The sequence below is a fragment of the Oncorhynchus clarkii genome, chromosome 28 (genome assembly GCF_045791955.1).
Source record: "Oncorhynchus clarkii lewisi isolate Uvic-CL-2024 chromosome 28, UVic_Ocla_1.0, whole genome shotgun sequence".
NCBI lineage: Eukaryota > Metazoa > Chordata > Actinopteri > Salmoniformes > Salmonidae > Oncorhynchus > Oncorhynchus clarkii.
Genome location: NC_092174.1, coordinates 48,025,251 through 48,164,603, shown reverse-complemented (window position 1 = coordinate 48,164,603; position 139,353 = coordinate 48,025,251). Strand labels below are relative to the sequence as shown.

Sequence of the window (139,353 nt, the reverse complement as noted above, 5' to 3'; positions counted from 1 at the left end):
CGAGCATGGTGGAGACACAGTAAAGAGAGAATGCCTGTTATAGAAGTAGCGGTCCTTGTACCTAGCATCGAGCATGGTGGAGACACAGTAAAGAGAGAATGCCTGTTATAGAAGTAGCGGCCCTTGTACCTATCATCGAGCATGGTGGTGACACAGTAAAGAGAGAATGCCTGTTATAGAAGTAGCGGTCCTTGTACCTAGCATCGAGCATGGTGGTGACACAGAAAAGAGGCTCAGAGAGAATGCCTGTTAAAGAAGTAGCAGTCCTTGTACCTAGCATCGAGCATGGTGGTGACACAGAAAAGAGAGAATGCCTGTTATAGAAGTAGCGGTCCTTGTACCTATCATCGAGCATGGTGGAGACACAGTAAAGAGAGAATGCCTGTTATAGAAGTAGCGGTCCTTGTACCTATCATCGAGCATGGTGGTGACACAGTAAAGAGAGAATGCCTGTTATAGAAGTAGCGGTCCTTGTACCTATCATCGAGCATGGTGGTGACACAGTAAAGAGGCTCAGAGAGAATGCCTGTTATAGAAGTAGCGGTCCTTGTACCTATCATCGAGCATGGTGGCGACACAGTAAAGAGGCTCAGAGAGAATGACTGTTAAAGAAGTAGCGGTCCTTGTACCTAGCATCGAGCATGGTGGAGACACAGTAAAGAGAGAATGCCTGTTATAGAAGTAGCGGTCCTTGTACCTATCATCGAGCATGGTGGTGACACAGTAAAGAGGCTCAGAGAGAATGCCTGTTATAGAAGTAGCGGTCCTTGTACCTATCATCGAGCATGGTGGTGACACAGTAAAGAGGCTCAGAGAGAATGCCTGTTATAGAAGTAGCAGTCCTTGTACCTATCATCGAGCATGGTGGTGACACAGTAAAGAGAGAATGCCTGTTATAGAAGTAGCGGTCCTTGTACCTATCATCGAGCATGGTGGTGACACAGTAAAGAGGCTCAGAGAGAATGCCTGTTATAGAAGTAGCGGTCCTTGTACCTAGCATCGAGCATGGTGGAGACACAGTAAAGAGGCTCAGAGAGAATGCCTGTTAAAGAAGTAGTGATCCTTGTACCTATCATCGAGCATGGTGGAGACACAGTAAAGAGGCTCAGAGAGAATGCCTGTTATAGAAGTAGCGGTCCTTGTACCTATCATCGAGCATGGTGGAGACACAGTAAAGAGAGAATGCCTGTTATAGAAGTAGCGGTCCTTGTACCTAGCATCGAGCATGGTGGCGACACAGTAAAGAGGCTCAGAGAGAATGCCTGTTATAGAAGTAGCGGTCCTTGTACCTATCATCGAGCATGGTGGAGACACAGTAATGAGAGAATGCCTGTTATAGAAGTAGCGGTCCTTGTACCTATCATCGAGCATGGTGGAGACACAGTAAAGAGAGAATGCCTGTTATAGAAGTAGCAGTCCTTGTACCTATCATCGAGCATGGTGGAGACACAGTAAAGAGAGAATGCCTGTTATAGAAGTAGCGGTCCTTGTACCTAGCATCGAGCATGGTGGTGACACAGAAAAGAGGCTCAGAGAGAATGCCTGTTAAAGAAGTAGTGGTCCTTGTACCTAGCATCGAGCATGGTGGTGACACAGAAAAGAGAGAATGCCTGTTATAGAAGTAGCGGTCCTTGTACCTAGCATCGAGCATGGTGGAGACACAGTAAAGAGGCTCAGAGAGAATGCCTGTTATAGAAGTAGCGGTCCTTGTACCTAGCATCGAGCATGGTGGTGACACAGAAAAGAGAGAATGCCTGTTATAGAAGTAGCGGTCCTTGTACCTAGCATCGAGCATGGTGGAGACACAGTAAAGAGAGAATGCCTGTTATAGAAGTAGCGGTCCTTGTACCTAGCATCTAGCATGATGGAGACACAGTAAAGAGAGAATGCCTGTTATAGAAGTAGCGGTCCTTGTACCTAGCATCGAGCATGGTGGTGACACAGAAAAGAGGCTCAGAGAGAATGCCTGTTAAAGAAGTAGCGGTCCTTGTACCTAGCATCGAGCATGGTGGAGACACAGTAAAGAGAGAATGCCTGTTATAGAAGTAGCGGTCCTTGTACCTAGCATCGAGCATGGTGGAGACACAGTAAAGAGAGAATGCCTGTTATAGAAGTAGCGGTCCTTGTACCTAGCATCGAGCATGGTGGAGACACAGTAAAGAGAGAATGCCTGTTATAGAAGTAGCGGTCCTTGTACCTAGCATCGAGCATGGTGGTGACACAGAAAAGAGAGAATGCCTGTTATAGAAGTAGCGGTCCTTGTACCTAGCATCGAGCATGGTGGTGACACAGAAAAGAGGCTCAGAGAGAATGCCTGTTATAGAAGTAGCGGTCCTTGTACCTATCATCGAGCATCGTGGTGACACAGAAAAGAGGCTCAGAGAGAATGCCTGTTATAGAAGTAGCGGTCCTTGTACCTAGCATCGAGCATCGTGGTGACACAGAAAAGAGGCTCAGAGAGAATGCCTGTTATAGAAGTAGCGGTCCTTGTACCTATCATCGAGCATCGTGGTGACACAGAAAAGAGGCTCAGAGAGAATGCCTGTTATAGAAGTAGCGGTCCTTGTACCTAGCATCGAGCATGGTGGAGACACAGTAAAGAGAGAATGCCTGTTATAGAAGTAGCGGTCCTTGTACCTATCATCGAGCATGGTGGAGACACAGTAAAGAGAGAATGCCTGTTATAGAAGTAGCGGTCCTTGTACCTAGCATCGAGCATGGTGGTGACACAGTAAAGAGGCTCAGAGAGAATGCCTGTTATAGAAGTAGCGGTCCTTGTACCTAGCATCTAGCATGATGGAGACACAGTAAAGAGAGAATGCCTGTTATAGAAGTAGCGGTCCTTGTACCTAGCATCGAGCATGGTGGTGACACAGAAAAGAGGCTCAGAGAGAATGCCTGTTAAAGAAGTAGCGGTCCTTGTACCTAGCATCGAGCATGGTGGAGACACAGTAAAGAGAGAATGCCTGTTATAGAAGTAGCGGTCCTTGTACCTAGCATCGAGCATGGTGGAGACACAGTAAAGAGAGAATGCCTGTTATAGAAGTAGCGGTCCTTGTACCTAGCATCGAGCATGGTGGTGACACAGTAAAGAGGCTCAGAGAGAATGCCTGTTATAGAAGTAGCGGTCCTTGTACCTAGCATCTAGCATGATGGAGACACAGTAAAGAGAGAATGCCTGTTATAGAAGTAGCGGTCCTTGTACCTATCATCGAGCATCGTGGTGACACAGAAAAGAGGCTCAGAGAGAATGCCTGTTATAGAAGTAGCGGTCCTTGTACCTAGCATCGAGCATCGTGGTGACACAGAAAAGAGGCTCAGAGAGAATGCCTGTTATAGAAGTAGCGGTCCTTGTACCTATCATCGAGCATCGTGGTGACACAGAAAAGAGGCTCAGAGAGAATGCCTGTTATAGAAGTAGCGGTCCTTGTACCTAGCATCGAGCATCGTGGTGACACAGAAAAGAGGCTCAGAGAGAATGCCTGTTATAGAAGTAGCGGTCCTTGTACCTATCATCGAGCATCGTGGTGACACAGAAAAGAGGCTCAGAGAGAATGCCTGTTATAGAAGTAGCGGTCCTTGTACCTAGCATCGAGCATGGTGGAGACACAGTAAAGAGAGAATGCCTGTTATAGAAGTAGCGGTCCTTGTACCTATCATCGAGCATGGTGGAGACACAGTAAAGAGAGAATGCCTGTTATAGAAGTAGCGGTCCTTGTACCTAGCATCGAGCATGGTGGTGACACAGAAAAGAGGCTCAGAGAGAATGCCTGTTAAAGAAGTAGAGGTCCTTGTACCTAGCATCGAGCATGGTGGCGACACAGTAAAGAGGCTCAGAGAGAATGCCTGTTATAGAAGTAGCGGTCCTTGTACCTAGCATCGAGCATGGTGGTGACACAGAAAAGAGGCTCAGAGAGAATGCCTGTTAAAGAAGTAGAGGTCCTTGTACCTAGCATCGAGCATGGTGGTGACACAGAAAAGAGGCTCAGAGAGAATGCCTGTTAAAGAAGTAGAGGTCCTTGTACCTAGCATCGAGCATGGTGGCGACACAGTAAAGAGGCTCAGAGAGAATGCCACCGAATCACTTGTTCACAGCCTGCAGTACTTTTGTAAGTGTGTCGGCAGTTTTGTTGAGCAGGTGTATCAATGCCATGACAGAGGGTATCATGTCTGCTGCAGACACAGTTGATGAGCTTATTTCTGCAGTCAGTTGTTCGAATGGCATTAGGAGTGTTCATGTTTCCAAGTTTCGAACATGTTCTCAAATGCCATTGAAATGGCAGTAGCGGTATGAGAACATGCGGTATGAGCATGCAATACGGCTTTCTTCAGTACGAAATCCTCAACGACCCACTGTGCTGTCAGACTCAGCATGCTCATTGGGCTGACATCGCTGGTCCAGATGTCAGTCGTGAAGCTAATAGCAGTGACGCCCATAGCAAGTAGCATAATGAATTCCATTATCTTGTCGTTAATGGATGTGGCCTTTGAGTTGTCTCGCTGAAATGTTCTTACTCTTTCAAATGACTGCTCGACATGAACTTGTTTAGTTGTTGGAAGTGTGTGCTTAGTATTTTTCTGGTTTTGTTCTGTGTAACGCTGTATTTCTTGTGGCGTCATTACGTCATCTACTTACGTTATATAGGTACACACGTCATCTACTTACGTTATATAGGTACACACGTCATCTACCTACGTTATATAGGTACACACGTCAGCTTTGACATCGGTTCTGCACATCAGGTGTTAAACTAGACATCAGGCAGATGCCGGTGTTGGCATTTTTAGCTAATATCTGCCGATTCCGATATGCTCACCGAAATATCTTGTATCGCTAATAATTTTGTGAATCATGGGTGACTCCATCATTTGTAACAAGTTTCAGTAAATTCTTGGTGAAGATGTAAAAAATTATTTGGAGCATTTTTCCACATATTCCATCCATTTTGCTGTATTTTGATAATGAAGTCTATGTAAACTTCAGACTTCAACTGTAATTCAGTTTTTTCTGTTTGTAGTGTTGTGAGGTATTGTTTGTTTTTGACTGCCTACCTGTGTTTGACCATTGCCTGCCTGGGACCACGATTCCTGCCTTCTGCGATGGCTAAATAACATCTGCCCCGCTCTGCGCGTGAATCTACACCTTTTTCTCCCTGAGTATTCATTACAGTCTGATCAGGAAAGTGGGTATTTTTAGTTGTCTGCTGTTGACAACCATGTTAATGTAAGCCAGTACATCAGTACAATTTGAATGTTTAAATCATTCAGGGACAGAATGTAACTTAGAGGGAAGGACTAGAGTAGTTGCAGTGTCTCAAAGTCAATGAAACAGAGTGGACGCCTAGACATCTACTGATTAAGTGGAGCTTTTGTCCCTTAATGTTTTTAATACGTGGACATTAGTCAATGTCAGATCAGTCAGCCTGATGGGTTGTGGTGTCTGTGGTCAGGTCAGTCAGCCTAACAGTAACAGGTTGTGGTGTCTGTGGTCAGGTCAGTCAGCCTGATGGGTTGTGGTGTCTGTGGTCAGATCAGTCAGCCTGATGGGTTGTGGTGTCTGTGGTCAGGTCAGTCAGCCTAACAGTAACAGGTTGTGGTGTCTGTGGTCAGATCAGTCAGCCTGATGGGTTGTGGTGTCTGTGGTCAGATCAGTCAGCCTGATGGGTTGTGGTGTCTGTGGTCAGATCAGTCAGCCTGATGGGTTGTGGTGTCTGTGGCCAGATCAGTCAGCCTGATGGGTTGTGGTGTCTGTGGTCAGATCAGTCAGCCTGATGGGTTGTGGTGTCTGTGGTCAGGTCAGCCAGCCTAACAGTAAGAGGTTGTGGTGTCTGTGGTCAGATCAGTCAGCCTGATGGGTTGTGGTGTCTGTGGTCAGGTCAGTCAGCCCAACAGTAACAGGTTGTGGTGTCTGTGGTCAGGTCAGTCAGCCTGATGGGTTGTGGTGTCTGTGGTCAGGTCAGTCAGCCTGATGGGTTGTGGTGTCTGTGGTCAGGTCAGTCAGCCTAACAGTAACAGGTTGTGGTGTCTGTGGTCAGGTCAGTCAGCCTAACAGTAACAGGTTGTGGTGTCTGTGGTCAGGTCAGTCAGCCTAACAGTAACAGGTTGTGGTGTCTGTGGTCAGGTCAGTCAGCCTGATGTGTTGTGGTGTCTGTGGTCATGTCAGTCAGCCTGATGGGTTGTGGTGTCTGTGGTCAGGTCAGTCAGCCTAACAGTAAGAGGTTGTGGTGTCTGTGGTCAGCTCAGTCAGCCTGATGGGTTGTGGTGTCTGTGGTCAGGTCAGTCAGCCTGATGGGTTGTGGTGTCTGTGGTCAGGTCAGTCAGCCTAACAGTAACAGGTTGTGGTGTCTGTGGTCATATCAGTCAGCCTGATGGGTTGTGGTGTCTGTGGTCAGATCAGTCAGCCTGATGGGTTGTGGTGTCTGTGGCCAGATCAGTCAGCCTGATGGGTTGTGGTGTCTGTGGTCAGATCAGTCAGCCTGATGGGTTGTGGTGTCTGTGGTCAGGTCAGTCAGCCTGATGGGTTGTGGTGTCTGTGGTCAGATCAGTCAGCCTGATGGGTTGTGGTGTCTGTGGTCAGGTCAGTCAGCCTAACAGTAATAGGTTGTGGTGTCTGTGGTCAAATCAGTCAGCCTGATGGGTTGTGGTGTCTGTGGTCAGATCAGTCAGCCTGATGGGTTGTGGTGTCTGTGGCCAGATCAGTCAGCCTGATGGGTTGTGGTGTCTGTGGTCAGATCAGTCAGCCTGATGGGTTGTGGTGTCTGTGGTCAGGTCAGTCAGCCTGATGGGTTGTGGTGTCTGTGGTCAGATCAGTCAGCCTGATGGGTTGTGGTGTCTGTGGTCAGGTCAGCCAGCCTAACAGTAAGAGGTTGTGGTGTCTGTGGTCAGATCAGTCAGCCTGATGGGTTGTGGTGTCTGTGGTCAGGTCAGTCAGCCCAACAGTAACAGGTTGTGGTGTCTGTGGTCAGGTCAGTCAGCCTGATGGGTTATGGTGTCTGTGGTCAGGTCAGTCAGCCTGATGGGTTGTGGTGTCTGTGGTCAGGTCAGTCAGCCTAACAGTAACAGGTTGTGGTGTCTGTGGTCAGGTCAGTCAGCCTAACAGTAACAGGTTGTGGTGTCTGTGGTCAGGTCAGTCAGCCTGATGTGTTGTGGTGTCTGTGGTCATGTCAGTCAGCCTGATGGGTTGTGGTGTCTGTGGTCAGGTCTGTCAGCCTAACAGTAAGAGGTTGTGGTGTCTGTGGTCAGGTCAGTCAGCCTGATGGGTTGTGGTGTCTGTGGTCAGGTCAGTCAGCCTGATGGGTTGTGGTGTCTGTGGTCAGGTCAGTCAGCCTGATGGGTTGTGGTGTCTGTGGTCAGGTCAGTCAGCCTGATGGGTTGTGGTGTCTGTGGTCAGGTCAGTCAGCCTGATGGGTTGTGGTGTCTGTGGTCAGGTCAGTCAGCCTGATGGGTTGTGGTGTCTGTGGTCAGGTCAGTCAGCCTGATGGGTTGTGGTGTCTGTGGTCAGGTAGGTCAGCCTAACAGTAACAGGTTGTGGTGTCTGTGGTCAGGTCAGTCAGCCTGATGGGTTGTGGTGTCTGTGGTCAGGTCAGTCAGCCTAACAGTAACAGGTTGTGGTGTCTGTGGTCAGGTCAGTCAGCCTGATGGGTTGTGGTGTCTGTGGTCAGGTCAGTCAGCCTAACAGTAACAGGTTGTGGTGTCTGTGGTCAGGTCAGTCAGCCCAACAGTAACAGGTTGTGGTGTCTGTGGTCAGGTCAGTCAGCCTAACAGTAACAGGTTGTGGTGTCTGTGGTCAGGTCAGTCAGCCCAACAGTAACAGGTTGTGGTGTCTGTGGTCAGGTCAGTCAGCCCAACAGTAACAGGTTGTGGTGTCTGTGGTCAGGTCAGTCAGCCCAACAGTAACAGGTTGTGGTGTCTGTGGTCAGATCAGTCAGCCTAACAGTAACAGGTTGTGGTGTCTGTGGTCAGGTCAGTCAGCCTGATGGGTTGTGGTGTCTGTGGTCAGGTCAGTCAGCCCAACAGTAACAGGTTGTGGTGTCTGTGGTCAGGTCAGTCAGCCCAACAGTAACAGGTTGTGGTGTCTGTGGTCAGATCAGTCAGCCCAACAGTAACAGGTTGTGGTGTCTGTGGTCAGGTCAGTCAGCCTAACAGTAACAGGTTGTGGGAAGGGAACAGATCTACAGTATCATTGTTCCAATACAAAGGAAAGCGTTATATATAATATATAACCTATACTACCACAGATACTATATACTACCACAGATTCTATATACTACCACAGATACTATATACTACCACAGAAAATATATACTACCACAGATACTATTCACTACCACAGATACTATTCACTACCACAGATACTATATACTACCACAGATACTATTCACTACCACAGAAACTATATACTACCACATATACTATTCACTACCACAGATACTATATACTACCACAGATACTATATACTATCACAGATACTATATACTATCACAGATACTATTCACTACCACAGAAACTATATACTACCACAGATACTATTCACTACCACAGAAACTATATACTACCACAGAAACTATTCACTACCACAGATACTATTCACTACCACAGATACTATTCACTACCACAGATACTATATACTATCACAGATACTATTCACTACCACAGAAACTATATACTACCACAGATACTATTCACTACCACAGATACTATATACAATCACAGATACTATATACTACCACAGATACTATACACTACCACAGATACTATTCACTACCACAGATACTATATACTACCACTAACACAGACACTATACACTACCACAGATACTATATACTAACACTACCACAGACACTATACACTACCACAGATACTATATACTACCACAGATACTATATACTACCACTACCACAGACACTATACACTACCACAGATAATATATACTACCACAGATTCTATATACTACAACAGATACTATATTCTACCACAGATACTATATACTACCACATACTACACTACCACAGATACTATACACTACCACATACTACACTACCACAGATACTATATACTAACACTACCACAGGCACTATACACTACCACAGATACTATATACTACCACAGATTCTATATACTACCACAGATACTATATACTACCACAGATACTATATACTACCACTACCACAGACACTATACACTACCACATATACTACATACTAACACTACCACAGACACTATACACGACCACAGATACTATATACTACCACAGATTCTATATACTACCACAGATACTGTATTCTACCACAGATACTATATACTACCACATACTACACTACCACAGATACTATACACTACCACATACTACACTACCACAGATACTATATACTACCACAGATACTATTCACTACCACAGATACTATATACTACCACAGATACTATTCACTACCACAGAAACGATATACTACCACAGATACTATTCACTGCCACAGAAACTATATACTATCACAGATACTATTCACTACCGCAGAAACTATATACTACCACAGATAATATTCACTACCACAGATACTATATACTACCACAGATACTATATACTACCACAGATACTATATACTACCACAGAAACTATATACTACCACCGATGCTATTCACTACCACAGATACTATATACTACCACAGATACTATACACTACCACATATACTATTCACTACCACAGATACTATATACTACCACTAACACAGACACTATACACTACCACAGATACTATATGCTAACACTACCACAGACACTATACACTACCACAGATACTATATACTACCACAGATTCTATATACTACCACAGATACTATACACTAACACAGATATTATACACTTCCACAGATACTATACACTACCACAGACACTGTACACTACCACATATACTATATACTACCACAGATACTATAAACTACCACATATACTATACACTACCACAGACACTGTACACTACCACATATACTACATACTACTACTACCACAGATACTATATACTACCACAGATATTATACACTAACACAGATATTATACACTACCACAGATACTATACACTACCACATATACTATATACTACCACAGATACTATATACTACCACAGATACTATACACCACCACTACCACAGATACTATACACTACCACAGATACTATACACTACCACAGGTATTATACACTACCACAGATACTATACACCACCACTACCACAGATACTATATACTACCACAGATACTATACACTACCACAGGTATTATACACTACCACAGATACTATACACCACCACTACCACAGATACTATACACTACCACAGATACTATACACCACCACAGGTATTATACACTACCACAGATACTATACACCACAACTACCACAGACACTATACACTACCACTACCACAGATACTATACACTACCACAGGTATTATACACTACCACAGATACTATACACTACCACTACCACAGATACTATATACTACCACAGATACTATACGACTCCTATTTTTATTAACCAAAACCCAGCTACAATCTAGGTCACAGAAGATTTGTGCTGACGCATTTACTGACCAAGGAGGGCTTATGTTGATGCATTTACTGACCAAGGAGGGCTTATGTTTGTACCATTTACTGACCAAGGAGGGCTTATGTTGATGCATTTACTGACCAAGGAGGGCTTATGTTGATGCATTTACTGAGCAAGGAGGGCTTATGTTTGTACCATTTACTGAGCAAGGAGGGCTTATGTTTGTACCATTTACTGAGCAAGGAGGGCTTATGTTTGTACCATTTACTGAGCAAGGAGGGCTTATGTTTGTACCATTTACTGAGCAAGGAGGGCTTATGTTTGTACCATTTACTGACCAAGGAGGGCTTATGTTTGTACCATTTACTGAGCAAGGAGGGCTTATGTTGATGCATTTACTGAGCAAGGAGGGCTTATGTTTGTACCATTTACTGAGCAAGGAGGGGTTAACCTTTGTACCATTTACTGTGCAAGAAGGGCTTAAGTATTTGGCTTTAATTAAGAAAATAGAAACATTGTGTCACTTGAAACGATCTGTGTCAAAGAGATGGTGTGGCCTAATTAACGGTCATTCTAGACCTGAGCTTAGTGTTACACTGGAGAGGAACTGCTGCCCGCCCAGCTGGAGCTGCCCTGGTGCTGCCTGCCTCTCTGCTCTCTCTCTCATAGACTTTAACACAAGGGGATTGTGTCAAGTGCTTATGTCCAGGGTGGATATAACAATGGATGGAACGTTCTAGATCCTGAGGAATATTCATGTTTTGGATTTCTGAAAATGATTTGTCGATCTATTTGAACCCATGGGAGAGACCTGCAGTAGAGAAACCTGAAACCAGGAGTAGAGAACAGAGAGGATTTATAGGTTATTATCCCACACTAGGGGATTCTAGTTTTATGTGTGATATTTGAGTCTGTTAAAAGCTATAACCGCATGGCTGAGAAAAAAGAGAACGTCTCCAAGTTTGAGATGTTGAAACTTCTGGAGAAGTGCAGGAAAGAGAGAGACGATGCGGTGCACAGGGAGAGTATTATGAGGGAGAAGCTGAGACAGTACGAGTCCAGGATGAGGTCAACGGAGTTGCTGAAACAGAAATTCAAGACCATGACTTCGGAAAACAAGGAGCTGCGCAAGCATGTCAAGACTCTCCGCCAAGAGATAGGCCTGGAGGCGAGCCCCAAGTTCAACGGCAAAACCACCAAGGACATCATCTCTGACATGCACGAGAAGGAGCGCCAGTGCAGTTTCCTGGTGGAGAAAACAGGTAGACTCAGTTTGACCATTGATGATCTGACAGCAGAGCTGGCAAATGCTGTCACGTCCAAAACTCTTCTGGAATATCAGGTGCAGTCGTTACAGCAGAACCTGAAGGACATGACGAATAATCAACGCCGTTTGTTGAAACTCTGGGAGGATAAGAGATCTCAAAGAGAGCAGCTCACTCTCCCTGCGATAGGCCTGCCCCAGAGGCCTGGAGAGAAATCTGTCTCTCACAAGGGAGTACAAACAGAGATGTCCATCGATTCAGCCCAGAAACTCCCACACAGCGCGTTTGAGACCAAACCTTCTCCTTCACCACGATCACGACACCACAAGACAAGGTCTTCTATAGATAAACAACAGGGATTAACAACATTGGGAAATGGTCATCAGCTGGGGAACGGCAACCATCATACACTGGGAAATGGCCTCCAGTTGGGAAATGGGAATCATCAACGTGAAAAGGAGGATTTATTTCACTATGAAACCAATGAACACATACTGTAAGGCTTTATAACATACTGTAAGGATTTATAACACATACTATAAGGCTTTATAACACATACTGTAAAGCTTTATAACATACTGTAAGGATTTGTAACACATACTATAAGGCTTTATAACATATACTGTAAGGCTTTATAACATACTGTGAGACTTTATAACACATACTGTAAGGCTTTATAACACATACTGTAAGGCTTTATAACACATACTGTAAGGCTTTATAACACATACTATAAGGCTTTATAAAATACTGTGAGGCTTTATAATACATACTGTAAGGCTTTATAACATACTGTGAGGCTTTATAACATCTGTAAGGCTTGATAACACACTGTAAGGCTTTATAACACACTGTAAGGCTTTATAACACATACTGTAAGGCTTTATAACACATACTGTAAGGCTTTATAACACATACTGTGAGGCTTTATAACACATACTGTAAGGCTTTATAACACATACTGTAAGGCTTTATAACACATACTATAAGGCTTTATAACACATACTATTAGGCTTTATAATACATACTGTAAGGCTTTATAACACATACTGTAAGGCTTTATAACACATACTATAAGGCTTTATAACACATACTGTAAGGCTTTATAATACATACTATAAGGCTTTATAACACACACTGTAAGGCATTATAATACATACTGTAAGGCTTTATAACATACTGTAAGGCTTTATAACATACTGTAAGGCTTTATAACACATACTGTGAGGCTTTATAACATACTGTAAGGCTTTATAACATACTGTAAGGCTTTATAACATACTGTAAGGCTTTATAACACATACTGTAAGGCTTTATAACACATACTGTAAGGCTTTATAACATACTGTGAGGCTTTATAACATCTGTAAGGCTTTATAACACATACTGTAAGGCTTTATAATACATACTATAAGGCTTTATAACACACACTGTAAGGCATTATAATACATACTGTAAGGCTTTATAACATACTGTAAGGCTTTATAACATACTGTAAGGCTTTATAACACATACTGTAAGGCTTTATAACATACTGTAAGGCTTTATAACACATACTGTAAGGCTTTATAACACATACTGTAAGGCTTTATAACATACTGTGAGGCTTTATAACATCTGTAAGGCTTTATAACACATACTGTAAGGCTTTGTAACACACTGTAAGGCTTTATAACACACTGTAAGGCTTTATAACACACTGTAAGGCTTTATAACATACTGTGAGGCTTTATAACACACTGTAAGGCTTTAACATACTGTAAGGCTTTATAACACACTGTAAGGCTTTATAACATACTGTATGTAAGGCTTTATAACATATACTATAAGGCTTTATAACATCTGTAAGGCTGGCCATGCTTTCCACCCTGCTACCCCTACCCCAGTCAACAGCACTGCACTCCCCACAGCAACTTGCCCAAACCTGCCCCACTTCTCCTTCACCCAAATCCAGATAGCTGATGTTCTGAAAGAGCTGCAAAATCAGGACCCCTACAAATCAGCCGGGTTAGACAATCTGGAACCTCTCTTTCTAAAATTATCTGCAGAAATTGTTGCAACCCCTATTACTAGCCTGTTCAAACTCTCTTTCGTATCATCTGAGATTCCCATAGATTGGAAAGCTGCCGCGGTCATCCCCTCTTCAAAGGGGGGTACACTCTTGACCCAAACTGCTACAGACCTATATCTATCCTTCCCTGTCTTTCTAAGGCCTTTGAAAGCCAAGTTAAACAACAGATTACAGAACATTTCGTATCTCACCGTACCTTCTCCGCTATGCAATCTGGTTTCCGAGCTGGTCATGGGTGCACCTCAGCCACGCTCAAGATCCTAAACGATATCATAACCGCCATCGATAAGAGACATTACTGTGCAGCCGTATTTATCGACCTGGCCAAGGCTTTCGACTCTGTCAATCACAACATTCTTATTGGCAGACTCAACAGCCTTGGTTTGTCAAATGATTTCCTCGCCTGGTTCACCAACTACTTGTCCGATAGAGTTCAGTGTGTCAAATTGGAGGGCCTGTTGTCTGGACCTCTGGCAGTCTCTGTGGGGGTGCCACAGGGTTCAATTCTCGGGCCGACTCTCTTCTCTGAATACATCAATGATGTCGCTCTCGCTGCTGGTGATTCTTTGATCCACCTCTACGCAGACGACACCATTCTGTATACTTCTGGCCCTTTGTTGGAAACTGTGTTAACTAACCTCCAGATGAGCTTCAATGCCATACAACTCTCCTTCCGTGGCCTCCAACTGCTTTTATATGCAAGTAACACTAAATGCATGCTTTTCAATCGATCACTGCCCGCACCTGCCCACCCGAACAGCATCACTACTCTGGACAGTTCTGACTTAGAATATGTGGACAACTACAAATACATAGGTGTCTGGTTAGACTGTAAACTCTCCTTCCGGACTCACATTAAACATCTCCAATCCAAAATTAAATCTAGAATCGGCTTCCTATTTCGCAACAAAGCATCCTTCACCCATGCTGCCAAACATACCCTCGTAAACCTGACCATCCTACTGTTCCTCGACTTCGGCGATGTCATTTACAAAATAGCCTCCAGCACTCTACTCAACAAATTGGATGCAGTCTATCACAGTGCCATCCGTTTTGTCACCAAAGCCCCATACACTACCCACCACTGCAACCTGTATGCTCTCGTTGGCTGGCCCTCGCTTCATACTCATCGCCAAACCCACTGGCTCCAGGCCATCTACAAGTCTCTGCTAGGTAAAGCCCCGCCTTATCTCAGCTCACTGGTCACCATAGCAGCACCCACCCGTAGCACGTGCTCCAGCAGGTATTTCTCACTGGTCACCCCCAAAGCCAATTCCTCCTTTGGCCGCCTCTCCTTCCAGTTCTCTGCTGCTAATGACTGGAACAAACTGCAAAAATCTGGAGACTCTTACCTCCCTCACTAGCTTTAAGCACCAGCTCACAGATCACTGCACCTATACATAGCTCATCTTTAAATAGCCCATTCAATCAACCTCATTCCCATACTGTTTTTATTTATGTATCTTGCTCCTTTGCACCCCAGTATCTCACCTTGCACATTCATCCTCTGCACATCCTACCATTCCAGTGTTTAATTGTAATTACTTTGCCACCATGGCCTATTTATTGCCTTACCTCTCTTATCCTACCTCATTTGCACACACTGTATATAGACTTTTCTACTGTATTATTGACTGTATGTTTGTTTATTCCGTGTGTAACTGTGTTGTTGTATGTGTCGCACTGCTTTGCTTTATCTTGGCCAGGTCGCAGTTGTAAATGAGAACTTGTTCTCAACTGGCCTACCTGGTTAAATAAAGGTGACATATATTTTTTTTAAAGGCTATATTTTGCTATGAAACCAATGAACACATACTATAAGGCTTTATAACACATACTGTAAGGCTTTATAACACATACGGTAAGGCTTTATAACATACTGTAAGGCTTTATAACATACTGTAAGGCTTTATAACACATACTATAAGGCTTTATAACACATACTTTAAGGCTTTATAACATACTGTAAGACTTTATAACACATACTGTAAGGCTTTATAACATACTGTAAGGCTTTATAACATACTGTAAGGCTTTATAACATACTGTAAGGCTTTATAACACATACTGTAAGGCTTTATAACACATACTATAAGGCTTTATAACACATACTGTGAGGCTTTATAACACATACTGTAAGGCTTTATAACATACTGTGAGGCTTTATAACATACGGTAAGGCTTTATAACATACTGTGAGGCTTTATAACACATACTGTAAGGCTTTATAACATACTGTGAGGCTTTATAACATACTGTGAGGCTTTATAACACATACTGTAAGGCTTTATAACATACTGTAAGGCTTTATAACTTCTTAGGGCTTGGCCAGCGGGACACCTGTCGACAACTTCCGGTGAAATTGGAGGGCACGCAATTCAAGTAAATAATCGTAAAAAATGATGGATATTAAACATTTAGGTACATACAAGTGTCTTAAATTGGTTAAAAGCTTAAATTCTTGTTCATCTATGTTTAGGTTTTCTTCCGATGAAGGAAAGGAGGACCAAAATGCAGCGTGGTTATTCATTCATCTTTAATAAAGATAATAACGAACAATACAAAACGTAACGTGAAAAAAACAAAACAGCCCTATCTGGTGCAAACAGAGACAGGAACAATCACCCACGAAACACTCAAAGAATATGGCTGCCTAAATATGGTTCCCAATCAGAGACAACGATAAACACCTGCCTCTGATTGAGAACCACTCCAGGCAACCATAGACTTTTCTAGACAACCCCATTAACCACAATAACCTACATAAAACCCCTAGACAAAACACACCACATAAATAACCCATGTCACACCCTGGCCTGACCAAAATAATAAAGAAAACACAAAATACTAAGACCAGGGCGTGACAATCTAACTGCACTGTCCGATTTACAATTGGCTTTACAGTGAAAACATGCCATGAGATTGTTTGAGGACGGCGCACTACATCAACATATTTTTCCACCGGCACAGGTTTCATAAATTCACAAATAGCAAATAAATATTCACTTACTTTTTTTGAAAATCTTCCTCTGATTTGCAATCCAAAGGGTCCCAGCTACAACATGGATGGTTGTTTTGTTAGATAAAATCCTTCTTTATATCCCAAAAAGTCTGTTAAGTTGGCGCCATCGATTTGAGTAATCCACTCGTTCAACATGCAGAGAAAGGAATCTAAAAAGCTACCGCTAAACTTTGTTAAAACAAGGGCCTCCCGGGTGAGGCAGGGGTTAAGGGTGCTGTACTGCAGCGCCAGCTGTGCCATCAGAGACTCTGGGTTTGCGCCCAGGCTCTGTCGTAACCGGCCGCGACAGGGAGGTCCATGGGGCGACGCACAATTGTCCCAGCGTCGTCCGGGTTAGGGAGGGCTTGTTCGGTAGGGATGTCCTTGTCTCATCGCGCACCAGCGACTCCTGTGGCGGGCTGGTGCGCGATGAGACAAGGACATCCCTACCGCCAAGGTTGCCAGGTGCACGGTGTTTCCTCCGGCACATTGGTGCGGCTGGCTTCCGGGTTGGATGCGCGCTGTGTTAAGAAGCAGTGCGGCTAGGTTGGGTTGTGTATCGGAGGACGCATGACTTTCAACCTTTGTCTCTCCTGAGCCCGTACGGGAGTAGCGAAGAGACTACAACAATTGGATACCACGAAATTGGGGAGAAAAAGGGGTAAAAAAAAAAAAAAAAATGTTAAAACAAGTCTAACTACGTTTCTATCTAATCTTCAAACACCTGAAGGTGTACGCAAGTATAAACACCATACAGCCGCACAGCCGTCATAACGCTCAGGAAGGAGACGCATTCTGTCTTCTAGAGATGGTGTGAAAAGTGCAAATCAATCCCAGAACAACAGTACCACGTTTTGTTTCATTTTTTCTCCAAAAAATACGAACTTTGTTCCCATGTGCACTTGCAAACTGGCTTTTTTTATGGCGATTTTGGAGCTGTGTGGCCTTTCAGGTTATGTCAATATAGGACTCATTTTACTGTGGATATAGATACTTTTGTACCCGTTTCCTCCAGCATCTTCACAAGGACCTATAAAGTATCTATATCCACAGTAAAAATGAGTCCTATATTGACATAACCTGAAAGGCCACTCAGCAAGGAAGAAGCCACAGCTCCAAAATCGCCATAAAAAAGCCAGACTACGGTTTGCAAGTGCACATGGGAACAAAGTTCGTATTTTTTGGAGAAATGTCCTCTGGTCTGATGAAACAAAAATAGAACTGTTTGACCATAATGACCATCGTTATGTTTGGAGGAAAAAGGGGGAGGCTTGCAAGCCGAAGAACACCATCCCAACTGTGAAGCATGTGGGGGTGCTTTGCTGCAGGAGGGACTGGTGCACTTCCGGAGAATTATGCGGAAGGAAAATGATGTGGATATGTTGAAGCAACAACTCAAGACATCAGTCAGGAAGTTAAAGCTTGGTCGCAAATGGGTCTTCCAAATGGACTATAACCCCAAGCATACTTGGCTTAAGGACAACAAAGTCAAGGTATTGGAGTGGCCATCACAAAGCCCTGACCTCAATCCCATAGAAAATTTGTGGGCAGAACTGAAAAAGCGTGTGCAAGCAAGGTGGCCTATAAACCTGACTCAGTTACACCAGCTCTGTCAGGAGGAATGGGCCAAAATTCACCCAAATTATTGTGGGAAGCTTGTGGAAGGCTACCCGAAAAGTTTGACCCAAGTTAGACAGTTTAAAGGCAATGCTACCAAATACTAATTGAGTGCATGTAAACTTCTGACCCACTCGGAATGTGAAGAAAGAAATAAAAGTTGAAATCAATCATTCTCTCTTCTATTATTCTGACATTTCACTTTCTTAAAATAGTGGTGATCCTAACTGAACTAAAACGCACTGCTTTGCTTTATCTTGGCCAGGTCGCAGTTGTAAATGAGAACTTGTTCTCAACTGGCCTACCTGGTTAAATAAAGGTGACATATATTTTTTTTAAAGGCTATATTTTGCTATGAAACCAATGAACACATACTATAAGGCTTTATAACACATACTGTAAGGCTTTATAACACATACGGTAAGGCTTTATAACATACTGTAAGGCTTTATAACATACTGTAAGGCTTTATAACACATACTATAAGGCTTTATAACACATACTTTAAGGCTTTATAACATACTGTAAGACTTTATAACACATACTGTAAGGCTTTATAACATACTGTAAGGCTTTATAACATACTGTAAGGCTTTATAACATACTGTAAGGCTTTATAACACATACTGTAAGGCTTTATAACACATACTATAAGGCTTTATAACACATACTGTGAGGCTTTATAACACATACTGTAAGGCTTTATAACATACTGTGAGGCTTTATAACATACGGTAAGGCTTTATAACATACTGTGAGGCTTTATAACACATACTGTAAGGCTTTATAACATACTGTGAGGCTTTATAACATACTGTGAGGCTTTATAACACATACTGTAAGGCTTTATAACATACTGTAAGGCTTTATAACTTCTTAGGGCTTGGCCAGCGGGACACCTGTCGACAACTTCCGGTGAAATTGGAGGGCACGCAATTCAAGTAAATAATCGTAAAAAATGATGGATATTAAACATTTAGGTACATACAAGTGTCTTAAATTGGTTAAAAGCTTAAATTCTTGTTCATCTATGTTTAGGTTTTCTTCCGATGAAGGAAAGGAGGACCAAAATGCAGCGTGGTTATTCATTCATCTTTAATAAAGATAATAACGAACAATACAAAACGTAACGTGAAAAAAACAAAACAGCCCTATCTGGTGCAAACAGAGACAGGAACAATCACCCACGAAACACTCAAAGAATATGGCTGCCTAAATATGGTTCCCAATCAGAGACAACGATAAACACCTGCCTCTGATTGAGAACCACTCCAGGCAACCATAGACTTTTCTAGACAACCCCATTAACCACAATAACCTACATAAAACCCCTAGACAAAACACACCACATAAATAACCCATGTCACACCCTGGCCTGACCAAAATAATAAAGAAAACACAAAATACTAAGACCAGGGCGTGACAATCTAACTGCACTGTCCGATTTACAATTGGCTTTACAGTGAAAACATGCCATGAGATTGTTTGAGGACGGCGCACTACATCAACATATTTTTCCACCGGCACAGGTTTCATAAATTCACAAATAGCAAATAAATATTCACTTACTTTTTTTGAAAATCTTCCTCTGATTTGCAATCCAAAGGGTCCCAGCTACAACATGGATGGTTGTTTTGTTAGATAAAATCCTTCTTTATATCCCAAAAAGTCTGTTAAGTTGGCGCCATCGATTTGAGTAATCCACTCGTTCAACATGCAGAGAAAGGAATCTAAAAAGCTACCGCTAAACTTTGTTAAAACAAGGGCCTCCCGGGTGAGGCAGGGGTTAAGGGTGCTGTACTGCAGCGCCAGCTGTGCCATCAGAGACTCTGGGTTTGCGCCCAGGCTCTGTCGTAACCGGCCGCGACAGGGAGGTCCATGGGGCGACGCACAATTGTCCCAGCGTCGTCCGGGTTAGGGAGGGCTTGTTCGGTAGGGATGTCCTTGTCTCATCGCGCACCAGCGACTCCTGTGGCGGGCTGGTGCGCGATGAGACAAGGACATCCCTACCGCCAAGGTTGCCAGGTGCACGGTGTTTCCTCCGGCACATTGGTGCGGCTGGCTTCCGGGTTGGATGCGCGCTGTGTTAAGAAGCAGTGCGGCTAGGTTGGGTTGTGTATCGGAGGACGCATGACTTTCAACCTTTGTCTCTCCTGAGCCCGTACGGGAGTAGCGAAGAGACTACAACAATTGGATACCACGAAATTGGGGAGAAAAAGGGGTAAAAAAAAAAAAAAAATGTTAAAACAAGTCTAACTACGTTTCTATCTAATCTTCAAACACCTGAAGGTGTACGCAAGTATAAACACCATACAGCCGCACAGCCGTCATAACGCTCAGGAAGGAGACGCATTCTGTCTTCTAGAGATGGTGTGAAAAGTGCAAATCAATCCCAGAACAACAGTACCACGTTTTGTTTCATTTTTTCTCCAAAAAATACGAACTTTGTTCCCATGTGCACTTGCAAACTGGCTTTTTTTATGGCGATTTTGGAGCTGTGTGGCCTTTCAGGTTATGTCAATATAGGACTCATTTTACTGTGGATATAGATACTTTTGTACCCGTTTCCTCCAGCATCTTCACAAGGACCTATAAAGTATCTATATCCACAGTAAAAATGAGTCCTATATTGACATAACCTGAAAGGCCACTCAGCAAGGAAGAAGCCACAGCTCCAAAATCGCCATAAAAAAGCCAGACTACGGTTTGCAAGTGCACATGGGAACAAAGTTCGTATTTTTTGGAGAAATGTCCTCTGGTCTGATGAAACAAAAATAGAACTGTTTGACCATAATGACCATCGTTATGTTTGGAGGAAAAAGGGGGAGGCTTGCAAGCCGAAGAACACCATCCCAACTGTGAAGCATGTGGGGGTGCTTTGCTGCAGGAGGGACTGGTGCACTTCCGGAGAATTATGCGGAAGGAAAATGATGTGGATATGTTGAAGCAACAACTCAAGACATCAGTCAGGAAGTTAAAGCTTGGTCGCAAATGGGTCTTCCAAATGGACTATAACCCCAAGCATACTTGGCTTAAGGACAACAAAGTCAAGGTATTGGAGTGGCCATCACAAAGCCCTGACCTCAATCCCATAGAAAATTTGTGGGCAGAACTGAAAAAGCGTGTGCAAGCAAGGTGGCCTATAAACCTGACTCAGTTACACCAGCTCTGTCAGGAGGAATGGGCCAAAATTCACCCAAATTATTGTGGGAAGCTTGTGGAAGGCTACCCGAAAAGTTTGACCCAAGTTAGACAGTTTAAAGGCAATGCTACCAAATACTAATTGAGTGCATGTAAACTTCTGACCCACTCGGAATGTGAAGAAAGAAATAAAAGTTGAAATCAATCATTCTCTCTTCTATTATTCTGACATTTCACTTTCTTAAAATAGTGGTGATCCTAACTGAACTAAAACAGGATTTTTTACTAGGATTAAATGTCAGGAATTGGGAAAAACTTGGCTAAGGTGTATGTAAACTTCCGACTTCAACTGTAATTATGCCAAAACATGATTCAAAAATATAATTAACTGACAGCAAGACAGCTAATTTAACACTAGCCTCGTGAACAGTCAAATTAACATTTACAGTTGCTGGCTTGGCTAGTCAAACTAACATTGGTTATCTCCTAATAAATTGGCTACGGCAGTTTATAAAAAATAAAAAATGCACCTTTATTAAACCAGGTAGGCTAGTTGAGAACAAGTTCTCATTTGCAACTGCGACCTGGCCAAGATAAAGTATAGCAGTGTGAACAGACAACAAAACAGAGTTACACATGGAGTAAACAATAAACAAGTCAATAACACAGTAGAAAAAAAGAGTCTATATACATTGTGTGCAAAAGGCATGAGGAGGTAGGCAATAAATAGGCCATAGGAGTGAATAATTACAATTTAGCAGATTAACACTGGAGTGATAAATGATCAGATGAACATGTGCAGGTAGAGATACTGGTGTGCGAAAGAGCAGAAAAGTAAATAAAATAAAAACAGTATGGGGATGTGGTAGATAAATTGGGTGGGCTATATACCGATGGACTATGTACAGCTGCAGCAATCGGTTAGCTGCTCAGGTAGCAGATGTTTAAAGTTGGTGAGGGAGATAAAAGTCTCCAACTTTAGAGATTTTTGCAATTCGTTCCAGTCAAAGGCAGCAGAGAACTGGAAGGAAAGGCGGCCAAATGAGGTGTTGGCTTTAGGGATGATCAGTGAGATACACCTGCTGGAGCGCGTGCTACGGGTGGGTGTTGCCATCGTGACCAGTGAACTGAGATAAGGCGGAGCTTTACCTAGCATAGACTTGTAGATGACCTGGAGCCAGTGGGTCTGGCGACGAACATGTAGCGAGGGCCAGCTGACTAGAGCATACAGGTCGCAGTGGTGGGTGGTATAAGGTGCTTTAGTAACAAAATGGATGGCACTGTGATAAATTGCATCCAGTTAGCTGAGTAGAGTATTGGAAGCTATTTTGTAGATGACATCGCCCAAGTCGAGGATCGGTAGGATAGTCAGTTTTACTAGGGTAAGTTTTGCGGCGTGAGTGAAGGAGGCTTTGTTGCGAAATAGAAAGCCGACTCTAGATTTGATTTTGGATTGGAGATGTTTGATATGAGTCTGGAAGGAGAGTTTGCAGAGTGGTGTAAAGTACTTAAGTAAAAATACTTTAAAGTACTACTTAAGTAAAAATACTTTAAAGTACTACTTAAGTAAAAATACTTTAAAGTACTACTTAAGTAAAAATACTTTAAAGTACTACTTAAGTCGTTTTTGGGGGTAGCTGTACATTACTTTACTATTTATATTTTTGACAACTTTTACTTCACTACATTCCTAAAGACAATTATGTACTTTTTACTCCATACATTTTCCTTGACACCCAAAAGTACTCGTTACATTTTGAATGCTTAGAAGGACAAGAAAATGGCCCGATTCACACACTTATCGAGAGAATACGTACTGGTCATTCCTACTGCCTCTGATCTGGCGAACTCACTAAACACAAATGCATCTTTTGTAAATTATGTCTGAGTGTTGGAGTGTGCCCCTGGATATGCATAAATTTTAAAAACACAAAAATGGTGCCGTTTGCTTTGTTTAATATAAGGAATTTGAAATGATTTATACTTTTACTTTGGATAGATACTTAAGTATATTTTATCAATTACAATTTCTTTTGATTCTTAAGTATATTTAAAACTAAATACTTTTAGACTTTTGCTCAAGTAGGATATACTGGGTAACTTTCACTTTTACTTGAGTAACTTTCTATTATGGTATCTATACTTTTACTCAAGTATCACAATTGGATACTTTTTACACCACTGGTCAACGGTGTTTCCTCTTCATACGTTCAGGACAATTCCAATTGCATGCTGCACATATCACTCCAAAACAGATCTTATTTCCGTCTCTGGCGCACGCGCACACACGCACAAGAAGCAGCTCGAGTTTTCATTGGAGGCTGTGTTTCATCCTACAGCCATTGGCTGTCTTCATCACGAGGGGTATGTACGGGAGATCCTATTGGTTCCAAGTTTAGCAGTTTGTAAATTTGCCTGAGTAGACAGGGTGTTGAAATATACATTTTATGACAAGTTAAGGTGCCAACAAATGTTATAGTCATCATAAGAATGTTGTACTGTCATATACAAAATATCAGATCCTTCCTCGACGGGGATCGATCAACTTCACGTTTTTAGGCTTCGGCCCACCACCTAATTTCTATGTGACAGACCACAGAGTTTCTAAAACCCAAGAGGCGCAACATCACGACTCTTCCGGGAACGCTTCCGAAACGGACCAAACAGAATCGGCCGGGGTTTGGCGTTTGACAAGTCAATGAGAGAAGTGAAAAAAGTATTCATGAATTATTAATTTTCTCGAAATCTAAAGGCAGAACCGAGATTCGAGCCAAAGTCTTAAGTAGTTGAACATGTTATTACTCCAACGTCGTGAAAGTGACATGTTTTAATTTTCTTTAAAAAAACATATTTTATATCGATGGAGAGTGCCTTTGATTTTTGACGGCATGCACACGCGCAGTTCGGCGGCGAGACCGGATGAAGTGTTTTCTACGCATGTTCTTCATCAGCCAGCGTCGCCATGACGTCGCTTTACAATCGTGGTGTGGATTTGTCTCTGAGAAGCAGTTTCAGCCTCTCTTCTTCATGCTTTCGTCTCTCTGGACAGACTTTGAAAAAGGGGGGTCCTGACATGTCCTTTGAATGCATGTGCCGCGCTTATACGAGAAACTGCACAGAAGTGGAATATTCTCTAGGATTTTGACAACTAGCTGGCATAATTTGTTTTTTTTAAACACCTTTCTTTTTTTTTGCAGTCTCATCAAAAATCTTTATATCGAATCAAAATGTTTTCATCGGATCAAAGTTGTTGGTTCGTTCGTAAGGTAAGCACTGCCCTATTTAAACAACTAAACCACAGCTAGCTAGTTAGTTACCCAATTACAGTTAGCTAGCTTTGCTATTAACTAACTAGCTAGCTAGCTAGTAACAGTAGCTACATTTCATTGCTAGTATAACAACACAAGTATAACAAGTATATATTTCATTGCTAGTATAACAACACAGTATAACAACACAAGTTGTTGTTGGCTGTCTGTAATCGTAGAAAAGCTAGCTATATTTTCAAGTTTCACATAAACTAGGTAACTTAGTAGTTTAACGTAGCATTCAGCTTTGACCGAAGGGTCTGGATCCAAGCTACAATTTCTAGCCCAATACATACCACTCAAAACCCGCACATAACGCCTGGAAACCAGCCCAATAGTTTGTTTTTCACAGCAAGAGTGGAGTTGCCATATTTATACAACAAAACCCTTTCCCATAATGTTATCGATCCAATTAGAAGGAATAACATAGTAACTTGTAACGACATTAGAAGTGTAATTCGTGTTTCCCCAAAATAATAGTTATTGCAAGCTATGACTGAATATGTGACGAGAAAATAATTCACCCTTATTAAACTCGCCAGATCAGTGGATCAATCAATGTATGTCGATTTAGCTCGTTTGACTGCTATGATTAAGAAATAAGGCACAAGGGGGTATGCTATATGACCAATATACCACGGCCAAGGGCTGTTCTTAAGCATGACGCAAAGCTGAGTGCCGGGATACAGCTCTTAGCCGTGATATATTGACCACAACCCCCCGGGGTGCCTTATTGCTATAATAAACTGTGTACCAACGCAATTTAAAAGTCATATTTTCTCATACCCCATGGTATATGGTCTGGTATACCGCCGCTTTCAGTCAATCAGCATTCAGGTATAAAACCAGGTTTATTATTGTAAATAAATCCCCTTTGCGTATGTCCGTAACATAGATGAATCCAACAGGAGAGTTTGAGTGATGAAAGTTGGACCGAGGATCTCAATCTCTGAGCAAGAACCACTTGGACTTCCTTTAAAATGTTCATGTTCGGCTATGTTCTGGCAATTTAGCTGTTTATTATGTGATAGATGTTAATACTATAAACCGTTTCAAATGTCCCACTTCCTGAGATTGACTTCTCATATCAATAGGCATAAGCTACAGACTAAAATCTGGGTTGATGATTGTGATTCAGTTTTGCCAGGGTTCTCTTAGATAAAAGCAGGTAGCCTATAGCCCCTGATGTAAACTGAACTATTTAGCAGCTTGCTTAGTTCAAATGAAGACTAATTTATTCAACATGAATAGCGAAGCGATTTGAGGTAAGAAGTGCTTGTGTTTCCCAGTAGCCTGCATGAATTAGGCTACTGAGGAAGGGGTCATCATTTCAGGCAAAAGTTTCTACACACTAACTCATTCAAGGGGTTTTCTTTATTTTTGAGTTTCTAAATTGTAGAATAATCGTCATCAACATTTATGAAATAACACATGGAATCACGTAGTAAGCAAAAATATATTTGATATTCTTCAAATAGCCACCCTTTGCCTTGATGACAGCTTTGCACACTCTTGGCATTCTCTCAACCAGCTTCATGAGGAATGCTTTTCCAACAGTCTTGGAGTTCCCACATATGCTGAGCACTTGTTGTCTACTTTTCCTTCACTAGGTGGTCCAACTCATCCCAAACCATCTCAAATTGTGTTGAGGTCGGGTGATTGTGGATGCCAGGACTCAATCACTCTCCTTCTTGGTCAAATAGTCCTTACACAGCCTGGAGGTGTGTTTTGGGTCATAGACCTGTTGAAAAACAAATGATAGTCCCACTAAGCGCAAACCAGATGGGATGGCGTATCGCTGCAGAATGCTGTGGTAGCCATACTGGTTAAGAGTCCCTTGAATTCTAAATAAATCACTGACCGTGCCACCAGTAGGGTTGCACATTTTGGGGAATATTCAGAGGTGGAAACCTTCCGTGGAAATGAATGTGAATTAACAGGAATATATGCAAATTAATATTAATACCATTTAAATGTAGATGTTTTTTTGCATTGGATATATCAAATGGAGACAATTGCAAATGATTAAATCCTTCCTATAGAAAAAAAACAAACAGTAGTTAGGAATTTAACTTTAATTAAATTAGTTGACTCTTTACAAGGGGTGATTTGACAGAACAACAAAAGGGAATATTGAATGATCCATCGCATCTCCCCAAAAAAACCGTTTTCAACATCTGTAAAATGATGGTCTAGAAACTAAAGCTTTGGTTGTCTTCCTCTCAGGCTTCCATGTCTTCTCCCTGGACCTCCTCAATGTCCACCTCTTGAACATCAGACTCTGAGGCCTCATCTTCACTGTCACTTTCCAACCTTGTTGACGATGTCTCGTTGTCAGACTCAAAAAGCCTCACATTTGCCCGGATGGCCACCAAAACACCATCCCCTTGTATTGGTCAACCTGTTGCGTGCTGTGGTGTGTGTTCCCAAACTAGGACCAGTTGCACTCTTGAGGCGGCTGATGTTGGTGGGATTTGGAGGATAATGGAGGCAACAGGGGAAAGACCCTCAGATCCACAAAGTCCCTTCCACCAGGTGGCTGATGAGATATGTTGGACTGCCAAGAACCTTGCCCTCCTCCAGGCCAAGGTGGCGAGACATGGTAGTGATGACACCATAGGCCTTGTTGATCTCTGCACCACACAGGATGTTCTTACCAGCATACTTGGGATCCAACATGTACGCTGCAGTGTGTATGGGCTTCAGGCAGATGTAACTGCAGTTTCCTCTGCTTGGAGCAACAGTGAAGTGGGCAGGGCAGTATGGATTTCTTCTCTTACATCTGCAAGCAGAGTCTGAACATCAGACAAGATGGCATTGTCTCCCTCAACCCGTACAATGGCTACTGCTATAGGTTTCGGGAGTTTCTGGCTGGTTACCACTCTCTCCCAAAATATATCATCCTGGAGGATCCTCTTGATGGGGCTGTCCATATCGGCAGATTGCGGAGATTGTCAAACATGAGATTGTCAAACATGACACTGTGTTGCTGGGCAGCTTCAATGTGGTGCTCTTATTCTTCTCACTTTGCTTGGTGAGGTAGATTGCTGGTATAACTTGATGACATTTCACATACTTAAGCATTTCCTTGGCTCTCTTGTAGAGTGTATCCATTGTTTTCAGTGCCATGATGTCCTCGAGGAGCAGATTCAATGCATGAGAAGCACAGCCAATGGGTGTGATGTGAGGGTAGGACTCCTCCACTTTAGACCAAGCAGCCTTCATGTTCGCAGCATTGTCTGTCACCAGTGTAAATACCTTCTGTGGTCCAAGGTTATTGACTGCCTTCAGCTCATCTGCAATGTAGAGACAGGTGTGTCTGTTGTCCCTTGTGTCTGTGCTCTTGTAGAATACTGGTTGGAGGGGTATATGCTGGGCGAAGAACATTCAGAAATCTCTTAAAATACACATTGCCTGTGAGCATCAGCGGTGAACCAGTTTCATACACAGCTCGAGCAAGACATTCATCAGCATTTCTCTGACTACGTTCCTCCATTGAGTCCAAAAAACTTTGAATTCCAGGAGGACCATGAGCTGTTGACTATCGATAAGGTGTCTGATTCATCATTTACACCTCGAATGGAAGTAGAGGGGCTTTTGTCAGAGGTTGCTTGTTGTGAGCTCTGAGGGAACTTTATGCACTTGGCCAGATGATTCTGCATCTTTGTTGCATTCTTCACATATGATTTGCCACACTATTTGCAAATGTACACAGCTTTTCCTACTACATTTGCTGCAGTGAAATGTCTCCACACATCAGATGTGGCATTTTCCTGTAAAGATTATAACAAAATTAGTTGAAAAAAACAACAAATACAATTCCATGTACAGATAAATAGTTAAGCAGTTAGATTAAACAACTCCTTTGTAAGATGTTCTCAAATGAAACATGTATGGAAACGGGTGAATTAACACTCCTCAGTTAGCAGGCTCAATCGAGCTAAAACCCAAATGGTAGCAAAAACTAACTAGCAGAAATTGTTAACAAGTTAGAAATGATTTAAACACACTTTGCTGTAGGCTATTATTTACTAGTTAACAAAAAATTATGTATGTCGTATAAAATATATTCACCCCACCCAGTATTGTAATCAAAACTTACCAGAAAGCATGTAGTCCTTGGCTCAGACAGTGTAGTAGTGTGAGCTCAATAGCATCTCATTAGTGTGCAAGATCTTGAGAATGAACTGTACATGTGATGGAAGAGTGCATGCAGAGGGTTGCAATTCCATTGAATTGGGATAGTTTAACCAACATATGGCACAAGACCTAGAATTGCCTTATGTGGATTCCACAAAAAAAAATTCAAGGTTATAAGCTAACTTAAAAATATATATATATATATAAATTCCCGGGCTGAACTTCCCATGGAAAAATCCTGGAAAATTACCGGAATATTTCAGACCCTTTGCAACCCTAGTAGAGGGACAGGTTTGTTCTCGCTGAAGAACACTCAACGGGGTTCACTTGTATCGAGGTGGAATATTTCAGACCCTTTGCAGCCCTAGTAGAGGGACAGGTTTGTTCTCGCTGAAGAACACTCAATGGGGTTCACTTGTATCGAGGTGGAGTGCGATTTGCTAGCAACAACATTGAGGCGCCATCAGTCGCCGCTTGTAAAAATGTCAATTCTGAAAACCCTGACCTGTACCTATGTTTGTTATGTACAACTATGCGCCATTCACTGAGATGAGTAACACAAATGAGGGAAAAAGTCAGTGGTTGTATTCGGGAAGTTTTAAATATATATATTTTTCTAGTATTAATTTCTGCACACTGGGGGAGAAATGCGATTTGTACAGAACAAACATAGTTATTTATTTTTATTTTACCTTTATTTAACCAGGCAAGTCAGTTAAGAACAAATTCTTATTTTCAATGACGGCCTAGGAACAGTGGGTTAACTGCCCGTTCAGGGGCAGAACGACAGATTTGTACCTTGTCAGCTCGGGGGTTTGAACTCGCAACCTTCCGGTTACTAGTCCAGCGCTCTAACCACTAGGCTACCCTGCCGCCCCTGCCGCTGCTGCCGTTACAGGTAATCGTTTTCAGAATTGGCGTTTTTCTTACAAGCATCGACTGACGGTGTCTCAATGTTGTTGCTAGCAAACCACGCGACCAGTTATCAGAACTCGACTCCACCTCGATAAAAGAGAACAAGAGTTCAGCGGTCCTCGGCTAGACTTATTCAGGCTAACATTTTCACGTAACACAATTCTGGCACACCAGTCACTTCCCAATGTGATGCATTGTATCTGCGGTATGAATGTCGGTGTTTCCAGGTGATATGTTGGAGAGCAGTAGCCAGTATGGCGTGGTCTGTCCTGCTGCTGCTGCCCACCACAGCTCTGTTTGTACTTCTCAGCAGATTCAGTCTGTTTCACCCGATACTCTGGATGTCAGGTAAGAGAACCTTTCACAAGCCAATGCACTCACCTAGTACACAATGTCAAAATGTATCAGTTCACTCTAGCCAGTCAGACTAACTGTCCTTACTGTAGTCGTTCTCTGGCTGTGTAGCCAGTCAGACTAACTTACCTTACTGTAGTCGTTCTCTGGCTGTGTAGCCAGTTAGACTAACTTACCTTACTGTAGTCGTTCACTCTAGCCAGTCAGACTAACTTACCTTACTGTAGTCGTTATCTGGCTGTGTAGCCAGTCAGACTAACTTACCTTACTGTAGTCGGTCTCTGGCTGTGTAGCCAGTCAGACTAACTGACCTTACTGTAGTCGTTCTCTGGCTGTGTAGCCAGTTAGACTAACTTATTTACTGTAGTCGTTCTCTGGCTGTGTAGCCAGTCAGACTAACTTACCTTACTGTAGTCGTTCTCTGGCTGTGTAGCCAGTCAGACTAACTTACCTTACTGTAGTCGTTCTCTGGCTGTGTAGCCAGTTAGACTAACTTACCTTACTGTAGTCGTTCACTCTAGCCAGTCAGACTAACTTACCTTACTGTAGTCGTTCTCTGGCTGTGTAGCCAGTCAGACTAACGGACCTTACTGTAGTCGTTCTCTGGTTGTGTAGCCAGTCAGACTAACTTACCTTACTGTAGTCGTTCTCTGGTTGTGTAGCCAGTCAGACTAACTTACCTTACTGTAGTCGTTCTCTGGCTGTGTAGCCAGTCAGACTAACTTACCTTACTGTAGTCGTTCTCTGGCTGTGTAGCCAGTCAGACTAACTTACCTTACTGTAGTCGTTCTCTGGCTGTGTAGCCAGTTAGACTAACTTACCTTACTGTAGTCGTTCACTCTAGCCAGTCAGACTAACCTACCTTACTGTAGTCGTTCTCTGGTTGTGTAGCCAGTCAGACTAACTGTCCTTACTGTAGTCGTTCTCTGGCTGTGTAGCCAGTCAGACTAACTTACCTTACTGTAGTCGGTCTCTGGCTGTGTAGCCAGCTGAGACAGTTATGTCGGAGACTGCTTGTAAGCACATTATTCTAATGTCTCGTTCTAGAATGCTATTAATTATGTGTTGTCTGCTTCTAGAATGCTATTAATTATGTGTTGTCTGCTTCTAGAATGCTTGGCCTTGTTGACCAGTGCCAGTAGATGGATAGATATATATATTCAGCAGCCTATTAATTATGTGTTGTCTGCTTCCAGAATGCCTGTCCCTATTGACCAGTGCCAGTGCCATCTTCTCCTTCATTCTGCTATGTGGAGTGGTATTGATGGTGGGCTTCTTCAACCTGGAGTATTACACAGGTGAGCCAGTAGCTGAAGGGTTCTCCCAGGGGATCACACTTCTGAGTGGAAGGAGCCTGAGGTGATTGCTGCACTCCATCTCTTGAGATTGAATCAGGCCAAGATTGCCAATGTCCTGGGACAACAGTCCCAGCATTCACCCTGTACATGGAGGTGCCAATGTCCTGGGACAACAGTCCCAGCATTCACCCTGTTTTACTAATTGTTTGATTAATTGATTGATTCCCACCAGTGGTCCCATCCATCGCCTGTTCCAAGATCGCCCTCCTGGGTCAGGTGCTCCACCCCCGTCAGTTCGTCCACTCACTGGTGCACTGCATCATGGGTGTTGTAGTAGCTTGGTGTTGTGCCTTCACCATCGGAGGGCGCTACAGGTCCTTGGGGCACCCCTGTACACAGGATGAGAGGTGAGACACCACACATGTTTAGGTTTACCTGGCATACACACAGGGATGGAAATTAATTTAAATATAGGTTGTATTTACAATGGTGTGTGTTCTTCACTGGTTGTGCTTTTCTTGTGACAACAGGTCACACATCTTGCTGCTGTGATGTCACACTGTGGGATTTCATTTTTATTTAACTGACTTGCCGAGTTAAATAAAGGTTAAGAACAAATTATTATTTACAATGACGGCCTAGGAACAGTGGGTTAACTGCCTTGTTCAGGGGCAGAACGACAGATTTGTACCTTGTCAGTTTAGGGATTCAACCCAGCAACCTTTCGGTTACTGGCCCAACACTCTAACCACTAGGCTACCCTGCCGCCCCAACACTCTAACCACTAGGCTACCCTGCCGCCCCAACACTCTAACCACTAGGCTACCCTGCCGCCCCAACACTCTAACCACTAGGCTACCCTGCCGTCCCAACACTCTAACCACTAGGCTACCCTGCCGCCCCAACACTCTAACCACTAGGCTACCCTGCCGTCCCAACACTCTAACCACTAGGCTACCCTGCCGCCCCAACACTCTAACCACTAGGCTACCCTGCCGCCCCAACACTCTAACCACTAGGCTACCCTGCCGCCCCAACACTCTAACCACTAGGCTACCCTGCCGCCCCAACACTCTAACCACTAGGCTTCCCTGCCGCCCCAACACTCTAACCACTAGGCTACCCTGCCGCCCCAACACTCTAACCACTAGGCTTCCCTGCCGCCCCAACACTCTAACCACTAGGCTACCCTGCCGCCCCAACACTCTAACCACTAGGCTACCCTGCCGCCCCAACACTCTAACCACTAGGCTACCCTGCCGCCCCAACACTCTAACCACTAGGCTACCCTGCCGCCCCAACACTCTAACCACTAGGCTACCTGCTGGTTACTGGCCCAACACTCTAACCACTAGGCTACCTGCTCTAACCACTAGGCTATCTGCTGGTTACTAGTCCAACGCTCTAACCACTAGGCTACCTGCTGGTTACTGGCCCAACACTCTAACCACTAGGCTACCTGCTCTAACAACTAGGCTACCTGCTGGTTACTGGCCCAACGCTCTAACCACTAGGCTACCTGCTGGTTACTGGCCCAACGCTCTAACCACTAGGCTACCTGCTGGTTACTGGCCCAACGCTCTAACCACTAGGCTACCTGCTGGTTACTGGCCCAACGCTCTAACCACTAGGTTACCTGCTGGTTACTGGCCCAACGCTCTAACCACTAGGCTACCTGCTCTAACCACTAGGCTACCTGCTGGTTACTGGCCCAACGCTCTAACCACTAGGCTACCTGCTCTAACCACTAGGCTACCTGCTGGTTACTGGCCCAACGCTCTAACCACTAGGTTACCTGCTGGTTACTGGCCCAACGCTCTAACCACTAGGCTACCTGCTCTAACCACTAGGCTACCTGCTGGTTACTGGCCCAACGCTCTAACCACTAGGTTACCTGCTGGTTACTGGCCCAACGCTCTAACCACTAGGCTACCTGCTCTAACCACTAGGCTACCTGCTGGTTACTGGCCCAACGCTCTAACCACTAGGCTACCTGCTGGTTACTGGCCCAACGCTCTAACCACTAGGCTACCTGCTGGTTACTGGCCCAACGCTCTAACCACTAGGCTACCTGCTCTAACCACTAGGCTACCTGCTGGTTACTGGCCCAACGCTCTAACTACTAGGCTACCTGCCTATTTCACCCAGTAGATATGGGAGTTTGGCAAAATGTGATTTCTTTTCAAATTCTTTGTGGATCTGTGGGAAATATGTGTCTCTAATATGGTTATACATTTGGCAGGAGGTTAGGAAGTGCAGCTCAGTTTCCACCTCATTTTGTGGGCAGTGAGCACATAGCCTGTCTTCTCTTGAGAGCCATGTCTGCCTAAGGCGGCCTTTTTAAATAGCAAGGCTATGCTCACTGAGTCTGTACATAGTCAAAGCTTTCCTTAATTTCGGGTCAGTCACAGTGGTCAGGTATTCTGCCTCTGTTTAGGGCCAAATAGCATTCTAGTTTGCTCTGTTTCTTTGTTAGTTATTCCAAATGTGTCAAGTAATTATCTTTTTGTTTTCTCATGATTTGGTTTGGTCTAATTGTGCTGCTGTCTTGGGGCTCTGTGGGGTGTGTTTGTGAACAGAGCCCCAGGACCAGCTTGCTTAGGGGACTCTTCTCCAGGTTAGTTTCTCTGTGGGTAATGGCTCTGTGGGGTGTGTTTGTGTTTGTGAACAGAGCCCCTGGACCAGCTTGCTTAGGGGACTCTTCTCCAGGTTCATTTCTCTGTAGGTGATGGCTTTGTTATGGAAGGTTTGGGAATTGCTTCCTTTTTTAGGTGGTTGTAGAATTTGTTTTCTGAATTTTGAGAATTAGTGGTTATTGGCCAAATTCTGCTCTGCATGCATTATTTGGTGTTCTATGTTGTACACGGAGGATATTTTTGCAGAATTCTGTATGCAGAGTCTTAATTTGGTGTTTGTCCCATTTTGTGATTTCTTGGTTGGTGAGCGGCCCCCAGACCTCACAACCATGGAGGGTAATGGGTTCTGTAACTGATTCAAGTATTTTTTGCCAGATCCTAATTGGTATGTCGGATTTGATGTTCCTTTTGATGGCATAGAAGACCCTTCTTGCCTTGTCTCTCAGATCGTTCACAGCTTTGTGGTAGTTACTGATGTTTAGGCTGAGGTATGTTTCGTATTTTTTTGTGCTCTAGGGCAACGGTGTCTAGATGGTATTTGTGGTCCTGGCAACTGGACCTTTTTTTTGGAACACCATTATTTTGGTCTTACTGAGATTCACTGTCAGGGCCCAGGTCTGACAGAATCTGTGCAGAAGATCTAGGTGCTGCTGTTGGTTGAGGAGAGAAGAACCAGATCATCAGCAAACGGTAGACATTTGACTTCAGATTCTAGTAGAGTGAGGCCGGGTGCTGCAGACTGTTCTGGTCTCCTCGCCAATATTTTGATCTACATGTTGTAGATGGTGGGGCTTAAACTGCATCCCTGTCTCACCCCACGGCCCTGTGGAAAGATGTGTGTTTGGCCTATTATCTTTGTGTACATGGATTTTATAAAGTCGTATGTTTTTTTTTTTTTTTTCCCCAACACCACTTTCCATCAATTTGTTTTTCAGGGCCTCATGCCAAATTTGAGTAGTAGTATTTTTTTTAAATCAACAAAGCACGGAGACTATGCCTCTTTTTTGTTTTGCTTGTTTGTTTCTTCACTCGTGTTGAGCTGATTTCTGACGTGCTGTTCCTTCTTTTCCCAAAGTGTATTTCTGTATTGTTTTAGTGACTCACCATAGTGAAGGTGTAGACTCTGTTTTCTGGATCGCTGTTTTTGGTTGGACAGGTTTCTCAATTTCTTTCTTAGGTTTTTGCATTTCAACACCATTTGAAATTGTTAATTTTGTAGACTTTTTTAAAATATTTGATAGGGAAGCTAAGGCTAGGTTTTCTACTGCCAAGTTTACACCTTCACTATTACAGTGAAACATTTTGTATAGGAAATTGTCTAGAAGGAATTTAATTTTTTGGTTGATTTCTTACTACTTTCTTATTTTTTTTTCTTCCTTCCTTTTTTCTTCTTCTTCGATGCCTCATGATTGAGCAAAGCTCCGTTCAAATATATCTGTCTGTCTGTTGTGTTGGTTACAGTAGTAGTGGTCCTGAGATGTGCCTGAATGAATACCACCTGGTGCTGCTGCTCGCGGGGGCCTTCATTGGCTACAGCCACAGCCTGGTGGGAGTGGTCTACAACATGAACTACGTTTCTTTCCACACCATGCAGGTACATACTGTCTCTTTACTTCCTACCTCTTTTTACCCTGGGCCCGGTTTCCCAAAAGCATCTTAAATTTAATGTCTACCCAAAACCACTAATTCCTGTGTTTTATTGTTTAATACCACTATGTGAGAATAATATTTTTTGTGAACCGATGTTTCATTATGTCATTATAATGAGGTTAGTAGCAATTTGTGGAAATCTGTTGCAGCTCAAGTCGTTTACAAAACCTTCAAGGCTGGCTGGCTGGCTGGCTGGCTGGCTGGCTGGCTGGCTGGCTACCATATACTATATAAACATATACTATATACCATATAATATATACCATATAATATATACTATATACCATCTAAACATATACCATCTAAACATATACTATATACCATATAAACATATACTATATACCATATAAACATATACTATATACCATATACTATATAAACATATACTATATACCATCTAAACATATACCATATAATATATACCATATAAACATATACTATATACCATCTAAACATATACTATATACCATATAAACATATACTATATACCATATAAACATATACCATATACTATATAAACATATACTATATACCATATAAACATATACCATATAATATATACCATCTAAACATATACTATATACCATATAAACATATACTATATACCATATAAACATATACCATCTAAACATATACCATCTAAACATATACTATATACCATATAAACATATACTATATAAACATATACTATATACCATCTAAACATATACCATATAATATATACCATATAAACATATACTATATACCATCTAAACATATACTATATACCATATAAACATATACTATATACCATCTAAACATATACCATCTAAACATATACCATCTAAACATATACCATATAAACATATACCATCTAAACATATACTATATACCATCTAAACATATACTATATACCATCTAAACATATACCATATAATATATACCATATATACCATCTAAACATATACTATATACCATCTAAACATATACCATCTAAACATATACCATATAAACACATACCATCTAAATATATACTATATACCATCTAAACATATACCATATAAACATATACTATATACCATCTAAACATATACTATATACCATCTAAACATATACCATCTAAACGTATACTATATACCATCTAAAGTTTAGATTCTAAACGTATACTATATACCATCTAAACATATACTATATACCATATAAACATATACTATATACCATATAAACATATACTATATAAACATTCACTATATACCATCTAAACATATACCATATAATATATACCATCTAAACATATACTATAAACCATATAAACATATACTATATAAACATATACTATATACCATATAAACATATACTATATACCATATACCATATAAACATATACTATATACCATCTAAACATATACCATATAAACATATACCATATAAACATATACCATCTAAATATATACTATATACCATCTAAACATATACCATCTAAACATATACTATATACCATCTAAAAATATACCATATAAACATGTACCATATAAACATATACCATCTAAACATGTACTATATACCATCTAAACATGTACTATATACCATCTAAACATGTACTATATACCATCTAAACATATACTATATACCATCTAAACATATACTATATACCATCTAAACATATACTATATACCATCTAAACATATACTATATATCATCTAAACATATACTATGTACCATATAGACATACCATATAAACGTATACTATATACCATATAAACGTATACCATCTAAACATATACTGTATACCATCTAAACATATACTATATACCATCTAAACATATACCATATACCATCTAAACATATACCATATAAACATATACTATATACCATATACTATATAAACATATACTATATACCATCTAAACATATACCATATAATATATACCATATAAACATATACTATATAAACATATACTATATACCATATAGACATATACCATCTAAACGTATACTATATACCATCTAAACGTATACTATATACCATCTAAACGTATACTATATACCATCTAAACGTATACTATATACCATCTAAACGTATACTATATATCATCTAAACGTATACTATATACCATCTAAACGTATACTATATACCTTCTAAACGTATACTATATACCTTCTAAACGTATACTATATACCTTCTAAACGTATACTATATACCATCTAAACATATACTATATAGCATCTAAACATATACTATATACCATCTAAACATATACTATGTACCATATAGACATACCATATAAATGTATACTATATACCATATAAACGTATACCATCTAAACATATACTATATACCATATGAACATATACCATATAAACATATACTATATAAACATATACTATATACCATATAAACATATACCATATAATATATACCATATAAACATATACTATATACCATATAAACATATACCATCTAAACATACTATATACCATCTAAACATATACCATCTAAACATATACTATATACCATATAAACATATACCATATAAACATATACTATATACCATATACTATATAAACATATACTATATACCATCTAAACATATACTATATACCATATACCATATAAACATATACTATATACCATCTAAACATATACCATCTAAACATATACCATCTAAACATATACCATCTAAACATATACTATATACCATCTAAACATATACTATATACCATCTAAACATATACCATATACCATATACCATCTAAACATATACCATATAAACATATACTATATACCATATACTATATAAACATATACTATATACCATCTAAACATATACCATATAATATATACCATATAAACATATACTATATAAACATATACTATATACCATATAGACATATACCATCTAAACGTATACTATATACCATCTAAACGTATACTATATACCATCTAAACGTATACTATATACCATCTAAACGTATACTATATACCATCTAAACGTATACTATATATCATCTAAACGTATACTATATACCATCTAAACGTATACTATATACCTTCTAAACGTATACTATATACCTTCTAAACGTATACTATATACCATCTAAACATATACTATATAGCATCTAAACATATACTATATACCATCTAAACATATACTATGTACCATATAGACATACCATATAAATGTATACTATATACCATATAAACGTATACCATCTAAACATATACTATATACCATATGAACATATACCATATAAACATATACTATATACCATATACTATATAAACATATACTATATACCATATAAACATATACCATATAATATATACCATATAAACATATACTATATACCATATAAACATATACTATATACCATATAAACATATACCATCTAAACATATACCATCTAAACATATACTATATACCATATAAACATATACCATATAAACATATACTATATACCATATACTATATAAACATATACTATATACCATCTAAACATATACTATATACCATATACCATATAAACATATACTATATACCATCTAAACATATACCATCTAAACATATACCATCTAAACATATACCATCTAAACATATACTATATACCATCTAAACATATACTATATACCATCTAAACATATACTCTATACCATCTAAACATATACTATATACCATCTAAACATATACCATATACCATATACCATCTAAACATATACCATATAAACATATACTATATACCATATACTATATAAACATATACTATATACCATCTAAACATATACCATATAATATATACCATATAAACATATACTATATAAACATATACTATATACCATATAGACATATACCATCTAAACGTATACTATATACCATCTAAACGTATACTATATACCATCTAAACGTATACTATATACCATCTAAACGTATACTATATACCATCTAAACGTATACTATATATCATCTAAACGTATACTATATACCATCTAAACGTATACTATATACCTTCTAAACGTATACTATATACCTTCTAAACGTATACTATATACCATCTAAACATATACTATATAGCATCTAAACATATACTATATACCATCTAAACATATACTATGTACCATATAGACATACCATATAAATGTATACTATATACCATATAAACGTATACCATCTAAACATATACTATATACCATATGAACATATACCATATAAACATATACTATATACCATATACTATATAAACATATACTATATACCATATAAACATATACCATATAATATATACCATATAAACATATACTATATACCATATAAACATATACTATATACCATATAAACATATACCATCTAAACATATACCATCTAAACATATACTATATACCATATAAACATATACCATATAAACATATACTATATACCATATACTATATAAACATATACTATATACCATCTAAACATATACTATATACCATATACCATATAAACATATACTATATACCATCTAAACATATACCATCTAAACATATACCATCTAAACATATACCATCTAAACATATACTATATACCATCTAAACATATACTATATACCATCTAAACATATACTCTATACCATCTAAACATATACTATGTACCATATAGACATACCATATAAACGTATACTATATACCATATAAACGTATACCATCTAAACATATACTATATACCATATAAGCATATACTATATACCATATGAACATATACCATATAAACATATACCATATACTATATAAACATATACTATATACCATATAAACATATACCATATAATATATACCATATAAACATATACTATATACCATCTAAACATATACTATATACCATCTAAACATTTACCATATAATATATACCATATAAACATATACCATATAAACATATACTATATACCATCTAAACATATACCATATAAACATATACCATATAAACATATACCATCTAAACATATACTATATACCATCTAAACATATACTATATACCATCTAAACATATACTATATACCATATAAACATATACCATCTAAACATATACTATATACCATCTAAAAATATACCATATAAACATATACCATATAAACATATTTTATATACCATATAAACATATACCATCTAAACATATACTATATACCATCTAAACATATACTATATACCATCTAAACGTATACTATATACCATCTAAACGTATACTATATACCATCTAAACGTATACTATATATCATCTAAACGTATACTATATACCTTCTAAACGTATACTATATACCTTCTAAACGTATACTATATACCTTCTAAACGTATACTATATACCATCTAAACATACTATATACCATATACTATATAAACATATACTATATACCATCTAAACATATACTATATACCATATACCATATAAACATATACTATATACCATCTAAACATATACTATATACCATCTAAACATATACCATATACCATATACCATCTAAACATATACCATATAAACATATACTATATACCATATACTATATAAACATATACTATATACCATCTAAACATATACCATATAATATATACCATATAAACATATACTATATAAACATATACTATATACCATATAGACATATACCATCTAAACGTATACTATATACCATCTAAACGTATACTATATACCATCTAAACGTATACTATATACCATCTAAACGTATACTATATACCATCTAAACGTATACTATATATCATATACCATATAAATATATATACCATATAAACATATACCATATAATATATACCATATAAACATATACTATATACCATCTAAACATATACTATATACCATCTAAACATTTACCATATAATATATACCATATAAACATATACCATATAAACATATACTATATACCATCTAAACATATACCATATAAACATATACCATATAAACATATACCATCTAAACATATACTATATACCATCTAAACATATACTATATACCATCTAAACATATACTATATACCATATAAACATATACCATCTAAACATATACTATATACCATCTAAAAATATACCATATAAACATATACCATATAAACATATAAACCATATATAAACCATATAAACATATACTATATACCATATAGACATATACCATATAGACATACCATATAAACATATACTACATACCATATAAACGTATACCATCTAAACTTATACTATATACCATCTAAACATATACCATCTAAACGTATACTATATACCATCTAAACATATACCATCTAAACGTATACTATATACCATCTAAACATATACCATCTAAACGTATACTATATACCATCTAAACATATACTATATACCATATAAACATATACTATATACCATATAGACATACCATATAAACGTATTCTATATACCATATAAACATATACCATCTAAACATATACTATATACCATCTAAACATATACTATATACCATCTAAACATATACTATATACCATCTAAACATATACTATATACCATCTAAACATATAATATGTACCATATAGACATACCATATAAACGTATACTATATACCATATAAACGTATACCATCTAAACATATACCATATACCATATAAACATATACTATATACCATCTAAACATATACTATATACCATCTAAACATATACTATATACCATCTAAACATATACCATCTAAACGTATACTATATACCATCTAAACATATACTATGTACCATATAGACATACCATATAAACGTATACTATATACCATATAAACGTATACCATCTAAACATATACTACATACCATATGAACATATACCATATAAACATATACTATATACCATATACTATATAAACATATACTATATACCATATAAACATATACCATATAAACATATACTATATACCATATAAACATATACTATATACCATATAAACATATACTATATACCATCTAAACATATACTATATACCATCTAAACATATACTATATACCATCTAAACATTTACCATGTAATATATACCATATAAACATATACCATATAAACATATACTATATACCATCTAAACATATACCATCTAAACATATACCATATAAACATATACCATATAAACATATACTATATACCATCTAAACATATACCATATAAACATATACCATATAAACATATACTATATACCATATAAACATATACCATATAAACATATACCATATAAACATATACCATCTAAACATATACCATCTAAACATATACTATATACCATCTAAACATATACTATATACCATCTAAACATTTACCATATAATATATACCATATATACTATATACCATATAAACATGTACTATATACCATATAAACATATACCATATAAACATATACTATATACCATCTAAACATATACTATATACCATCTAAACATATACCATCTAAACGTATACTATATACCATCTAAACATATACTATATACCATATAAACATATACCATCTAAACATATACTATATACCATCTAAACATATACTATATACCATCTAAACATATACTATATACCATCTAAACATATACCATCTAAACGTATACTATATACCATCTAAACATATACTATATACCATCTAAACATATACTATATACCATATAAACATATACTATATACCATATAAACATATACTATATACCATATACTCTATAAACATATACTATATACCATCTAAACATATACTATATACCATCTAAACATATACTATGTACCATATAGACATACCATATAAACGTATACTATATACCATATAAACGTATACCATCTAAACATATACTATATACCATATAAGCATATACTATATACCATATGAACATATACCATATAAACATATACTATATACCATATACTATATAAACATATACTATATACCATATAAACATATACCATATAATATATACCATATAAACATATACTATATACCATCTAAACATATACTATATACCATATAAACATATACTATATACCATATAAACATATACTATATACCATATACTATATAAACATATACTATATACCATCTAAACATATACTATATACCATCTAAACGTATACTATATACCATCTAAACATATACTATGTACCATATAGACATACCATATAAACGTATACTATATACCATATAAACGTATACCATCTAAACATATACTATATACCATAAAGCATATACTATATACCATACGAACATATACCATATAAACATATACTATATACACATATACCATATAATATATACCATCTAAACATATACTATATACCATCTAAACATATACCATCTAAACATATACCATATAAACATATACCATATAAACATATACTATATACCATCTAAACATATACCATATAAACATATACCATATAAACATATACAATATACCATATAAACATATACCATATAAACATATACCATATAAACATATACCATCTAAACATATACCATCTAAACATATACTATATACCATCTAAACATATACTATATACCATCTAAACATTTACCATATAATATATACCATATATACTATATACCATATAAACATGTACTATATACCATATAAACATATACCATATAAACATATACTATATACCATCTAAACATATACTATATACCATCTAAACATATACCATCTAAACGTATACTATATACCATCTAAACATATACTATATACCATATAAACATATACCATCTAAACATATACTATATACCATCTAAACATATACTATATACCATCTAAACATATACTATATACCATCTAAACATATACCATCTAAACGTATACTATATACCATCTAAACATATACTATATACCATCTAAACATATACTATATACCATATAAACATATACTATATACCATATAAACATATACTATATACCATATACTCTATAAACATATACTATATACCATCTAAACATATACTATATACCATCTAAACATATACTATGTACCATATAGACATACCATATAAACGTATACTATATACCATATAAACGTATACCATCTAAACATATACTATATACCATATAAGCATATACTATATACCATATGAACATATACCATATAAACATATACTATATACCATATACTATATAAACATATACTATATACCATATAAACATATACCATATAATATATACCATATAAACATATACTATATACCATCTAAACATATACTATATACCATATAAACATATACTATATACCATATAAACATATACTATATAAACATATACTATATACCATCTAAACATATACTATATACCATCTAAACGTATACTATATACCATCTAAACATATACTATGTACCATATAGACATACCATATAAACGTATACTATATACCATATAAACGTATACCATCTAAACATATACTATATACCATAAAGCATATACTATATACCATACGAACATATACCATATAAACATATACTATATACACATATACCATATAATATATACCATCTAAACATATACTATATACCATCTAAACATATACTATATACCATCTAAACATATACTATATACCATATAAACATATACTCTATACCATATAAACATATACTCTATACCATATAAACATACATATACCATATAATTTTTTTACATTTTTTTTTTAAATTTCACCTTTATTTAAACAGGGAGGCTAGTTGAGAACAAGTTCTCATTTACAATTGCTACCTGGCCAAGATAAAGCAAAGCAGTTCGACACATACAACACAGTTACACATGGAGTAAAACAAACATACAGTCAATAATACAGTATAAACAAGTCTATCTATATACGATGTGAGCAAATGAGGTGAGATAAGGGAGGTAAAGGCAAAAAAAGGCCATGGTGGCGAAGTAAATACAATATAGCAAGTAAAACACTGGAATGGTAGATTTGCAGTGGAAGAATGTGCAAAGTAGAAATAACAATAATGGGGTGCAAAGGAGCAAAATAAATACAGTAGGGAAAGAGGTAGTTGATAGGGCTAAATTATAGGTGGGCTATGTACAGGTGCAGTAATCTGTGAGCTGCTCTGACAGCTGGTGCTTACAGCTAGTGAGGGAGATAAGTGTTTCCAGTTTCAGAGATTTTGGTAGTTCGTTCCAGTCATTGGCAGCAGAGAACTGGAAGGAGAGGCGGCCAAAGAAATAATTGGTTTTGGGGGTGACTAGAGAGATATACCTGCTGGAGCACACATATACCATATAAACATACTATATACCATATAAACATGTACAAATTTAAACATATATAGTATACGTTTATATGGTATATAGTATACCATATAAACGTATACTACACTGCTCAAAAAAATTAAGGGAACACTTAAACAACACAATGTAACTCTAAGTCAATCACACTTCTGTGAAATCAAACTGTCCACTTAGGAAGCAACACTGATTGACAATAAATTTCACATGCTGTTGTGCAAATGGAATAGACAACAGGTGGAAATCATAGGCAATTAGCAAGACACCCCCAATAAAGGAGTGGTTCTGAAATTACCTCCAGCAGGCCACAAATGTGCATGTGTCTGCTCAAATGGTCAGAAACAGACTCCGTGAGGGTGGTATGAGGGCCCGACGTCCACAGGTGGGGGTTGTGCTAACAGCCCAATACCGTGCAGGACGTTTGGCATTTGCCAGAGAACACCAAGATTGGCAAATTCGCCACTGGCGCCCTCTGCTCTTCACAGATGAAAGCAGGTTCACACTGAGCACATGTGACAGACGTGACAGAGTGTGGAGAACGTTCTGCTGCCTGCAACATCCTCCAGCATGACCGGTTTGGCGGTGGGTCAGTCATGGTGTGGGGTGGCATTTCTTTGAGGGGCCGCACAGCCATCCATGTGCTCGCCAGAGGTAGCCTGACTGCCATTCGGTACCGAGATGAGATCCTCAGACCCCTTGTGAGACCGTATGCTGGTGCGGTTGGCCCTGGGTTCCTAATGCAAGACAATGCTAGACCTCATGTGGCTGGAGTGTGTCAGCAGTTCCTGCAAGAGGAAGGCATTGATGCTATGGACTGGCCCGCCCGTTCCCCAGACCTGAATCCAATTGAGCACATCTGGGACATCATGTCTCGCTCCATCCACCAGCACCACTGACTGTCCAGGAGTTGGTGGATGCTCTAGTCCACGTCTGGGAGGAGATCCCTCAGGAGACCATCCACTACCTCATCAGGAGCATACCCAGGCGCTGTAGGGAGGTCATACAGGCACGTGGAGGCCACACACACTACTGAGCCTCATTTTGACTTGTTTTAAGGACATTACATCAAAGTTGGATCAGCCTGTAGTGTGGTTTTCCACTTTAATTTTGAGTGTGACTCCAAATCCAGACCTCCGTGGGTTGATACATTTGATTTCCATTGATAATTTTTGTGTGATTTTTGTTGTCAGCACATTCAACTATGTAAAGAAAAAAGTATTTAATAAGAATATTTCATTCATTCAGTTCTAGGATGTGTTATTTTAGTGTTCCCTTTATTTTTTTGAGCAGTGTATATCCTTCCTATTGAAATAAGTGGATGTTGTATTTGTATGCTACGTTGGCAGATATTTATCCTTCCTATTGAAATAAGTGGATGTTGTATTTGTCTGCTACGTTGGCAGATATTTATCCTTCCTATTGAAATAAGTGGATGTTGTATTTGTCTGCTACGTTGGCAGATATTTATCCTTCCTATTGAAATAAGTGGATGTTGTATTTGTCTGCTACGTTGGCAGATATTTATACTTCCTATTGAAATAAGTGGATGTTATATTTGTCTGCTACGTTGGCAGATATTTTCTTCACTATATTTCATGATGTGTAACAACGTGTGCAGTGATGTGCTGAATGAATCTGTGATTTAGTGCAGTTTTATTGGGTAAGCATTAGAAGAAGCTGCCTCTGTTTGCAGCCGTTAAGTGGTAATATCTCTCTAGGAGCTGATCTGGCATCAGTTTTGACGCATGACGAACGTTCTCTGCGTGGTGTTTTGTGAAACTCATTATACATATTCGTCCATTGTAGGAACGCTGCATCGTTAAAACACTTTTAAGCTTAAGCTCTATCGGGAAACTGGGCCCAGGTAGGGAGAACTCCTGTCCCCTCTTCCCAGAGAACTCCTGTCCCAGAGAAACGCTCAGTGTATAAAACTACAAGATAATGGATGACTGCTACATTGCTGGGTTGTGTTCAGTAGATACAAAATGTTGAAAGTGAAACACAGAGGTGCTACCGGAATCTTTCCAATAACAACGTGGAATATTGTTTTCAGTTACATAATGTTTTCCAACAGTGTGCTCTACTGAACATAACCCATCAATGTCTACTACTGTTTGGGTATTATAGTTTCTGTGACTTTTGATAGCACTATGTTATGAGACATCAGGAAGTGCCATGTTCTCCTCAAGCTGCTGAGGGGAGGACGGCTCATAAGGAGGTCTGGAATGGAGTCAATGGAATCGACCACATGGAAACCATGGAAACCACATCTTTGTTTGATTCCATTTGCTCCAATCCAGACCTTACCATGAGCCCTCCTCCCCTCAGCAGCCTCCACTGCTCTGCTTTCATGTTTCAGCAATACAAGTACCTCCGCTTCAAGGGAGCTCTGCCCCTAGTGGTGAAGGCCAGTGCTGTTCAGGCCCTCTACTGTCTCAGGACCTTCCTCCTGCTGTATTTCTTCATGGGTAAGGAGACAAGTCAGGCATGGCTTTGTGTACGAGCTATTCAGTGGGGTGTCTCCCAACTGTTCTGTAGTCCAAAATATATTGATGTTTATCTCCCTGTCTTTCAGGATATGCACCACGAGCCTGGATCTGTAAAACACTTGACCTCAGCATCAACAGGTTAACCTCACAGTATTATTTAAATCTGCCCCACCCCCCCCCCACCCCCTCGACTGCTAGGCAGCTGACCCCACCCCCTCGACTGCTAGGCAGCTGACCCCACCCCCTCGACTGCTAGGCAGCTGACCCCACCCCCTCGACTGCTAGGCAGCTGACCCCACCCCCTCAACTGCTAGGCCGCTGACCCCACCCCCCCCACCCCCTCGACTGCTAGGCAGCTGACCCCCCCCTCACCCCTTGTACTGCTAGGTAGCTCACCCCACCCCCTCGACTGCTAGGCAACTCACCCCCCCTCTACTGCTAGGCAGCTGACCCCCCCCTCACCCCCACTACTGCTAGGCAGCTGACCCCCCCACCCCCTCGACTGCTTGGCAGCTGACCCCCCCCCTCACCCCCTCTACTGTTAGGCAGCTGACCCCCCCCTACCCCCTCGACTGCTAGGCAGCTGACCCCCCCCACCCCTCACCCCCTCTACTGCTAGGCAGCTGACCCCCCCCCTACCCCCTCGACTGCTAGGCAGCTGACCCCCCCCCCCTACCCCCTCGACTGCTAGGCAGCTGACCCCCCCCCCCTACCCCCTCGACTGCTAGGCAGCTGACCCCCCCCCCCTACCCCCTCGACTGCTGACCCCCCCCCCCTACCCCCTCGACTGCTAGGCAGCTGACCCCCCCCACCCCACCCCCTCGACTGCTAGGGGACTCCTCATATTCCTTTCCTAATGTATTTTACAGTGCCTTGCGAAAGTATTCGGCCCCCTTGAACTTTGCGACCTTTTGCCACATTTCAGGCTTCAAACATAAAGATATAAAACTGTATTTTTTTGTGAAGAATCAACAACAAGTGGGACACAATCATGAAGTGGAACGACATTTATTGGATATTACAAACTTTTTTAACAAATCAAAAACTGAAAAATTGGGCGTGTAAAATTATTCAGCCCCCTTAAGTTAATACTTTGTAGCGCCACCTTTTGCTGCGATTACAGCTGTAAGTCGCTTGGGGTATGTCTCTATCAGTTTTGCACATCGAGAGACTGACATTTTTTCCCATTCCTCCTTGCAAAACAGATCGAGCTCAGTGAGGTTGGATGGAGAGCATTTGTGAACAGCAGTTTTCAGTTCTTTCCACAGATTCTCGATTGGATTCAGGTCTGGACTTTGACTTGGCCATTCTAACACCTGGATATGTTTATTTTTGAACCATTCCGTTGTAGATTTTGCTTTATGTTTTGGATCATTGCCTTGTTGGAAGACAAATCTCCGTCCCAGTCTCAGGTCTTTTGCAGACTCCATCAGGTTTTCTTCCAGAATGGTCCTGTATTTGGCTCCATCCATCTTCCCATCAATTTTAACCATCTTCCCTGTCCCTGCTGAAGAAAAGCAGGCCCAAACCATGATGCTGCCACCACCATGTTTGACAGTGGTGATGGTGTGTTCAGGGTGATGAGCTGTGTTGCTTTTACGCCAAACATAACGTTTTGCATTGTTGCCAAAAAGTTCAATTTTGGTTTCATCTGACCAGAACACCTTCTTCCACATGTTTGGTGTGTCTCCCAGGTGGCTTGTGGCAAACTTTAAACGACACTTTTTATGGATATCTTTAAGAAATGGCTTTCTTCTTGCCACTCTTCCATAAAGGCCAGATTTGTGCAATATACGACTGATTGTTGTCCTATGGACAGAGTCTCCCACCTCAGCTGTAGATCTCTGCAGTTCATCCAGAGTGATCATGGGCCTCTTGGCTGCATCTCTGATCAGTCTTCTCCTTGTATGAGCTGAAAGTTTAGAGGGACGGCCAGGTCTTGGTAGATTTGCAGTGGTCTGATACTCCTTCCATTTCAATATTATCGCTTGCACAATGCTCCTTGGGATGTTTAAAGCTTGGGAAATCTTTTTGTATCCAAATCCGGCTTTAAACTTCTTCACAACAGTATCTCGGACCTGCCTGGTGTGTTCCTTGTTCTTCATGATGCTCTCTGCGCTTTTAACGGACCTCTGAGACTATCACAGTGCAGGTGCATTTATACGGAGACTTGATTACACACAGGTGGATTGTATTTATCATCAGTAGTCATTTAGGTCAACATTGGATCATTCAGAGATCCTCACTGAACTTCTGGAGAGAGTTTGCTGCACTGAAAGTAAAGGGGCTGAATAATTTTGCACGCCCAATTTTTCAGTTTTTGATTTGTTAAAAAAGTTTGAAATATCCAATAAATGTCGTTCCACTTCATGATTGTGTCCCACTTGTTGTTGATTCTTCACAAAAACATACAGTTTTATATCTTTATGTTTGAAGCCTGAAATGTGGCAAAAGGTCGCAAAGTTCAAGGGGGCCGAATACTTTCGCAAGGCACTGTAAGTCCTACGTTTAGTTTCCAGGGAAACTGGACTGTTGATGTCAACATGGAATGGTACATGCATCAAGACAGACTAACCAGATGACAGAAGTGTTCTGGTCTCCCCCTCCCAGTTCAATCCATTCCCTGGACAGTGTGTCTAGTCTATTGGACCTGTCCCTCCTGTACCACCTGTGGATCAGTGGGACCTTCCTCCTCCTCACCTGGTACATCACAGTACTGCTCTTCAGGATCTTTGTTACCGAGGTACATATAACTCCCCTGACCCCTATAACGCCTCGATCAGACCGACAGCCGCGTTGCGTTTCTGGTACACCAGATTGGAACGCTGCGTTTGCCTTGCCTCGTTCTGCTTGGTGCGTACGTCGGATTCATCCCATCGTATCAAACTGTATGAGTAGACTTGACAGAAATAGTAGCAAAAGGGTGAATGTTGAACTTCTGTTGCACACACCTCCAGTCAAAATGTTGGATTAGATAATGAAATAAGTTTGACTGCAGTAGTTATTACGTAGAATTGATTAAATGACGCTGTCGGTCTGATCGGAGCGTAACCTTCACTGTACTGCTCCTCAGGACCTGACCCTAACCTCTGACCATCCTCCTCCTAACCTTCACCTTGTACAAAACATCACTGTATTGCTCCGTGGGGTGGCGCTGGGGACTGCCCCCTCTGTGGGGGGGTGGCGCTGGGGACTGCCCCCTCTGTGGGGGGGGTGGCGGTAGGGACTTCCCCCTCTGTGGGGGGACTGCCTGCAGGGTTGGGAATTAACTGATTAATCAATTAGCCTACATCCCAGACCATTTTCATCTCCGACCTTTTTAACCGTCTCTCCTCTCTGGGGAGGTTCCAATGGCTTGGAAGGCAGCCACAGTTCGTCCTTTATTTAAAGGGGGAGATCAAGCTGATCCTAACTGTTATAGGCCTATTTCTATTTTGCCCTGTTTATCAAAAGTGTTGGGAAAAACTTGTCAATTATCAACTGACTGGCTTTCTTGATGTCTATAGTATTCTCTCTGGTGTGCAATCCGGTTTCAGCTCAGGTAATGGATGTGTCACTGCAACCCTTAAAGGTCCTCAATGATGTCACCATTGACCTTGATTCTAAGCAATGTTGTGCTGCTATTTTTATTGACTTGGCCAAAGCTTTTGATACGGTTGACCATTCCATTCTGGTGGGCCGGTTAAGGAGTATTGGTGTCTCTGAAGGGTCTTTAGCCTGGTTTGCTAACTACCTCTCTCAAATAGTGCAGTGTATAAAGTCAGAACATCTGCTGTCTCAGCCACGACCTGTCACTAAGGGAGTACCCCAAGGCTCAATCCTTGGCCCCACTCTGTTCTCAATTTACATCAACAACATAGCTCAGGCAGTAGGAAGCTCTCTCATCCATTTATATGCAGTTGACACAGTCTTATACTCAGCTGGCCCCTCCCCGGATTTTGTGTTGAATGCTCTACAACAAAGCTTTCTTAGTGTCCAACAACCTTTCTCTGCCCTTAACCTTGTTCTGAACACCTCCAAAACTAAGGTCATGTGGTTTGGTAAGAAGACTGCCCCTCTCCCCACAGGTGTTATTACTACCTCTGAGGGTTTAGAGCTTGAGGTAGTCACCTCATACAAGTACTTTGGTGTATGGCTAGATGGTACACAGTCCTTCTCTCAGCACATATCAAACCTGCAGGCTAAAGTTAAATCTAGACTTGGTTTCCTCAATCGTAATCGCTCCTCTTTCACCCCAGCTGCCAAACTAACCCTGATTCAGATGCTAGATTACGGAGACATCATTTATAGATCAACAGGTAAGGGTGCTCTCTCGCGGCTAGATGTTCTTTACCATTCGGCCATCATATTTGCCACCAATGCTCCTTATAGGATACATCACTGCACTCTATACTCCTGGTCATCTCTGTATACCCGTCGCAAGACCCACTGGTTGATGCTTATTTATAAAACCCTCTTAGGCCTCACTCCCCCCTACCTGAGATATCTACTGCAGCCCTCATCCTCCACATCCAACACCCGTTCTGCCAGTCACATTCTGTTAAAGGTCCCCAAAGCACACATCCATGGGTCACTCCTTTTCAGTTTGCTGCAGCTAGCGACTGGAACGACCTGCAATAAACACTCAAACTGGACAGTTTTATCTCAATCTCTTTATTCAAAGACTCAATCATGGACACTCTTACTGACAGTTGTGGCTGCTTTGTGTGATGTATTGTTGTCTCTACGTTCTTGACCTTTGTGCTGTTATCTGTGACCAATAATGTTTATACCATGTTGTCATCTTGTGTTGATGCCATGTTATGTTGTTGTCTTGGGTCTTTTTCTGTAGTGGTGTCTCTCGTGTCTGTGTGTTTTGTCCTATATGTGTATTATTAACCCCAGCCCCGTCCCCGCAGGAGACCTTTTGGCCGTCATTGTAAATAAGAATAAATTCTTAACTGACTTGCCTAGTTAAATAAAAAACATGGCTGTCTAGCAACATGATCATATTTAGAGTTAGCAATCTCCAGCTAAGTGTTTTGAGTTCCCACTTCCTCAGGGGGTGAATAATACAGACAACCGATATACACAAAGATGTCCATAAAATACATCTAATAATTCTGGACCCTATTTTGACAGGTTGTACATTTGTTTTTAAATATAAATCGTACATTCTCTGGATGTGTTCGATGACATCGGCTACAGTCTCCGTTGTCTTACTTGGCACTGGAAAACCATTTGTCTGTCTATTGTTGATGGTATTCAAAAAGAAGGCTAGCTACGAAAATACATCTAGCATTCATCTAGGCTAGCCTTGAAAAGGAGTCTGTCGTTGAGAGGGGGCACGTCTTACTTTGAGATGTAAAAATAATTATTCAAATGACAGGCCTACTTTGAATGCGGTGTAATTGTAAGGAATTGCTAAATGATATTATAATAGAGATTTAAATACATGTCATAACAACCAAATGGAGCGTGTTACTAAATCACATTACAGTTTCACATGTGCCAAATACAACCGGTGTAGACCTCACTGGGACATGATCCTAAACAGACTAGCAGCAGGGTATTAGCTGACCTTACTGGGAAATGATCCTAAACAGACTAGCAGCAGGGTATTAGCTGACCTTACTGGGAAATGATCCTAAACAGACTAGCAGCAGGGTATTAGCTGACCTTACTGGGAAATGATCCTAAACAGACTAGCAGCAGGGTATTAGCTGACCTTACTGGGAAATGATCCTAAACAGACTAGCAGCAGGGTATTAGCTGACCTTACTGGGAAATGATCCTAAACAGACTAGCAGCAGGGTATTAGCTGACCTTACTGGGAAATGATCCTAAACAGACTAGCAGCAGGGTATTAGCTGACCTTACTGGGACATGATCCTAAACAGACTAGCAGCAGGGTATTAGCTGACCTTACTGGGAAATGATCCTAAACAGACTAGCAGCAGGGTATTAGCTGACCTCACTGGGAAATGATCCTAAACAGACTAGCAGCAGGGTATTAGCTGACCTTACTGGGAAATGATCATAAACAGACTAGCAGCAGGGTATTAGCTGACCTTACTGGGAAATGATCATAAACAGACTAGCAGCAGGGTATTAGCTGACCTTAGTGGGAAATGATCATAAACAGACTAGCAGCAGGGTATTAGCTGACCTTAGTGGGAAATGATCCTAAACAGACTAGCAGCAGGGTATTAGCTGACCTTACTGGGAAATGATCATAAACAGACTAGCAGCAGGGTATTAGCTGACCTTACTGGGACATGATCATAAACAGACTAGCAGCAGGGTATTAGCTGAGCGTATATGGGAAATGATCATAAACAGACTAGCAGCAGGGTATTAGCTGAGCGTATATGGGAAATGATCATGAACAGACTAGCAGCAGGGTATTAGCTGAGCGTATATGGGAAATGATCATAAACAGACTAGCAGCAGGGTATTAGCTGAGCGTATATGGGAAATGATCATGAACAGACTAGCAGCAGGGTATTAGCTGAGTGAAAATGAGAAATGCTTATAATTAACTGTAGCAGCTTCAATGCCATACAACTCTCCTTCCGTGGCCTCCAACTTCTCTTAAACGCTAGTAAAACTAAATGCATGCTCTTCAACCGATCGCTACCCGCCCACCCGACTAGCATCACTACTCTGGACGGTTCTGACTTAGAATATGTGGACAACTATAAATACCTAGGTGTCTGGTTAGACTGTAAACTCTCCTTCCAGACTCACATTAAACATCTCCAATCCAAAGTTAAATCTAGAATTGGCTTCCTATTTCGCAACAAAGCCTCTCACTCATGCTGCCAAAACTGACCATCCTACCGATCCTTGACTTCGGCGATGTCATTTAGAAAATACCCTCTACTCAGCAAATTGGATGTAGTCTATCACAGTGCTATCCGTTTTGTCACCAAAACCCCATATGCCTCCCACCACTGCGACCTGTATGCTGTCTCTGGTCCTCGCTTCATATTCGTCGCCAAACCCACTGGCTCCAGGTCATCTACAAGTCTTTGCTTGGTAAAGCCCCGCCTTATCTCAACTCGCTGGTCACCATAGCAACACCCACCCGTAGCACGCGCTCCAGCAGGTATATTTCACTGGTCACCCCCAAAGCCAACACCTTCTTCGGAACGAACTGCAAAAATCACTGAAGCTGGAGTCTTATATCTCCCTCTCTAACTTTAAGCATCAGCTGTCTGAGCAGCTTACCGATCAAACCAGTCAGTCCATCATGTTGCATACTAACAACACAGAGGACATTAACACGGACACTAACAACACAGGACGTTAACACGGTCACTGGAGACCGCTGTCCCAACTGGACTAGATTCACTAACAACATAGAGGACATTAATACATTCACTAACAACGACCGCTGGACAAGATACACTAACAACACAGAGGACGTTAACACGGTCACTGCTGTCCCAACTGGACTAGATAGATAAGTACATCTGCTGATACAATGTACTTTGTATTTAGTGGTCCAACAGCACAAGGAACGAGTGAATGTTAGAGCACATTCTTCTTGGACATGAGCGTTCTGAAGCACCAGCCAGAGGGAAGCTTCTAGAACTGCAGGTGTAGAGGGTGGGAGGGGTCACCAACGACAGCCAGTGGCTTGGACTGACTCCCTGCTTCTCCACCAGTCTAGTCCTGGACTGACTCTCTGCTTCTCTACCAGTCTAGTCCTGGACTGACTCCCTGCTTCTCTACCAGTCTAGTCCAGGACTGACTCCCTGCTTCTCTACCAGTCTAGTCCTGGACTGACTCCCTGCTTCTCTACCAGTCTAGTCCTGGACTGACTCCCTGCTTCTCTACCAGTCTAGTCCTGGACTGACTCCCTGCTTCTCTACCAGTCTAGTCCAGGACTGACCTACCTGCTTCTCTACCAGTCTAGTCCAGGACTGACCTACCTGCTTCTCTATCAGTCTAGTCCAGGACTGACCTACCTGCTTCTCTACCAGTCTAGTCCTGGACTGACCTACCTCTTCTCTACCAGTCTAGTCCTGTACTGACCTACCTGCTTCTCTACCAGTCTAGTCCTGTACTGACCTACCTGCTTCTCCACCAGTCTAGTCCTGGACTGACTCCCTGCTTCTCTACCAGTCTAGTCCTGGACTGACTCCCTGCTTCTCTACCAGTCTAGTCCTGGACTGACTCCCTGCTTCTCCACCAGTCTAGTCCTGGACTGACTTACCTGCTTCTCTACCAGTCTAGTCCTGGACTGACTCCCTGCTTCTCTACCAGTCTAGTCCTGGACTGACTCCCTGCTTCTCTACCAAATCAAAATCAAATTTATTTATATAGCCCTTCGTACATCAGCTGATATCTCAAAGTGCTGTACAGAAACCCAGCCTAAAACCCCAAACAGCAAGCAATGCAGGTGTAGAAGCACGGTGGCTAGGAAAAACTCCCTAGAAAGGCCAAAACCTAGGAAGAAACCTAGCCTGGTTCCTCTCTATGTGGGGTGGCCAGTCCTCTTCTGGCTGTGCCGGGTGGAGATTATAACAGAACATGGTCAAGATGTTCAAATGTTCATAAATGACCAGCATGGTCGAATAATAATAAGGCAGAACAGTTGAAACTGGAGCAGCAGCACAGTCAGGTGGACTGGGGACAGCAAGGAGTCATCATGTCAGGTATTCCTGGGGCATGGTCCTAGGGCTCAGGTCCTCCGAGAGAGAGAAAGAAAGAGAGAATTAGAGAGAGCATATGTGGGATGGCCAGTCCTCTTCTGGCTGTGCCGGGTGGAGATTATAACAGAACATGGCCAAGATGTTCAAATGTTCATAAATGACCAGCATGGTCGAATAATAATAAGGCAGAACAGTTGAAAGAAACTGGAGCAGCAGCACGGCCAGGTGGACTGGTGACAGCAAGGAGTCATCATGTCAGGTAGTCCTGGGGCATGGTCCTAGGGCTCAGGTCCTCCGAGAGAGAGAAAGAGAGAATTAGAGAACGCACACTTAGATTCACACAGGACACCGAATAGGACAGGAGAAGTACTCCAGATATAACAAACTGACCCTAGCCCCCCGACACATAAACTACTGCAGCATAAATACTGGAGGCTGAGACAGGAGGGGTCAGGAGACACTGTGGCCCCATCCGAGGACACCCCCGGACAGGGCCAAACAGGAAGGATATAACCCCACCCACTTTGCTAAAGCACAGCCCCCAGTCTAGTCCAGGACTGACCTACCTGCTTCTCTACCAGTCTAGTCCAGGACTGACCTACCTGCTTCTCTACCAGTCTAGTCCTGGACTGACCTACCTGCTTCTCTACCAGTCTAGTCCTGGACTGACCTACCTGCTTCTCTACCAGTCTAGTCCTGGACTGACTCCCTGCTTCTCTACCAGTCTAGTCCTGGACTGACCTACCTGCTTCTCTACCAGTCTAGTCCTGGACTGACCTACCTGCCTCTCCACCAGTCTCTGCTAATCATTTCCTCTCTCTGGCTGCAGTTCGATTCCCAACCGTTGTTCTCTCGGAAGTGTGCACTTCTAACCTTTCTGCTTAGTACCGTAGACAAGATCATTCCACAAGGAGTCTGATTTGATAATGATTATTTCTTGCAGGTTTACAGTTTCCCTGTCCAGTCCACGTTCACAGAGGACGCCCACCAGTGCCTGCCCAAAGTTATCACTGGCACGCAACCAATGATACTGAAGGTAAGCATTTCACACCAATTTACAATGGAAACATTACAGGATCATCAGCGTTCCCTGTTACGAGTAACTTTGAACAAAGGAAAACACAATCAAAGCCTCTGTTCCTAGCCCTCTGGTTAACTCTACCTCTGTCCTGTCAGTTCCTAGCCCTCTGGTTAACTCTACCTCTGTCCTGTCAGTTCCCAGCCCTCTGGTTAACTCTACCTCTGTCCTGTCAGTTCCTAGCCCTCTGGTTAACTCTACCTCTGTCCTGTCAGTTCCTAGCCCTCTGGTTAACTCTACCTCTGTCCTGTCAGTTCCTAGCCCTCTGGTTAACTCTACCTCTGTCCTGTCAGTTCCTAGCCCTCTGGTTAACTCTACCTCTGTCCTGTCAGTTCCTAGCCCTCTGGTTAACTCTACCTCTGTCCTGTCAGTTCCTAGCCCTCTGGTTAACTCTACCTCTGTCCTGTCAGTTCCTAGCCCTCCGGTTAACTCTACCTCTGTCCTGTCAGTTCCTAGCCCTCTGGTTAACTCTACCTCTGTCCTGTCAGTTCCTAGCCCTCTGGTTAACTCTACCTCTGTCCTGTCAGTTCCTAGCCCTCTGGTTAACTCTTCCTCTGTCCTCTGTCCTGTCAGTTCCTAGCCCTCTGGTTAACTCTACCTCTGTTCTGTGTCCTGTCAGTTCCTAGCCCTCTGGTTATCTCTACCTCTGTCCTGTCAGTTCCTAGCCCTCTGGTTAACTCTACCTCTGTCCTGTCAGTTCCTAGCCCTCTGGTTAACTCTACCTCTGTCCTGTCAGTTCCTAGCCCTCCGGTTAACTCTACTTCTGTCCTGTCAGTTCCTAGCCCTCTGGTTAACTCTACCTCTGTCCTGTCAGGTCCTAGCCCTCTGGTTAACTCTACCTCTGTCCTGTCAGTTCCTAGCCCTCTGGTTAACTCTACCTCTGTCCTGTCAGTTCCTAGCCCTCTGGTTAACTCTACCTCTGTCCTGTCAGTTCCTAGCCCTCCGGTTAACTCTACCTCTGTCCTGTCAGTTCCTAGCCCTCTGGTTAACTCTACCTCTGTCCTGTCAGGTCCTAGCCCTCTGGTTAACTCTACCTCTGTCCTGTCAGTTCCTAGCCCTCTGGTTAACTCTACCTCTGTCCTGTCAGTTCTTAGCCCTCTGGTTAACTCTACCTCTGTCCTGTCAGTTCCTAGCCCTCTGGTTAACTCTACCTCTGTCCTGTCAGTTCCTAGCCCTCTGGTTAACTCTACCTCTGTCCTGTCAGTTCCTAGCCCTCCGGTTAACTCTACCTCTGTTCTGTGTACTGTCAGTTCCTAGCCCTCCGGTTAACTCTACCGCTGTTCTATGTACTGTCAGTTCCTAGCCCTCCGGTTAACTCTACCGCTGTTCTGTGTCCTGTCAGTTCCTAGCCCTCCAGGACCTGGCTCTGCTGTCTCAACATTCTCCTTCTAGACGTCTGGAGGTGTTCAGTCTCAGCCAACCAGGTGACCCCCGCTGCTCTGCCTGCATAAATACATCTAATGGATATTTATACTTTCACATTACAGAATGACTTCATGTGTCTCATTACTAACAGTAAAACAATAAGAGCACTGTCTACACTGTTGACATTGGAAATGTCTCGGAAACATCAACTGACTCTGCAGTGTGCATAATGTTCTTCTGTCTGGTAGCCCCAGGGCAATGTTCCCTGGTAGTCCCGGGGCAATGTTCCCTGGTAGTCCCGGGGCAATGTTCCCTGGTAGTCCCGGGGCAATGTTCCCTGGTAGTCCCGGGGCAATGTTCCCTGGTAGTAGCGTCCATAGCCACAGTCGCCCATTTCTGACTATTTTAAACCTAACCTTAAATTACCCCCGAGTCGATCTCTCGTGTTCCCGTGGAAATCTAATTAGTTGAATAAATTCCCCTTTTTAAGATATCTGGTTAAACTATAGATACAGAGCCTTCAGAAAGTATTCACACCCCTCGACTTATTCCACATTTTCTTGTTACAGCCTGAATTCAAAATGGATTAAATCAACAACAAAAATTCTACCCACAATAACCCCATAATGACAAGGTGAAAACATGTTTTTAGAAATTGACGCATTTATTGAAAATGAAATACAGAAACCTTATTTACGTAAGTATTCACAAATCTGAGTCAATACTTTGTAGAAGCACCTTTTTGACGGCGATTCACAGCTTTGAGTCATCTTGGAATTTGTCTGTATCAGCTTTGAGTCGTCTTGGAATTTGTCTGTATCAGCTTTGAGTCGTCTTGGAATTTGTCTGTATCAGCTTTGAGTCGTCTTGGAATTTGTCTGTATCAGCTTTGAGTCGTCTTGGAATTTGTCTGTATCAGCTTTGAGTCGTCTTGGAATTTGTCTGTATCAGCTTTGAGTCGTCTTGGAATTTGTCTGTATCAGCTTTGAGTCGTCTTGGAATTTGTCTGTATCAGCTTTGAGTCGTCTTGGAATTTGTCTGTATCAGCTTTGCACATCTGGATTTAAGGATTTTTTTTTTTTTTTTTTTTTTTAAGGATAAAGCAAAGCAGTGTGACAAAAACACAGAGTTACACATAAACAAACGTACAGTCAATAACACAATAGAAAAATCTTTATATGGAGTAAGTTTGGAGAGGTAAGGCAATAAATAGGCCACAGTGGTGAAATAATTACAATTTAGCAATTAATCACTGGAGTGATAGATGTGGTGGAGCGCTTGCTACTATAGTGACCTACTCCCATGAAGCCCAGATTGGTGAAGTGCTGTAGAGACTGTTGTCCTTCTGGCAAGTTCTCCCATCTCAGCCAAGGAACTGTGTAGTTCTGTCAGAGTGGTCATTGGGTTCTTGGTCACCTCCCTGATCAAGGTGCTTCTTGCCCGTTTGGTCAGTCTTTTGGTGGAGTCTCTGGGTAGTTCCATGTTTTTTTCTTGGAGACCACTGTTCTCTTGGAAACATTCAACACTCTAGAAATTGTTTTATACCCTTCCCCAGATATATGCCTGATCACAACTCTATCTCAGAGATCTATGGACAGGTCCTTGGACTGGTATAATTTCTACTCTGACATGCACTGTCAACTGTGGGACTTTATATAGACGGGTGTGTTTCTAAATATTATGGGGTATTGTGTGTAGATTTTGAATGCAGGCTGTAACACTACAAAATGTGGACCAAGACAAGGGGTATGAATACTTTCTAAACATGGGCTGAGCCTCAATCCACTGCATCCGTCGATGTCGGCCTTCCGCATCTGAGGTCAAAGGTGGCAGAGTTACAGAGGTGTTTGTTAGACCAGAGGACATCCCCAAAATGGGTCTTCTCACAAAAATGTCTGTAGTGTTCAAATGTTTTGGCCTACAAACTATTAATATTATTATAATAACAACTACGAACGAACTAATATGTCTCTCACGGACACAATGCTGTTCTCAGTTTTGCTCTCCGACCCCTAAGTATCACAGGACTTGTTTTGAAGGTAACCCGGTGAATGGGGGCAATTCCACGTCAAATAGACGGTGCTAATTCCACGTCAAATAGACGGCGCTAATTCCACGTCAAATAGACGGTGCTAATTCCACGTCAAATAGACGGCGCTAATTCCACGTCAAATAGACGGTGCTAATTCCACGTCAAATAGACGGTGCTAATTCCGCGTCAAATAGACGGCGCTAATTCCGCGTCAAATAGAGACGGTGCTAATTCCGCGTCAAATAGAGACGGTGCTAATTCCACGTCAAATAGAGACGGTGCTAATTCCACGTCAAATAGAGACGGTGCTAATTCCACGTCAAATAGAGACGGTGCTAATTCCACGTCAAATAGAGACGGTGCTAATTCCACGTCAAATAGAGACGGTGCTAATTCCACGTCAAATAGACGGTGCTAATTCCACGTCAAATAGACGGTGCTAATTCCGCGTCAAATAGACGGCGCTAATTCCGCGTCAAATAGAGACGGTGCTAATTCCGCGTCAAATAGAGACGGTGCTAATTCCACGTCAAATAGAGACGGTGCTAATTCCACGTCAAATAGAGACGGTGCTAATTCCACGTCAAATAGAGACGGTGCTAATTCCGCGTCAAATAGAGACGGTGCTAATTCCGCGTCAAATAGAGACGGTGCTAATTCCGCGTCAAATAGAGACGGTGCTAATTCCGCGTCAAATAGAGACGGTGCTAATTCCGCGTCAAATAGAGACGGTGCTAATTCCGCGTCAAATAGAGACGGTGCTAATTCCGCGTCAAATAGAGACGGTGCTAATTCCGCGTCAAATAGAGACGGTGCTAATTCCGCGTCAAATAGAGACGGTGCTAATTCCGCGTCAAATAGAGACGGTGCTAATTCCGCGTCAAATAGAGACGGTGCTAATTCCGCGTCAAATAGAGACGGTGCTAATTCCGCGTCAAATAGAGACGGTGCTAATTCCACGGTAAAAAAAAGGCCTTGTACTCTGTCATTTTTTTAAACCACTTAAATCACAAACACTTATCAAAACAGTATCGTGTTTTTTTTTTTTAAACACAATGAAAAGGACAATTAAAGCATTTAAGACGTTGCATGTGTACTGTTAGGTTCTATTTCTGAGTAAAACACTGAAAGCTTAATCAAGGTTTTTTTCTCCCAGAGGGTCAATCCAGGTGTATTAAGACAACAAAAACATTCACACAAGAACTAACATTTAACCCTTCCTCCTGGGCTGAGTCTCCTCCTACACATCTGTACAAACATTTGATCTTTACTGCTAAGCAGGACACTAAGAGATAGGGGACACAAACTTTTATTCCTCCCTTTAAATGACCTGACCTCAACCCCCCCCAATCACTAATCTATGGCTCTCTCTCCTCATCAATGCCTGCCACATGTAATCGCTTCCTCCTTCATCACTAATCTATGGCTCTCTCTCCTCATCAATGCCTGCCACATGTAATTGCTTCCTCCTTCATCACTAATCTATGGCTCTCTCTCCTCATCAATGCCTGCCACATGTAATCGCTTCCTCCTTCATCACTAATCTATGGCTCTCTCTCCTCATCAATGCCACATGCGATCTCTTTCACTCAGTGACATAAGTATTATTACACATTCTGAGAACCCAACAGTACTGATTTAAAAAAAAACATAAACACAACATGTGAAGTGTTGGTCCCATGTTTTCCCCTGAAGTTAAAGATACCAGAAATGTTCCAAAAGCGTATTTCTCTAATGTTGTGCATAATGTTTTTTTACATCCCTGTTATTTAACTTTTCTCTTCAAGATAATCCATCCACCTTACAGGTGTCATCAATACGCTAATTAAACAGCATGATGATTACACAGGTGAACCTTGAGCTGCGGACAAAAGGCCACTTAAAAATGTGCAGTTTTGTCACACATCACAATGCCATAGATTTCTCAAGTTTTGAAGGAGCGTGCGATTGTCATGCCGACTACAGGAATGTCCACAAGAGTTGTTTCCAGATAATTGTGTTAATTTCTCTACCATAAGCCGCCTCCAACATCGTTTTAGAGAATTTGACAGTATGTCCAAACGGCCTCACAACCACAGACCACGTGTAACCACGCCAGCCAAGGACCTCCACTTTTTCACCTGTGGAACGTCACCAGACAGCTGATAAAACTTAGTATTTCTGTCTGTAATAAAGCCCTTTTTTGGGAAGAAATAATTCTGATTGACTGGGTGAACCTATGCACTCCCAGGCCCACCCATAGGCTGCGCCCCTGCCTAGTCATGTGAAATCCAGCCTAAATAATTTATTTAAATTGAAGATTTAAAAGATTAAAATTATTTAGAAAGTAAAATCATTAGACTTGTTCCGTGTTGGGTTTGATATTTTAGTGCAGTGTAGAACACCATATTACCATACATATTAGATCTTATGTATACAAACAGGCCAGTATACATTCTGTTTCTTTAGACCTGAAATAAATCATGGATTAAATGAGGTTTCAGTGGCTTGTTTGCGTGGAGGCCTGGCGATGCTAAACCATGTTTGTTAATTAACAGTCCATTACTGTGAGACCGGCAGTCATTTCTATGGCGACAAAATGCTGACACAATTTCATGACTACCACAGCCATAGGAGTTACTTAAACACTTCCTTGTGATTTTATTTAATGTTTTTCAATGTTATTCACTTTCTAAGGACAAATGCAATGTTTCATCATATAATTGTGTATATATATATTGTTGCAAATTTGAGTCATTTATGAATTTTAACGATATAGCCAATTTTGACTTTGGGGATGTAGTGTCTAGAGAAATGTTGCCCGTTCTGTATGTAATTCCTGGAAGGTAACTTTTCCTTTGTCGTTCTGTGTTTTCCCCAGGCGGTCACCCTCACATCTGGACGGCCCTGAGTAAGGAGTGTCTGTCTCTGTTGTCTGACCTGACTGAGCGGCTGGTAGCCCACCATGACACTGTAGCTACTAACGGACGGGCCAAGTCCCAGTCTACAGGAAGCAACAAGCGGTCCACCACCTCCTCGGAAGGCTCCGGTAGCTACAACGCTCTGTCTCTCTCTCTGAAGAACATTATTACGCTGCATTCAGAAAATGTTCAGACTTTGTCCCATATTTCATTACAGCCTTATTCTGAAATGGAATTAAGTTGTTGTTCCCTTCAAATCTACACACAATACCCCCTGATGACGTCACAATACCCCCTGATGACGTCACAATACCCCCTGATGACGTCACAATACCCCCGATGACGTCACGATACCCCCATAATGACGTCACGATACCCCCATAATGACGTCACGATACCCCCATAATGACGTCACTATACCCCCATAATGACGTCACAATACCCCCGATGACGTCACGATACCCCCATAATGACGTCACGATACCCCCATAATGACGTCACGATACCCCCATAATGACAAACAAAAGCAGGTCTTTAGAAATGTTAAACTTTATTACAAAAAAATAAAAAATAGAAATCACATTTATATGAGACCCTTTACTCAGTACTTTGTTGAAGCACCTTTGGCAGCGATTACAGCATCAAGTTTTCTTGGGTATGACGCTACAAGCTTGGTACACCTGTATTTGGGGGAGTTTCTCCCATTCTTCTCTGCAGATCCTCTCAAGCTCTGTCAGGTTGGATGGGGAACGTTGCTGCACAGCTATTTTCAGGTCTCTCCAGAGATGTTCGATCGGGTTCAAGTCTGGGCTCTGACTGGGCCACTCAAGGACATTGAGACTTGTCCCGGAGCCACTCCTGCGTTGTCTTGGCTGTGTGCTTCGGGTCGTTGTCCTGATGGAAGGTGAACCTTCACCCCAGTCTGAGGTCCTGAGCACTCTGTACTTTGCTCCGTTCATCTTTCCCCGCGATCCTGATTAGTCTCCCAGTCCCTGCCTCTGAAAAACATCCCCACAGCATGATGCTGCCACCACCATGCTGCACCGTAGGGATGGTGCCAGGTTTCCTCCATTTCTCTGTTTGGCTGGGTGGCCAGCTCTAGGAAGAGTCTTGGTGGTTCCAAACTTCTTCCATTTAAGAATGATGGAGGCCACTGTGTTCTTGGGGACCTTCAATGCTGCAGATTGTTGGTACCCTTCCCCAGATCTGTGCCTCGTTACAATCCTGTCTCGGAGCTGTACAGACGATCCCTTCGACCTCATGGCTTGGTTTCTGATCTGACAGGCACTGTCAACTGTGGAACCTTATATAGACAGGTGTGTGTCTTTCCAAATCATGTCCAGTCAATTGAATTTACCACCGGTGGACTCCAATCAAGTTGTAGAAACATCTCAAGGATGATCAATGGAAACAGGATGCATCTGAGATCAATTTCGAGTCTCATAGCAAAGAGTCTAAATACTTACATTTATTTACATCTGTTTTTTATTTTTAATAGATTTGAAAACAATTCTAAACCTGTTTTTGTGATTTTGGAGTATTGTGATGTCATTTTGGAGTGTTGTGATGTCATTTTGGAGTGTTGTGATGTCGTTTTGGAGTGTTGTGATGTCATTATGGGGTGTTGTGATGTCATCATGGGGTGTTGTGTGTAGATTGAGGATTTTTTTTTTTTTACGTAATGTTACAAAATGTGTAAGAAGTAAAGGTTGAATACGCTGTGGTATCTGTGTATAGTACAAGTGTATTATGTTAAACATTTTCCCAGGTTGGTAAATCCCATTCAGTAGATTAATGAAAACATATACAGTAAAAATATATATATTTATTTTTCTATATTTAAGCAATAAGTCACCTCGGGGGGGGTGTGTGGTATATGGCCAATATACCACGACTAAGGGTTGTTCTTAAGCACGACGCAACACGGAGTGCCTGGATACAGCCCTTAGCCGTGGTATATTGGCCATATACCACAAACCCTTGAGGTGCCTTATTGCTGTTATAAACTGGTTACCAATGTCATTGGAGCAGTAAAAATAAATGTTGTCATAGGGTCTGATATACCACACCTGTCAGCCAATCAGCGTTCAGGGCTCGATCCACCCAGTTTATAATCATGTTTACATTCTAGAGAACATTCTGAACCAACGTCAAACCGTGGTCAGCCAATCAGCATTCAGGGCTCTAACCATGGTCAGTGGTCAGCCTATCATGGGATGTGCAACTTTTTTGTTTTACAGCCTTGGATTAACACAGTCCTCTAATCAACTGCTCATCAAGACCTTGATTAGTCAGCGGTGTTAGTGCCCTGCCTGCTCACTCTATCTCCCCAGAACCAGGGTTGCGGTCAGTTCACCTTTTTTAATAGTATGTAAGTCCTTTAAAAACACCCCTCTGATTCCCTCTATTCCTCCAGTAACTTCTGTCGGTATGGAGGATATGAAGACTCCTCGGCCCAGCGCCCTGATCAGAACCCCTGGCTCAGTGTTCTTACGTTCCTCTGTCGGGGCGGGGCTGCGAACTCCCCTGACCACCCCCTTTACCCCGGACCTAGACAGCCCCTTCTCCTCCCCCGCCCTGCGGCGGCTCACTGGCCCCCTGGAGCCTCAGGGGGCCCTGTCCCCCGGCTTCAGCTCCATCCAGAGCCCTCACGTCATGAGGAGGGGCCCCAAACTCTGGTCTGCTTCTACAGGTGAGGGACAGCCCAGGGGCCACACATGGCTGATTTTACCGATGGACTAGTCGTATTTCACTATACTGCTTTTGCTACTATGAGCCATGGGACTGCATCGTATGAGTGGTATCATATTTAATCACTTTCATTATTTGTAAATATTGCATCCCCCATCTCATATGTACTGTATTCTAAACTATACCACTGTATCTTAGTCCAATGCTGCGTTTTTATTGTATATATATATATATGCACACACACATACTTAATCCATTCCTTACCTAGATTTACGTGTATTTTGGGTATATGTTGTGAAACTGTAACACGGAACCAAAGCCGTCTGCGCGCGTGCGCCATCGTGCATATTTATTTTGTCCCCCGACACCAAACGTGATCATGACACGCAGGTTAAAATAGCAAAACAAACTCTGAACCAATTACATTCATTTGGGGACAGGTCGAAAAGCGTTAAATATTTATGGCAATTTAGCTAGTTAGCTTGCACTTGCTAGCAAATTTGTCCTATTTAGCTAGCCTACTGTTGCTAGCTAATTTGTCCTGGGATATAAACATTGAGTTGTTATTTTTACCTGAAATGCACAAGGTCCTCTACTCCCGACAGTTAATCCACACATAAAACGGCCAACCGAATCGTCTCTAGTCATCTCTCCTCCTTCCAAGCTTTTTCTTCTCTGAACTTTATATTGCAATTGTCAACTTTCATGAATTAGGTGCATTATCGCCAATGACCTCGTTCGTCTTTCAGTCACCCACGTGGGTATAACCAATGGGGAGATGGCACGTGGGTAGCAGCTTCTATAAACCAATGAGGAGATGGGAGAGGCAGGACTTGCAGCATAATCTGCGTCAAAAATAGAACTGACTTCTATTTTAGCCCTTGGCAACGCAGATGCTCGTTGGCGCGCGATAATTGAATAATATAGATTTTTAAATGTATTTTGAAACACTCGCGCACGCGAGCGGTGTAGTCAGCCTGTTAGATATTACTGCACTGTTGGAGCTAGAAACACACAAGCATTTAGTTAGATACTACTGCACTGTTGGAGCTAGAAACACAAGCATTTAGTTAGATACTACTGCACTGTTGGAGCTAGGAACACAAGCATTTAGTTAGATACTACTGCACTGTTGGAGCTAGAAACACAAGCATTTAGTTAGATACTACTGCACTGTTGGAGCTAGAAACACAAGCATTTAGCTAGGTATTACTGCACTGTTGGAGCTAGAAACACAAGCATTTAGCTAGGTATTACTGCACTGTTGGAGCTAGAAACACAAGCATTTAGCTAGGTATTACTGCACTGTTGGAGCTAGAAACACAAGCATTTTGCTACACCCACAATAACCTCTGCTAAACACTTATATGTGATCAATACAATTTGATTAGATATTATCATTCACCTTTCAGAACCATGGATTTGTTTTACCGCTGACGAGTCAACAACGGCGATGTTTATTGACCTATGAATTCAGACCATTCTCTGTTTATGTCTAGACTCCCAGCTGAACGGCAGTCCTCCGCCATCTCCTGGTCCCGCCCCCAGCCCGTCCCAGGCCCAACTCAAACCCTCCTTCCTTGTTACCTTCCTACAGAACAGGAAGGACCAGGTACTACTGCCTTGCGTTTTCTAAAAATGTTCTCCCATTTGGTAGCTACTGACTAGTGATGTGGTGTATTATTTTAGCTATTATTCATTCTTTTTTATTAACTTTGTAATTGTCTCATTCAGGTTAAACATTTCTTGGCAAAGCGGATGCTGATAATGTATCTGTTTAACAAGGTAAGGGTGTGTTTACCCGCACGCTGTCTCTGGGGTGTGTTTACCCGCACGCTGTCTCTGGGGTGTGTTTACCCGCACGCTGTCTCTGGGGTGTGTTTACCCGCACGCTGTCTCTGGGGTGTGTTTACCCGCACGCTGTCTCTGGGGTGTGTTTACCCGCACGCTGTCTCTGGGGTGTGTTTACCCGCACGCTGTCTCTGGGGTGTGTTTACCCGCACGCTGTCTCTGGGGTGTGTTTACCCGCACGCTGTCCCTTGGGTGTGTTTACCTGCACGCTGTCTCTGGGGTGTGTTTACCCGCACGCTGTCCCTGGGGTGTGTTTACCTGCACGCTGTCCCTGGGGTGTGTTTACCCGCACGCTGTCTCTGGGGTGTGTTTACCCGCACGCTGTCCCTTGGGTGTGTTTACCTGCACGCTGTCTCTGGGGTGTGTTTACCTGCACGCTGTCTCTGGGGTGTGTTTACCTGCACGCTGTCTCTGGGGTGTGTTTACCCGCACGCTGTCCCTGGGGTGTGTTTACCCGCACGCTGTCCCTGGGGTGTGTTTACCCGCACGCTGTCCCTGGGGTGTGTTTACCTGCACGCTGTCTCTGGGGTGTGTTTACCCGCACGCTGTCTCTGGGGTGTGTTTACCCGCACGCTGTCTCTGGGGTGTGTTTACCCGCACGCTGTCTCTGGGGTGTGTTTACCTGCACGCTGTCTCTGGGGTGTGTTTACCTGCACGCTGTCTCTGGGGTGTGTTTACCTGCACGCTGTCTCTGGGGTGTGTTTACCTGCACGCTGTCTCTGGGGTGTGTTTACCTGCACGCTGTCTCTGGGGTGTGTTTACCTGCACGCTGTCTCTGGGGTGTGTTTACCTGCACGCTGTCTCTGGGGTGTGTTTACCCGCACGCTGTCTCTGGGGTGTGTTTACCCGTACGCTGTCCCTGGGGTGTGTTTACCCGCACGCTGTCCCTGGGGTGTGTTTACCCGCACGCTGTCCCTGGGGTGTGTTTACCCGCACGCTGTCCCTGGGGTGTGTTTACCCGCACGCTGTCCCTGGGGTGTGTTTACCCGCACGCTGTCCCTGGGGTGTGTTTACCCGCACGCTGTCCCTGGGGTGTGTTTACCCGCACGCTGTCCCTGGGGTGTGTTTACCCGCACGCTGTCCCTGGGGTGTGTTTACCCGCACGCTGTCCCTGGGGTGTGTTTACCCGCACGCTGTCCCTGGGGTGTGTTTACCCGCACGCTGTCCCTGGGGTGTGTTTACCCGCACGCTGTCCCTGGGGTGTGTTTACCCGCACGCTGTCCCCGGGGTGTGTTTACCCGCACGCTGTCTCTGGGGTGTGTTTACCTGCACGCTGTCTCTGGGGTGTGTTTACCCGCACGCTGTCTCTGGGGTGTGTTTACCCGCACGCTGTCCCTGGGGTGTGTTTACCCGCACGCTGTCCCTGGGGTGTGTTTACCCGCACGCTGTCCCTGGGGTGTGTTTACCCGCACGCTGTCCCTGGGGTGTGTTTACCTGCACGCTGTCTCTGAAGGCCCAGTTAGCCGTGGCTAACACCGTATGATTGCTGCCGTCCCAGTTAGCCGTGGCTAACACCGTGTGATTGCTGCCGTCCCAGTTAGCCGTGGCTAACACCGTGTGATTGCTGCCGTCATAGTTAGCCGTGGCTAACACCGTGTGATTGCTGCCGTCATAGTTAGCCGTGGCTAACACCGTGTGATTTCTGCCGTCCCAGTTAGCCGTGGCTAACACCGTGTGATTGCTGCCGTCATAGTTAGCCGTGGCTAACACCGTATGTTTGTTGCCGTCCCAGTTAGCCGTGGCTAACACCGTGTGATTGCTGTAGAGTTTCCTCACTCATTGTTGTCTCTCCCTGCAGCTGCCAGAAGCCTCCAGTCAGGCCCTGTTTGCTGACAGCCAGGTTCACATATGGGCTCTGCAAGGTCTTGCATTCTTCATCAGATTTTTTGCAAAAAACAACAGATTTTCACATTTTGTCAAGATATTGTAGCCTAATCTTCTTCCTCCTGTAGGTCTGTCTCACCTGGTGGCAGCGTCCTTCTCTGAGGACCAGTATGGAATAGTTCAGACCACCCTGCCTACCATCCTCAGTACCCTACTGCTGTTACAGGAGGTTAGACATGTCTAGTTAATTTGACAGCTTCAGACCTGCGTACTTTTCACTTAAAATGAATCTAATAATGGTACAGTATTTGCTGCTTCCCGCTGACCTGTTCTCAGCTTGTAATGTTTCACTAAATTATTTGATCGATTATGGGGGAAGGAAATCAACATGTTAGTTAGCACAAATCCATCCATACCAAGACTGCTGAGTGCCTGACTGTCTTCCTTCCTTCCTTCCTTCCCTCTCCTCACCCCCTCTCCTCTCCTCACCCCCTCTCCTCTCCTCACCCCCTCTCCTCTCCTCTCCCCCTCTCCTCTCCTCTCCCCCTCTCCTCTCCTCTCCTCACCCCCTCTCCTCTCCTCACCCCCTCTCTCTCCTCACCCCCTCCTCACCCCCTCCTCACCCCCTCCTCACCCCCTCCTCACCCCCTCCCCTCTCCTCACCCCCTCTCCTCTCCTCACCCCCTCTCCTCTCCTCACCCCCTCTCCTCTCCTCACCCCCTCTCCTCTCCTCACCCCCTCTCCTCTCCTCACCCCCTCTCCTCTCCTCACCCCCTCCCCTCTCCTCCAGGCTGTGGATCGTCACTTCAAGCTACCCCATACCTCCTCTAAACCAGGTCACTGTTCCTGCAGTATGGGAGATGACAGTTACAAGACGCTCCGCTTCGCCCTGCGATCCACCCTGAAGACCGCTGTCTACAGGATCACAGCCACTTTCGGAGGACACCTCCAGTAAGAATAGCAGATGTAGTTCAACACCACTTTAATGCGGTCCTGGACCTGAGAGATGCTATAATATGGGGGCTGGACCTGAGAGATGCTATAATATGGGGGGCTGGACCTGAGAGATGTGGTAATATGGGGGGCTGGACCTGAGAGATGCTATAATATGGGGGGCTGGACCTGAGAGATACGGTAATAAGGGGGGCTGGACCTGAGAGATACAGTAAAATGGGGGGCTGGACCTGAGAGATGTGGTAATATGGGGGGCTGGACCTGAGAGATGTGGTAATATGGGGGGCTGGACCTGAGAGATGTGCTAATATGGGGGGCTGGACCTGAGAGATGTGGTAATATGGGGGGCTGGACCTGAGAGATGTGGTAATATGGGGGGGGGGGGGGGTTAGACCTGATATACGGTAATATGGGGGGGTTAGACCTGAGAGATGTGGTAATATGGGGGGGGGGGGGGGGGGGGGGTTAGACCTGAGATACGGTAATATGGGGGGCTGGACCTGAGAGATGTGGTAATATGGGGGGCTGGACCTGAGAGATGTGGTAATATGGGGGCTGGACCTGAGAGATGTGGTAATATGGGGGCTGGACCTGAGAGATGTGGTAATATGGGGGGCTGGACCTGAGAGATGTGGTAATATGGGGGGCTGGACCTGAGAGATACGGTAATATGGGGGGCTGGACCTGAGAGATACTGTAATATGGGGGGCTGGACCTGAGAGATGTGCTAATATGGGGGGCTGGACCTGAGAGATGTGGTAATATGGGGGGCTGGACCTGAGAGATGTGGTAATATGGGGGGGGGGGGGGGGGGTTAGACCTGATATACGGTAATATGGGGGGGTTAGACCTGAGAGATGTGGTAATATGGGGGGGGGGGGGGGGGGGGTTAGACCTGAGATACGGTAATATGGGGGGCTGGACCTGAGAGATGTGGTAATATGGGGGGCTGGACCTGAGCGATGTGGTAATATGGGGGCTGGACCTGAGAGATGTGGTAATATGGGGGCTGGACCTGAGAGATGTGGTAATATGGGGGGCTGGACCTGAGAGATACGGTAATATGGGGGGCTGGACCTGAGAGATACTGTAATATGGGGGGCTGGACCTGAGAGATACTGTAATATGGGGGGCTGGACCTGAGAGATGTGGTAATATGGGGGGCTGGACCTGAGAGATGTGGTAATATGGGGGGCTGGACCTGAGAGATACGGTAATATGGGGGGTTGGACCTGAGAGATACTGTAATATGGGGGGCTGGACCTGAGAGATGTGGTAATATGGGGGGCTGGACCTGAGAGATGCTGTAATATGGGGGGCTGGACCTGAGAGATGTGGTAATATGGGGGGGTGGACCTGAGAGATGCTATAATATGGGGGGCTGGACCTGAGAGATACGGTAATATGGGGGGCTGGACCTGAGAGATACGGTAATATGGGGGGTTGGACCTGAGAGATACTGTAATATGGGGGGCTGGACCTGAGAGATGTGGTAATATGGGGGGGGGGGGGGGGGGGGGGGTTAGACCTGAGATACGGTAATATGGGGGGCTGGACCTGAGAGATGTGGTAATATGGGGGGCTGGACCTGAGCGATGTGGTAATATGGGGGCTGGACCTGAGAGATGTGGTAATATGGGGGCTGGACCTGAGAGATGTGGTAATATGGGGGGCTGGACCTGAGAGATACGGTAATATGGGGGGCTGGACCTGAGAGATACTGTAATATGGGGGGCTGGACCTGAGAGATACTGTAATATGGGGGGCTGGACCTGAGAGATGTGGTAATATGGGGGGCTGGACCTGAGAGATGTGGTAATATGGGGGGCTGGACCTGAGAGATACGGTAATATGGGGGGTTGGACCTGAGAGATACTGTAATATGGGGGGCTGGACCTGAGAGATGTGGTAATATGGGGGGCTGGACCTGAGAGATGCTGTAATATGGGGGGCTGGACCTGAGAGATGTGGTAATATGGGGGGGTGGACCTGAGAGATGCTATAATATGGGGGGCTGGACCTGAGAGATACGGTAATATGGGGGGCTGGACCTGAGAGATACGGTAATATGGGGGGTTGGACCTGAGAGATACTGTAATATGGGGGGCTGGACCTGAGAGATGTGGTAATATGGGGGCTGGACCTGAGAGATGTGGTAATATAGGGGCTGGATCTGAGAGATGCTGTAATATGGGGGGCTGGACCTGAGAGATGTGGTAATATGGGGGGCTGGACCTGAGAGATGTGGTAATATGGGGGGCTGGACCTGAGAGATGTGGTAATATGGGGGCTGGACCTGAGAGATGTGGTAATATGGGGGCTGGACCTGAGAGATGCGGTAATATGGGGGCTGGATCTGAGAGATGCTGTAATATGGGGGGCTGGACCTGAGAGATGTGGTAATATGGGGGCTGGACCTGAGAGATGCTGTAATATGGGGGCTGGACCTGAGAGATGCTGTAATATGGGGGCTGGACCTGAGAGATGCTGTAATATGGGGGCTGGACCTGAGAGATGCTTTAATATGGGGTCTGGACCTGAGAGATGCGGTAATATGGGGGCTGGACCTGAGAGATGCGGTAATATGGCGGCTGGACCTGAGAGATGCGGTAATATGGGGGCTGGACCTGAGAGATGCGGTAATATGGGGGCTGGACCTGAGAGATGCGGTAATATGGGGGCTGGACCTGAGAGATGCGGTAATATGGGGGCTGGACCTGAGAGATGCGGTAATATGGGGGCTGGACCTGAGAGATGCGTTAATATGGGGGCTGGACCTGAGAGATACAGTAATATGGAGGCTGGACCTGAGATACGGTAATATGGGGGGCTGGACCTGAGAGATACGGTAATATGGGGGCTGGACCTGAGAGATGTGGTAATATGGGGGGCTGGACCTGAGAGATGCTGTAATATGGGGGGCTGGACCTGAGAGATGTGGTAATATGGGGGGCTGGACCTGAGAGATGCTATAATATGGGGGGCTGGACCTGAGAGATGCTGTAATATGGGGGGTTGGACCTGAGAGATACTGTAATATGGGGGGCTGGACCTGAGAGATACAGTAAAATGGGGGGCTGGACCTGAGAGATGTGGTAATATGGGGGGCTGGACCTGACATGTGGTAATATGGGGGGGTTAGACCTGATATACGGTAATATGGGGGGGTTAGACCTGAGAGATGTGGTAATATGGGGAGGGTTAGACCTGAGAGATGTGGTAATATGGGGGGGTTAGACCTGAGATGCGATAATATGGGGGGGGGGTTAGACCTGAGAGATGTGGTAATATGGGGGGGTTAGACCTGAGATACAGTAATATGGGGGGCCGGACCTGAGAGATACGGTAATATGGGGTCTGGACCTGAGAGATGCGGTAATATGGGGGCTGGACCTGAGAGATGCTGTAATATGGGGGCTGGACCTGAGAGATGCTGTAATATGGGGGCTGGACCTGAGAGATGCTGTAATATGGGGGCTGGACCTGAGAGATGCTGTAATATGGGGGCTGGACCTGAGAGATGCTGTAATATGGGGGCTGGACCTGAGAGATGCTGTAATATGGGGGCTGGACCTGAGCGATGTGGTAATATGGGGGCTGGACCTGAGAGATACGGTAATATGGGGGGCTGGACCTGAGAGATGTGGTAATATGGGGTCTGGACCTGAGAGATGCGGTAATATGGGGGCTGGACCTGAGAGATGCTGTAATATGGGGGCTGGATCTGAGCGATGTGGTAATATGGGGGCTGGACCTGAGAGATACGGTAATATGGGGGTTTGGACTTGAGAGATGTGGTAATATGGGGGGCTGGACCTGAGAGATGTGGTAATATGGGGGGCTGGACCTGAGAGATGTGGTAATATGGGGGGTTGGACCTGAGAGATGTGGTAATATGGGGGGCTGGACCTGAGAGATGTGGTAATATGGGGGGCTGGACCTGAGAGATGTGGTAATATGGGGGGTTGGACCTGAGAGATGTGGTAATATGGGGGGTTGGACCTGAGAGATGTGGTAATATGGGGGGCTGGACCTGAGAGATGTGGTAATATGGGGGGCTGGACCTGAGAGATATGGTAATATGGGGGCTGGACCTGAGAGATATGGTAATATGGGGTCTGGACCTGAGAGATGCGGTAATATGGGGGCTGGACCTGAGAGATGTGGTAATATGGGGGCTGGACCTGAGTGATACGGTAATATGGGGCTGGACCTGAGAGATACGGTAATATGGGGGCTGGACCTGAGAGATACGGTTATATGGGGGCTGGACCTGAGAGATACGGTAATATGGGGGCTGGACCTGAGAGATACGGTAATATGGGGCTGGACCTGAGAGATACGGTAATATGGGGGGCTGGACCTGAGAGATGCTGTAATATGGGGGCTGGACCTGAGAGATGCTGTAATATGGGGGCTGGACCTGAGAGATGCTGTAATATGGGGGCTGGACCTGAGAGATGCTGTAATATGGGGGCTGGACCTGAGAGATGCTGTAATATGGGAGCTGGACCTGAGAGATGCTGTAATATGGGGGCTGGACCTGAGAGATGCTGTAATATGGGGGCTGGACCTGAGATGCTGTAATATGGGGGGTTGGACCTGAGAGATGCGGTAATATGGGGGGCTGGACCTGAGATACTGTAATATGGGGGGTTGGACCTGAGAGATGCGGTAATATGGGGGGCTGGACCTGAGATACTGTAATATGGGGGGTTGGACCTGAGAGATGCGGTAATATGGGGGGCTGGACCTGAGAGATGCTGTAATATGGGGGGCTGGACCTGAGATGCTGTAATATGGGGGGTTGGACCTGAGAGATGCGGTAATATGGGGGCTGGACCTGAGAGATGCTGTAATATGGGGGGCTGGACCTGAGATGCTGTAATATGGGGGGCTGGACCTGAGAGATGCGGTAATATGGGGGGCTGGACCTGAGATACTGTAATATGGGGGGTTGGACCTGAGAGATGCGGTAATATGGGGGCTGGACCTGAGAGATACTGTAATATGGGGGGCTGGACCTGAGATGCTGTAATATGGGGGGCTGGACCTGAGAGATGCGGTAATATGGGGGGTTGGACCTGAGATACGGTAATATGGACCTGAGAGATATGGTAATATGGGGGCTGGACCTGAGAGATGTGGTAATATGAGGGGCTGGACCTGAGAGATGCTGTAATATGGGGGCTGGACCTGAGAGATGCTGTAATATGGGGGCTGGACCTGAGAGATGCGGTAATATGAGGGCTGGACCTGAGAGATGCGGTAATATGGGGGGTTGGACCTGAGATACGGTAATATGGACCTGAGAGATGCGGTAATATGGGGGGCTGGACCTGAGATACTGTAATATGGGGGGTTGGACCTGAGAGATGCGGTAATATGGGGGCTGGCTGTTGAGCACACTGAGGTAGAAGCCGAACACTCAATTACACCACAGCACTTTCCTTTATAATGTTTTGGTCCCACAATGAATTGGGTCCGGTCATCTACTACTGCTATAGAATAGGTGTAATCATGTTTTGCCCTTGTAAATGTGAAGCTTAGTTTGAAAGTTTATCTTTGTCCTACTCCTGCAAACACGGATCTGATTGTCTGATTCGTGTGTCCCTGGGTTCCAGCGCTGTCCAGATGTCCGCAGAGCACCGGAAGAGACTGCAGCACTTCCTGGAGTATAAAGAGTGAAGGCGTGAGCGACATGCCCAGGACTGTGTCTGTCACTTAGCTGATGACAATGGTAGTGTGACTGAGTTGATATTGGCTGTGTGTGTGTGTGTGTGTGGCTGTGTGGCTGTGCTTGATCTTGAAAGTACCAAATTTGAATTGGTTGCCTAGACTACTGTTCGTAGGAAACGAGGTTGCTTCCAAGTTCTTGTTAGTTGGTTTTTGTTTTGTACTATACATTTTGTAATGAGCTCGCCAATAATGTTTTTGTCCTAATGACAAATTGCTTTGTTGTTTTCTGCTTTAACTGAAATGAACGGGATTGCGACATACGTCTAGGAAGTCTTTGAAAAGTCACCTCCGGCAACCTGAGTTCACGTATGATCGATGACTACATAGGGTATGAATAAAATGTTTTGTAAAAAGATGCCTTGGTCTCATTTTGGTCCATTCATATACATCTGTAGAGAAGTGTTTTGCCCAGCAGAGGGCGCTGCCACTAAGGCCACGCCAGGTACAGGGCAGCGTAATCTCTAACACCCCCTGTGACGGTTCCACTACTGTAGTAGATTATTGCCGCATGTCGCAGGAGAAAACCCGACTGAAATATGTGTACGGCTGATTCCTTGAAGGGATAATGAACTCGACAAGAGAAGAATACTTTAATAAACTAAGAACTTTTTTTTTTTAAATCTATGCTGAGGGACTCCTATTCTACATTGTCCAACATAAGATTTTAGCAATACTTTAATGACTGCTGAAACACAGTGAATTATGAAAACATTGTGTGTTGCTATCACTACACCAGGCTACTACTTACTGCTACATCGTTTAGGTCTTAATGTAGGTAACATGTTTTAATTTCCCTCAACATCTAAGTGGGGCACCTCAACATGAATATTCATAATAGTCTACATTCAGTTTGTCAACCATCTACATTATGTTTAGGTTTCATGGTCTACATGACAAACCATGCAGAAAGGTCGTAAAGATCTCCCACGTGACAGGTGTCTTCCCAGATCACCCCCTTTAGATCTATTCTCTAAAGAATGTCTGGGGTTCCCCTGTAATGGGTTCTAACCATAGGAACCCTTGTTCAGGCTATTCATGTATGTTCTATTCAACGTGAATTCATCTCCCAGTGTCTGGTGGAAAGCCGAATGAACCAGGTTTTCCTCTCGGTTTTTGCCTGTGCTTAGCTCCATTCCATAAAAAAAAAATTATCCTGAAAACCTCCCCAGTCCTTAACAATGACAAGCATACCCATAACATAATGCAGCCACTACTACGTTTGAAAATACCACACACAGAAAACAACTGAATCAAAAGACAACACACCTCTTTTAGCAGGGACATTAAAGTCTCTAGGGCGGTCTCTGCTGCCCTCTGGTGCCAGGAAGAACCATGACAACAATATACTGCACCATCTAGAGAACTCTTAAATCTAGCCAGTAGAGACCAAAGCCAGTTCTCTGTCTAGGGTCCAATATACTGCACCATCTAGAGAACTCTTAAATCGAGCCGGTAGAGACCAAAGCCAGTTCTCTGTCTAGGGTCCAATATACTGCACCATCCAAACTGTGTTCTCCTGTTTGGTACCTAGTGAACTAGGCCATTAGGAGTATAGTCAGGTCTAAACTGTGTTCTGTTTGGTACCGAGTGAACTAGGCCATTAGGAGTATAGTCAGGTCTAAACTGTGTTCTCTGTTTGGTACCGAGTGAACTAGGCCATTAGGAGTATAGTCAGGTCTAAACTGTGTTCTCCTGTTTGGTACCTATACTGAATACATTACTCTAGTCAACTTGAGGAGGGGATGAGGAGGTGGAGGTGGTGCCTCGCCTGGTTCACCAACTACTTCTCTGATAGAGTTCAGTGTGTCAAATCGGAGGGCGTTTAAATACAGTGCATTGCGAAAGTATTCGGCCCCCTTGAACTTTGCGACCTTTTGCCACATTTCAGGCTTCAAACATAAAGATATAAAACTTTTAACCATCTTCCCTGTCCCTGCTGAAGAAAAGCAGGCCCAAACCATGATGCTGCCACCACCATGTTTGACAGTGGGGATGGTGTGTTCAGGGTGATGAGCTGTGTTGCTTTTACGCCAAACATAACGTCTTACATTGTTGCCAAAAAGTTCAATTTTGGTTTCATCTGACCAGAGCACCTTCTTCCACATGTTTGGTGTGTCTCCCAGGTGGCTTGTGGCAAACTTTAAACAACACTTTTTATGGATATCTTTAAGAAATGGCTTTCTTCTTGCCACTCTTCCATAATCGGACAAAAGGACCATAAGTGATGTTTATGGGATGGAGTGCCAACAAAAGAAGCTCGTCAAAGGTAAGGCATGAAATATATTTTTATTTCTGTGTTTTGTGTCGCGCCTGCAGGGTTGAAATATGTTTTCTCTCTTTGTTTACAGGGGTGCTGTCCTCAGATAATAGCATCGTTTGTTTTCGCCGAAAAGCCTTTTTGAAATCTGACATGTTGGCTGGATTCACAACAAGTGTAGCTTTAATTTGGTATCTTACATGTGTGATTTCATGAAAGTTAGATTTTTATAGTAATTTATTTGAATTTGACGCTCAGCATTTTCTCTGTCTTTTGGCCAAGTGGGACGCGTCCCACAAATCCCAGGGAGGTTAAGTAACATCTAACTTCAGTTATTGTAAAGTACTTGTAACCATTTGGTAAAGAAGGAGATGATGCCCTTGTTAATTTATGTCTCTCTAATATTCAGCCCATTCAGATGTAATGAAGAGTGTATAAATCTAGTCTAGTTAGGGGTTCCGCAGCTAAATTGGTCAAACCTTATTGTTGGTACAAAAATGCGAATTCCCTTGAGATGATATGGCCTAGGAGGGTGCAACCTTGCATGATGGTAAATGGCCGTAACAAAGCCCTCAACTACAGAGAGATGAACCTGGAGAAGAGTCCCCTAAGCAAGCTGGTCCTGGGGCTCTGTTCACAAACACACCCCACAGAGCCCCAGGACAGCAACACAATTAGACCCAACGAAATCATGAGAAAACAAAAAGATAATTACTTGACACACAGGAAAGAATCAACCAAAAAAGAGAGCAAATTATAATGCTATTTGGCCCTAAACAGAGAGTACACAGTGGCTGAACACCTTACCACTGTGACTGACGCAAAATTAAGATGTACAGACTCAGTGAGCATAGCCTTGCTATTGAGAAAGGCTGCCGTAGGCAGACCTGGCTCTCAGGAGAAGACAGGCTATGTGCTCACTGCCCACAAAATGAGGTGGGAACTGAGCTGCACTTCCTAACCTCTTGCCAAATGTATGACCACAATAGAGACACATATTTCCCCCAGATAACACAGATCCACAAAGAATTTGAAAACAAACCCATTTTTGACAAACTCCCAGATCTACTGGGTGAAATACCACAGTGTACCGTCACAGTAGCAAGATGGATGAGCTGTTGCCACAAGAAAAGGTCAACCAGTGAGACAACACTGTAAATAAAACCCATATTCATCTGATTACTTATCTTCACCTACTAGTCATACTACTATTTACACATTGTTAAAAACACTACACAGCTGGTAATATGAAGCGTCATTATCCTTGTGAATGTTAAAAACACTACACAGCTGGTAATATGAAGCGTCATTATCCTTGTGAATGTTAAAAACACTACACAGCTTGTAATATGAAGCGTCATTATCCTTGTGAATGTTAAAAACACTACACAGCTGGTAATATGAAGCGTCATTATCCTTGTGAATGTTAAAAACACTGTACACAGCTTGTAATATGAAGCGTCATTATCCTTGTGAATGTTAAAAACACTACACAGCTGGTAATATGAAGCGTCATTATCCTTGTGAATGTTAAAAACACTGTACACAGCTGGTAATATGAAGCGTCATTATCCTTGTGAATGTTAAAAACACTACACAGCTGGTAATATGAAGCGTCATTATCCTTGTGAATGTTAAAAACACTACACAGCTGGTAATATGAAGCGTCATTATCCTTGTGAATGTTAAAAACACTGTACACAGCTGGTAATATGAAGCGTCATTATCCTTGTGAATGTTAAAAACACTACACAGCTGGTAATATGAAGCGTCATTATCCTTGTGAATGTTAAAAACACTGTACACAGCTGGTAATATGAAGCGTCATTAACATTAACATGTTTACTGGACATTTGATGTTGTTTTGTTGATGTTGTTTTGTTGATGTTGTTTTGTTGATGTTGTTTTGAGTTTCTTCTCACTTTTGTTTCTTGTTTACATTGCCAAAGCAAGTGAAATTAACGTGTGTTTCCCATGACAATGTAAACGTGTGTTTCCCATGACAATGTAAACGTGTGTTTCCCATGACAATGTAAACGTGTGTTTCCCATGACAATGTAAACGTGTGTTTCCCATGACAATGTAAACGTGTGTTTCCCATGACAATGTAAACGTGTGTTTCCCATGACAATGTAAACGTGTGTTTCCCAATAAAGTCCCTTGAATTGAGGGAGAGACAGGATGTAGCAGCTCACATTGTTCTAGAATGAGATCACCCCAGAGTTCTCAGAATAAACCTTCCTCCTCTGTCTGTGTGTACACACACACACACACACACACGATGCCTCGCCTCTCCTCTTGTCTCTCTGTTCACACTCGCCAAGATCCATGTCTTGACTACACAGTAACACAGTATACACACACCCACACTTCCCACACCCCCACCCACACACACACACTCACCAATAAGATTACATATCACTCTACACACCCCCTAAATACAGGAAGTGGTCATTATTATGCTGATTATAATCAGTGGGTATTTTTGTAGAGGTTGATAAATTTTTTGCTAGGGCAAATCAAGTCTGACATTTTTATGTGAAAATTTGTACGGCCATGACGGCCATGATGAAACGACAACGGCCGTGATGAAACGACAACGGTCATGATGAAACGACAACGGCCATGATGAAACGACAACGGTCATGATGAAACGACAACGGCCATGATGAAACGACAACGGCCATGATGAAACGACAACGGCCATGATGAAACGACAACGGTCATGATGAAACGACAACGGTCATGATGAAACGACAACGGCCATGATGAAACGACAACGGTCATGATGAAATGACAACGGTCATGATGAAACGACAACGGCCATGATGAAACAACAACGGTCATGATGAAACGACAACGGTCATGATGAAACGACAACGGTCATGATGAAACGACAACGGCCATGATGAAACGACAACGGCCATGATGAAACGACAACGGTCATGATGAAACGACAACGGCCATGATGAAACGACAACGGTCATGATGAAACGACAACGGCCATGATGAAACGACAACGGCCATGATGAAACGACATGATTTGTACTTGGAGATTGGAGAAAGGGGGCATGATTTTACACTTGGAGCTTGGAGAAAGAGGGGCATGATTTTACACTTGGAGCTTGGAGAAAGGGGGGCATGATTTGCACTTGGAGATTGGAGAAAGGGGGGCATGATTTGCACTTGGAGCTTGGAGAAAGAGGGGCATGATTTTACACTTGGAGTTTGGAGAAAGGGGGGCATGATTTTACACTTGGAGTTTGGAGAAAGGGGGGCATGATTTTACACTTGGAGTTTGGAGAAAGGGGGACATGATTTTACACTTGGAGTTTGGAGAAAGGGGGGCATGATTTTACACTTGGAGCTTAGAGAAAGGGGGACATGATTTTACACTTGGAGTTTGGAGAAAGGGGGACATGATTTTACACTTGGAGTTTGGAGAAAGGGGGACATGATTTTACACTTGGAGTTTGGAGAAAGGGGGGCATGATTTTACACTTGGAGATTGGAGAAAGGGGGGCATGATTTGCACTTGGAGATTGGAGAAAGGGGGACATGATTTTACACTTGGAGTTTGGAGAAAGGGGGGCATGATTTTACACTTGGAGTTTGGAGAAAGGGGGGCATGATTTTACACTTGGAGTTTGGAGAAAGGGGGGCATGATTTTACACTTGGAGTTTGGAGAAAGGGGGACATGATTTTACACTTGGAGTTTGGAGAAAGGGGGGCATGATTTTACACTTGGAGCTTAGAGAAAGGGGGACATGATTTTACACTTGGAGTTTGGAGAAAGGGGGACATGATTTTACACTTGGAGTTTGGAGAAAGGGGGACATGATTTTACACTTGGAGTTTGGAGAAAGGGGGGCATGATTTTACACTTGGAGATTGGAGAAAGGGGGGCATGATTTGCACTTGGAGATTGGAGAAAGGGGGACATGATTTTACACTTGGAGTTTGGAGAAAGGGGGGCATGATTTTACACTTGGAGTTTGGAGAAAGGGGGGCATGATTTTACACTTGGAGTTTGGCGAAAGTGGACATGATTTGCACTTGGAGCTTGGAGTTTGGCGAAAGTGGACATGATTTGCTGACATAATTATAATCTAAATCCCACCTTAATCTACTCATTGTGACACACTGAGGTTCCAAACTCTGTTTTAGACCAGACTGACTTTATGACCAAAATTATCCCATTTACACTTTGTCGTCAATTTTGACATGATAATAAATGTTTCTGACTCATATTGATGCAACAGGCCGTTTTTCAAAGGGATTCGTTGTTTAGTTTTTTAAAGGGGCCAGTCATTCTTTAATGCTTGTTTATACTTCCTCAATTTTAATCTCATGTGGGCCCAAAGGTGAACTTGACTTGACATGTTTTGTCGGCAGGACACTTCTTTTACACATGGTTTCCCAGCCTATAAATCTCAGGAGGATCAGCATCCTCTATCTCACATGATGATGATGATGATGAATTCTGACAGGATGACACACAGTAGAGGTTTCAAACGAGAGGAGAGGGAAGTGATGATCTTTCTCGGGACAGAGTGACTGGATACAGGAGTACAGGTGTTTCAGCAGTCTTTACAGGTAAGAGGGGACGTGGCCTTTAAAATGCTCGGAGAAACAAATCTAACATTTGACATTATGGCCGCTACGTTTCCCTGTCTATTTGACAGGTTCTCCACAACGACATAACGATGACGGTCTCCTACACCCTAGAAGTGGCCAACGCTAAGTTTGGAGGGTTTTCCAAGCTGCTCTTCAGGTGGAGGGGAAGCATCTACAAGCTGTTGTATAAAGAGTTCCTGGTGTTCTGTCTGCTGTACAGCTTCTTCAGTGTGTTCTACAGGTACGATGAGCAGCTGCCTGTCTTTTATTGAGGGTAAATATAAAGAATGGAATGTAATAGAATCCCTTTACATTTTCCCAGAGGGAGCTACAGTTCGGCAAGTCAGATTGACTTGAGCAGCACTGTATTAAAGGTCCTAAACAGTCGTTCTGATTCCTGTGTATAAACTTTTGAGCGACTAAAACCATCACCCACACTATTTTTTCCCGATAAAAATGTAAAACAATTGAGAAAAATTACTTAATTAATACATTTTTCTCTCATGTCAAACTACCAGGAAGTCTGACAAGACAGACTGAGTGGGCAGGGAGCTAGTAGACTGAGTGGGCAGGGAGCTAGTAGACTGAGTGGACGGGGAGCTAGTAGACTGAGTGGACAGGGAGCTAGTAGACTGAGTGGACAGGGAGCTAGTAGACTGAGTGGACAGGGAGCTAGTAGACTGAGTGGACAGGGAGCTAGTAGACTGAGTGGACAGGGAGCTAGTAGACTGAGTGGACAGGGAGCTAGTAGACTGAGTGGACAGGGAGCTAGTAGACTGAGTGGACAGGGAGCTAGTAGACTGAGTGGACAGGGAGCTAGTAGACTGAGTGGACAGGGAGCTAGTAGACTAAGTGGACAGGGAGCTAGTAGACTGAGTGGACAGGGAGCTAGTAGACTGAGTGGACGGGGAGCTAGTAGACTGAGTGGACAGGGAGCTAGTAGACTGAGTGGGTGGGGAGTTAGTAGACTGAGTGGGCGGGGAGCTAGTAGACTGAGTGGACGGGGATAGTATTAGCACACACCCAGCTAACTAGCTAGCTATTTCACATTGGTTACACCAGCCATTAGGCTGATAGGCTTGAAGTCATAAACAGCACTGTGCTTGCGAAGAGCTGCTGGCAAAACACACGAAAGTGCTGTTTGAATGAATGATTACGGGCCTGCTGCTACTCAGTCAGACTGCTCTATCAAATCAGACTAAATCATAACATAATAACACACAGAAATACGAGCCTTTGGTCATTAATATGATCGAATCCGGAAACTATCATTTCGAAAAAACAAAACTTTTATTATTTCAGTGAAATACGGAACCGTTCGGTATTTTATCTAACGGGTGGCATCCCTAAGTCTAAACATTCTTGTTACATTGCACAACCTGTTTGACATGAGGAAGTGTTTGACATGAGAAAGTGTTTGACATGAGGAAGTGTTTGACATGAGAAAGTGTTTGACATGAGGAAGTGTTTGACATGAGGAAGTGTTTGACATGAGGAAGTGTTTGACACGAGGAAGTGTTTGACACGAGGAAGTGTTTGACACGAGGAAGTGTTTGACACGAGGAAGTGTTTAACACGAGGAAGTGTTTGACACGAGGAAGTGTTTGACACGAGGAAGGGGACAACCAACTTTATGATGAAATGTGATCAACAGTCATGTTTCTTCTTTGATCTGGTTTCATCCAAATATCATCACATTTCATGAAAAACTGTTCAGGACCATTAAGGGTGGGAGTTACTAGCAGAAAAAGGAATGTTTGGTATCAATAATCAGGTGTCTTGGATTGGATATAATTATGTTTTAAATATGATTCCTTTGCAGGTTCTTCCTCACTGAGAAACAACAGTTGTTGTTTGAAAATGTAGCCCTTTACTGTGACCAGTTTACCAACTTTATACCAATGTCCTTTGTGCTGGGTAAGTCAACTTTATACCAATGTCCTTTGTGCTGGGTAAGTCAACTTTATACCAACTTCCTTTGTGCTGGGTAAGTCAACTTTATACCAATGTCCTTTGTGCTGGGTAAGTCAACTTTATACCAATGTCCTTTGTGCTGGGTAAGTCAACTTTATACCAATGTCCTTTGTGCTGGGTAAGTCAACTTTATACCAATGTCATTTGTGCTGGGTAAGTCAACTTTATACCAATGTCCTTTGTGCTGGGTAAGTCAACTTTATACCAATGTCATTTGTGCTGGGTAAGTCAACTTTATACCAATGTCATTTGTGCTGGGTAAGTCAAAACCTATGAGGTGGGATTTGTAATGCTTTATTGTACAGATGTAGGATCTTAATTTGATCACCCGGTTGCAGGAGAACTTTCCGGCAATGCAGGACATTTCAAATGTGTACTGTATTTGAGGTTTAAAAAAGCTTCTGAAGTTTGTAATTTCCACTTTGAAATTTCAGACTTGATTTTTCCTTAAGAAAAATGTCCAGTAATTATAATCCACATAATAATTCACATTTCCTGTTGCTGCAGGTTTATTTTCCTGCTCACCTGCTGTAGCAAACTGGCTCAAATTAAGATCCTACATTTGTACTTATCTGGGCCAAATGATCTCAAGGGAGAATACTATGAGAATGCTACATTACTGGTTGTCATAGCTACTGATGAGCACCTGATCAGTCATACAGCCCTTTCTGCCCCACATGAAGGCACGCACATTTACAAATAAAAAAATCCTAAACATCCCTTGTCTGTCACGAGTGTTAAATGAAATGATATTTGAATTTACTCTGCCGATTGTCCGTGGTGTTGGTCCTTTGGTGGGTTGAAATACGAGACAAAATATCCACAGACAAGTATTATTAAACCGATTCATCAGCCCTCATGATGCTGGGTATCACAGCACCCTCTGATTCATCCGTCCTCATGATGCTGGGTATCATAGTACCCTCTGATTCATCAGCCCTCGTGATGCTGGGTATCACAGTACCCTCTGATTCATCAGCCCTCGTGATGCTGGGTATCACAGTACCCTCTGATTCATCCGTCCTCATGATGCTGGGTATCACAGCACCCTCTGATTCATCAGCCCTCGTGATGCTGGGTATCACAGTACCCTCTGATTCATCCGTCCTCGAACTTTGCGACCTTTTGCCACATTTCAGGCTTCAAACATAAAGATATAAAACTGTATTTTTTTGTGAAGAATCAACAACAAGTGGGACACAATCATGAAGTGGAACGACATTTATTGGATATTTCAAACTTTTTTAACAAATCAAAAACTGAAAAATTGGGCGTGCAAAATTATTCAGCCCCCTTACGTTAATATTTTGTAGCGCCACCTTTTGCTGCGATTACAGCTGTAAGTCGCTTGGGGTATGTCTCTATCAGTTTTGCACATCGAGAGACTGACATTTTTTCCCATTCCTCCTTGCAAAACAGCTCGAGCTCAGTGAGGTTGGATGGAGAGCATTTGTGAACAGCAGTTTTCAGTTCTTTCCACAGATTCTCAATTGGATTCAGGTCTGGACTTTGACTTGGCCATTCTATCACCTGGATATGTTTATTTTTGAACCATTCCATTGTAGATTTTGCTTTATGTTTTGGATCATTGTCTTGTTGGAAGACAAATCTCCGTCCCAGTCTCAGGTCTTTTGCAGACTCCATCAGGTTTTCTTCCAGAATGGTCCTGTATTTGGCTCCATCCATCTTCCCATCAATTTTAACCATCTTCCCTGTCCCTGCTGAAGAAAAGCAGGCCCAAACCATGATGTTGCCACCACCATGTTTGACAGTGGGGATGGTGTGTTGCTTTTACGCCAAACATAACGTTTTGCATTGTTGCCAAAAAGTTCCATTTTGGTTTCATCTGACCAGAGCACCTTCTTCCACATGTTTGGTGTGTCTCCCAGGTGGCTTGTGGCAAACTTTAAACAACACTTTTTATGGATATCTTTAAGAAATGGCTTTCTTCTTGCCACTCTTCCATAAAGGCCAGATTTGTGCAATATACGACTGATTGTTGTCCTATGAACAGAGTCTCCCACCTCAGCTGTAGATCTCTGCAGTTCATCCAGAGTGATCATCGGCCTCTTGGCTGCATCTCTGATCAGTCTTCTCCTTGTATGAGCTGAAAGTTTAGAGGGACGGCCAGGTCTTGGTAGATTTGCAGTGGTCTGATACTCCTTCCATTTCAATATTATCGCTTGCACAGTGCTCCTTGGGATGTTTAAAGCTTGGGAAATCTTTTTGTATCCAAATCCGGCTTTAAACTTCTTCACAACAGTATCTCGGACCTGCCTGGTGTGTTCCTTGTTCTTCATGATGCTCTCTGCGCTTTTAACGGACCTCTGAGACTATCACAGTGCAGGTGCATTTATACGGAGACTTGATTACACACAGGTGGATTGTATTTATCATCATTAGTCATTTAGGTCAACATTGGATCATTCAGAGATCCTCACTGAACTTCTGGAGAGAGTTTGCTGCACTAAAAGTAAAGGGGCTGAATAATTTTGCACGCCCAATTTTTCAGTTTTTGATTTGTTAAAAAAGTTTGAAATATCCAATAAATGTCGTTCCACTTCATGATTGTGTCCCACTTGTTGTTGATTCTTCACAAAAAAAATACAGTTTTATATCTTTATGTTTGAAGCCTGAAATGTGGCAAAAGGTCGCAAAGTTCAAAGGGGCCGAAAACTTTCGCAAGGCACTGTACATAAACACAGAATGCAAATGATGTCATACAGAAAACGTCCCTGGTGGACGGAGCCGACATGACGGCTGGCTACACAAAGGGAAGGGGGTTTGGTTTGAGGGAAAGAGCGGGAAGACTGAGGAACAAAGGGAGAAGCCATGCTATTGTAATTACAGTATCTTATGCATTCTAAATTACCGCCCATTTGGAAAAGGAAAATGCAATAAATATTTACTCTGAGCTGCGCTTCGGTAGGTTGGTCGTAGATGCTGGCCGTGTTGGCCAACAGAGATCTTCCTGTCCTTGGAAGAATGTCTCTGGTGGTAAATTGGATACGTCGTCCGTCCTTTCCTAGCCCACGTTTACAGCGGCCGCTGCTAACTCAACAGCTAGGAGGTATCACTTCTGCACTGAATAAGAGTTCAAAGTTCATACCTCACGCTGAGGTTGGCTTCGTTCTGTAGTTGACATGTTAGTCCTTTTAACGTGGGACCGTCGTCCTCACGTCCTTGGAACCGGAGGTTACATTTTCGTCAAGGGCTTTATATAGTGGAGGGAGAGAAGGGTGTGTTTCATAGTTTATAACCCATGTCTCTTCACAGGGGCAGGCCACTGATTTAGCAGAGCCCTAACCTTATGAAAACCCAAATCTCTCATTTGGAAGCTAAAATTACATTTACATACATAAACCTTACCCACAGGCCAACGTCATGACAGTACCCTCTGATTCATCAGCCCTCTGGATGCTGAGTGCCACATGATAAATGATAAACATCACTAATAAACAACCAGAACTTCTATTTGGACCAGACACTCCACGACCCAGACTGTTTTACCTACTTTTTAAAATTCATAAAGAACCAGATACCTGGACTATTCCCCATGAAGTTCCTCCTGGCAGGCCAATCGTATCAGACTGTAATAGCGAATCATACAACATAGCCCAATATATTGATCATCATATCAACCTTCTCCACTAGACACCCCAGCTACCTCAGACACACAGATCAAACCCATAGTTGTTCCCTCCCAAACATGTACACTGCTCAAAAAAATAAAGGGAACACTAAAATAACACATCCTAGATCTGAATGAATTAAATATTCTTATTAAATACTTTTTTCTTTACATAGTTGAATGTGCTGACAACAAAATCACACAAAAATTATCAATGGAAATCTAGTTTATCAACCCATGGAGGTCTGGATTTGGAGTCACACTCAAAATTAAAGTGGAAAACCACACTACAGGCTGATCCAACTTTGATGTAATGTCCTTAAAACAAGTCAAAATGAGGCTCAGTAGTGTGTGTGGCCTCCACGTGCCTGTATGACTTCCCTACAACGCCTGGGCATGCTCCTGATGAGGTGGCGGATGGTCTCCTGAGGGATCTCCTCCCAGACCTGGACTAAAGCATCCGCCAACTCCTGGACAGTCTGTGGTGCAACGTGGCGTTGGTGGATGGAGCGAGACATGATGTCCCAGATGTGCTCAATTGGATTCAGGTCTGGGGAACGGGCGGGCCAGTCCATAGCATCAATGCCTTCCTCTTGTAGGAACTGCTGACACACTCCAGCCACATGAGGTCTAGCATTGTCTTGCATTAGGAGGAACCCAGGGCCAACCGCACCAGCATATGGTCTCATAGGGGGTCTGAGGATCTCATCTCGGTACCTAATGGCAGTCAGGCTACCTCTGGCGAGCACATGGAGGGCTGTGCGGCCCCCCAAAGAAATGCCACCCCACACCATGACTGACCCACCGCCAAACCGGTCATGCTGGAGGATGTTGCAGGCAGCATAACGTTCTCAACGGCGTCTCCAGACTCTGTCACGTCTGTCACATGTGCTCAGTGTGAACCTGCTTTCATCTGTGAAGAGCACAGGGCGCCAGTGGCGAATTTTCTGGCAAATGCCAAACGTCCTACACGGTATTGGGAACTGAGAAGTGGTCTGTGGTCACCACCTGCAGAACCACTGCTTTATTGGGGGTGTCTTGCTAATTGCCTACAATTTCCACCTGTTGTCTATTCCATTTGCACAACAGCATGTGAAATGTATTGACAATCAGTGTTGCTACCTAAGTGGACAGTTTGATTTCACAGAAGTGTGATTGACTCGGAGTTACATTGTGTTGTTTAAGTGTTCCCTTTCTTTTTTTGAGCAGTGTACTACTAGTTATATACTACTAGACTACTATACAGTGTATATTCACTATAGACATTGATAGCTTACATAAATACAGCAACAGGAGTACAGACGGTGAGAAATATTTTCCACCCAGATAGCAATAGACCAGACAATGAAATACTACAATTATTAGAAATCAGCCTCACACACAATGACTTTATATTCAATGACAGGCACTACTTACAGGTGGAGGGAACAGCTATGGGCAAGAAATTTTCCCCGTCATATGCAAACATTTACATGGCTGAATGGGAGAGAGAGGCATTGGCCAAGTGCCCACATCAACCTACATTCTACTACAGATTTATAGACGACATTATAGGAGCCTGGCATCATGATATCCAACTATTCACTGAATTCATTATCATTCTCAACAGTCACCACCCATCCATTAAGGTTAAATACATAATAGATCCATGTGAAGTACACTACTTGGATACTACAGTTTCCTTTAATCACATAAATCAGTCTCAAAAAAACAATATTCACTAAAGTTTATTTCAAACCAACAGATACACATGCTTTACTCCACAAACACAGTTATCACCCCAAACATACATTTAGAGGCATCGTTAAATCACAAATTATACAGTTTCATAGGATTTCCTCCTGCAAACAGGACCTGGGAAAATCAATTCAAACATTATTTCATGCACTCAGACAGAGAGGTTACTCCAAACAATCAGAACCATAAAAAACAGCACCTTGGGGGCCCTCTCTCCCATTCAACCTACACACTCACATAACACAAGTCTGTCCATCACTCTTTCTGACCCAACCTCCATTATAGAGGTTCTGGAGGCACTGCCAAATCCCCCTCTGACCCTAACCCTGACCCTAACCTTAACCCCTACCTTGACCCTAACCTTAACCCTGACCCTAACCTTAACCCTGACCCTAACCTTAACCCTAACCTTAACCCTGACCCTAACCTTAACCCTGACCCTAACCTTAACCCTTACTGGGTTTGTACCCTGCTCCTGACCCTTAACCCTAACCCGGGTTCGTATCCTGTCCCACCCCCATCCCCATGTCCACTCCTAACCCTAACCTCACATATTTTTTCAAACACCATTTTTTTCAAAAGTTCGCTAAGCACTTTGTAACAGTCTGATTGGTCGGCTGTTTGAACCATTAGAGGGTGCTCTGATTGGTCGGCTGTTTGAACCATTAGAGGGTGCTCTGCTATTCTTGGGCAGCTGAATGACCTTTGACTCCCTCCATGTCTGAGGGAACACCGTCTTCTAGGCTTAAATTGAAGATGTGGCAAACAGGAGTCACAATGTATTCCTCTACCGACCTCAGTAATGTACCGTCCAGGTTGTCGGGAACCAGGTGGTTTGTCCTTATTTATAGATATCAACAAATGTTTTCACCTCTTCCACACTCACTTTGCGGAACTCAGAACTACACTCTGCTTGTCTTTCATTATTTGATCCATAATGCATGAATTTTGAAAGCTCAGTATTTGTTGTTTGCATTGTCATGTCTAAGTTTGCTAATCTTGCCAACAAAAAAATAAGTTATGAAAGTGGTTGTTAATATCACAGGATTTTGTTATGAACAAGTCATTTGCTGCAATGAAGGATGTTATGAGGACATGTTTTTGCCTGTTGAGGGAGCTGGCAATACAAGCATTTCCCTGCACCTGTAGTAAGACCTGCTAAACTATGCAGGTGACCAATAATCTTTGATTTGATGTGCATGTGCATATTTTCCTGTAAGGTTTCTATGTAACCCTGGCGTTCAACCGTTGGTGGGGTCAGTACACCAGCTTCCCCCTGCCTGATAACCTGATGATGGTGGTGTCAGGGAACGTCCACGGGCTCGACGAGAGGGGCCGGCTGCTCCGACGCACCCTCATGAGATATGCTAACCTCTCCTCTGTCCTCATCCTGCGATCCATCAGCACTAGAGTACGCAGGAGGTTCCCAACCCTGGAGCAGGTGGTGGATGCAGGTGAGGAGGTGTGTGTGTGTATGTGTGTGTGTGTGTGTGTGTGTGCGTGCGTGCGTGCCCTTTCACGTCCCATGGATAATGCATAGGCTACACATCTCTATGACTGCGTTTACACAGGCAGCCCAATTCTCATCCTTTTACCCAAATGATTGGCCAAAAGAGATCAGATTTAGGGCTGCCTTCGTTCCTCTTATCTCCTGGTGCAGGATTTATGACACCACTGGAGCATCGCCAGCTGGATGGTCTGTACTCTGACTTCAACAAGTACTGGATGCCTCTGACGTGGTTCACTAACCTGGCATCACGGGCCAGACAGGAGGGCCGGATCAGAGACGACGTCGCTCTACGACTTCTCATGGATGTGAGTGCTTTTCTCACAATACTGAACCTGTGAATTGACCTATAAACTGTCCGAAGGAGACAAAACGTCAGAGACCCCCCTCGTTGCTGACATGGACCCGTCTCCATCCACAGGATTTCATTTGACTGACTTTGTACATCCAGACAATAGTATAAATCAGGACCTAACGGCCAGGAGTTCTTTCTGGTCAGTTCACAGGGTCAGGTGACTCTCCTGGCCCTAACTGTGAAGCCCTTTTTGTCCTCCTGTCCCTAGGAGCTGAATAACTACAGAGGAAAGTGCAGCCTGCTGTTTCACTATGACTGGATCAGTATTCCTCTGGTCTACACTCAGGTAACCCTACCCTCTGACCCCTAACCCCTAAACCTCTGGTCTACATTCAGGTAACCCTACCCTCTGACCTCTATCCCCTAAACCTCTGGTCTACACTCAGGTAACCCTACCCTCTGACCTCTATCCCCTAAACCTCTGGTCTACATTCAGGTAACCCTACCCTCTGACCCCTAACCTCTAACCCCTAAACCTCTAGTCTACACTCAGGTAATCCTACCCTCTGACCACTAACCTCTGGTCTACACTCAAGTAACCCTACCCTCTGACCCCTAACCTCTAACCCCTAAACCTCTGGTCTACACTCAGGTAACCCTACCCTCTGACCCCTATCCCCTAAACCTCTGGTCTACACTCAGGTAACCCTACCCTCTGACCCCTAACCTCTAACCCTAACCCCTAAACCTCTGGTCTACACTCAGGTAAATGTTACAGGCTGGGTTCAAACCCCAAGACTGTTAGCCCACTGAGCTAAACTTAGGTTAGCTTAGGGAGCTAACACAAGTCGTCAGGTCTCAGCCAAGGTTATTTATCAGCCAATGTTATTTATCAGTCAAGGTTATTTATCAGCCAAGGTTATTTATCAGCCAATGTTATTTATCAGCCAATGTTATTTATCAGTCAAGGTTATTTATCAGCCAAGGTTATTTATCAGTCAAGGTTATTTATCAGTCAAGGTTATTTATCAGTCAAGGTTATTTTTCAGCCAAGCTTGGTTCACTTAATCACCTTTGTTACATGTAGAGGTCAGTAATGGTGAAAGTATCTTCAGCTGTAAAAACTAAAGCTATTACTAGAAACTGCTGAGGCCTGTATATGCTGTATAACACCAAACTACTGCCTGTATAATACCAAACTACTGCCTGTATAATACCAAACTACTGCCTGTATAATACCAAACTACTGCCTGTCTAATACCAAACTACTGCCTGTATAATACCAAACTACTGCCTGTCTAATACCAAACTACTGCCTGTATAATACCAAACTACTGCCTGTATAATACCAAACTACTGCCTGTATAATACCAAACTACTGCCTGTCTAATACCAAACTACTGCCTGTATAATACCAAACTACTGCCTGCCTGTATAACACCAAACTACTGCCTGTATAATACCAAACTACTACCTGTATAATACCAAACTACTGCCTGTCTAATACCAAACTACTGCCTGTATAATACCAAACTACTGCCTGTATAATACCAAACTACTGCCTGTCTAATACCAAACTACTGCCTGTCTAATACCAAACTACTGCCTGTATAATACCAAACTACTGCCTGTATAATACCAAACTACTGCCTGTATAATACCAAACTACTGCCTGTATAATACCAAACTACTGCCTGCCTGTATAACACCAAACTACTGCCTGCCTGTATAACACCAAACTACTGCCTGCCTGTATAATACCAAACTACTGCCTGTATAATACCAAACTACTGCCTGTATAATACCAAACTACTGCCTGTATAATACCAAACTACTGCCTGTATAATACCAAACTACTGCCTGCCTGTATAATACCAAACTACTGCCTGTATAATACCAAACTACTGCCTGCCTGTATAATACCAAACTACTGCCTGCCTGTATAATACCAAACTACTGCCTGTATAATACCAAACTACTGCCTGTCTAATACCAAACTACTGCCTGTATAATACCAAACTACTGCCTGCCTGTATAACACCAAACTACTGCCTGTATAATACCAAACTACTGCCTGTATAATACCAAACTACTGCCTGTATAACACCAAACTACTGCCTGTATAATACCAAACTACTGCCTGCCTGTATAACACCAAACTACTGCCTGCCTGTATAACACCAAACTACTGCCTGTATAATACCAAACTACTGCCTGTATAATACCAAACTACTGCCTGTATAATACCAAACTACTGCCTGTCTAATACCAAACTACTGCCTGTATAATACCAAACTACTACCTGTATAACACCAAACTACTGCCTGCCTGTATAATACCAAACTACTGCCTGTATAATACCAAACTACTGCCTGCCTGTATAACACCAAACTACTGCCTGTATAATACCAAACTACTGCCTGTATAATACCAAACTACTGCCTGCCTGTATAATACCAAACTACTGCCTGTATAATACCAAACTACTGCCTGTATAATACCAAACTACTGCCTGCCTGTATAACACCAAACTACTGCCTGTATAACACCAAACTACTGCCTGCCTGTATAACACCAAACTACTGCCTGTATAACACCAAACTACTGCCTGTATAACACCAAACTACTGCCTGTATAATACCAAACTACTGCCTGCCTGTATATGCTGTATAACACCAAACTACTGCCTGTATAATACCAAACTACTGCCTGCCTGTATAACACCAAACTACTGCCTGCCTGTATAACACCAAACTACTGCCTGCCTGTATAATACCAAACTACTGCCTGTATAACACCAAACTACTGTCTGTATAATACCAAACTACTGCCTGTATAATACCAAACTACTGCCTGCCTGTATAATACCAAACTACTGCCTGTATAATACCAAACTACTGCCTGTATAACACCAAACTACTGCCTGCCTGTATAATACCAAACTACTGCCTGTATAATGCCAAACTACTGCCTGTATAATACCAAACTACTGTCTGTATAATACCAAACTACTGTCTGTATAATACCAAACTACTGCCTGCCTGTATAATACCAAACTACTACCTGTATAACACCAAACTACTGCCTGCCTGTATAATACCAAACTACTGCCTGCCTGTATAATACCAAACTACTGCCTGTATAATACCAAACTACTGCCTGTATAATACCAAACTACTGCCTGTATAATACCAAACTACTGCCTGTATAATACCAAACTACTGCCTGCCTGTATAATACCAAACTACTGCCTGCCTGTATAATGCCAAACTACTGCCTGTATAATACCAAACTACTGCCTGCCTGTATAATACCAAACTACTGCCTGTATAATACCAAACTACTGCCTGTATAATACCAAACTACTGCATGCCTGTATAATACCAAACTACTGCCTGTATAATGCCAAACTACTGCCTGTATAATACCAAACTACTGCCTGTTTAACACCAAACTACTGCATGCCTGTATAATACCAAACTACTGCCTGTATAATACCAAACTACTGCCTGTATAATACCAAACTACTGCCTGTTTAACACCAAACTACTACCTGTATAACACCAAACTACTGCCTGTATAATACCAAACTACTGCCTGTATAATACCAAACTACTACCTGTATAACACCAAACTACTACCTGTATAACACCAAACTACTGCCTGCCTGTATAATACCAAACTACTGCCTGCCTGTATAATACCAAACTACTACCTGTATAACACCAAACTACTGCCTGCCTGTATAATGCCAAACTACTACCTGTATAATACCAAACTACTGCCTGCCTGTATAATACCAAACTACTGCCTGTATAATACCAAACTACTGCCTGCCTGTATAATACCAAACTACTGCCTGTATAATACCAAACTACTGCCTGCCTGTATAATGCCAAACTACTGCCTGCCTGTATAATGCCAAACTACTGCCTGCCTGTATAATAACAAACTACTGCCTGCCTGTATAATACCAAACTACTACCTGCCTGTATAATGCCAAACTACTGCCTGCCTGTATAATACCAAACTACTTCCTGTATAATACCAAACTACTGCCTGCCTGTATAATACCAAACTACTGCCTGCCTGTATAATACCAAACTACTGCCTGCCTGTATAATGCCAAACTACTGCCTGCCTGTATAATACCAAACTACTGCCTGCCTGTATAATACCAAACTACTGTCTGTATAATACCAAACTACTGCCTGCCTGTATAATACCAAACTACTGCCTGTATAATACCAAACTACTGCCTGCCTGTATAATACCAAACTACTGCCTGTATAATACCAAACTACTGCCTGCCTGTATAATACCAAACTACTGCCTGTATAATACCAAACTACTACCTGCCTGTATAATACCAAACTACTGCCTGCCTGTATAATACCAAACTACTGCCTGTATAATACCAAACTACTGCCTGTATAATACCAAACTACTGCCTGTATAATACCAAACTACTGCCTGTATAATACCAAACTACTGCCTGTATAATACCAAACTACTGCCTGCCTGTATAATACCAAACTACTACCTGCCTGTATAATACCAAACTCCTGCCTGTATAATTCGATGTGATTACGTCCCTCAACACAAGGTAGTGACCCTGGCTGTGTACTCGTTCTTCGGCTTCTGTCTGATTAGTCGGCAGTTCCTGAACCCTGAGAAGGGGTATAAAGGTCACCAGCTGGATTTGTACGTCCCCGTCTTCACCCTGCTTCAGTTCTTCTTCTATGCAGGCTGGCTCAAGGTGAGTTCCCTATCGATTGATTTGATATTGATTAGGTGGTTAATTGATTGATTGGATATTGATTGGTTAATTAATTGATTGGATGTTGATTTGCTGGTTAATTGATTGATTGGATATTGATTGGTTGGTTAATTGGTTTATTTAATATTGATTGGGTGGTTAATTGATTGATTGGTTTTCATTGTTGCTTGCAGTCTGAATTATGCAGAATGTACAGTCAAGTACATTCTGTTTATTTTGGCTGAGTTTATTTTGGCTGAGTTTATTTTGGCTGAGACATGGTCATGAACAAATCTTGGCCCTAGTTATGCTGAAGTCCTTGACTGTCCTTCCTTCTCTCTGTTCCCTAGGTGGGGGAACTGATCATCAATCCTTTTGGAGAGGACGATGACGATTTTGAAACCAACCAACTAATTGACCGAAATATTCAGGTGTGTTCATCTCACTTCAATTGAATTTAGGCCATCAATGACCATCGACTGCTGAAGTTGATTATCTGAGCATTTGTGCCAATGCTGTATTTTCAGTTTAAAAAGAAAAATCCCAGTTCACTTTCCTGAACCAATCATTTACCATCTCCGATAAAGTATCGTCTGACCTTGTGGACTGTTGGGGTGTTATCCAGAAAGAGTGATAGATCTGCTGTCTTTCATGGGTTATTTTGCTGTCTTTCATGGGTTATGTTGCTGTCTTTCATGGGTTATGTTGCTGTCTTTCATGGGTTATGTTGCTGTCTTTCATGGGTTATGTTGCTGTCTTTCATGGGTTATGTTGCTGTCTTTCATGGGTTATGTTGCTGTCTTTCATGGGTTATTTTGCTGTCTTTCTCCCCCTCACATTTCTTCCCAGGTGTCCATGCTGGCTGTGGATGACATGCACCAGAACCTGCCCCCAACAGAGAAGGACAAGTTCTGGGTGGAGAGATACTTCTCTGTCCCCTACTCTACTGGTACTGAGACCCTCAGACCTACCTTCATGGGCTCAACATATGACATAAGGTAGCCTACAATGACTGTGATTCATTTGTTCATGCGTTTGATTGTTAATTCATTAATTTCTTTGTTTGTTAATTCATTGATTCATTTGGGCAGCTTTGAATCTGGTCAGGCCGTCTCCATGCCCTTCGTCTATAAGGATGAGTGTGGTGATGTGGACAGGAAGATGAAGGATGTGTCTTTAGTGAGAGACAGACAGCTGAAGGTGTCTCATCTTCAGACAGAACGAGGGGAGGGGCAGTTCAAGGTGGCTGTGGAACTCATCCAAGCCAATGACAATGAGCAGAGCTCTTGTTGAAAGATCTGTGCAACTCGTTTATGGGTTTTGTTTATTTTTGGGGGGATAATTCATGCATTTTCCATGCACCTGTGTGTCAATGATTGTGTGAAATGTCTTCTACAATCATGTTTAGATTGTTTGTTTGTTTGTAATCCTGGTTATTAAAAAATGATTTTGAAAAACATTAATTCTTATTTTTATAAAGAATATAAAAATCATTAAATTAAACAGCTGTGACAGTGATGCATGACTTTTAACTTTGAAGCCTGATTCCATGATATAACATTGTAGATTGATTTCAAGAACTAAATGAGTTTATCTACATAAATGAATATACTGTAAGTTGTGAACCAATCTGCCAATACTGACATACGTATGTAAGGAATAAAGGTGTGATTCTTTTTCATATTTCATTTTTTTGTATTCTCTTGTATTGTTTATTTTCTGGTGTATTTCTTACGCAATGTGTTGTGTCATTTGTAAGATGCAGGGCTTTTTTGGTCTCAATAGGACACCCTGTTAAAATAAAGGGCAAATAAAAAGCACTAAAATGTCGATAGCTATTGACTGTCATGGAATGTAAACACGTTGCTAGCTAACATGTTAGCTAACTAGCATGCTAAAATAGAAGGCTAGCTAACATGTTAACATCCTGCCGATGCTTTAGCCGTGTAAAAACTGGTTGGCGTAAGCTAGCTTGCTAGGCTACTAGGTAGACGGAAGCCGACACGGTAACATAACTTGTCGTATTGAAAGCTAGCTGAAGTTATGGGCGGTTCGCCCTTTTTCAGATCCGATTAAGTGCTACCGGTGAGAGCTACGGAAAGTGTCTGCTAGCTGTCAGGTAGCTGAAAGCGGTGACACCGGATGAGAATGTTCCGTTTCGTTTGAAACGGGCTGGTGGATAAATCGCTTTGTGTTTTTTTGGTTTTGTTTGTTCAAATATAGAAGCTTTATCCACGAGAAAAATCCTGGGCAAACAAAGGGAGAAGTAAACGGAAAAACTGAAATGTCAGGTGACGTCCACCGTTGAAATGTGTGTTGACTGTGACGCATAGTTAGCTAGTTAACTAGCCCTGCGACGGACTGGTGTGCCTGGCCAGCTTCAACTTCCTTAGCTTTAACTTACCTAGCTTTTTAAAAAACAACACACAAAGACATGTCACCGGGCGACAACCCTCACGTTTTACTAGGAAGGATTCGGTTTCTGAACAAATGCATAGATTGTTTCAGGAAGAGCGAAGCTGTGCCCGAGTGCCTATGTTTCGTCCCAAAAGAGGTATGTTATAAAATCTGCAAAGATTCGTCATCCAATTCAACCGCTTCGTCTAGTACGTCCACCGCCAACTCATCCGTCGGTAAGACCCTGGTTTCAGTTTGGGAGAGCCCCCATCAAGCTCTCCACAGTAAGAAGCTATGCAAGTGCAACATCGAACCAAAGAAAGGGACATGTATTCGGACAACAGGGGAAGAGTATTGCAACAGCCACGGCCTGTGGGTTAAAATCAACAAGGTAAGAAAGAGTTGAATGATTAATTGCTTTATACACACTTCCTGGTTAGTCATGAAGTCATGTCTCCATTCTTGTTACAGGACTGATCACCTTTGCTCAGTACATATTTTGAGGCGGTTGTCCTTTTAACCCTCTGTGTGTCTGCTTCTCTCTGTGTGTTTTTATAGGATCAGTTGGAGGAGCACCGCGTGGGTCAGGAGTGTGAGGAGGGCTGGGTCTTGGTCTGTAAACACACGGAGGGAGGAGATCGACTGGTACCTGTTGAATCACCTGAGACACTCGGCAGACACCAGCAGCTCTTTGGATACGACCACAAGCCCTGTGACAGGTGTGTGTGTGTGTAACAGAGGTGGTGACTAACTTTGTTTGAGATCTGAAGACTTGTAATGGCTCTGCTTGATGCTTTAGCTCAGCGGTTTAACACGGTCTGCTCTCTCAGGTGGGAACAAGTGGTGGATGTAGAGAGTTCTCTTCACATCGGCTCTAAACCCAAGGTCGCGGAGCGTGATGAAGCAGCTGTTCAGAAGCTCAGGTCAGTGTGTTTGGAAGCGAAGCCAGCTCCTGGTCAAGCCCTGGTCAGTGATGGGTGATAACAGGCTCTGATGAGCTACACAGCTACCTGTTTAAGCCCTGGTCCATGGGTGATAACAGGCTCTGATGAGCTACACAGCTACCTGTTTAAGCCCTGGTCCATGGGTGATAACAGGCTCTGATGAGCTACAGCAGATATTGAGGCAGTTTGGACAATTTCTGTAAAAACTGAATGAAGTTAAGGTGGCCTGGTCTAACCAACAGTACTGTTCCCTTCTCTGTTGTCCAGATATGTTCCTCCCACCTGGACGTTTGAATATGACGAGGATCTGGTGCATTACTTCTACGACCACATCGGAAAGGAGGATGAGAACCTGGGCAGTGTCAAACAATGTGTCACCAGCATTGATGTGTCTTCCTGCTCAGTGAGTAGTGTGTGTGTGTGTCAGTTCATTTCGTCAACAATAAATATGATGAAAAAATACTCGTCAACAACCTATTTTTCCTGACAAAAACTAGGATGCCCTGGAATAAAACAATAACTATTAACTATTAACAGTAACTGAATAATTTTACATTTTAGTCAACGGAAATGTGAGCAGATGAGAAATCCATGTGAGACTTATGGACATTTGACATGCAGCTTTGAACCTGTTTCATTCCATATGCATGCAGAATATTTACATGCAATCCTCTCATTGGACAGAATGAATATCTTTCAGTTGTGCGGTCTGATTGGCTTGATCTGCCCAGCACACAGCTCCCAGGAGGTCTGATTGGCCTGATCTGCCCAGCACACAGGAGGTCTCTTCAGTCACTCTCTTGAACTGATATGAAGCCAGGACACTAACTAACCTCAACTAGAAACCATTTTTACTCTCTCACTTTCATGGGGGCTATTTTTGCTTTGATCACATCAGATGGTCTATTTATTCGTCTGTTATTTATTCGTCTGTTATTTATTTATCTGTGTTGCCACGTCGCGGTTTGCAGATGTCAGTTGCGGTTGATTTTTTTCCTATGGGGGAAAAAACAAATGGGGAAAAAACAAACAAACTATTTTCAAGGAAACTATTATTATTATTATTACTATTATTTACCCCCATGACGGTTATGATGGGGACAAAATCAGAGCTGTGAGAATGTTTTACCTGTGGTTATTATGGCTGTCATTGGTTACAATCTGACACAATTAGCATATATTCATAATTTAATAGAAGAATGCACTGACTAAAATGGCCGACCTAAAACTAGACTAAAATTGTCCAGAGTTTTAGTCAACTGATAACTAAGAAAATAATAAAATGGGACTAAGACTAAAAGGTATTTTAAAACAAAAATAGGTGACAAAATGAACGTGTGTGTGTGTGTGTTTGTGTGTGTGTGTGTGTGTGTGGGTCAGGAGGACCCTAGTGGTGGGGCAGGTTGCCTGACAGATGGAGACACGGAGACCTACTGGGAGAGTGATGGGATGCAGGGACAACACTGGATCAGACTGCACATGAAGAGAGGCACCGTAGTCAAGTAAGTGGTACTGTCATACAGTCCTGTCAATGCCATGGCAAACCTGGGATTTATGTAGGTGGAGAACAGTGTGGGGCCTAGTATGGAACCTGGGGGCACTCCCTTGGGGACAGGTGGAGAACAGTGTGGGGCCTAGTATGGAACCTGGGGGCACTCCCTTGGGGACAGGTGGAGAATAGTATGAAACCTGGGGGCACTCCCTTGAGGACAGGTGGAGAACAGTATGGAACCTGGGGGCACTCCCTTGGGGACAGGTGGAGAACAGTGTGGGGCCTAGTATGGACCCTGGGGGCACTCCCTTGTGGACAGGTGGAGAACAGTATGGACCCTGGGGGCACTCCCTTGGGGACAGGTGGAGAACAGTATGGACCCTGGGGGCACTCCCTTGGGGACAGGTGGAGAACAGTGTGGGGCCTAGTATGGAACCTGGGGGCACTCCCTTGGGGACAGGTGGAGAATAGTATGAAACCTGGGGGCACTCCCTTGAGGACAGGTGGAGAACAGTATGGAACCTGGGGGCACTCCCTTGGGGACAGGTGGAGAACAGTATGGAACCTGGGGGCACTCCCTTGGGGACAGGTGGAGAACAGTATGGAACCTGGGGGCACTCCCTTGGGGACAGGTGGAGAACAGTATGGAACCTGGGGGCTCTTCCTTGGGGACAGTTGGAGAACAGTATGGAACCTGGGGGCACTCCCTTGGGTACAGGTGGAGAATAGTATGGAACTTGGGGGCACTCCCTTGAGGACAGGTGGAGAACAGTATGGAACCTGGGGACAGGTGGAGAACAGTATGGAACCTGGGGGCTCTTCCTTGGAGACATGTGGAGAACAGTATGGAACCTGGGGGCACTCCCTTGGGGACAGGTGGAGAACAGTATGGAACCTGGGGGCACTCCCTTGGGGACAGGTGGAGAACAGTATGGACCCTGGGGGCTCTTCCTTGGGGACAGGCGGAGAACAGTATGGAACCTGGGGGCACTCCCTTGGGTACAGGTGGAGAACAGTATGGAACCTGGGGGCTCTTCCTTGGGTACAGGTGGAGAACAGTATGGAACCTGGGGGCTCTTCCTTGGGGACAGGTGGAGAACAGTGTGGGGCCTACTATGGAACCTGGGGGCACTCCCTTGGGGACAGGTGGAGAACAGTATGGAACCTGGGGGCACTCCCTTGGGGACAGGTGGAGAACAGTATGGAACCTGGGGGCTCTTCCTTGGAGACAGGTGGAGAACAGTATGGACCCTGGGGGCTCTTCCTTGGGGACAGGTGGAGAACAGTATGGAACCTGGGGGCACTCCCTTGGGGACAGGTGGAGAACAGTATGGACCCTGGGGGCTCTTCCTTGGGGACAGTACATCATCAGATGACCACTAGCCCACCAAAACTATGACTTTGGTCAAGTCTTAGGAAGACCTGAAGAATAAACATGAATTTGTATTGTTTTTGTGTCTTGTCCGGCAGTAAGCTGATCTTGACGGTTGACTCAACCGATGACAACTACATGCCTAAAAGAGTGACTGTGTTCGGAGGGGAAGGAGACAATCTGAAGAAGCTCAGCGACGTCACCATAGACGAGTAAGTTACTCGGAAAGAACACCTGGGCCGTATTCAGCAGAGCAAACGGAAAAGAAAAGGTTTTGAAACATCAGGTGGTGCTATGTGAACTTGTAACTGTGTGTGTGTTTTTATTTCTCTGTCCCTCAGCAATCTGATTGGTGAGGTGTGTGTGCTGGAAGACATGACGGCCCACCTGCCTGTCATTGAGGTTCGCATCGAGGAGTGCAGGGGTGAGAATGGTGGCTACACATTGAATAATTAATATACACACAACTGTACTAATCATTTACGGCAGGAGTGCTGGTGTAGGATCAGTTTGGCCTTTTTACATTTTTTTAAATAATAATGAATTACATATGGACAGGGGAAGAGACCTGATCCTAGATCAGCACTCTGAATACAGGGCTCTGATCAAAGTTGTCGAGCCTTGACAGACATCACATCCTGTCCAGCTGACGAACTAGACAAACTTTAGCTCTACCCTGTCACCTTATCTGGGAGTGGCTCAGTGTCTTGGCACACTGTAGATATCAGCTTGGACTTTGGAAATATAGAAATGTGCCTTGAATTAAATACTGTATCAATCCCAGGCTGATCCACTCCTGTCAGGACCTTAACAACATGTCCTATCAGTGAATAAAACAATCATACATTCTAGTTGAAAATGAATAACACTCTTCCTGACTCTTCCTCTTCTTGACTCTTCCTCTTCCTGACCTCTCTCTCTGGCTTTTGTCTTTCTGTCTCAGACGAGGGGATAGACGTTCGGATCAGAGGGCTGAAGATCAAGTCATCGTGTGAGAGAGACCTGGGGCTCAACGCTGACGTGTTTCAGTCTCCTAACCTAGTGCGTTATCCTCGACTGGAGGGTACACTACCTGATGTCCTCTACCGCAGGGCCCTGGTTATACAGAGGTAAGACCCTGCCTGATGTCCTCTACCACAGGGCCCTGGTTATACAGAGGTAAGACCCTGCCTGATGTCCTCTACTACAGGGTCCTGGTTATACAGAGGTAAGACCCTGCCTGATGTCCTCTACCACAGGGCCCTGGTTATACAGAGGTAAGACCCTGCCCTACCTGATATCCTCTACCACAGGGCCCTGGTTATACAGAGGTAAGACCCTGCCTGATGTCCTCTACCACAGGGCCCTGGTTATACAGAGGTAAGACCCTGCCTGATGTCCTCTACAGTAGGGCCCTGGTTATACAGAGGTAAGACCCTGCCCTACCTGATATCCTCTACCACAGGGCCCTGGTTATACAGAGGTAAGACCCTGCCTGATGTCCTCTACCACAGGGCCCTGGTTATACAGAGGTAAGACCCTGCCTGATGTCCTCTACAGTAGGGCCCTGGTTATACAGAGGTAAGACCCTGCCCTACCTGATGTCCTCTACCACAGAGCCCTGGTTATACAGAGGTAAGACCCTGCCTGATGTCCTCTACTACAGGGTCCTGGTTATACAGAGGTAAGACCCTGTCTGATGTCCTCTACCACAGGGCCCTGGTTATACAGAGGTAAGACCCTGCCCTACCTGATATCCTCTACCACAGGGCCCTGGTTATACAGAGGTAAGACCCTGCCTGATGTCCTCTACTACAGGGCCCTGGTTATACAGAGGTAAGACCCTGCCTGATGGTGAACATGGAGCTTGTTGTGATCATCATGAAACGCTCCTGATCCTCCTATACTACCAAGATGAATGCTGGTCTGTGGTGCTCTTCCCCAGTCTAGTCAGTTGGTGTCGTGACTCTTCCCCAGTCTGGTCAGTTGGTGTCGTGACTCAGCTTGTGTGTCCTCAGGTTCATCTCGCTGCTGGACAGTCTCCTGCCCCACCTGGTTCCAGCCTGGGACTACAGCCTGGCCACCTTCAACCACATCAAGGTACGTCTAGTTTCTGGGCTGGAACAAAGGCCTGCACTAGCTCCCCAGGACCAGAGTTGGAGACCGCTGGTTGAGAGGGACACACCACAGATGTCATGTCTGATCTGCTGGTGTAAAAAAAAAAAAAAAACTCCACTGTCCTCCCTTTTCCTTTCATCTTTAAACGGACGCTGCCAGATTTTCGTTGACCTACTTAACCAGAGTTAGGCCAACCCATGGATGCCATTTTGTATAGAGATTACAATGTTGTGTCTGTCCCATTATAGCATCTGTGAGCGCACGGGCATCTCCATGAGACGGATGCAACGTTACCACGACAACTGGGAAAGAATGAGGAAGTGGATATAATCTGGGTTCTTTTGATTATCAGTGAAATTAACGCATGTTGTAACATGTCGATTACTATGTATTTGAAGACTATAAATGGCCAACCACACATTTTTGGAGTAGAAAGTTTATTCCCCTGCTTTCTGAGAGTAGCTGGCTACTGTAACTGGAGACTTCCAGCAATTGCGCTAAGCTAACATCAATCATCTCCAAACTGCACGCAGAGACATACAATAGTCTCCATGAGTTGGTCTGACTCTGGGGAAAGTAGATAAACTACCTAAATCTTGCAGTGTCCCTTTTTAAAATCTATTATCACGTCCAGTACATTGACCGTTGTGTTCTCTGCTGCCCCCTAGAGTATCAAGCCGTTCCTGCTGCTGTCCAAGCGTCGCTCGGCCCTGATCACCCAGTGTCTGAAGGACTCCGAGACCAGCAAACCTAACTTTATGCCCCGGCTCTATATCAACCGTAGACTGGCCATGGAGCACAGAGACAACCCCTCACTGGACCCTACTGCTAAGAACGCTGTCTTCACACAGGTAGTGGAGGGGGGGTGTGTTGGGGTGGGAGGGTATGTGTGTGTGTGTTGTAGCTATATGATTTTAGACATCTGGCTTTAACCCATGCAGGTCTACGAGGGTCTGAAGCCATCCGATAAGTTTGAGAAGATTTTGGACTACAGGTATAGTAATGTCTCTCCCCAGCATCCTTATTGACCATCACATTCACTTAGCGGTCATTCTCAGGAAGTTGGATTTGTTATCTAACAGATGGTGAAATGAATGTGGTAATAATAAACTGTTATCATAACAGACTTGAAAAGAAAGCAGCAGTGAAATATGTTGTTGTTGATCAGATGGCCGGCGCGTTACGACCAGTGGTGGGAGTGTAAATTCATAGCAGAGGGCATCATCGACCAAGGAGGGGGTTTTAGAGACAGTCTGGCAGACATGTCTGAAGAGCTGTGTCCCAGTTCAGCAGAATGCCTCCTGCCTTTACCCTTCTTCAACAGGACATCTAACCAGGTAACTACCCTTAACCTCTACCTAACCTCTACCTAACCTCTACCTCTTTAACATCTAACCAGGTAACTACCCTTAACCTCTACCTAACCTCTACCTAACCTAACCTCTACCTCTTTAACATCTAACCAGGTAACTACAGTGCCTTGCGAAAGTATTCGGCCCCCTTGAACTTTGCGACCTTTTGCCACATTTCAGGCTTCAAACATAAAGATATAAAACTGTATTTTTTTGTGAAGAATCAACAACAAGTGGGACACAATCATGAAGTGGAACGACATTTATTGGATATTTCAAACTTTTTTAACAAATAAAAAACTGAAAAATTGGGCGTGCAAAATTATTCAGCCCCTTTACTTTCAGTGCAGCAAACTCTCTCCAGAAGTTCAGTGGGGATCTCTGAATGATCCAATGTTGACCTAAATGACTAATGATGATAAATACAATCCACCTGTGTGTAATCAAGTCTCTGTATAAATGCACCTGCACTGTGATAGTCTCAGAGGTCCGTTAAAAGCGCAGAGAGCATCATGAAGAACAAGGAACACACCAGGCAGGTCCGAGATACTGTTGTGAAGAAGTTTAAAGCCGGATTTGGATACAAAAAGATTTCCCAAGCTTTAAACATCCCAAGGAGCACTGTGCAAGTGATAATATTGAAATGGAAGGAGTATCAGACCACTGCAAATCTACCAAGACCTGGCCGTCCCTCTAAACTTTCAGCTCATACAAGGAGAAGACTGATCAGAGATGCAGCCAAGAAGCCCATGATCACTCTGGATGAACTGCAGAGATCTACAGCTGAGGTGGGAGACTCTGTCCATAGGACAACAATCAGTCGTATATTGCACAAATCTGGCCTTTATGTAAAAGTGGCAAGAAGAAAGCCATTTCTTAAAGATATCCATAAAAAGTGTCGGTTAAAGTTTGCCACAAGCCACCTGGGAGACACACCAAACATGTGGAAGAAGGTGCTCTGGTCAGATGAAACTAAAATTGAACTTTTTGGCAACAATGCAAAATGTTATGTTTGGCGTAAAAGCAACACAGCTGAACACACCATCCCCACTGTCAAACATGGTGGTGGCAGCATCATGGTTTGGGCCTGCTTTTCTTCAGCAGGGACAGGGAAGATGGTTAAAATTGATGGGAAGATGGATGGAGCCAAATACAGGACCATTCTGGAAGAAAACCTGATGGAGTCTGCAAAAGACCTGAGATTGGGACGGAGATTTGTCTTCCAACAAGACAATGATCCAAAACATAAAGCAAAATCTACAATGGAATGGTTCAAAAATAAACATATCCAGGTGTTAGAATGGCCAAGTCAAAGTCCAGACCTGAATCCAATCGAGAATCTGTGGAAAGAACTGAAAACTGCTGTTCACAAATGCTCTCCATCCAACCTCACTGAGCTCGAGCTGTTTTGCAAGGAGGAATGGGAAAAAATGTCAGTCTCTCGATGTGCAAAACTGATAGAGACATACCCCAAGTGACTTACAGCTGTAATCGCAGCAAAAGGTGGCGCTACAAAGTATTAACTTAAGGGGGCTGAATAATTTTGCACGCCCAATTTTTCAGATTTTGATTTGTTAAAAAAGTTTTAAATATCCAATAAATGTCGTTCCACTTCATGATTGTGTTCCACTTGTTGTTGATTCTTCACAAAAAAATACAGTTTTATATCTTTATGTTTGAAGCCTGAAATGTGGCAAAAGGTCGCAAAGTTCAAGGGGGCCGAATACTTTCGCAAGGCACTGTACCCCTAACCTCTACCTAACCTAACCTCTACCTCTTTAACATCTAACCAGGTAACTAACCCTAACCTCTACCTAATCTAACCTCTACCTCTTTAACATCTAACCAGGTAACTAACCCTAACCTCTACCTAATCTAACCTCTACCTCTTTAACATCTAACCAGGTAACTAACCCTAACCTCTACCTAATCTAACCTCTACCTCTTTAACATCTAACCAGGTAACTAACCCTAACCTCTACCTAATCTAACCTCTACCTCTTTAACATCTAACCAGGTAACTACCCTAACCTCTACCTAACCTAGGTTAATAGTACAACCGGGGGGGGGGGGGGGGGGGGTTAGTAGTACAACCAGGAGGGGGGGGGGTGTTAATAGTACAACCGGGGGGGGGGGGGGGGTTAGTAGTACAACCAGGGGGGGCTAGTAGTACAACCAGGGGGGGCTAGTAGTACAACCAAGGGGGGGGCTAGTAGTACAACCAAGGGGGGGGGCTAGTAGTACAAGGGGGGGGGGGGCTAGTAGTACAACCAAGGGGGGGGGCTAGTAGTACAACCAAGGGGGGGGCTAGTAGTACAACCAGGGGGGGGGCTAGTAGTACAACCAGGGGGGGGGCTAGTAGTACAACCGGAGGGGGCTAGTAGTACAACCGGGGGGGGGGGGGGGCTAGTAGTACAACCGGGGGGGGGGGGGGGGGGGCTAGTAGTACAACCGGGGGGGGGGGGGGGGGGGGGCTGGTAGTGCAACCGGGGGGGGGGCTGGTAGTACAACCGGGGGGGGGCTGGTAGTACAACCGGGGGGGGGCTGGTAGTACAACCAGGGGGGGTGGGGGGCTAGTAGTACAACCAGGGGGGGGGGGGGGGACTAGTAGTACAACCAGGGGGGGGGGGGGGACTAGTAGTACAACCAGGGGGGGGGGGGGGACTAGTAGTACAACCAGGGGGGGGGGGGTTTAGTAGTACAACCAGGGGGGGGCTAGTAGTACAACCAGGGGGGGGGAGGCTGGTAGTACAACCAGGGGGGGCTAATGGTAGTAGTATATGACCAACAGTTATGTTCTGCTCCCAGGGAACAGGCGAGGCCAGAGACCACTATGTTCCCAACCCGTCCTGCAGAGAGTTCCACAAGTTTGAGTGGATCGGACAGCTGATGGGAGCCGCTCTCCGAGGAAAAGACTTCCTGGTGCTGGCTCTGCCTGGTCTGGTGTGGAAACAGTTAACAGGGGAGGCTGTCTCCTGGAGCAAAGACTTCCCTGCTGTTGACTCTGTCCTGGTGAGCACTGTGCTGTTGTCACATCGAACATCACTGACTTCAGCGTATAGCACACATCGACGTTAAAGACGACAACTGTGAAAAATGGCAGAACTCAAGTTAGGATTCAGTCCACTGACGTTTTCATCCTCGGCATACTTACTGAAGCTTGTATCTATTCTGTTTTTTATAGGCGATACAATCGCTAGTTGCAATATTCTGACAACGCATTGGATAATGTGATTTCCCGTCTGTTTTAAAATGTTAAGTTTGCTTCTGTTCTGTGTCTCTCTACAGGTCAAGCTGCTGGAGGCCATGGAGGTCATGGACCAGGAGACATTTGACTTTAAATTTGGGGAGGAGTTGGTGTACACTACCCTGCTGAGTGACGGCAGACTGGTAGAGCTGCTACCAGGCGGCAGCAATCAGGTGGTACGCTACCAAGACCGCAGGGAGTTCATTAACCTGGTCCAGAAGGCACGCCTGGAGGAGAGCAGACACCAGGTGGGAAGGGGTTTTCAGATGGCCTTCATGTCGGTCTGGGTTGTCTCGTGTGGAGGGGGATGCTGTAACCATGCGTGTGTCTGTTCCAGGTCTGTGCTATGCAGGCGGGGCTGGTGAAGGTAGTGCCTCAGGCCGTGCTGGATCTGCTGACCTGGCAGGAGGTGGAGAAGAAGGTCTGTGGAGACCCGGAGATCACCGTGGAGGCACTCAAACGACTCAGTGAGTAATCAGACGGACCTTGATGTGGTTGAAGATCGCCAGGCTGTAGTCCCAGACTGACTCAGTACCATCACATGTGGCCCCATCTTATGTCCCCTCTCCACATCAGGTTGATTATAAATCCTAGTGTTGTCTCTCTCTCTCTCTCTCCACATCAGGTTGATAGTAAACCCTAGTGTTGTCTCTCTCTCTCTCTCTCCACATCAGGTTGATTATAAACCCTAGTGTTGTATCTCTCTCTCTCTCCACATCAGGTTGATAGTAAACCCTAGTGTTGTCTCTCTCTCTCTCTCCACATCAGGTTGATAGTAAACCCTAGTGTTGTCTCTCTCCCTCTCCACATCAGGTTGATAGTAACCCCTAGTGTTGTCTCTCTCTCTCTCTCTCCACATCAGGTTGATTATAAACCCTAGTGTTGTCTCTCTCTCTCCACATCAGGTTGATAGTAACCCCTAGTGTTGTATCTCTCTCTCCCTCTCTCCACATCAGGTTGATTATAAACCCTAGTGTTGTATCTCTCTCTCTCTCTCTCCACATCAGGTTGATAGTAAACCCTAGTGTTGTCTCTCTCTCTCTCTCTCCACATCAGGTTGATAGTAAACCCTAGTGTTGTCTCTCTCTCTCTCTCCACATCAGGTTGATAGTAAACCCTAGTGTTGTCTCTCTCCCTCTCCACATCAGGTTGATAGTAACCCCTAGTGTTGTCTCTCTCTCTCTCCACATCAGGTTGATTATAAACCCTAGTGTTCTCTCTCTCTCTCTCTCTCTCTCCACATCAGGTTGATAGTAAACCCTAGTGTTGTCTCTCTCCCTCTCTCCACATCAGGTTGATTATAAACCCTAGTGTTGTCTCTCTCTCTCCACATCAGGTTGATTATAAACCCTAGTGTTGTCTCTCCCTCTCTCTCTCCACATCAGGTTGATTATAAACCCTAGTGTTGTGTCTCTCTCTCTCTCTCCACATCAGGTTGATTATAAACCCTAGTGTTGTCTCTCTCTCTCTCTCCACATCAGGTTGATAGTAAACCCTAGTGTTGTCTCTCTCTCTCTCCACATCAGGTTGATAGTAAACCCTAGTGTTGTCTCTCTCTCTTTCTCTCCACATCAGGTTGATAGTAAACCCTAGTGTTGTCTCTCTCTCTCTCCACATCAGGTTGATAGTAAACCCTAGTGTTGTCTCTCTCTCTCTCTCTCTCTCTCTCTCTCCACATCAGGTTGATAGTAAACCCTAGTGTTGTCTCTCTCTCTCTCTCCACATCAGGTTGATAGTAAACCCTAGTGTTGTCTCTCTCTCTCTCTCTCTCTCTCTCTCTCCACATCAGGTTGATAGTAAACCCTAGTGTTGTCTCTCTCTCTCTCCACATCAGGTTGATAGTAAACCCTAGTGTTGTCTCTCTCTCTCTCTCCACATCAGGTTGATAGTAAACCCTAGTGTTGTCTCGCTCTCTCTCTCTCCACATCAGGTTGATAGTAAACCCTAGTGTTGTCTCTCTCTCTCTCTCCACATCAGGTTGATAGTAAACCCTAGTGTTGTCTCTCTCTCTCTCTCTCTCTCTCTCTCCACATCAGGTTGATAGTAAACCCTAGTGTTGTCTCTCTCTCTTTCTCTCCACATCAGGTTGATAGTAAACCCTAGTGTTGTCTCTCTCTCTCTCCACATCAGGTTGATAGTAAACCCTAGTGTTGTCTCTCTCTCTCTCTCTCTCTCTCTCTCTCTCTCTCTCTCTCTCTCTCTCTCTCTCTCTCTCTCTCTCTCTCTCTCTCCACATCAGGTTGATAGTAAACCCTAGTGTTGTCTCTCTCTCTCTCTCCACATCAGGTTGATAGTAAACCCTAGTGTTGTCTCTCTCTCTCTCTCCACATCAGGTTGATAGTAAACCCTAGTGTTGTCTCTCTCTCTCTCTCTCTCTCTCTCTCCACATCAGGTTGATAGTAAACCCTAGTGTTGTCTCTCTCTCTCTCCACATCAGGTTGATAGTAAACCCTAGTGTTGTCTCTCTCTCTCTCCACATCAGGTTGATAGTAAACCCTAGTGTTGTCTCTCTCTCTCTCTCTCTCCACATCAGGTTGATTATAAACCCTAGTGTTGTCTCTCTCTCTCTCCACGTCAGGTTGATAGTAAACCCTAGTGTTGTCTCTCTCTCTCTCTCCACATCAGGTTGATAGTAAACCCTAGTGTTGTCTCCCCCTCTCTCTCTCTCTCTCTCTCTCCACATCAGGTTGATAGTAAACCCTAGTGTTGTCTCTCTCTCTCTCCACATCAGGTTGATAGTAAACCCTAGTGTTGTCTCTCTCGCTCTCTCTCTCTCCACATCAGGTTGATAGTAAACCCTAGTGTTGTCTCTCTCTCTCTCTCCACATCAGGTTGATAGTAAACCCTAGTGTTGTCTCTCTCTCTCTCTCCACATCAGGTTGATAGTAAACCCTAGTGTTGTCTCGCTCTCTCTCTCTCCACATCAGGTTGATAGTAAACCCTAGTGTTGTCTCTCTCTCTCTCTCTCCACATCAGGTTGATAGTAAACCCTAGTGTTGTCTCTCTCTCTCTCCACATCAGGTTGATAGTAAACCCTAGTGTTGTCTCTCTCTCTCTCTCACATCAGGTTGATAGTAAACCCTAGAGTTGTCTCTCTCTCTCTCTCTCTCTCCACATCAGGTTGATAGTAAACCCTAGTGTTGTCTCCCCCTCTCTCTCTCTCTCTCTCTCTCCACATCAGGTTGATTATAAACCCTAGTGTTGTGTCTCTCTCTCTCTCTCCACATCAGGTTGATTATAAACCCTAGTGTTGTCTCTCTCTCTCTCCACATCAGGTTGATAGTAAACCCTAGTGTTGTCTCTCTCTCTCTCCACATCAGGTTGATAGTAAACCCTAGTGTTGTCTCTCTCTCTTTCTCTCCACATCAGGTTGATAGTAAACCCTAGTGTTGTCTCTCCACATCAGGTTGATAGTAAACCCTAGTGTTGTCTCTCTCTCTCTCCACATCAGGTTGATAGTAAACCCTAGTGTTTCTCTCTCTCTCCACATCAGGTTGATAGTAAACCCTAGTGTTGTCTCTCTCTCTCTCTCTCCACATCAGGTTGATAGTAAACCCTAGTGTTGTCTCTCTCTCTCTCTCTCTCTCTCTCTCTCTCCACATCAGGTTGATAGTAAACCCTAGTGTTGTCTCTCTCTCTCTCCACATCAGGTTGATAGTAAACCCTAGTGTTGTCTCTCTCTCTCTCTCTCTCTCTCTCTCTCTCTCTCTCTCTCTCTCTCTCTCTCTCTCTCTCTCTCTCTCTCCACATCAGGTTGATAGTAAACCCTAGTGTTGTCTCTCTCTCTCTCTCTCCACATCAGGTTGATAGTAAACCCTAGTGTTGTCTCTCTCTCTCTCTCTCTCTCTCTCCACATCAGGTTGATAGTAAACCCTAGTGTTGTCTCTCTCTCTCTCCACATCAGGTTGATAGTAAACCCTAGTGTTGTCTCTCTCTCTCTCTCTCCACATCAGGTTGATTATAAACCCTAGTGTTGTCTCTCTCTCTCTCTCTCTCTCTCTCCACGTCAGGTTGATAGTAAACCCTAGTGTTGTCTCTCTCTCTCTCTCCACATCAGGTTGATAGTAAACCCTAGTGTTGTCTCTCTCTCTCTCTCTCCACATCAGGTTGATAGTAAACCCTAGTGTTGTCTCTCACTCTCTCTCCACATCAGGTTGATAGTAAACCCTAGTGTTGTCTCTCTCTCTCTCTCCACATCAGGTTGATAGTAAACCCTAGTGTTGTCTCGCTCTCTCTCTCTCCACATCAGGTTGATAGTAAACCCTAGTGTTGTCTCTCTCTCTCTCTCTCCACATCAGGTTGATAGTAAACCCTAGTGTTGTCTCTCTCTCTCTCCACATCAGGTTGATAGTAAACCCTAGTGTTGTCTCTCTCTCTCTCTCCACATCAGGTTGATAGTAAACCCTAGTGTTGTCTCTCTCTCTCTCTCCACATCAGGTTGATAGTAAACCCTAGAGTTGTCTCTCTCTCTCTCTCTCTCTCCACATCAGGTTGATAGTAAACCCTAGTGTTGTCTCCCCCTCCCTCTCTCTCTCTCTCTCTCTCCACATCAGGTTGATAGTAAACCCTAGTGTTGTCTCTCTCTCTCTCTCTCTCCACATCAGGTTGATAGTAAACCCTAGTGTTGTCTCTCTCTCTCTCTCTCTCCACATCAGGTTGATAGTAAACCCTAGTGTTGTCTCTCTCTCTCTCTCCACATCAGGCTGATAGTAAACCCTAGTGTTGTCTCCCCCTCTCTCTCTCTCTCTCTCTCTCCACATCAGGTTGATAGTAAACCCTAGTGTTGTCTCTCTCTCTCTCCACATCAGGTTGATAGTAAACCCTAGTGTTGTCTCTCTCTCCTACAGCTCGATATGAGGACTTGGAGCAGACTGATGTCAGGGTACAGTACCTGTGGGAAGCTCTCATGAACTTCACTAACGGTCAGTTAAAACCGTCTTCTTTTTGTCTCTGTGGCTCTATCTTCTGTCCTCTCTTCACTCACTAACTCTCTGACTGTTCCCCCCTCTTCCAGAGGACCGCAGCCGGTTCCTGAGGTTTGTGACGGGGAGGAGCCGTCTTCCTGCTCCCATCTACATCTTCCCTGACAAACAAGGGTATGTTGGTAGGGCGCCTTTTACCGTATGTTGGCAGGGCGCCTTTTACCGTATGTTGGCAGGGCGCCTTTTACCGTATGTTGGCAGGGCGCCTTTTACCGTATATTGGCAGGGCGTCTTTTACCGTATGTTGGCAGGGCGCCTTTTACCGTATGTTGGCAGGGCGCCTTTTACCGTATGTTGTCAGGGCGCCTTTTACCGTATGTTGGTGGGACGCCTTTTACCGTATGTTGGTAGGACGCCTTTTACCGTATGTTGGTGGGACGCAATCCCAAAGCAAATACCTTATAAGATGCTGATGTTATTGCACTTTTTATAACGTCTTTCCCTGACCTCTAGCTCAGAAGACAGATGCATTATAACGTCTTTGGTTTCCCTGGCCTTTAGCTCTGAGACTACAGATACATTATAACATCTTTGGTTTCCCTGGCCTCTAGCTCTGAGACTACAGATGCATTATAACATCTTTGGTTTCCCTGGCCTCTAGCTCTGAGACTACAGATGCATTATAACATCTTTGGTTTCCCTGACCTCTAGCTCTGAGACTACAGATGCGTTGCCACAGTCCTCCACCTGCTCCAGTACCCTGTATCTACCCAACTACCCCAGGTGAGTTTTAATGGCAATTCAATTCAATTCAAGGGCTTTATTGGCATGGGAAACATGTGTTAACATTGCCAAAGCAAGTGAGGTAGATAATATATAAAGTGAAATAAACAATAAAAATTAACAGTAAACATTACACATACAGAAGTTTCAAAACAATAAAGACATTACAAATGTCGTATGTATGTATGTATGTATGTATGTATGTATGTATGTATGTATGTATACACACACAGTGTTTTAACAATGTACAAATGGTTAAAGGACACAAGATAAAATAAATAAGCATAAATATGGGTTGTATTTACAATGGTGTTTGTTCTTCACTGGTTGACCTTTTCTTGTGGCAACAGGTCACAAATCTTGCTGCTGTGATGTAACACTGATATTTCACCCAGTAGATATGGGAGTTTATCAAAATTGGATTTGTTTTCAAATTCTTTTTGGATCTGTGTAATCTGAGGGAAATATGTCTCTCTAATATGGTCATACATTGGGCAGGAGGTTCTCTCTACTGTTCTCTCTACTGTTATCAGAATATTTAGAAGGAAAGTGGTTTCTTTGGTTCCATATAACGGAGATTGTAGATATGAAATTGCAATGGTTATACGCTTCCACATTCTCTAGTAAAAGCTAATTCCCTAACTTTGTGTCCCCTGCAGTGCGAAAGTGTGTGAGGACAAGCTGCGCTATGCTGCCTATAACTGTGTTGCCATCGACACTGACATGAGTCCCTGGGAGGAGTGACCACGCCCCCTGCCACGCCCATATAGCAGTTTTATGCCACGCCCACCTGTATTTATGCAGCATTCATTACAAGTGGGGGGAAAACGCCAAAAATAGTACTTGTAAACTGGGAGCAACAAGTTGTGTGCATTCATGTGCTTTGAACTTACCGAGACCGCTGATTGGCTAATGTAATGAACGCAGCATTAGCATCACTATCTGAAGCTGCTGCCAAGCCTATTATCATTTATAAACTGGGTGGTTTGAGCTCTGAATGCTGATTGGTTGAAAGCTGTGGTATATCCAACCGTATACCATGGGTATGACAAAACAGATTTTTACTGCTCTAATTATGTTGGTAACCAGTTTATAATAGCTATAAGGCAATTCTGGGGGGGGGGGTTGTGATATATGGCCAATATACTTCAGTTAAGGGCTGTGTCCGAGCACTCTTGTGTTGCGGCGTGTCTAAGAACAGCCCTAAGCTGTGGAATATTGGCCATATACCACACCCCCCCTCGGGCCTTATTGCTTAAGTATACCATATATATATATATATATATATAGTTTATCATATCTACAACGGTGCCAACTATTTACAGCTGTACTGTACATAATAAACTAATGTGGAAGAAACATGACTTCTGATGTTTTACTTTTCATAATATGGGGAATATTCCAATGTTTGAACCAGTCATAAGTCTGTTACTTAAACTCTGTGAAGCAGTTATTTGGGCTGCAATTTCTGAGGCTGGTAACTCTAATGAACTTGTCCTCTGTAGCAGAGGTAACTCTGGGTCTTCCATTCCTGTGGCGGTCCTCATGAGAGCCAGTTAACTCTAATGAACTTGTCCTCTGTAGCAGAGGTAACTCTGGGTCTTCCATTCCTGTGGCGGTCCTCATGAGAGCCAGTTAACTCTAATGAACTTGTCCTCTGTAGCAGAGGTAACTCTGGGTCTTCCTTTCCTGTGGTGGTCCTCATGAGAGCCAGTTAACTCTAATGAACTTGTCCTCTGTAGCAGAGGTAACTCTGGGTCTTCCTTTCCTGTGGTGGTCCTCATGAGAGCCAGTTAACTCTAATGAACTTGTCCTCTGCAGCAGAGGTAACTCTGGGTCTTCCATTCATGTGGTGGTCCTCATGAGAGACAGGTAACTCTAATGAACTTGTCCTCTGTAGCAGAGGTAACTCTGGGTCTTCCTTTCCTGTGGTGGTCCTCATGAGAGCCAGTTAACTCTAATGAACTTGTCCTCCGCAGCAGAGGTAACTCTGGGTCTTCCATTCCTGTGGCGGTCTTCATGAGAAACCAGTTTCATCATTGCGCTTGATGGGTTTTGCGACTGCACTTGAAGAAACGTTCAAAGTTATTGAAATGTTCCATATTGACTGACCTTCGTGTCTTAAAGAAATTATGGACTGTCGTTTCTCTGCTTATTTGAGCTGTTCTTGCCATCATATGGACTTGGTCTTTTACCAAATAGGGCTATCTTCTGTATACCACCCCTATCTTGTCACAACACAACTGATTGACTCAAACGCATTAAGAAGGAAAGGAATTACACATGAACTTTTAACAAGGCACACCTGCTAATTGAAATGCATTCCAGGTGACTACCTCATTTGTATGTATTATGGATCCAAGGCAGCAGCTACTCTTCCTGGGGTTTATTATGGATCTCCATTAGTTCCTGCCAAGGCAGCAGCTACTCTTCCTGGGGTTTATTATGGATCCCCATTAGTTCCTGTCAAGGCAGCAGCTACTCTTCCTGGGGTTTATTATGGATCCCCATTAGTTCCTGCCAAGGCAGCAGCTACTCTTCCTGGGGTTTATTATGGATCCCCATTAGTTCCTGTCAAGGCAGCAGCTACTCTTCCTGGGGTTTATTATGGATCCCCATTAGTTCCTGCCAAGGCAGCGGCTCCTCTTCCTGGGGTTTATCATGGATCCCCATTAGTTCCTGTCAAGGCAGCAGCTACTCTTCCTGGGGTTTATTATGGATCCCCATTAGTTCCTGCCAAGGCAGCAGCTACTCTTCCTGGGGTCCAGCAAAATTAAGGCAGTTTATATAATTTTAAAAACATTACAATACATTAACAGATTTCACAACACACTGTGTGCCCTCAGGCCCCTACTCCACCACTACCACATCTACAGTACTAAATATGTGTTTGTATGTTATCGTGTGTGTATACATGTGTCTGTGCCTATGTATGTTTTGCTTCACAGTCCTCGCTGTTCCATAAGGTGTTTTTTTATATTTTTTTGTTGCCTTGTTGATATTAAGGCAGAGCGGCGCATTATTATGGACAGACTTCTTCATATTTTAGCTACTGTTGTATCAATATGTTTTGACCATGACAGTTTACAATACAGGGTTATGTTTCACTATGTTGGATCGCTCCAATATATTGGTGTCACTCCGGGGCGGAAGGATACATCCGACGTGAGGATTTACAGATTTATTCCCGTGTACACCTGTGTCACGGCTGGGGTTCGCCCCTATATATAGACCCCATGGCCGCGAAACATGTTCTCTCATTTTCTCAGCGGACGTCCGTATGGTTTGAGGTTCAAACTTTATGAAGTTCGCTTGGTAAGTGTAATATCTTGCGTGGACGTATACTCACTGACTGTTTGCAGCAGCCCCTCTTGAGTGCTGCACTCAGCTACGAGCGGTTGATCTGTATCTTCCGTCCGTGGTTTGTTGTGCTTGTGTTTCGTTGACGTTACACTACGACTCCGTGTGCATCCTGGCTTGTGTTGTGAATTGCTTAACATGCTGTTGGGTTATCTGCTAATTGCCCTAAAGTTGTTTTTTCCACATACATAATGTAAGAGTGTCGTGGTGGACTTCCACTACATTGAGACATTACGTTTGGAGTTCCTTAACAGAGTTACTCCATCATATGGTGCTGTTTTTACTGCTGGATATGAAACCAGCGAGGTAATATTACAGTTGGTGTTAAAAAAAAAACAAGTAAAAAAACTCACATATTAGATCCATTACCTGGTTGCTGTTTTGTCTTGCCTGTTTTTCCCACAGGGGACTTCCCCATTTTTGCCGAGGTACTGGGTAATGTATCCCTCACTGAGATCCTATCCCTCCAAGTGGGTCACGACAAACTCTCCCAGGGCGTTGTACCTCTGCTCCGTGGCCTCGCTGGCTTGGCTGAGTTTATTATGTCTTCCCTTTGTGACAGGTGTGATGGTGGCATCCCCCCTGGAGCTCTTCATACCTCGTGCCTGGGCAGAGGGGAGCGGGCTATGATGCAGGTGGTTACCTCCCGGCGCCATCTCTGGCTGGCCCAATCCCGTCTGCCAACTGCTCTCCAGAGCACATTTTCCACTCTCCCCATCATCCCAGTGCTGACCTTTTGGCACAGGGGTTAATGACGTTCTGGAGCAGACTGATGAGGTTCGTAGGGAGACTCTGAGATGGTTTATGCCGCCACCTCAGGCCCTGGGTCCAAGGCAGACGGACTGTCGTCACACACCTGCACCCAAACGACGGTGGGGTCCCCCTCCTGCCCCTTCGCCTCGTGCTGAGGAACGGCAGTGGGGAGGGGCACAGCGTGCGGTGGAACAATAACCTGTCAACCATCACCGCCATAGGGACGTGACTGAGGGACCAAGGCGCTCGGGGCGCCAGACGAAAGGCGGGACCCCTGACACACCCTTTCCCTGCCTCTGCTTCTCCTCTACGGTGCTAGAGGAGCCTCAAAAATGTAGAGAACGTGGGTCGTGGCCATGTGGTCTATTTATAGGGGTGGACGCGACGCATATAAGGCCCTGCCCCGCCCCCCTTTCGGAAAAGCTGACCACGACTCCATTTTGTTGATCCCTGCCTACAGACAGATTTTTTTACAAGCATTTCGCTACACTCGCATTAACATCTGCTAACCATGTGTATGTGACAAATAAAATTTGATTTGAAATTTGATTTGATTTGACCCCAGCAGTGACAGGTGTAGACTGGAGTAAATCTGTAAATCCTCACGTCGGATGTATCCCTCCGCTGCGGAGTGATACCAATATATTGGAGTGATCCATATAGCTCACATAACCATGGTTACATAAGTAATCTTTGTTACTCCAAGCAGTTTAGTCATCTCAACTTGCTAAATATCCACATTATTTATTACAAGATGTAGTTGAGGTTTAGTGTATGATTTGTCCAAAATACAATGCTATTAGTTTTAGAAATAATTAGGGTTAATTTAAGGTGGTTGAGAGAATGCAGAGTGTGTGCAAAGCTGTCATCAAGGTAAAGGGTGGCTTCATTGAAGAATCTCAAATATAAAATATATTTTGATTTAGCACTTTTTGGGGGGGTTACAACATGATTCTGTTATTTGATAGTTTTGATGCCTTCCCTATTATTGTACAATGTAGAAAATAGTCTAAATAAACTCTGGATTGAGGCTTGTCCAAGCTTTTGACTGGTACTCGAAGTATACATCTCTGCAGTAATAGTTTTGGGGCTTTCTAGTTTATCCTGGGTGGTGCACACACACAGATGGCGGCAGTCAACGTTTCAGTTTGCGCTCATGGATTTCTAGAGTTATCGTACAGTCTCGCGATATCTGACACCTTCAAACTTCCCCATGAACCTTTGCGTGTTCTCTTTCCAGCCGGCGCCTGAGAATGGGTACGTGTTTTCATCCTCCGGTCGCTGAGAGAATCCTTGTCCATCACTTGTTTTACATCAGGAATATAACTATAATGGTTTGGCAGATTACTTTTTATTTGAATATCTTACTGGAATGTTGTTGAGTTGCACTAATATCACCATAGATTATTGTTTTTAACTGAATTATTATAAAAGGATGTCATGTTACAAGATGGCTGCTCTCATGGGCTAGTCTAGCTGACTTGCAAGTGAGCATTTGCAGATAGTTCTCAAATTGCACTCTCTTGTTTTAGTAGTTACCTAGTTTGGTGTACCTTAAACCTAATACACATTGCTGTGTTGCATTGTTTTGGTAGACATTTTGCTGCCAAGTCTTCCTCGTTAGCTAGGGATTTTAGTTGTAAGCTAGCGATAGGCCTCTGGATAAGTTTATTTTTAAAAAACATTCTCAATTTAGTACCTCTTTTACTAATTAATCTATATATCGACTAAATCTTTGCATGCTTACGAAGAAATGTGTATCTACAGGACTATGTTCAGTGATTTAACGGGATAACGTTAATCTTTATTAGTACTGTGCTGATGTTGGGCAATGGCTACTCAGAATCACGCTAGCTTAGGCTAACGTGCTAGCGCTACCTAGGTAGTGGTTCACTATTCGGAGAAGCTTTGTGTTTGAGTGAATATGATGACGATTAGGTTTCCGAGATTACTGTGCGGATAACCACCTTGGAGAACTGACACTCGCAAGCACAATGGCTTCCTTTGGCTTTAGTGTTTTTTTGTTTGTTGCAAAGTTCGCATCTTTCTCACTAGTGTCTTGTTTCTGTGGCCCAGGTATCTCTAGGGACAACTGGCATAAACGCCGCAAGACCGGCGGCAAACGCAAACCCTACCACAAGAAGAGGAAGTATGAACTGGGTCGCCCCCCTGCAAACACAAAGGTGAAGACGCTGACCACGTGTATCGGTATTGTGGACAGTAGCTAGTAAAATAAGGTTTGATTGTTTGTGGTGTGGATGATTACAAATTGACCATAGGTAGGTCTGTTTTGACCGTTTTGGTTAAAGTTTTAGGACCTACCAATGACCCGGACTGTCATAGTTACACTGACACACCTATGCCAAACAATTGGGCACCTGTGGCCACCAGGTATCCCTATACATAATGCAATCATTCATGATTTAGTTGGTTTCCACTAAAAAAACTTGCTTCTCTTCTAGATTGGACCTCGCCGTATTCACACGGTGAGGACCCGCGGTGGCAACAAGAAGTACCGCGCTCTGAGGGTCGACGTAGGTAACTTCTCATGGGGCTCTGAGTGTAAGTTTCCATAAGGTTGTTCTGCTGTACACACTAGTTAAATCTGTAAAGGTGTCGTGAGTCTTTCAATGACGATATTCATGTCCAGTTCTGCTACTGAATGTTTGTGACGATATTTGTGACTCTGAGAAAGACAAAAGCTAGACTCACTCATGAAACGCAATGTGTTTTGAGAGCTCAATTAATTTCACCTGATTTACCACCTACATGTGTGCATTTGGCCATACTGCTACTGAAATGTAAACTGAACATAACATGTAACAGTTTCCAATATTTTACTGAGTAAAAATAAACAGCCAATTGAAATGAATTCATTAGGCCCTGATCGATCGATTTCACACAACTGGGAATACAGATACCTTAAAGGTTGGGGCGAGGATGATATGGATTATATTTCAGTTCATGAAACGTGACCACGTTTGGTGTAAATTTTGCCATTCTAAAGCTACTTAAAAACGCTCATGGGCCTGTTTATTTCTACAGACTGTGCTTGAACCCCTGTTTCATCACCCCTGTAATATTACCACTACACACAGGTGGGAATGTTGATATTGACGCGGTCTTGTGTTCATTTTGCAGGCTGCACTCGTAAGACCAGGCTCATTGATGTGGTGTACAACGCCTCCAACAACGAGTTGGTGAGAACCAAGACCTTGGTGAAGAACTGCATCGTTCTCGTCGACAGCCTGCCTTACAGGCAGTGGTATGAGGCCCACTTCGCCACTCCTCTGGGACGCAAGAAGGGAGCCAAGCTGGTACGTACAAGTCCCAAATGGCTCCTATGTAGTGCACCGGTTTTGAATTGAACGAAGATGTATAACTGCAACATGTAAAGTGTTGGTTCCATGTTTTAACCTCTGTAGGGTAGGTGAGACGCTAACGTCCCACCAGGCCAACGTGCGGTGTCACTGCAGAGCGCCAACATTCTAAACACATCGTTGTTTTAAACATTCTTGTAAATGTATTTTACACCATTTTAAAAGATGAACATCTTATTAATCTAGCCGCTGTGTCAGATTTCATAAAGGCTTTACTGCGAAGGCAAACGTGCTATTTTCTGAGGACGGCGCCACGCAGCCACAAGTATTACTAGCATTTTCCAACCAAGCATTAGCTTGGAAATAACAAAATAAATTGCGTACCTTTAAATATCTTTGTCTGTTGGCAATGCCAGGTGTCCTAACTACACAGTGAATGTTCGTTTTGTTTGATAACATCCATTTTTATAGCCTAACACAATATTTGTAAACCGCTTGCGTCGTGATTTCCGTCTCATTCAACTTTGGACGAAGCGTTCGTGGTAATTACACACACTAAACAAACGTTTATCCGGTCACGGTTGGTTTCGTTGCAATCCTCTGGTTGTTACTAACAACCATACTTGATGGTTCTTTTCCTGGGGCGTATTGAACAAACCGATTTGAAGAAGCCAATCAATGACCTCATTGAGCACCAATGGTAGTACCGGTCTATCGTTGACTGACTTATTTTGGCCCAATGACTACTGATCACGTGCCCTTTGTCACAGGAAATGCCCCATCACCTGCACCACCTGTTCAGTAAGCCTCTGCTTTACAGCAGAAGGAGTAAACTGCTATGGGCCGTAGTTACCTGTTTGTTTTTATTATTTATTATTTTTTAAATATTTTGTTGGGGTGTGTTGGAATAGCTGTATTTTGTATATAGTACTTTCCTTCCAAATGTATCGCTGTACCAATTCGGCCACTTTGGGTACATTTGTGTGGGACACCTGGGTGACTTCACGCTCAATATCATGTAGCTCGCTCATTGTTGAAGTTATCTGTCTAAAACTTTGCTCAGCTATTGTTGCCATCTTATGTTCTTCATTCAAACCACCCCCAGCATCCTATCTGTATGTTTGGCTGTTCTTGGTCAAACCACCCACAGCATCCTATCAGTATGTTTGGCTGTTCTTGGTCAAACCACCCACAGCATCCTATCAGTATGTTTGGCTGAAAGATGATGCAGCAACAATAAAAAAACAGAAAACATATATTTTTATTTCCTTGTATTTTCTTCTACCTGATCTATTGTTATATTCTCCTGCTTTCAATTCAAATTTCCACAACATTCAGAGTTTCCTTTCAAATGATACAAAGAAAATGCATATCCTTGCTTCTGGGCCTGAGCTACGGGCAGTTAGATTAGGGTATGTCTTTAGGTGGAAATTGAGAAGGGGGTGTGTGTACCCCAAAGAAGTTAATGAGCTGAAATAAAAGATACCTTCCCTCAATTTTGTTAAATCCTTTACATCCCTGTTAGTGAGCATTTCTCATTTACCAAGATCTGACACCTGACAGGTGTGGAATATCAAACGGCATGATCATTACACAGGTACACCTTGCGCTGGGGACAATAAAAGGGTTCTCTAAAATGTACAGTTTGTTTCCAGTTGAGGGTAGGGTGCAATTAGCTTGCTGACTGCAAGACTGTCCACCAGGGGATTTAATGTTCTTTTCTCTATCATACGGGGTTTCAGTGGGTAAATGCTCACCTTCGACTGGCATCGTGTGCTATTTACGGATGAATCCCAGTTTCAACTGTACTTGGCCGAGCGTGTATTGTGTGGGTGAGCGGTTTGCTGATGTCGCCGTTGTGAATAGAGTTCCCCGTGGTGGGGTTATGGTATGGGCAGGCATAAGCCACAGACACAATTGCATTTTTTTCGGCAGCAATTTGAATGCACAGATAACGTGACATTCTCCCGAGGCCCGTTGTCGTGCCATTTTCCTGCCGCCATCACCTCCGACATGTCACCCATTGAGCACGTTTGGGATGCTCTGGGTCGACTTGTACTACGTGTTCCAGTTCCCGCCAATATTCAGCAACTTCACAGACATTGAAGAGGAGTAGGAAAACATTCCACAGGCCACAATCAACAGCCTGATCAACTCTATGTGAAGGAGATGTGTCGCGCTGCATTAGGAAAATGGTCACACCAGATACTGACTGGTTCTGATCCAAACCCTACCTCTTTATTAAGGTATCTGTGACCAACAGATGCAGATCTGTTTTCCCAGTCATGTGAAATCCATAGATTAGGGCCGAATGAAATTATTTCAATTGACTGATTTCCTTATGTACTGTCATCTTAATAAAAATGAATGTTCTGTTACTATATTGTCCCAAATGGCAACCTAATTCCTTAAATGTGCTTCTTTTGGCCACAGCGTCTGCCGGTATCCACTATCGCCTGTCAACAGAAGCCTTAATGTAGAGTACTACTTTCACTAACGGATACTAGCTGACAGCCGAGTCCCAAAGCCAGTACACTAATCCCTTGTTATTTTTTTGTGTGATAAACATTATCAATGTGTTTATAATCTCGGGTATTTTGATGGAGATGCCGTTCTCCATGTCTGCTACTGAATGACCTTGGGTTTTATTACCGGAACTGAGTGAAACTAAATATACTGGAGATTTAATTTTGTAGACAAATTGTGTTAGCAGGCCGGGGGTCAACTGCAGGTATAAACGGTTCTGTGAAATGTTTTCGTGCAGACTCAACAGTGCAGTACAATGTACTTGAAATCGTACAAGTATTCCATTGGTGCCCGTCATTAATCGCCTAACGTCTTTATTTCCTGTTTTTAGACTCCCGAGGAGGAAGAGGTGATCAACAAGAAGAGGTCGAAGAAGATTCAGAAGAAGTTTGACGAGCGCAAGAAGAACTGCAAGATCAGCCCTCTCCTGGAAGAACAGTTCATGCAGGGGAAACTCCTCGGTGAGTCTCCGACCTCTGTTTCTACTGGGCAGCACTGCTGATTTTAAAGGTCAAGGGTGATTTGTATCAGCGCTCCTAGTCTGAAATGCTTGATACATATACTCCAGTTACTGGTTATTGTGGTTTTCATCCGGGTACTCGGCGTATGCAGGCTTAGTTTCCCAGACGTGCAGAAACACTCGTGAGGGGATCTAATAATGCTTTTTAGTCTTGGTCAGAAATGTCTGAATCGTTCCTCCCCGGCACTAACACCTTATTGACCGAACTTCCATCAGCTGAATTGTGTGGTGCTGGGCTTGTAACAGATGTGAGGAACACTGCATTACAACGGTGATGGTCAATTTATTCATGACATCTGAATCCTCGGCGACAAAATCCCATGTCAATTTTCTGATGGGACTTCTGTTAACTTCTACTTGGTGTTTCTTCTCTGACTTGGTAATAATTGTTCTCTCTCTCTCTCTCCCAGCATGCATTGCCTCCAAGCCGGGCCAGTGCGGCAGGGTGGATGGCTACATTTTGGAGGGCAAGGAGCTGGAGTTCTACCTGAGGAAGATCAAGGCCAAGAAGGGCAAATAGATCCGCTGTTTAATACCATGTCAATAAAAACACAAAAGTCCCACAAGCTTCAAGGTATTTTCTTTTTAGATGCATCTACTCAACCTTACACCCGGACAGGACACGTTGAGTGTGCCAGCGTTGCCCAATTTACTCCCACCTGTTAATAAAACATTCCGTCCACACTGCATGTCAACAGCTTATTTGAGCTGTTCTTGCCATAATATGGGCGTGGTCTTTTACCAAATAGGGCTATCTTCTGTATACCACCCCTACCTTGTCACAACACAACTGATTGGCCCAAGCGCATTAAGAAGGAAGAAAATTCCACAAATGAACTTTTAACAGGGCACACCTGTTAATTGAAATGCATTTCAGGTAACTACCTCGTGAAGCTGGTTGAGAGAATGCCAAGAGTGCAAAACTGTCATCAAGGCAAAGAGTGGCTATGAATAATCTCAAATAAAATATATTTTGAGTTAAATGCTTTTTGGTTACTACATAATTCCCTATGTGTTTCATAGAATCAAAACTCTGTAGTAAAATGAAACCCTGGGATGAGTAGTTGTGTCCAAACTTTTGACTGGTACTGGTAAATATACTTTTTAAGTCAAATGGATGTAGCAACTACAGACTGCCCCTTTAAGTCTATCAGAGGTGAGTTTTATCTTGTGTCCATTAGGCCAATGGATTATTTAATCAGCATGATTTCGATTGAGCAATAAAGGCCCCACTTTTATTCCATAGGCTGGGATTTGCACTATGCAGCTGTTGTCATCCATCAAACCCATTTGGCGTGTCGTCATAGTGGTCTGATTGGTGGTCATGATTTGGTGTTCATCCTAGTGGTCTGTGATTGGTGGTCATTTGGTGTGTCATCATAGTGGTCTGTGATTGGTGGTCATTTGGTGTGTCATCATAGTGGTCTGATTGGTGGTCAGACTCGCTCAGGTGGAACAAACTTAAACCTGCGCCTTTTGTCAATACTGAATTGAATATCATTGAGAAAACAGGTGTCAAATAATATTTTCACAAACATCCTTTCTGAATTTAAATGTAATCATCTAGCTTTTCTAAACTAATCTGTAATCTGATTACAATATTTTTGCTGGTAATGTAATGGATTACAGTTAATGTTTTTTGTAATCCCGTACATGTAACAGATTACATGCAATCCGTTACTCCCCAATCCTGCCCCTTGAGCATGTTTGGGATGCTCTGGATCTACGTGTACGACAGCGTGTTCCAGTTCCTGCCAATATCCAGTAACTTCACACAGCCATTGAAGAGGAGTGATGGGCCATTGTCAGATGGCAGCCAACTGGTGAAGGGCATAAGGGGGGAAAAAGTGACATCCTCAAACTTCATATAACAAACTGCTTGTGATACTCAAATTCTAACGACTGCTATTTAGGAAAAGTCAAGGATGGGGGACATGACATTGATGATGGCAGAGCAGCATTACACATTCTTAGACTTATCTGGAATCATTACACATTCTTAGATTTATCTGGAGTCATTACACATTCTTAGATTTATCTGGAGTCATTACACATTCTTAGACTTATCTGGAATCATTACACATTCTTAGATTTATCTGGAGTCATTACACATTCTTAGATTTATCTGGAATCATTACACATTCTTAGATTTATCTGGAATCATTACACATTCTTAGATTTATCTGGAGTCATTACACATTCTTAGACTTATCTGGAATCATTACACATTCTTAGATTTATCTGGAGTCATTACACATTCTTAGATTTATCTGGAATCATTACACATTCTTAGATTTATCTGGAGTCATTACACATTCTTAGACTTATCTGGAATCATTACACATTCTTAGATTTATCTGGAGTCATTACACATTCTTAGACTTATCTGGAATCATTACACATTCTTAGATTTATCTGGAGTCATTACACATTCTTAGATTTATCTGGAATCATTACACATTCTTAGATTTATCTGGAGTCATTACACATTCTTAGACTTATCTGGAATCATTACACATTCTTAGATTTATCTGGAATCATTACACATTCTTAGATTTATCTGGAATCATTACACATTCTTAGACTTATCTGGAATCATTACACATTCTTAGATTTATCTGGAGTCATTACACATTCTTAGACTTATCTGGAATCATTACACATTCTTAGATTTATCTGGAATCATTACACATTCTTAGATTTATCTGGAGTCATTACACATTCTTAGACTTATCTGGAATCATTACACATTCTTAGATTTATCTGGAGTCATTACACATTCTTAGATTTATCTGGAATCATTACACATTCTTAGATTTATCTGGAGTCATTACACATTCTTAGACTTATCTGGAATCATTACACATTCTTAGATTTATCTGGAGTCATTACACATTCTTAGACTTATCTGGAATCATTACACATTCTTAGATTTATCTGGAGTCATTACACATTCTTAGATTTATCTGGAATCATTACACATTCTTAGATTTATCTGGAGTCATTACACATTCTTAGACTTATCTGGAATCATTACACATTCTTAGATTTATCTGGAATCATTACACATTCTTAGATTTATCTGGAATCATTACACATTCTTAGACTTATCTGGAATCATTACACATTCTTAGATTTATCTGGAGTCATTACACATTCTTAGACTTATCTGGAATCATTACACATTCTTAGATTTATCTGGAATCATTACACATTCTTAGATTTATCTGGAGTCATTACACATTCTTAGACTTATCTGGAATCATTACACATTCTTAGATTTATCTGGAGTCATTACACATTCTTAGATTTATCTGGAATCATTACACATTCTTAGATTTATCTGGAGTCATTACACATTCTTAGATTTATCTGGAATCATTACACATTCTTAGATTTATCTGGAGTCATTACACATTCTTAGATTTATCTGGAATCATTACACATTCTTAGACTTATCTGGAATCATTACACATTCTTAGATTTATCTGGAGTCATTACACATTCTTAGATTTATCTGGAATCATTACACATTCTTAGATTTATCTGGAATCATTACACATTCTTAGATTTATCTGGAATCATTAGACATTAGATTTATCTGGATTCCTTACATATTCTTAGATGTATCTGGATTCCTTGCACATTCTTAGATTTCTTTGGTTCGCGTCTAGAGTTTAAATTATTTAAGCTGACTGCCCCGACTCGGGTTGCTGGAGAAAATATTTCTGATGGCATTTATACTTTTTTGAACTATAACAATATTCAATGGGTTAAAACAGGCCAAAATATAGAAAATGTGTTTTAAGCTATTAACTCCAAACCAATGTTGATGTTCAGACGATCCCAAATTAGGTTGCTTGAGAATGTGATTGCGTTTTTTTTTACTTTAAATGAGCTACAAATGCATTTGAATGGCAACAATGGTGCCATAGACATTGGGGACATTTTGAAATGCACATCCATGCAACACCATTTTCTTCAGGAAATGTACTTTTCTATACTAAACAAAAATATAAACGCAACATGTAACAATTTCATTGATTTTTACTGAGTTACAGATCATATAAGGAAATCAGTCAATTGATATAAATACATTAGGCCCTAATCTATGGATTTCACATGACTGAGAATACAGATTATGCATCTGTTGGTCACAGATACTGTACCTTAAAAAAACATTTTGTCACTATATTTTTGTGCAATCAAATTGCCATCGATAAAATTAAATTGTGTTTGTTGTCCGTATTTTATGTCTGCCCATACCGTCAACTCATTGTCATCACGGGGCACTCTGTTCACAGAGTTTACCTCAGGAAACGGCTTGCCTACATGACTTCATACACGTGGTCTGCGGTTGTGAGGCCGGTTGGATGTACTGCCAAATTCTCAAACACAACGTTGGAGGCGGCTTATGGTAGAGAAAGGAACATTAAATTATCTGGCAACAGCTCTGGTGGACATTCCTTCAGTAAACATGCCAATTGCGCAATCCCTCAAAACTTGAGACATCTGTCGCATTGTGTTGTGTGACAAAACTGCACATTTTAGTGGCATTTTATTGTCCCCAGCACAAGCACTGTGCATTGATCATGCTATTTAATGAGCTTCTTGATATGCAACACCTGTCAGGTGGATAGATTATCTTGTCAAAGGAGCAATGCTCACTAACATTTGAGAGAAGCTTTTTTGTGTGCATGGAAAATGTATGCAATCTTTTATTTCAACTCATGAAACATGGGACCAACATTTTACATGTTGCGTTTATATTTTTGTTCAGTGTAGTTTGTACTAGGAATGGTCGGCTTCGGACACACTGCATCAACCTCTACTCTGATAGCCATGAGGCTCATAGAACATCACACAACCATTAATCGGGCTGTGTGACGTACTGACGTACTGACGTACTGTATATATTGTACAACCTGTCGTTTTCCATTCCGTGCAAGGTGTAACTTTCCAGGAGACTGTATTTTCCCACTTTGCTTGATCTTGACCTTGTTGTATAATTATGACAGGACAAGAGCTTATCTTGTCTATATTATAACTACCCTTGCCATCATCACATTCCTGACTTATCCAACATGATACATATAGGTTATAAAATATCTCTAAGGAAAATATATTATTTTAAGATTATGTTATATAATTGTATTAAATATAATTCACTAATTTGTTCACAGTCAAATAACATCATTATTGTCCTTACACAAACTATGGTTAGTATATACAAATATAAATTATTGAATACAGCATTTAATAATATTATTTTGAATGATTTATTTTGTAAAATGAGAATATTGTGTTGTATTGTAATGAATATCCGCACAGAGGAAAAGACGAAGCAAGAGGGTTTACTCCGCCCAAAATCTGTTCACGAAAATAAAACCCTGAAGTGAGGAATTTTTATTTTGAAGTCAATAAGCACGTTTCTATCCACAATTTTTATGCAGTAAAGTCATACAATATATTTTTTTAAATCACGACAGCTGTGATTAGAAACAGGACGTTCCGGTACAATTGTACGAATGCCGACAGATAATTTATTTTCTTTATGCAGATTTTAGAATATTCGAATGAAAAAAAGTCGCCAATTGGATGGAAACCCAGCTAATGAAAACGTTTCGAATTTGGTCAACAACAAATTGCTAATTTTCTTATTGGCTAGAATGGTCCCGCCTGATCTCGCCTGCCTTCCATGTCCTCAGAGACATATTTATAAATATCGGTCACTCGTCTATCTTGCCAATATTATAGAAGGTCTTTGTCTTAGGTAAGAAACTAGGTGAAAAGTCATCTCCCGACAGACATAACGTCATGTGACAGAACCCGCAGCGCTGATTGGATGAAACATGTATTTTTCTGGTAGGACGAACGTGACTTGTGTACTCAAGGATTTTACGACACGGACGTCTGTAGTGCAACAATAACTATGCTTTTCAACAAGGTAAAATACAGCTAATAAACAAATAACTGACATGCTTTAACAGTTCATTAAGATGTCTTTAAGCTTTGTGTAGTTCCTAGTTGACAGGTTTCTCGAGAAATCGAGATATTTTCATATTTGACAGTTGTCTTACTAGCCGAGAAAAGGCAGCTAGCATTAAGTTAGCTATCTAGCTATAACGTTAATTAATGCCTAACGTTAGTGTGAAAAGCATTGGTTCCCTTCTGCGCCACATGTACATGCTAGCTTTCTTATAGATTGTAGCTTTGCCGTTTGTTGTGAAAACGTGTTGTAAACTAGCTAGTAGACGTGACGCATCTAACCCCATATTCAAACCTTTTCAATCAACCTCTTGGTGTTGTCAATTGTTGACGTTTAAAGTTCTGACATTCTTGTACACCTTCTAACTACTGTAGACCAGAAGTAAAGATCCCTCTAAAATCCACTAGAAATAGTAACATTTGACGTACCTATAGTACTATGCATGTATTCATTAGCTAGTGGGATGAGGTCTCTTTTTGTGTCCCAAATGGCACCCTATTACCTATGGGCCCAGTAGTGCACTACATGGGGAATAAGGTGCCATTTGGCACGTAATCACTGTGTCGTCTTGGCCCTTGCACAGCCATAAGGTTCTAGTAGTTGTTGATTTGTTCTATGCCCTCGCCCCATCTCTCCTCAAGGCTCTGAGAGGGGGCGTGCAGTCTGTCCTGCGGCTCCAGAGTACCAATGCTGCAGCCGTGGCCGCTACCAGCTCTCAAAATGCTCCGTCAACAGGGTTCTGCTTTGGTGAGTGCGAGCAGCTGCCGGGACAGGGCTCTCTGCGAGCAGCTGCCGGGACAGGGCTCTCTGCGAGCAGCTGCCGGGACAGGGCTCTCTGCGAGCAGCTGCCGGGACAGGGCTCTCTGCGAGCAGCTGCTGGGACAGGGCTCTCTGCGAGCAGCTGCTGGGACAGGGCTCTCTGCGAGCAGCTGCTGGGACAGTGTCAATGCATACCCGTGTATTTATAGACTTCCTGTCTCTCTCTCCCTCCCTCTGTCTGACTATCAACAGAGATGACAGACCAACAGAAAGAGTTTCAGGAGCTAGCCAGGAAGTTTTCCCGGGAGGAGATTGTCCCTGTTGCAGCAGCCTACGACAGGAGTGGAGAAGTGAGTAGAAGACATCAATCTGGTACTCTGGTCTTTCCCAGCCTGTTTGTATACCAAGCAGTGGCATGCTATCATTGGAACAGAGTAGCTGTCAGTCCAGCCAGCAGCTGCTTCGTATTGGACCACATACCCTAACCCTTTTTATCCCACAGTATCCTTTCCCCATCATCAAGAGAGCATGGGAGCTGGGCCTGATGAACTCTCACATTCCAGAGGACTGTGGTGGAATGGGTCTGGGCATATTTGACTCCTGCCTCATCACAGAAGAGCTGGCCTATGGTTGCACAGGAGTTCAGACTGCTATCGAAGCCAACTCTCTCGGTGTAAGTTCACATTGTCATTGAGCTGTAGAACTATAAAGAGTTGAAAAACCTAAGATTTGAATCAAGGTTGATTTTTGTTTTTGTTTTTACATGTATAATGAATACGTGGCTAATTATGTCTTAAAATAATCCTGCTGTGAAATGGAGGCTCATAGTGGCAGTTAGCGTGAAATACTGTCATCTTGTAACCCTGGTTCATTCAGAGCTCTTCTTAGGCTGGTAAAGGTCAGACTTTCCCCCAAATTCTCTGTTTTTTTCTAGAAATCCTGGTTGGAGGATTCCTAGATTTCCTTATTCTGGAAAACCATTGGAATTGTGAGGAGAAAAACAAAGTGACTGTATTTTTGCAACCCAATACAGGCTTAAAGAGCTCTTCTGTTTCATTCCTCACAGCAAATGCCAGTGATCATAGCCGGTAATGATTTCCAGAAGAAGAAGTACCTGGGCAGAATGACAGAGGAACCTCTCATGTGTGTAAGTGTTCATATGAAATACAAGAAGGAATTAGGGACTCTGTTTGAGTCATGGTTAAGCATTGCAACTGTACTACTGTTACAGTACCACGATACAATCTCGTGATGTTAGCATTTTACCAATTTGTCATTTAACTTCTGAAAAGTATAGCCATACAGTACTTCACTGTTGTCGCTTTGCCTTCCTCTGTCATTTGTCCAACCGTTAATGTTCATAAGGAAGACGTAGTGGTGGAGAGTCGACTCCCGTTTCTGAGTGTCAAGATTTGATTCCACTAGAAATTGACTCCTAAGATTCTGTATTTTTGGAACGGAGGAAACTGATTGATTGCGGTTTTTACGAGAACACAAACGCTCACATATTGTATAGCGAGAGAGGGGAGGGACACCGTATAGTAGGGCCAGGGTATCGCCATACTCGTCAGTATTGTGGCAAGGATACAAAACACGAAGCAGATTGAACTTCTTTATGAAAACAGCCTTGATGCTGGAAACACACATCATGATGATGTCATCCAGAAAAGAGATGTGGTAATTTTGCTTAACGTTTAAACAGCCATTTTTTTAAATTGGTTTTCAGTTAAAACGATTCTAAAAAATTATCATAAAATTCCACATGAATTTACAATGCAGAATAATTCTCCGATTAGGAATGTATGATCGCTAGGGACAGGCAATGAAGTTCTATCTACCAAATGTTATTTCACGTACTGAATACAACAGTTACTTACAAGCCCTTAATTATTTACAACAATACCGTTTTTTAATTAGAGTTAAGAAAACAAACTAAAGTAAAAAGTTGCACGATATTTAAAGAACAATACCGAGGCTATATACAGGGTGAACTGGTACCGTGTCAATGTGGAGGCTATATATACAGGGTGAACTGGTACCGTGTCAATGTGGAGGCTATATACAGGGTGAACTGGTACCGTGTCAATGTGGAGGCTATATACAGGGTGAACTGGTACCGTGTCAATGTGGAGGCTATATACAGGGTGAACTGGTACCGTGTCAATGTGGAGGCTATATATACAGGATGAACTGGTACCGTGTCAATGTGGAGGCTATATATACAGGGTGAACTGATACCGTGTCAATGTGGAGGCTATATATACAGGGTGAACTGGTACCGTGTCAATGTGGAGGCTATATATACAGGGTGAACTGGTACCGTGTTAATGTGGAGGCTATATATACAGGGTGAACTGGTACCGTGTCAATGTGGAGGCTATATATACAGGGTGAACTGGTACCGTGTCAATGTGGAGGCTATATATACAGGGTGAACTGGTACCGTGTCAATGTGGAGGCTATATATACAGGGTGAACTGGTACCGTGTCAATGTGGAGGCTATATATACACAGGGTGAACTGGTACCGTGTCAATGTGGAGGCTATATATACAGGGTGAACTGGTACCGTGTCAATGTGGAGGCTATATATACAGGGTGAACTGGTACCGTGTCAATGTGGAGGCTATTTATACAGGGTGAACTGGTACCGTGTCAATGTGGAGGCTATATATACAGGGTGAACTGGTACCGTGTCAATGTGGAGGCTATATATATACAGGGTGAACTGGTACCGTGTCAATGTGGAGGCTATATATACAGGGTGAACTGGTACCGTGTCAATGTGGAGGCTATATATATATACAGGGTGAACTGGTACCGTGTCAATGTGGAGGCTATATATACAGGGTGAACTGGTACCGTGTCAATGTGGAGGCTATATATACAGGGTGAACTGGTACCGTGTCAATGTGGAGGCTATATATACAGGGTGAACTGGTACCGTGTCAATGTGGAGGCTATATATACAGGGTGAACTGGTACCGTGTCAATGTGGAGGCTATATATACAGGGTGAACTGGTACCGTGTCAATGTGGAGGCTATATATACAGGGTGAACTGGTACCGTGTCAATGTGGAGGCTATATATACAGGGTGAACTGGTACCGTGTCAATGTGGAGGCTATATATACAGGGTGAACTGGTACCGTGTCAATGTGGAGGCTATATATACAGGGTGAACTGGTACCGTGTCAATGTGGAGGCTATATATACAGGGTGAACTGGTACCGTGTCAATGTGGAGGCTATATATACAGGGTGAACTGGTACCGTGTCAATGTGGAGGCTATATATACAGGGTGAACTGGTACCGTGTCAATGTGGAGGCTATATATACAGGGTGAACTGGTACCGTGTCAATGTGGAGGCTATATATACAGGGTGAACTGGTACCGTGTCAATGTGGAGGCTATTTATACAGGGTGAACTGGTACCGTGTCAATGTGGAGGCTATATATACAGGGTGAACTGGTACCGTGTCAATGTGGAGGCTATATATATATACAGGGTGAACTGGTACCGTGTCAATGTGGAGGCTATATACAGGGTGAACTGGTACCGTGTCAATGTGGAGGCTATATATACAGGGTGAACTGGTACCGTGTCAATGTGGAGGCTATATATACAGGGTGAACTGGTACCGTGTCAATGTGGAGGCTATATATACAGGGTGAACTGGTACCGTGTCAATGTGGAGGCTATATATACAGGGTGAACTGGTACCGTGTCAATGTGGAGGCTATATATACAGGGTGAACTGGTACCGTGTCAATGTGGAGGCTATATATACAGGGTGAACTGGTACTGTGTCAATGTGGAGGCTATATATACAGGGTGAACTGGTACCGTGTCAATGTGGAGGCTATATATACAGGGTGAACTGGTACCGTGTCAATGTGGAGGCTATATATACAGGGTGAACTGGTACCGTGTCAATGTGGAGGCTATATATACAGGGTGAACTGGTACCGTGTCAATGTGGAGTCTATATATACAGGGTGAACTGGTACCGTGTCAATGTGGAGGCTATATATACAGGGTGAACTGGTACCGTGTCAATGTGGAGGCTATATATACAGGGTGAACTGGTACCGTGTCAATGTGGAGGCTATATATACAGGGTGAACTGGTACCGTGTCAATGTGGAGGCTATATATACAGGGTGAACTGGTACCGTGTCAATGTGGAGGCTATATATATACAGGGTGAACTGGTACCGTGTCAATGTGGAGGCTATATATACAGGGTGAACTGGTACCGTGTCAATGTGGAGGCTATATATACAGGGTGAACTGGTACCGTGTCAATGTGGAGGCTATATATACAGGGTGAACTGGTACCGTGTCAATGTGGAGGCTATATATACAGGGTGAACTGGTACCGTGTCAATGTGGAGGCTATATATACAGGGTGAACTGGTACCGTGTCAATGTGGAGGCTATATATACAGGGTGAACTGTTACCGTGTCAATGTGCTGGGGTACAGGTTAGTCCACGACCCTTTCCAGAGACAGACTACAGCTACAGGAACATGGCAAAAGCTACTTTTCAGACTATTTTAAAAAGTGCCGCATCTCTAGACGTACCTTTTCAGACATATCTTCTCCGGCGTAAAACGTTGCATTTGTTCCCTGACAACAATAAACATCGCTGATTAGTGTGTTGTTTCTGGTATTGTAGCTAGATGTTTTATTTCCTCTAAACGTCTTGGTAAGTCACGGTATTCAACAAACTTTTGAAAGTATATATTTTTTTATTAGGAGAGAGTAGTCTGCCGCAGCTAGGTCCATATTATTTGATTGACTGTTCCGGTTGCCTAGTGATGGACGCTAAGTCCTGCTTCAGAAGCCGTTCATCTCTCCAGAGAAGAGTTTCGTGTCTGCATTTTAAAAAAAGCCGTAGTGTAGCCTACACTAACAGACAAACATGCCGAGGCGCTTTCAAGGCGCCACATTCCATTATGTCTCAAAATATAGTATGATAACAAAATGCTGTGTGTTGACTGACAGGCGTACGGTGTGACGGAGCCTGGCGCG

At 43.0% G+C, this 139,353-nt stretch overlaps 6 protein-coding genes and 2 non-coding genes across 10 annotated transcripts in view; all 8 read left to right on the top strand.

Annotated features, from left to right (window-relative positions):
- The first annotated feature begins 11,466 nt into the window (after positions 1-11,466).
- Positions 11,467-12,300, top strand: LOC139386801 (uncharacterized). Its single transcript, XM_071132607.1, has one exon. It carries the CDS (start codon positions 11,467-11,469, stop codon positions 12,298-12,300), a length of 834 nt encoding a protein of 277 aa, XP_070988708.1.
- A 12,375-nt stretch (positions 12,301-24,675) lies between these two features.
- Positions 24,676-78,061, top strand: LOC139387401 (NDC1 transmembrane nucleoporin). 2 transcript variants are annotated; one of them, XM_071133554.1, is made up of 18 exons: positions 24,676-24,896; positions 30,221-30,341; positions 31,544-31,645; positions 31,878-32,052; positions 35,746-35,875; positions 48,500-48,608; positions 48,716-48,767; positions 51,240-51,372; positions 58,215-58,307; positions 59,692-59,773; positions 64,607-64,774; positions 67,063-67,338; positions 68,837-68,949; positions 69,072-69,122; positions 70,987-71,050; positions 71,141-71,241; positions 71,803-71,963; positions 77,591-78,061. In XM_071133554.1, exons 1-18 carry the CDS (start codon positions 24,858-24,860, stop codon positions 77,652-77,654), a joined length of 2,034 nt encoding a protein of 677 aa, XP_070989655.1. In that variant the 5' UTR covers positions 24,676-24,857; the 3' UTR covers positions 77,655-78,061. The 2 variants fall into 2 exon arrangements, with proteins under 2 accessions (XP_070989655.1, XP_070989654.1); XM_071133553.1 differs by having other exon boundaries at positions 35,743-35,875; positions 77,591-78,060.
- A 6,593-nt stretch (positions 78,062-84,654) lies between these two features.
- LOC139387233 (bestrophin 4) lies at positions 84,655-99,831 on the top strand. The gene is made up of 9 exons (XM_071133336.1): positions 84,655-84,821; positions 86,403-86,497; positions 93,143-93,376; positions 93,583-93,737; positions 93,993-94,070; positions 98,331-98,483; positions 98,834-98,914; positions 99,333-99,481; positions 99,575-99,831. Exons 1-9 carry the CDS (start codon positions 84,670-84,672, stop codon positions 99,774-99,776), a joined length of 1,299 nt encoding a protein of 432 aa, XP_070989437.1. The 5' UTR covers positions 84,655-84,669; the 3' UTR covers positions 99,777-99,831.
- A 674-nt stretch (positions 99,832-100,505) lies between these two features.
- On the top strand, positions 100,506-118,448 carry LOC139386670 (HECT domain containing 3). Of its 2 annotated transcripts, none has more exons than XM_071132452.1 (19): positions 100,506-101,271; positions 101,439-101,599; positions 101,711-101,803; positions 102,092-102,227; positions 103,205-103,326; positions 104,787-104,900; positions 105,030-105,112; positions 105,632-105,797; positions 106,686-106,767; positions 107,454-107,636; positions 107,727-107,779; positions 107,954-108,122; positions 110,946-111,149; positions 111,426-111,632; positions 111,722-111,851; positions 116,232-116,306; positions 116,399-116,480; positions 117,018-117,089; positions 117,749-118,448. In XM_071132452.1, exons 1-19 carry the CDS (start codon positions 100,918-100,920, stop codon positions 117,831-117,833), a joined length of 2,571 nt encoding a protein of 856 aa, XP_070988553.1. In that variant the 5' UTR covers positions 100,506-100,917; the 3' UTR covers positions 117,834-118,448. The 2 variants fall into 2 exon arrangements, with proteins under 2 accessions (XP_070988553.1, XP_070988552.1); XM_071132451.1 differs by having other exon boundaries at positions 100,538-101,271; positions 105,030-105,121.
- Positions 118,449-122,430: 3,982 nt separating this feature from the next.
- On the top strand, positions 122,431-128,134 carry LOC139386861 (ribosomal protein S8a). The gene is made up of 6 exons (XM_071132719.1): positions 122,431-122,459; positions 123,279-123,385; positions 123,665-123,764; positions 124,344-124,519; positions 127,380-127,509; positions 127,979-128,134. Exons 1-6 carry the CDS (start codon positions 122,456-122,458, stop codon positions 128,086-128,088), a joined length of 627 nt encoding a protein of 208 aa, XP_070988820.1. The 5' UTR covers positions 122,431-122,455; the 3' UTR covers positions 128,089-128,134.
- On the top strand, positions 123,454-123,560 carry LOC139387624 (small nucleolar RNA SNORD46). Its single transcript, XR_011629203.1, has one exon. It is a non-coding gene; the product is annotated as a small nucleolar RNA SNORD46 (small nucleolar RNA).
- Positions 123,828-123,896, top strand: LOC139387623 (small nucleolar RNA SNORD38). Its single transcript, XR_011629202.1, has one exon. It is a non-coding gene; the product is annotated as a small nucleolar RNA SNORD38 (small nucleolar RNA).
- A 5,194-nt stretch (positions 128,135-133,328) lies between the features above and the next one.
- The window catches only part of LOC139387119 (acyl-CoA dehydrogenase medium chain), a 9,289-nt gene continuing 3,264 nt past the window's right edge, over positions 133,329-139,353 (top strand). The window contains exons 1-6 of the mRNA XM_071133136.1: positions 133,329-133,515; positions 134,199-134,304; positions 134,569-134,666; positions 134,819-134,989; positions 135,383-135,463; positions 139,327-139,353. The exon at positions 139,327-139,353 is cut by the window's right edge and continues 104 nt beyond it. Of these exons, the coding sequence (XP_070989237.1) occupies positions 133,501-133,515; positions 134,199-134,304; positions 134,569-134,666; positions 134,819-134,989; positions 135,383-135,463; positions 139,327-139,353 (498 nt within the window). The 5' untranslated portion in view covers positions 133,329-133,500. The remainder of the gene's footprint in view (positions 133,516-134,198; positions 134,305-134,568; positions 134,667-134,818; positions 134,990-135,382; positions 135,464-139,326) is intronic.

Coding starts and splice junctions, on each gene's coding strand:
- LOC139386861 (XM_071132719.1), top strand. Junction 123,386..123,664: donor GCCCCCCTGCAAACACAAAG/GTGAAGACGCTG, acceptor CTTCTCTTCTAG/ATTGGACCTCGCCGTATTCA. Junction 127,510..127,978: donor CATGCAGGGGAAACTCCTCG/GTGAGTCTCCGA, acceptor TCTCTCTCCCAG/CATGCATTGCCTCCAAGCCG.
- LOC139386801 (XM_071132607.1), top strand. CDS start 11,467: ATGGCTGAGAAAAAAGAGAACGTCTCCAAGTTTGAGATGTTGAAACTT.
- LOC139387401 (XM_071133553.1), top strand. CDS start 24,858: ATGTTTTCATCGGATCAAAGTTGTTGGTTCGTTCGTAAG. Junction 48,768..51,239: donor CTTGACCTCAGCATCAACAG/GTTAACCTCACA, acceptor TCCCCCTCCCAG/TTCAATCCATTCCCTGGACA. Junction 67,339..68,836: donor ACTCTGGTCTGCTTCTACAG/GTGAGGGACAGC, acceptor GTTTATGTCTAG/ACTCCCAGCTGAACGGCAGT.
- LOC139387233 (XM_071133336.1), top strand. CDS start 84,670: ATGACGGTCTCCTACACCCTAGAAGTGGCCAACGCTAAGTTTGGAGGG. Junction 84,822..86,402: donor TTCTTCAGTGTGTTCTACAG/GTACGATGAGCA, acceptor ATTCCTTTGCAG/GTTCTTCCTCACTGAGAAAC. Junction 93,738..93,992: donor CTCTACGACTTCTCATGGAT/GTGAGTGCTTTT, acceptor TCCTGTCCCTAG/GAGCTGAATAACTACAGAGG.
- LOC139386670 (XM_071132451.1), top strand. CDS start 100,918: ATGTCACCGGGCGACAACCCTCACGTTTTACTAGGAAGGATTCGGTTT. Junction 105,122..105,631: donor GGAGTGCAGGGGTGAGAATG/GTGGCTACACAT, acceptor TTTCTGTCTCAG/ACGAGGGGATAGACGTTCGG. Junction 107,780..107,953: donor GAGAAGATTTTGGACTACAG/GTATAGTAATGT, acceptor GTTGTTGATCAG/ATGGCCGGCGCGTTACGACC.